Source organism: Natrix helvetica (genome assembly GCF_964273705.1).
Source record: "Natrix helvetica genome assembly, chromosome: 4".
Taxonomy (NCBI): Eukaryota; Metazoa; Chordata; class Lepidosauria; order Squamata; family Natricidae; genus Natrix; species Natrix helvetica.
The window spans coordinates 926200-1050255 of record NC_138550.1 but is presented as its reverse complement, the minus strand read 5'-3'; the positions used below and the strand labels follow the sequence as shown (position 1 = coordinate 1050255).

Genomic DNA, 124056 nt, shown 5'->3' with positions numbered 1-124056 from the left:
GGGGCAGCCCCTCAAAGATTGACCCAAACCGTCACCCAGCCGTGATTGAGTTTCCCGAGGGAGCCAGCCCCTAACCTTCAACCCATCTTAGCTGAGGCTGGCATGGTGGGTGACCTCCTTTTAAAAAGAAACTGGCCAGCTGTTTGAAATGGCACAGGTGGTCCTCGACTTATGGCCACAATTGAGCCCAACATTTCTGTTGTTAAGTGAGATATTTGTCGAGTGAGTTTTGCTCCATTTTACTGATCAACCACAGTGATCTGCTTAACAACTGTGGCAAGAACGATTCCCAAATGGTGAGAAATTCACTTCACAAATGTTTCGCTTAACAGCAGAAATCTTGGGCTCAGCTGTGGTTGAAAGTTGAGGACTATCCGTATGGTATTCTGACTCCTGGCTGGAAAAAAATTTGGAGCCACTCAAAAGTGGAAATGTTAAAAGTGGCTTATCATGGAATAATTGGCGCATGAAGGGACTGTCTGCTCAGTTTCTCTGATGGAAAAAGCGACGTATAAAATCTGAGGGCCGATTTCCCAGAAGGATAGATCACCTTTTTATCGGATTTGGAAAGATGATAAGAGTTGCACTAATAATAATCCCTTTTATGGATAATTAAGTGTTGTATGTAAGCCATGATTAAATGCCAAAATATATTATCTTGGGCTGTTAATATGTACAGGTAAAATCCTCAATGCGGTGGCTCAGGGGCTAAGACGCTGAGCTTGTCGATCAGAAAGGTGAGCAGTTCAGCGGTTCGAATCCCTAGAGCCGCGTAATGGAGTGAGCTCCCGTGACTTGTCCCAGCTTCTGCCAACCTAGCAGTTCAAAAGCACGTAAAAGCAAGTAGAAAAATAGGGACCACCTTTGGTGGGAAGGGAACAGCGTTCCATGCTTCTTCGGCGTTTAGTCATTCCGGCCACATGACCACGGAGACGTCTTCGGACAGCGCTGGCTCTTGGGCTTTGAAAAGGAGATGAGCACCGCCCCCTAGAGTCGGGAACGACTAGCACATATGTCCGAGGGGAACCTTTACTTTTACCTTTTTATCCTCAACGTCTCATTTAGTGACCAAAATTATAACAACTGAAAAAAGCAACAGGATTGGTCCTCGTACTTTTGACCAATGCGGCATCCCCACCATCACATGACCAAAATTCAGGCGCTAAGCAATTGGCATGCGTTTATGAAAGTAATATTAGACTAGCGGTCCTTCTGACCCCTTCCAGCTCTATCATTCATGGCTGGCTAGGGAATTCTGGGAGCTGAAGTCCACAAATCTTAAAGTTGCCAAGGTTGGATACCTCTGCCCCACATAGTTCAGGATTTGAGGAGGGTCCATGAACCGATCCTCCCACTCCAAGGCTCAGAGAGCATCTGCTTACAGCCCTCCCCCCATTTGTTGAGTGCCAAGAGTGAGGAAGGGCTGTAGCTTGGGGGCGGCTGGGGGGGTCACGTGAGTTTGGGTCCTCCTGAAATCATTGGGGCTTGATGGTTAAGAAAGTTTATAAAGTTGCCCAGAGTGGCAGCTTACAGAAGACCCCCATACATACCCAAATAACCCCTCTATCCTCCTGGTGACCACAATCACACCAACCTCTTGATGGGCTCCATATCCCTCTGGGGTCTCCGTGCCTGTTGCCAAAATCACATCTTCAGGGCTTTCAGAAGAGCATCAAATTGGGGGCCCCAGGGATGATGTTCACTGGGGAGGGAGCCACCACGGAGGAGGCCCTTCTTCTAGGTGCCACTAAAACGGGGCCTCCTTAAAGAGGAGGGGGACCCCCAACACCCCCCTGCCTCCTTGCTCTGGTGGGCCAGGTGGATGTCACTGGGAAGAGACGTCCTTCAAATGACCTGCCCGAAACCAGGTAAGGCTTTAAAGGTGACAACCAACATCTTGAATTGGACCCGCAAGCAGATGGGCAGCCAATGCAGCTCCTGCAAAAGAGGAGAGCCCTGTGCAAACCCAGCCTGGCACAGAACCACACCGGCCGCTGCAGTTTGAGCCGATTGAAGCTACTGGATAGTTTTCAAGGGCAGCCCCGCGTGGAGCTCATTGTAGCAGTCAAGACAGAAGCTGACTAGGGTGTGGGCGACTGCTGAACAAGGATGGTCGGTGCAGGAAAGCTGCGATGAAGGTTATTTTAGATAAGGGGGGGCAGCTGCAGTGGGAGGACCAAAAAAGTGCTCCATTAGCCCCCAGCCCCATTTTGCCGCTTGGGAAGCCCCCTTGCAGAGGGGAAAGGCTCCGGGAAGGTGAGTTTCCACAAGAGGCACCTCACCCCCCCCCTCTGTGGGTAGAAACTGCTTCCTATCTGAAAAACAGCCCCTCCCACCCCAACGTCCCCCTCCTCTTGTTATTGCCACCAGCAATGGGCCTATAGGAGCAGCCAGCACCCCCTGCTGGTCGCCAGCAAAACCCCGGATGGGCAAGGAAAGAGCAGAGGTTGGTTTGAAGGCTATGGGAAGCAGGAGAACCAACATCTGGATAGGCCTGTTTAGCCCCTTTTGCCCAGGTTTTTTTGGCTGAACCTCCTGTGGTTTCTTCGGTTTTTAGCTTGGTGCAGTGTTGCCATCGAGGCTTGTTCAGAGGACTGTGATTCACAAATCGAAATATTGTGAGGTTGTTTGTTTTTGAGAAAAATTTCTTTGGGCACCAGAACTTCTGCCAAATCTCCCATTTTATGACGCTTGAAAGACAAGCTGGGATATTAAAAAAAAAAACAGGATTTCTCAGCTTTCTCACCCGTGGACGTCAACTCCCAGAATTCTCCAGCTAGCCATGAATGGCAGGGTTGGAAGGGACCAAGTGGGTGACTTAAGTGCTACGCTGGCTGGGGAATTCTGGGGGTTGAATTTCACCCAGCTTCAGATGGTCAGGGTTGGGCAAGACTGGATCAAACCCAACTCTGCCCACTATTCAATCCAGCTCTTAAGCCTGTGTGAGACCCACCAAAATGCCAGCCTGGAGATGCCAGCTCCATGTTTCCCCCAGCTGCCCTAACAAAACGGCCGTGGAGGGCAGTGCCCAGTCTCTGGAGGGGGGAGGGGACTCGTCCACTGCAGTGCAGGAACTGGGCACGTCCCCACTGCTGCACCCTGCCAACCACTTTGTCCAGGTGGCATCCAGTCGAGGCCCTTGGCAACAGTCGTGTTGTCAAAAGGAGGAAAATGCCTGACAAAGATGCCCAATTGCCTTCGGTTGGGAGGCATGAAGGCAACAACATGACAACCCCAAACAAGCAATGGGCTGCTGGGGCTCCAAGAAGAGTGTGCGAGTGTGTCAGAGTGTGTGAGTGTGTCAGATGTTGGTCCAACCTCTAAAGTGAGATTGGTGTGAGTGGACTCCTGGTTGAGTGCTGCTCCTCACCTGGATAGGTAAGGGCCAAACAATCACCACGACTGGTTGTAGAAGACTTAATATTTATTCCTGCACCTCTGCATGTGGCATTCTTCTGGTCAACATCATGGTCAGCTTCCCATCCAAAGGACAGCAGGAGATCACCGGAACCTTCTGCACATGCCCTTGCATGAGAGCTCTTCAACAGCTGCATCTCCATGGACTCTGGAGCCCCGTAGTTTCCTGCCACAGTGGGAGAAGAGGGGGTCCCCCCTTTGCTGATGTTAGCCAAAGTTCTGGGGAGCCGAGGGTCCCTGCCAACCTCACAGCAGGCCCAGGAGGGCTGAAGAGAGCAACAGGGCCGAGTGGAAGGCCAAGGTCTCTCCAGAGGACCCGTAATACTTGGCCACGGCTTCGTTGGGGTTGCCGTTGACAGGATCAAACCACATCTGGATGCAGCGCCCGCTTCCCCGGGAGAAGGTGGTGTATTTGTAAGAGTTGCTCCAAATCTTCTCGCACAAATCTTGAGGAGTAGGGAAGACTCTCTTCATCTTCTGACACATGGAGCCCAACGGACACTGGTTGATTCCTGGGATGAAAAGAAGGAAGAAGGGCCTAGGGTCTCCTGGTTGGACTAGAAGACTTCCAAGGTCCCTTCGGAGCCTGTTATTCAGGGGAACAATTTTTGCCCCTGGGAGTTGTGGATGCTCCTCTTCCATCACTGGAGTTTTTCAGGTTGGGCAGGTTGGGATTGGAATGATAAGAGGGCAGAGTTCCCTAAACATGGCAACTTTTAAGACTTGTGGACTTGAACTCCAGGAATTCTCCAGCCAGCTGTGCCTTAAAGACCTTAAGCTACTATATCTCCACAAGCCTTAAAGTTGCCAAGTTTGAAGACCTCTGATATAGGGTGAAGAGGTCCAACCTTAGGAACCTTCAGCCTCGTGGACTTCAGCTCCTTGTGCTGGCTGGGGGAACTCTGAGAGTTGAGGTCCATAAGGAAGGCTTAAAGTTCCAAAGTTGGACATCCCTGGCATAGGATCTCCTGCTTGAGCAGGGGGTTGGACTATAAGACCTCCAAGGTCCCTTCCAATTCCATTATTCTAAAAGTGGGGAGGAACAAGTTTTCTTAGGGAAGGTGCCAAGCAGATCCCTACCTGCATGGTAGAACATAAGCCCCCTCCTAACGTTGAGGCAAGCAGCCCACCAGCCCACAGCTGGGCAAAAGAAGCCCCACTTCCACTTTGTGGGTGGAAGAAACTCCTCCACAAACACACACACACACACACAGGGTCTTCAAAATTTAGTGGCACCATTGTGTCCTCTCTGCCTTATTCCAGCGCAGCCTCTCCTACGCCAATGCCAGGGAAGTGGCCCAGCCCAGCTAGGAGGCCCCTTGTCCCCGTTCTCGTGGCCCATGACATGGGGAGGGGGAATGGAGCGACCCCAGGCTATGCAGCCCCCTGACCTTGGGTCCAGTTCCAGCCCTTGTGCCAGTTCTCTTTGCAGGTGAGGTCGTCCTGGCAATCCTCCCACCAGCCCTCGCAGTCTTCCCGGCACAGCGGCACATCCAGAATCCTCTCCTTCCGCCAGGACTGGTCCACCTGTAGGCAGAGGGCAATAGCTGTGGCTCAGGGTCCTTGGTGCTCTCTGAGCTGGGTGGTTTTCTTGCAGGCGTTTTGTGACCCAACTAGGGAACATCATCAGTGCTAGAAGGATTTATAGGGAGGAGGGGGGAAGGAGGACGGCTGTGGGGTCCTTGGTGGTCTCTGAGCTTGGTTGTTTTCTTGCAGGTGTTTCATGACCCAACTAAGGAACGTCATCAGTGCTAATGTTTCATTACCCAAACCAGCATGGATGGTGTTCCCTAGTTTGGGTCATGAAATATCTGCAAGAAAACCAACAAGCTGAGAGCCCTGAGGTCACTTCCACACCAGTGAGCAGAAAGAAACGACGGGGAGGGGGCTACTTCCAAGGAGAGCCTCCAGCTCCTCTAATTGCCTGGTGTGATGGCTCCCTAAAACCGGTCCCCTCCTGGCCCTCCTAGGTCTGTTGGGACCATCTGCCCTCATAGAAACTCAGGGGGTCTCCGGTGGCCACCAAGGTGGGTGTGGAGGAACCAAAGGCCCCAACCTCCCTGACCCCCACCTGAGAGTTCTCTGACTGGGCCTGGGGGCATCAGGACCCAGCCTCCCTGGCTGCCCACCTGGCTGATCCAAGGGCCCAGGTTGGGGGAGCATTCATAGAGACAGGTGTCCTGGATGAAGTGCTTCTTGCACTTGTCCGACATGGTCCCACAGTGGTTCCAGTTGAACTTGTACAGGTAGGAGGCATCTTGGTGGGCCTCTTGAGTGGTGTTGAGCGTGCAGCAGGCGTTGTCCTTCCAGGGAGAGCACTGGGGGGGAGAGAAGCAGAGAGGGAGGGGCTGCTTTGAGCCGAGGAGGGCCTGAGGTCCTCTTTAGAAGGGGGCATTTTCTCCCTAGAAGTTCCCAGGTTCCCAACTAGCAGCATTTATTTCCCAAACCACCTAAGTTTCCCTCCCTTGAAAGTTGTGACTCGGTGGACCTCTGCAAGGGGGGGGCTCTCCTCCACTTGCTGAAGATTTCTACAGAACAAGGGTTGCAGGTCCTCAAAGGAACGTCCTTTAAGGGGTGATAGGAACCTCTGAACATTTTCTACCTGTTGTCCTTAAATAGTTCTCAAATATTCTTCCTCCACCCGTGGATATCCCAAAGGTGCTTTTTTTCCAAAAGGCAACTGAGATTTTCTTGGTTTTTCTCCTTGAAAACGTTTCATTTCTCATCCAAGAGGCTTCTTCAGTTCTGGAGAACTTCTTGGATGAGAAGTGAAACGTTTTTAAGGAGAAAAACCAAGAAAGTCCAGGTGCATTTTGGAAAAAAAGCACCTCTGGGACAACCACGACTGGGAAGGATGGAGAAATCTCCCTGGACATAGTAGGTGAACAAGGAGGTTCATTCTTCTGCCCAAACTCTTCCTACCATCTCAACATTTGGAAGCATCTACAGTGCCCCCCCCCCACTGCTTAGTGTAGGATCTCCCATAGCATGGGGGGGGAGGGGGAAGACCCCCCAGGCTGCCCATTCATGAGTCCTCCTGTTCCTCTGCTTGACTGCAACTGATCCCGAGAGCTGGCAGGCCCCCTCCCCCCCCCCCCCGGAGACCGAGAAGGTCAGGAGGCGGAAGAGGAGGAGGAGACTTCTGCCCAAAATACAGGTAGTCCTCGACTTACAACGGTTCCTTTAGTGACCATTCAAAGTTACAACAGCACTGAAAAAAGTGACACAACCTTCGCATCCCCAGGGTCACGTGATCAAAATTCGGATGCTTGGGCAACTGACTCTTATCTATGACGGCTGCAGTGCCCACCATCAAAGCCAATGGAGGAACCAGATTCACTTAGCAACCATGTCGCTAACTTAACTGCTGTGATTCACTTCACACACGTGGCGAGAAAGGTCGTGAAATTGGAGCAAAACTCACTTAACAAATGTTTCACTTAGCAACATCCATTTTGGTCATAAATTGAGGACTACCTGTATATGAGCTGGAGAAATCTCTCTGGGTCAGCTATGGATTTGACCCCCAGCAACCATTCCAACAGATGCATTGAGGTCTCAGGCCACACAGGGTCTTCAGCCCCCTTTCCAGCCTCAGCCTGAAGGCCCTCGGTGGTCAGGTGGTCCCAGGGCCCCTTCTGCCCCGGCCTCACTACCTGTTGATGCAGCTTATCCTCCGGTCCCGGCTGGCTTTTGTGGTGCTTGGCATCCATGCAGATGTTCAGCTTCTGGGCAGCTGCCATGGCCAGGAACAGCAGCAGCAGCATCTGCCCCATGGCACACATCATCTCCCTGTGGGCAGAGTGAGTTAGAGGGGAGGGGAGCCTGCTGGGGGTGGGAGGATTCCCTGACCCACACATTCCCTGCACCCAGTTTGGGTCACCACGAGATAGAAAAGATGTGGAGACTCTAGAAAGTGCAGAGAAGAGCAACCAAGATGAATAGAAGGGAAGGACAGGACAGGATACAATACAATACACCAGAGTTGGAAGGGACACCTTGGAGGTCTTCTAGTCCAACCCCCTGCCTAGGCAGGAAACCCTATACTACATCAGACAAATGGTTGTCCAACATCTTAAAAACTTCCAGTGTTCTGTAGGCAAGTTGTTTCTCTGATTAATTGTCCTCACTGTCAGGAAGTTTCTTCTTAATTCTAGGTTGCTTCACTCCTTGATTAGTTTCCACCCATTGCTTCATGTTCTGCCCTCAGGTGCCTTGGATAATAGCTTGACTCCCTCTTCTTTGAGATATTGGAACACTGCTATCATGTCTCCCCTGGTCCTTCTTTCTCTTAAGCTAGACATACCTAGTTCCTGCAACCATTCTTCATATGTTTTAGTCTCCAGTCCCCTAATCCTCTTTGTTGCTCTTCTCTGCACTCTTTCCAGAGTCTCAATATCTATTTTATAATATGATGACCAAATAGTTTGACTCCCTCTTCTTTGTGGCAACCCCTGAGATATCGGAAGACTGCTATCATGTCTCCCCTAGTCCTTCTTTCTCTTAAGATAAACATACCCAGTTCCTACAACCGTTCTTCATATGTTTTAGTCTCCAGTCCCCTAATCCTCTTTGTTGCTCTTCTCTGCACTCTTTCCAGAGTCTCAATATCTATTTTATAATATGATGACCAAATAGTTTGACTCCCTCTTCTTTGTGGCAACCCCTGAGATATCGGAAGACTGCTATCATGTCTCCCCTGGTCCTTCTTTTCATTAAACTAGACCTAGCCAGTTCCTGCATATGGCCAACCTCCTTCCCCAGTTTAGTGGGGTTGGGTTTTGAGGTCTCCCCCCACCCCCAAGGTTACTGAATGCACCCACCCCCCCTCTTTTCATTTGGGGTGCATCAGGCTGAAAAACTACCAGAGGCTGGAAAACTGTTCAGCCTAACTTTCTTCTCACCGCCAAAGAAGAGATAAATGGCTTTAAGTGACTTTATCATACCATAAAACAATTATTATTATTATAAGAGTTTCTCTGGGAGGGACATGGCTGGTTTCCAAATAGGATATATAACTATAAACAAAATATCCAGTTCTTTTTAAAAATTTGTAAATCTACCAAGACACTGGAAATAAATAAATAAAAAACAGTAACTCCTCCTCACCCCCAAACTACATACACAAAGCATATTGCAAACCAAACATTAAATCTGAAACTCTGCCAAAGAAATATTTGCATATGTGGAGTTGAAGACACTCAACGGAAATTTAAAAATGGAAAGCAAATATTAGTCAAAAAACTACAGGAGTTTCCAGTAATTTGGGGGAGGGGGGAGTAATTTGGGATTCTTAAATCCCATTTCTTCTTTATAATAGAAAAGGAAAACCAGAACCAAGATGCGGGTTGCCTTAACCCGCAACTTATTTAACCATGGTGCATTAAGCCATGACACATTTAACCTGGTTTCCTAAACTAACCATAATTGACAAGTTTTGAGAGAGAAAAGCTGAGCAAATTCACCTGCACTCAACCTGCTGGAGGGGCTTCCTTTCAGCAACGCTTTGCCCTGCCAGGGAAGGCCCATGGGACCCTCCCCCTCTATTATTTGGAGGGCAACAGGTTGGGGATCCCTTCCTTGGCTTACCCCGCCATAAAAGTGGGTTTTCTGCTTCCAGAGTCCCCCCCCAAGGACCATTACTCAAGATAATGGAGATTGGGAGATTAGGAAAAACTACCCACCCTCTCTACAAGACTCAGGGAAATGGGAAGGGAGTTTATTTATGTCTATCCCACTTTGTGTTTATAAATAACTGAAGGCAATAAACGTTTCCTACACACTTTCCTCCTCCTGTCTCCCCACAAAGAGCCACCTTGAGAGATGGGGTGGGCTGAGAAAGTGAGAAGGATCTAGCCCAAAATCACCCAGCTGGCTTTCAGGTCTAAAGCAGGACTACGACTCCCAACTCCTGGCAATTGCCAACTTTAAAGCAGGACTTGAACTCACAGCCTCCCACTTTCAAGCCTGGTGCCCTTAACCAAAGACCAAACTGGGTCTCTAAAGCACTAACCACCACCGGTTGATAAGAGGCTTCATCCAGAACCTGGCCACTTCACCAGGGGTGGGATTCAACACTCAGAAACCCCCCAGCCAGCCTGCCAATCCCAGACCCCCATATTCCACAGCAATCTCTCAAAAGTAGACCCCCCCCCTCTCCCCAGGCTGTCCCAAGTAAAGCAAGAGACACCCCCACCCCCAACAGCTGGAGTCCTTTGATGGAGAAACCGTTGCCCAACGCCCACCCAGGTGCAACCATACCTGTGCATAGCAGCTACTGGCCAGTAACACCTCCTCCTCCTTCTGGCTTTAATAGTGGAGGCTGCCTAGTTGCAGGTGGAGTCACTTTCCTCCAGGAGGGTCAGCACAGGTGAAGAAGGAGCGGAGGAGCGGAGAGGCCTGGGAGCAGGGGAAGAGCTGCAGCTGCCTCTTAAAGCAGAAGGATCGGTCCAAAGATCAGGAGATCACTCCTTGGGCGGTGATTGGGCCAGGATCCAGTCTCATATCTTGGACTTTTTCCCTTGCCCTGCTCAGGGGGCCTAATTGAGGCAGGAGTCCTCTCCGGGATGTGGGGGGGGGGGGGCAGATAGTCCATCCCTCTGATGGGAGCTGTACTCCAGCAGACATGGGTGTCACTAAAGGGGGAAGAAAAGGAGAGGACTCTCAGTAATCCTTCTAGAATTAAAACTTCAGGAGTTTTTACTCAGAGGAGTCCTATGGGGGGGGGAAGGGGTCATGTGAGGTGATTCCCACAAAGGGCTTGGCTTTCCCCTTTTTAACCTCAGTTTCCTTGTTGTTTCCTTTTACCATGGGAAAGCAATTCTTTATCATGTTGTGCAAACGAAGATGCTTCTTGGACATATCCAAAAAAAGCGAATTCAGCAGAAACTGTTAACTGATTCAGTCTGTAAGACAAAATTCAGTTTGCTTGGTGTATAAGCAAAGTGTGTTGAATCCACCCAGTCGGAGTGCTTTGAAAACCATTGCTTGTGGTTAAGCGTGTTTTGATAATCCAGCCAACCATGGTTTATTCATTACACCAGGATTAACACCAGGATATGGTAAATTTCAACCTTACTCTGGAAAGCTTCTTGCTGAGAAATATATAGGGCCAAAGAAATAAGAATGCTCACCTTTTTCAATGCATGTGTTTTGTGAGAGGTGTGAAAACTTTGACTGATTAAAGATATGATGGATGACAGGTCAATAGATGTGAGCCTCATCTATTCCCATGGGATGTTTCCCAAAGAGCATAATTTGGAATGTAGCGGGATTAAGTGGTAAAGGAGAGAGGAAGGGAGAGAGGAAGGAAGGGAGGGAGGGAGGAAGGGAGGGAGGGAGGGAGGAAGGAAGGAAGGAAGGAAGGAAGGAAGGAAGGAAGGGAGAAAGAGGAAGGTGCAGAAAAGGAGGGAGAAATGAGAGAGGAAGGAAGGGAGAGGGAAGAAGAGAAAACAGGGAGGGAGGAGAAAAGTAGGAGAGGAACGAAGGAAAGAAACAAAGGGAGAGAGGAGGGAAAAATAATCTGAATGAAAAGATCTGATTGGCAAGACGTAGGTGAATACATATAAGGAAAGGAAGGTGTAGCTTTAATTGCAGACAAAAGAAGTAAAAGAAGTAAATTCTATATCAGAAAGAATAAGTTGAGGTCATTTAGATTTTTCAAGGTGTATATTAAAATGGAAATCCTAAATGGGTATCAATTGCAGTTTAAAGATTAGCTCTTCTGTAAATAGAGGCAAGAAGAAGAATCAGAAGTAAATTCTGAGAAAAATTGTATGATGCTCAATGAACACAATTCATTGAGATAAGTAAATGGGAGAAACAGACCATATGCCACCCCTCTGCCATGCATGCCAACTGCCAACCCAATCGGTCCCTGACCTGCAGACAATAAAAGAACAACAACTTTTCTGCTGATTGTGACATCTAGACAGAATGACGGAGTGTGTCACAGATAAGAAATTGGCAAACTTCAGCAACTTAATTAGATCCTAGAAAAGTCCTTTCCAGATATGACAATTCTTCAGCCTCAGAAAATGTTTCCTTCCCCACTCAAGCCATTCATCCTTGACTCAAAAAAGCTGACAATTGCATATAATCCTTTAGGGCAGAAAGTTATATTTCACTCTTTTTAAAAAATTAATTTTTATTGTTTTTCTCTTTTCACCATATATTACAATCGTTATATCAACAGTTTGTACATTGTTACATTAGAAGTTATATTTCACTCTACTGAACCTAAAGTGTTCTCTGGCAATCCCTAGATAAGGGGCTAAATTCAAACCCATCTGGATGGACCTCTGTATAAAAATTAGCAGCCCTTTTTAAAAAACAATTTATGACTACTTTTGACCACTGTCTGTTTTACTGTCAACTAAACTTCACCTCTGCTTCAGGCAATTTTCCTGTGTTTTGGGGGCGGGAAACCTAACTCAGATCTGAACAGAATTTCTTCTGAGAGGCGGAGAAAGAATCAGAGAGACCAACTATTGCATAAGGTTAAACTAAAGATGGTTTGCAAGAACAGAAATATACTTAAACATGGTTTACAAAGTTCCCGAAGAGATTTTGAAAAATTCTGCAGGCAACAGCTCATCAGCGTTTGAAGATTAGCAGTGGTTTAAGAACCAATGGAGACCAAATGAGTAAATATTAATAATTTAAAAAATCAGGGATAGTGTTAAATGCCAGGTTTTACCCAAAACAGTGGTCTAGGTTGGATCTATGCAAAGATGGCACTTGCCTTCACCCTGCATGGTTAACCAAGTCATGTAAAGGTCCACAGATTTACATAGCAAGTTATGCAGGGTTATTGCTAATCTTGGTTAGGCTTTTTGTATCATAGTTTCATGTGTGAAGCCAACCTCTTTGGTTCATGTTCCAACATTTTATTTGTCTGCAAACAAAATGTTATTAAGTGAAACGTGCACTTCGGGAGTGCCCATCATCCCCAGGCCATCTGCGGACAATGGGCCCTGGCGTCCTGCAAAGCATAAAGTATTAATTTTAATTCTTTAGTTTTTAATGTCTGGTGTTTTCGTGTTTTAATCCTATAACTGAGTAGGAAGGAAGGAAGGAAGGAAGGAAGGCGTCGGGTTGCAAAAACGCGTAATTTTTAAATGAATATTTTTCAAATATTTTGCTTGGGAGAAACATGTTGCGCAGGCGCACTATGCACTGCACGGGAGTGGCTTGCTCAGAAGCCAGGGTTCCTTTTGCGCGCATGCGCAGTGCCTACTGCGAAAGCCTTGGCTAAAAACCCCAGGAGAGGCGCTTGAAAAGAACACGTGACGGCAAGTCGGGGGGTCGCTAGTCTAGGACACAGCATCTTTGTGCTAGCTCTGGCGTTGGAAAACAGGGACCGGAAGTGCTTCTTCAAGCGGCTCCGTAGAGCAGCGGGAACACTTCCGCCTCTCTTTTTTTTTTACCGGCCTCCAGAATCCTAAGAGATCGCTTCCGGGCTGCGGCGGGAAAACTTCCGGCCCTGATTCTCCCGGCTTCCAGCCTCCGCCGGCTGCAGGTCAGGCTCCGTCGGCGCGCCGGCAAACGCGGGGAGTGACGGGAGACCGAGAGCGGAAGTCCCGCCCCCGAATCCCGGAAGTGCCCGGGTGATTTGTCTGTTGGGCCGGCCTACCTCGCAGGGTTGTTGTTTCAGGGCAAATGAAGGGGGGAGCCCTGAGAAAGGCGGGGGGGGGGCTTGAAGGGGGCCCAGGTGACCCGGAGAGACCCTCAAGCGGGTCGGCGGCGCTTTAAATCCCATGAGGGACCCCCCCTGGGTTGAAATCTGCTGATGAAAATTAAGTGGAAATGTATTTATTTCATTCATTTATTATGAAATTAAATTATTATGAAATTTATTTGCCAAACGACTCTGCAGCATAAAAACCTTAAAAAGCATTAAGATCACAGGGTATAAAATGACCAAAGTAGATAAATTAAGATCATTGAGTGAAACTGAGCATATTTCATCACTTTATGTATTAATTACATTAGTTTATCCCAACTTTTATTACTGTTATAAGTAATTCCAGGCTGCTAACATCCAAAATCCTCCTCCCACCTGCTCTCCCCCCCCAGTACAACAATCCTGCGAGGTGGACTGGGCTGAGAGACTGAGGAGGAGGGGTCCCCTAATATATGATTCATAATATTTTAGTTGTATTATGATAGAATATGGTGATTGACATAAAAACAATATATTGAACAATCAAATAACAAGTTAAATATGCAATAATGGAAGATCTTAATGTAAGACAAATGTTGGTATTGATATTAGTTATAGAAGATTGTTAAATGTAACAAATGTGATTGATCATATTTTACTCACATCAAAAGGTGCTACAGTTAAGATAGGGTGAGCGGTACAAAAAATAGCATATTGAAACATTGAATAATTAAACAACCAAAGATTAAAATTTAATACAAAGATGTGTATTACTACTAGTATTATATAAGATTGTTAAATGAAACAAATATGAATAATATTTTTTTGTATGAAATGCATGATACTCAAGTACACACTGATATGCAAAAAATAAAAAATAAATAAAACACTTGGGGGGGAAAGACCCAACCCTGTGAGGTGGGCTGGGCTGAGAGACAGAGGAGGAGGAGGAGGGGTCCCATCTCAAACTTTTCGGTCAAATAAATGCTGCTTTTCCTTTATTAAAAAAGAGGCTTTTCCATAAAGCCAGTTCCTGCCACCATGGAATAAAAAGAGAAAACCTTGAATGGAGAGATTTGAAGTCGTGTCTGACTCATTGTGACCCCATGGACAACGTTCCCTCAGGCCTCCCTGTCCTCCGCCTTCCCCCGGAGCCCATTTAAGCTCACCCGGACGGCTTCTGGGACCTTTGAGGAAGTGGATCTTTTCCAGGATGAGGATCTGCCCCTAAATTGCGTCCTTTGGGGCTCCTAATGGGATCCCCATCGCCTCCGTAGTCCATCCATCCCGTCCACTTTTTCCTCCAGAAAATGGACCATTAAAAATAGTGTTTCTCAAGCTCTGGTGGCTTTACCATGGGAGGGCTACAACTTGGTAGATGCCGCCAAAGCTTGAGAAACGGATTTAAAAGCGATGCCCAATACTCCCCTTGCAGCTCCTGGATTCCACGATTGAAGCACAGGGGGGCTTAATTGGGGAGTCCCAGCCTGCCCCACTTCCGAATCCTTTTTCCTCCTCTCACCAGCCCCTCTTTCTGACCCCCAGGGAGCCATGTCCACGCTCTTCCCTTCCCTGTTCCCGCGAGTCACCGAGGCTCTGTGGTTTAACCTGGACCGACCCTGCGTGGATGAGAACGAACTGCAGCAGCAGGAGCAACAGCACCAGGCCTGGGTGAGCGCGGGGGGGGTCCCCTTCCTTTGCTTCTCATCCCCCCCCTCAATTTTGCCCCCCCCCCCCCGGTTGGGCTTCAGGAGGAGTTGGCAATCTTGGCTCAATCGTTCTTTGCTTTTCTCTTCAGCTGCAGAGCATAGCTGAGAAAGACAACAATTTGGTGCCAATCGGGAAACCAGCTTCAGAGGTAGGAGCCAATTTGCCCCATGGCACCAGCCGAGGATTTGGGGGTGGGGGTGGGGGGGTATCTGTGCCCTTTTTTTTTAATTAAAATTTTCAATAAATTTTACAATTATCACCCCTTCCCTCTTCCCGCCCTCCCTCCCCCCTCCCTCCCAGAGCAAAGTACAGGGTATAAACATTTAACAACCATACACTAACATAAGCTAACTAATTTTAACCTATTACTATACTTGTGCTTTAACTCCCCCTTTATTAGACTAACTTTGAATAAATTGTAGTGTCCTTTATGCCTTCATTCATAAGCTAACTGAACTTTTTTAGTCCGGTATTTGTTTTGAATATAGTCAATCCATCTTGACCAATCCAGGTTGTACTTCTCATCCGAATGATCTTTCAAATACGCTGAAATTTTGGCTATCTCTGCTAAGTTTACTACTTTTAACGTCCATTCTTGGATAGTGAGCAACTCTTCCTTCTTCCAATATTGCGCCACCAACAATCTTGCTGCCGTCGTTAGGTTCAAAATCAAATTGGTCCCTATAACAGTACAGTCTGAAACTATACCTAACAAAAACAACTGGGGTGTAAACTTTATCCTCTTTTTCAACATATTTTGAATAACCCACCATATTTTTATCCAAAATGCTTTAACTTTTTTACAAGGGGGGTATCTGTGCCTTGATGGGTGAAAATGTGGAAGATTAGAGTTTTTAAAATCACCCCTTGCCAAAGTTGTCAGAGGGGGAACTATGTCAGTTGAAACATCAGCTGTCTGATTGCCTCTTTTCCCACTTGCAAATGTTATCAGCAGGTAGTCCTCGAGCCCAACATTTTCATTGCTAAGAGAGACAGTTGTTAAATGAATTTTGCCCCATTTTAGGACCTTTCTTGCCACCGTTGTTAAGTGAATCACTGCAGTTGTTAAGATAGAAACACGGTTGTTAAGTGAACCGGGGTTCCCCGTGGACTTTGCTTGTCAAAATGTCGCAAAAGGGGATCACGTGACCCCGGGACAATGCAACCATCATAAATATGAGTCTGTTGTGCCAAGCGTCTGAATTTTGACCATGTGACCCTAGGGATTCTGCCAGGGTCACAAGTGACAAAAATAAGTCACTTTCTTTAGTCCTGTAACTCCAAACAGTCACTAAACGAATGGTTGTAAGTTGAGGACCACCTGTAGAAAGCTTAAAAGCTGACTCTGCTGGCTGGCCTGTGTCCCATTGTGTGTGCATGGGATACACAGGTGGGGCTGTAGAGAAAACATCCCCCATCTCCATGTCTATTGGATGAGGCTTTTTGCCTTCTGGAATTGCAAGCTGCCCAGTGCAAAGAGATGGCGGCACCAGCAATAGCGCTTAGACTTATATGCCACTTCACAGCGCTTTCCAGCCCTCTCTAAGCGGTTTACAGAGTCAGCCTCTTGCCCCCCCCCCCCCCAGCAATCTGGGTCCTTGTTTTACTGACCTTGGAAGGAGGGAAGCTTGAATCAACCTTGAGCCAGTCAGAATCGAACTCCCGGCAATGGGTAGAATTAGCCTGCAATGCTGCACTCTAACCACTACGCCACCATGGATGCAGTGGTGGGATTCAGCCAGTTCGCACCACTTCAGGAAAACCAGTTGTTAACTTTCTGAGCAGTTTGGTGAACTGGTTGTTGGAAAAAACCGTTAGGGCAGAGAACTGGTTGTTAAATTATTTGAATCCCACCATTGGATAGATGGATGGATGGATGGATGGATGGATGGATAGATAGATAGATAGATAGATAGATAGATAGATAGATAGATAGATAGATGATAGATAGATAGATAGATAGATAGATAGATAGATAGATAGATAGATAGATAGACAGACAGACAGACAGACAGACAGACAGATAGATGATAGACAGACAGACAGACTGACTGACTGACTGACTGACTGACTGACTGACTTAGATACCGCTTCACAGTGACAGCCCTCTCTAAGCGGTTTACAGACAGCCTCTTTCCCCCCCCCTCCCCCTAGCCACAGTCTGGGTCCTCATTTTACCGACCTCAGGAGGACGGAAGGCTGAGCCCACCTGGAGCCGGTCAGGATCGAACCGCTGGCAGTGGGGCAGAGTCAGCCTGCAATGCTGCCCTGTGCCACCAGGGCTCTCAAGAGGGCTCCCTCTCTGCTTTGCCTTAGCAGACTTACGATGAAGAGGAGGAAGAGGATGATGAGGATGACGAGGACAGTGAGGAGGACTCCGAAGACGATGAGGACATGCAGGACATGGACGAGATGAACGACTACAACGAGTCCCCGGACGATGGGGAGATTAACGAGGTTGGCCGGATAAACTCCCCGAGCATACTTTTATTTACTTATCTGTTTATCTATTATTTGTATCCCCCTTTCTTATTTTCACAAATGAGGCAGTGAACATCTCCAACACACCTTCCTCCTCCTATTTTCAACACAAAACAATAACCCTGCGAGGTGGGGCTGGGGTGAGAGAACAGAGAGAGACTGGCCCAAAGTCACCCAGATGGCTTTCATGCCCAAGGCGGGACTAGAACTCACCGTCTCCCGGTGATTGGCCCATTCCTGAGGTTATGAATGCAGGGAGGGCTAGGGAAGTAGACTTAGGCAGGGGCCCTGTGCTTAGCTTTGCTCTCTTCTAGGGGCAGATCTGGGGGTCTCCAAACTTGGCCCCTTTAAGTCTTGTGGACTACAACTCCCAGCAGGGCTGACTGGGGAATTCTGGGGGTTGAAGTCCAGAAGCCTCAAAGTGGCCGAGGCTGGAGAGCCCAGACCCACAGGGCTGCCTTGCAGCTGTCATTCTCTTCTGCTGAGGGTCCCCCCACTGTCTCCCTCTCCCCCCAGGTGGACATGGAAGGGGCAGAGCCAGACCAAGACCAGTGGATGATCTAGGCGTCGGACAAGCGCCCACCGCTGGGAATCGCCATTCCAGATGCTCCGAAGGGGTTCCTGAGCTTGGCTGCCCCCATGGGTGTCCTGCGCCCGCCGTGACTCCTTGCCAGGGGGGGGGGCTCTGAATGCCAACTGCCCCGTGAGCTGACCTCCTGCGCTGCTCTGCTGACCGCCGACCAGAGCGAAAGCCTTAAGGGTTGTGTGTCCGTCTCTCCCCGCAAGGCCAGGGCTGTCCCTGCTCTCTTTCGGCCAGTTGGTGGTGGAAGCTCTTTTGTAAATAAACTGTTTCTTTTTTTACTCGACCTCTCTTCCGTCTCCCTTCCATCTGGGGCAGGCTTCCTCCTTCGCGCCATGGATAATGCAGGTGGTTTTGCGATAATGGCGAGTATCTGGAGCTCAGGTGTAGGAGGGAGCTCCCTTCTCCGGGTTGGTGGGTTTTGTTTCCGAGCGTTTCGTTACCAGGCTAGGTAACCTCTTCAGCGGAGTTTAGGGGAAGGTAGTCCTCGACGTACGACCAGAAGTGAGCCCAACATTTCTGCTGCCAAGCGAGACGGTTGTTAAGTGGGTTAAGTGTCCCGTATTATGACTTGTCCCAGTTGTTACCAGAATCACTGGATTTAATAAGTTAGGGACACCTAGTTATGTTAAGTGAACCTAGTTTCCCCATGGACTTTGTGTGTTAGAAAGTCGCAAAAGAGGATCGCGTGACCCGGAACATGGCGACCGTCATAAATGTGAACCAAGCTGACTCATTTTGTTCGATTTTGATCACATGACCAAGGGGACGCTTGAACCATCCGTTTAACAACCATTTGAAGTCAAAACAACACTGAAAAAAACGACTTATGGACATTTTTCACACTTATGACCGTTGCGGCCTCCCCATGGACACAGACGCTTGGCAACTGGCTCGTATTTACGACGGCCGCAGTGGTGTCCCGGGGCCGCCTCCTGACAAACCAAGCCAATGGGGAAGCCAGACCGCGTGGCTAATTTAAAAACTGCAGTGGTTCACTTAACATCTGTGTTACTAACTTCACAGCTGCATTGAATTGCTTAACAACTGTGGCAAGGAAGGGCGCAAAATCAGTCAAAGCTCACTTAACTGTCTTGCTCAGCAACGAAAATGTTGGACTCGTGTGGTTGGAGGTCGAGGACTACCTGTTAGGCGAGGGGAGGGTCCCCAAAATCATTTCCTGATTCAGAACTTCCTTTTACACAGTTTGGAGGAATCAATTCAAGGTGAATCCTTCCATGTTTTGCTCCTATTGGGTGGGTTTGCTTCCACTAGGGAAAGGCCCAGAGGGAGGGTGGGGGTAGGGCTGCTGCAGGGGGAGGGGGGGAGACACAGCATAGGAGAATCAGGGGCTCTCGCCTTCATAAATAATTGAAATGTGGTTTTTTTAAAGAGTGTTTCTGGACAACATAGTTCAAAAATGTAACACAACAAAGCTGTCGGCGCACATCACAATATCAGACAAGGCCAAACCAGCATTAAGAGAAACATACACACATATTCCACAATTTCTGAGACTGGGTAAGCTAGCCCAGGGGTCTCCAACCGTGGCTACTTGGAAGACTGGTGGGCTTCAATTCCCACAGCTGGCTGGGGAATTCTGGGAGTTGAAGTCCACCGTCTTCCAAGTAGCCATGAGACCCCCAGCCCTAAGCCAACAAAGGGAAGGTGTTCTCATGCTCCAGATCTTTCCAGCAAACGATGTAGGACATGGTGGTTTTAGAAGCCCACCAACCACCATCGGAGGTAGCATGACAACATCGCCAAACTTACATTGGTGGCTTTGCTTTCTCAGGAAGATCTCGCCTATGAGCAGGTCAGAGAATGGCAGTATTGTCAATTCTTCACCAGCCACTCAAGCGTCGCATCTTGAGGACTGGGCAAGGAAGGTCCAACTCGGAGATCTTTCTGGACCATCCATGGACGCAACATGGAACTTCTTCACAGCAATTCGACTTCAACTTCAGTTGCAAATTATAGTAGATGTAAGAAGAGTCCAGAATGAAACCAAAGCTTCCTTCCCATCTCTTGTCATCAACTTTACAAGCACACTTGAGCACAAAATGCCTGTTGCTAAGCAAGACAGTTGTTAAGTGAGTTTTGCTCCATTTTACAACCTTTCTGGCCACCGTTGTTAAGGGAATCACTGCAGTTCTCAAGTTACATGGTTGTTAAATGAATCCATCAACTTTGCTTGACAGAAGGTCGCAAAAGGTCGCAAAAGTAACCCCGGGACACTGCAACAGTCATAAGTACATGCCAGTTGCTAAGCCTCTTGACTTTCGCTCATATGAGCATGTGAAAAACGGCCATAAGTGACTTTTTTCAATGCTGTTGTAATTTAAGCGATCATTAAACAAACTATTGTAAGTCAAGAACTACCTTTAACCGTAAACCGAAGTTTGTGAAGCATCTTGCGATCCCAACATTGATAGAAGCTTAAGGGGAAAGCAGGTGGTCAACCCTTTGGTTTTTAGAATTTTTTTTAAAAGTATGACAGGTAATCCTCGACTTACAATCAATCAGAATAGAGCTGGAAGGGACCTCAGAGGTCTTCTAGTCCAGCCCCCTGCTCAAGCAGGAGACCTTGTACCACTGTCCAGTCTCTTCCTAAAAAACCTCCAGCCATGAAGCCCCCAGAACTCGCCACAGCACTGAAAAAGAACGACGTAACTCTTTTTCAGGCACTTAAAATGGGGCAAAATTCAGTTAAGAAATGTCCCGCTTAGCAACAGAAGTTTTAGGCTCAATTGTGGTCGTAAGGTGAGGACTACCTGTATGGGATCTTTTGGCCACCAAGACTTGGGACTGTATGCCCATGTGGCATTTTCCAGAGGCTTCAAAGTGTGCCTGGCACAGGTTTTTAGTCTGCTGGGCAACTCCCCTGCTGCCTTATTCCCAGAGCGGGCACCCCTCTGCACCCCCCCCTCTGGCAGGGAGGCAACACTGACCCTCACTCCAGCCCCACGTAGGTCAGCTGGGCCATCCCGTCGGGGATGCCGCGGAAGTACTGGAGGCTCGTCCGGTGCACCCTCCACTTGTACTTCCCGCAGGCCTTGGCGTACTGGAGGAATTGGGGGGCCCCGGGGAAGATGACGTGATCCGCCAGGATGGTGGCCCCCGGCTGGAGGAGGCCGTGATCTTCCAGCAGCTGCAGATCCCGGAGGTAGCAGCGCTTCCAGTGGCTCATGACCACCAGGTGAACCTCCATCAGCAGGAAGGTCTCCTTGAGGACGGGGATGACCTCCTCCGAGGGGCCCACGATGAGTTCCACCTGCACGGGGGAAAGAGGGGTGAGGTGAGAAGTCCTGAGGGTCTGCAGCTTCTTCAAAGCCCTTGGAAACCGAATGGGGAGGGAGGGAGTGGAGGAAACCTGGCCATGAGAGGCGTCTCCAGGGTGCCAGGATAAAGGGGGGCGGCCAGGAGACCAGCTTCCCTCTGCCAGGCGAAGCAGTTGGGAGGCTTTGGAGAAGTCTACTCCCCAGGCTGGCTGCGGAAGAAGAACACGGGGTCCCCGCAGTGCTCTCTGACCTGGGTGGCTTTCTTGCAGACATTTCATGACCCAACTAGGTGACATCATCAGGACTAGAAGTGAGTAGGGTTGGCACATGGCTGGCTGGGGAATTTTGGGAGTTGAAGTCCACAAGTCTTCAAGTCGCCAAGGCTGGAGACCCCTGGGCTTGTCCCTGCTCAAATATTGTCTGCGTGACATTTCTCTTCTCCTGGTGTTGCTCTGGCCTGGCACTTCCCTTCGCTGGCTGGGGAAAGGAAGGGCCTCCAACCTCGGCAACCTGAAGGCTTGATTCCCACCCACCAAACAACCCGACCTGCCCAGGGAGACCCACAGATGATCCCAGCCTTGCTCACCGTGTCGTCGTCAAAGCCAGCCAGCCGGATCACCTTCTCCGCCACGGATGCCCGGCACACGTCCATCTCCACCGTGTACAGCCGGGCGCCCAACGGTAGAGATTGTGCCATGAGGACGGAGGCGTAGCCACAGTAGGTGCCCAGCTCCAAGACCGTCAGGGGAGCCTGCTCACAGATGAGGCGCTCCAGGATCTTTGCTAGGAACATTAGAAAGGCCAAAGGGGAAGCGGGAATGAACGCCAGAGGGAGGAGGTTCAGGATGGCAGAATTGGAAGGCACCTCAGAGGTCATCTAGTCCAGCCCTCTGCTCAAGCAGGAGACCCTTCTACTATTCCAGACACAGGGCTGCCCAATCTCTCCTCAATACCCTCTTGTGTTGGAGCACCCAGAACCTGCTTGAGGCAAACGGTTCCACAAAGAGCCTTCAGAAGGGAAAATGTACCATTCAGATTGAGAGAAGAATAGAGTTGGGAGGGAGCTTGGAGGTCATCTAGTCCAACCCCTGTACCGTTCCAGACAAATGGGTGTCCAAACTCTTCCTAAAAGCCTCCTGTGATGGAGCACCCACAACGTCTGAAGGGAAGCTGTTCCCTCCCTCCCTCTGTCTATCATGTCTCCTATCTCTCTCAGAGTCATAGAATCCTAGGCCTGGAAGGGACCTTGGAGGTCCTCTAGTCCAGCCCCCTGCTCAAGCAGGAGACCTTACCTACACCATTTGAAACAAGTGATTATCCAGCCTCTTCTTAAAAACCTTCAGTGCTGGAGGCCAGCTGTTCCACTGGTTATTTTTTTTAATACAAATATATATTTTTATTCCGAATCCAACTCTAGCCCTGGCGCTTAGACTTAATGCAGGCAGCCCTCAACGTGCGTCCATCTTGGAGCCCAAAATTGATGTTGCTTTGTTAAATAACATTTGCCCCATTTAATGACTTTTCTCTCGCCACATTTGCTAAGTGAATCACTGCAGTTGTGAAGTTAGAAACATGGTCGTTAAGTGAGTCTGGCTCCACCATTCCTTTCCTTGTCAGAAGGCTGCCAAAAGGAGTCACATGACTCCGGGAAACTCCACTCGTCATATATGGGAGTCAGTTGACGAGCATCTGAATGTAAACCATGTGGCCATGGGGATGCTGGAAAGGGCCTAACTCTGACCATAACTCACTTTTTTAGTGCCATTGTAAGTTCAAACGGTCACTAAGCAAACTGTTGTAAGTCGAGGACTACCTGTATTTTAGACAGAAGAAGTCTCCTTCTTCTCTTTCTCCTGACCATCTCGGTCTCCGGGGGGGGGGAGGGGGGCTGCCAGCTCTCGGGATCAGTTGCAGTTAACCAGAGGAACAGGAAGACTCATGAATGGGCAGCCTGGGGGTCTTCTCCCTCCCCCCTCCCCCCGATGCTATGGGAGATCCTACAGTAAGCAGTGGGGGGGGGGGGCACTGTAGATGCTTCCAAATGTTGAGATGGTAGGAAGAGAGATTGGGCAGAAGAATGAACCTCCTTGTTCACCTTCTATGTCCGGGGAGATTTCTCCATCCTTCCCAGTCGTGGTTGTCCCAGAGGTGCTTTTTCCCCAAAAGGCAACTGGACTTTCTTCACTTTTTCTCCTTAAAAACGTTTCACTTCTCATCCAAGAAGTTCTCCAGAACTGAAGAAGCCTCTTGGATGAGAAATGAAACGTTTTCAAGGAGAAAAAGTGAAGAAATGGCGGGGGGGGGGGGGAAATGGCAGGTTCAGTTCTCATGTCACGCTGGGCTTTTATGGACCAACCGTCCGTTGCATTGCAGGCCATAACAACCCAAAGCTATGATTTCCTTAGTCATCATGTGCTGAAGGATCCTATCACAATTGGCAGGATTCCCATGTTAAGCCATAAATCATGGTTTGCGAGACAGGGTCAGTGCCACGCACAAAAGATAAAAGATAAAAGCAATCCATGTTTTGGTGCAAGTGTAACCGGTCAACACAGCCACAACTGCTCTCTCTATTGGGCTTTGGCTGAAGAGCTGCTTTTTAAATGAGAAGCAAAGACAGCAGCTCTAAACAATCATTTGGTGTGTAGGAAGAAAACCGTGATCGGCACGCTACACAGGAATCCGCCAGGGATGTGTTTAACCAACAAGCTGGCTTTGGGATGTTGTGTGAACGCCGTCAAGGTCTCAGGGCCAAGTCGAGTCCAGAGACGGGCAACGAAAATGGTGCAAAGTTGGAGGGACAAAAAATTGCAGAAGAGGTTGGAAGAACTGAACAGCCTGGAAGACAGAAGAGAAAATGGGGGATATGACGGAAACCTTAAATAGATTAGCGGTGGGAGAAGGGACCCAGAAAGCAGCACTTTCAATATTTCTAGTAAGGGACACGGGGGGGGGGGAGGGGAGGGGAGGGGGGGACCACCTCAAACTGATAAGAGGGAAGTTCAAAAGCCACGATAGAAAGTCTTATACGGGTATAGATACAGATAGTTAGTCCAGCAGAAGTGGTGGGTCATTCATCAGGAACTGAGTTTAAACATGCTTGGGGTATAAACGCAGGTCCATCGTCTGACATAAATTAAAAAGCTAAAATAAGATAAATAATTGAAAGAAATTCAAAAGGCAGACTTGACGGAGGGGCCTTTTCTGCTGTCGGTTTTCTAACTGAAGAAGAAAATGGAGTGAAGCTTCCTTGCAGTACTCTTTCTACTTAACTTACCAGTTTTCTTTTTTTTCCCTTTCTTTCTTTCTCTTTTTCTTTCTTTCTTTCTTTCTTTCTTTCTTTCTTTCTTTCTTTCTTTCTTTCTTTCTTTCTTTCTCTCTCTCTCTATTTCATTTGTTTCTCTTTCTTTCATTCCTTCCTTCTTCCTTTCTTTCTTTCTTTCTTTCTTTCTTTCTTTCTCTCTCTCTCTCTCTCTATTTCATTTGTTTCTCTTTCTTTCATTCCTTCCTTCTTCCTTTCTTTCTTTCTTTCTTTCTTTTGTTTCTCTTTCCTTCCCTCCTTCTTTCCATCCATTCTTCCTTCCTTCTTTGTCCTTTCTTTCTTCATTTATCTCTCTCTCTCATATCTATCCATCTACGTATATCTAACCAATGTAAAGGGAGTGCCCACCTTTCTGAGGTCCCAGGTTGCTGAGATACTCGCAGTGGTAGCTCCACCGGTCGTAGGTCTCCAGGATGTGCAGGGGGTCTCCGGGGATGGCCTGGCTCAGGACGTAGCGGAAGGCCCTCTCCTCCCGGGAGACGCCAGTCAGGTAGTCCCGCAGCTTCCGCAGCAGCACCGCTCGGTAGAAGAGCAGGAAGTAATGGCGATAGCGGATGAGTAAGGTGACCACCAAGGGCAGGAAGGCCAGGGCGATGGCCGGAGAGACCATGGGGGCACTCGGGAGGGCTGGGTGTGTGTGTGAGAAGGCCAATTGGGCAAGGACAGAGGGGCAGGGAGGGGTCGCGGAGCCCCTCCGCTCACTCCCCACTTTAACTGAAAGGTCGGTCACTTGTCAGGATGTCCTCCTAGGAAGAAACGTTTCTGCTGAAAAGCGGTCAACACAGACAAGTCTAGTTCTTTAATTACTTAAATTAAATTAAATTATTTAACTATTAGGTCTAATCTAGTGAAGAGAAGGACTAGGGATGTCACAAAGAAGAGGGGAGAGTCCATCTGTTCTCCAAAGCACCAGAAGGCAGGACAAGAAAACAATGGATGGAAACTAATCAAGGGGAGAAACCACCTGGAGGCAAGGAGGAATTTCCTGAGAGGGAGGACAATGAATCAGTGGCTTCCCTCCAGTAGAGACTGCACAGTCTTACACAGAATGATGGGTCAGTCCTTGGAGGTCTTTTAGTCCAGCCTCCTCCTCAGCCTGGAGATCCTATGCCCATTTCGGATAAATGCCTGTCCAGTCTCTTCTTGAAGGCCTCCAGGGAAGGGAAGCCATTCCTCTGAATAACTGTTCTCCCTGTCAGGAAATTCCTCCTTGCTTCTCTCCTTGATGGGTTTCCACCCATCGTTGCTTCTTGTCCTGCCCTCGGGTGCTTTGGAGAACAGCCTGACTTCCTCTTCTTTGTATGGATGTTGATGCTTTCATATCACCCTTAGTCCTTCTTGCCCTGATCTCACTCCCAGCCCCAGGGATGGGACGCCTTTTGTCCTTGGTGGTCCAGGGCCCTCGGCACCCCACTGCCTGGTCTGCAAAGCCTTGGATTTGCTCTCCGGACCTTAGAGGGAAGTCAGACAATTGCTGGACATTGGTTTCAGGCCAGCTGCTTCTTTCTCCAAGGATGTGGGGCGACCAGGTCAGCTGGTCACAGTGAAAAACCCTTAAGCTGTGGAAACTGCCATGGGGCAGCCCCTCCGTTGCCTTACCTGTCCGAAGTTGCAGCCAGCCGAGAACCCCTTCTGCCTCTCAAAGGACAATGGGCAGCATGAATGATTGATGGCAACCCTGGAGCTACTTCCTGGGTTACCTGTCCACCTGAGACAGGTGGCAAATAGGAAAGGAAGAACAGAGACTGCGCTGGATCTCAGCCTTGAAGGGGAAGCTTTGGTGATGGATAAACGCAACTCTGAATCTCAAGGTTGTCATCCTGTCCAGGTAGACGGAGGACAGAATGGCCACGCCCACTCCAACACCAGGTATGTCTTTGGTGCCACTCAGGGGTGCCCTTGCCCCCTCCCATCTTGGAGGTTCTGAGCACTTTTAAGATGGAGGCCCTTCAAAGGCCCTTCTCTGGTGTAAGGGGAGGCTTGTGACTGGAGGGCCCTAGGGAAAGATAGCTGTGCCTGCTCCTACTCCCCAATTCCTACCATAAATACCTAAGTCAGAACTGAATACAGGATATCAGAATTGGAAGGGACCACAAAGGTCATCTAGTCCAACCCCCTGCCCAATCAGGAGACCCTAGACCATTTTAGACATATGGTTGTCCAATCTCTTCTTGAAAACCTCCAGCGATGGAGCATCCACAAGTTCTGATGGCAAGTAGTTCCACTGGTTAATTGTCCTCACTCTTAGGACGTTTCTCCTCAATTCCAGGTTGTTCTCTCCTTGATGGGCTTCCATCCGTTGCTTCTTGCTCTGCTTTCAGGTGCTTTGGAGAAGAGGTGGAGCCCTTCTCCTCTGTGACAGACCATCAGGTACTAGAAGACTGCTATCATGTCTGCCCGTCTTTCCCCAGTCCTTCTTTTCTGGGCCATGCCCAGTTCCTGCACCCGTTCTTCATATGTTTTAGCCTTCAGTCTCCTAATCCTCTTTCTCCAGGGTCTCCGCGTCTATTTTACATTGTGGCAACCAGAATTGGATTCCGTTCATGGTTCACTTCCCCACCAGTTAGAAATCAAACCACGAGACTGGGTACATGGGCTTCCTTTAATAACAGCCAACTATTTAGCTAAGGCATAACAAAAAAAAAGGACAGAAAGAGAGGAGGGCTTTCAGGAGCAGCTTCTGGTGGCATTTTGGATACCACAAAGAAAGTGGTATTGTCAGAATGATGGGCAGACAAACCTTCTGGTACATCAAATGATTCTACCTTCATCAACCTGGATCGATGAGAAGACAGGTAGGCCCTGCTTGCATTAGGAGGCTCTCCATGCAGTGTATCAATGACATGGAAGTTTGAGCTGCCAAACGTCGAAGGCCTGCTTAGGGTCTCTCACGCCCACCTTGGACGCCTCAAGAACTTATAAAATAGGTTGGCCGACAGGCGAACGCCGGAAGCAAATATCACTCAGGCCGTCTCCACGTTCTGGGGCGCCAATGGCTGGAAACCCACGAGATGCTGAGCAGCTCCCCCCCCCTTTAGCCAAGACCACTTTGGTGCAGCCTATGGCACAAAACCGGCCAATGTGGGGTCTTTGGCACTTGAGGTGGGCGTCCACAACCCTTGGGCTTAGCAGGGCAGTTGAGAGAGCTGGTAGCCGCCTGGGTTCCAGTCAGTGCCAATGACTCAATATGGTTCAGGAAATGTTTTGCCTGATCACCACATCCACCCATTTTCCGGGTTTTACCATGTGTTGCAAATTCACCAGGTTGGGGATTGCCCAAGGAGGAACCACCAGAAACCGGCCATGTTACTTTTGTGCCGATGTGGGCCAATGGCTAACCTGCAACTATTCAGCCCGGCTGGAATGGCCTTCCGTGGGCTGTTGGGTGGGGCACTGGGAGGAGAGAGGGGCCACAGGTGGCTTCTGTTCTTACGTGGGGGCTAGATTGATAACCCGAAATTGTTCCCTGATCATTGCAATCCAGGCTGCAAATTTTAACATTGCTGCATCTCTGGCTTTAAAAAACAGAATTTGCTCCTTGTCAGTTTCCTGCACTTGTGATTGTCTAGGAAAAAGCGCCCCTCCCTCTGTCTTGCTTCCTCGCCCTGTCATTTTACAGATAGTCCTCGACTTATGACCAATATTTCTGTTATTGAGACACCAATTGAGTTTTGCCCCATTTTACGACCCTCCTTGCCATAATTGTTAAGTGAATCACTGATAGGTTAGTAACCCGGTCGTTAATTGAATCTGGATTTCCCCCATTGACTTGGAAGGTCGCAAAAGGGGATCGAGTGATCTTGGGACACTGCAGCCATCATAAGTATGAACCAATTGCCCACCCACTGAATTTTGATCCCATGACCTGGGGCTGCACCAAAGGTCGTAGCCAGGGGTGGGTTCCAGGTTCTTTTACTGCCAGTTCGCCCAGGGACACACTTTGCACGCGTGGGCGCTTGATGCGCAGTAGTGAAAACATTGCTTCTGCACATGCGCGGAAGCAAAAAGCAAAATGAACTGATAGAACCGGTTGGGAGGCATGGACCTTCTCGGCCGAACCGGGAGGATCCCACCTCTGGTCCTAGGACAGGTTTTCAGTTCTATTGTGATTTTGAGCGGTCGCTAAATGAACTGCTGTAAGTCAAGGACTACCTTTATTGTTCCCCCCTCCCCCCTCCCCCTTCTCTGCAGCGCCACAGCAGAGCCGCCGCTCCGTTCCTCATAGTTTGCTAGCTGCTCCCTCAGTGCCAGGTCGGCTGTGATCCGGGAGAACCGGTTGCCTGCAAGGTTTGGGGCAGGCCCGACTTCCACCCCGAGGGTCCACAGCGGGCAGAGGATGGTGGGCATCGAGGAGCCCCCTCTAACACTGCAGCTTCCGCACCGCCCTGGAGAACCTCTTCAGCTCCTTCTCCCCGTGCTTCCACCTCCGGACCCAGGAGAGGACCAGGCGGTTGCTGAGACGGTGCCCCATGGCCAAAACCACCGTGCCCGGCCCCCCAGCCAGCTCTTCGCAGGAGCAGGCCTCGCCCTCCGGCAGCCACAGAACCGGCTTCTTCCGCTCCTCTTCGGACCAGCTGGCCTGCTTGTAAAGCGTCCGGCCGCGGAGCTCCGGGATGATTTTCAGGTCACCCCCGACGCTGGAGAAGGATTTGATGGTCATCTTCAGAGCTGTAAGAAGGAGAAGGAAGAGGTCAAGCCTTCAGAATAACAGAGGGACCTTGGAGGTCTTCCAGTCCAACCCCTTGTCCAAGCAGGAGACCCTCTACCACTCCAGACAAATGGCTCTCCAGTCTCTTCTTCAAAACCTCCAGGGATGGAGCTCCCAGCACTTCTGGAGGCCAGCTGTTCTATCATCTATCTTTATATCAGATAGATCTATCTATCTATCTATCTATCTATCTATCTATCTATCTATCTATCTATCATCTATCTATCTATCTATCTATCTATCTATCTATCTAATCTAATCTATCTGTCTATATCTATCATCTCTCTCTCTCTCTCTCTCTCTCTCTCTCTTTCTATCATCTACCTACCTACCCATCTATCTCCATCCATCCATCTATATCATCATATCCGTTTATCCATCCATCCATCTATCATCTATCTACCTACCCATCTATCTCCATCCATCCATCCATCTCTCTATTTACCTATCCATCATATCATCATATCTATTCATCCATCCATCCATCCATCCATCCATCCATCCATCTATTATCTATCTATCATCTATCTATCTATCTATCTATCATCTATCTATCTATCTATCTATCTATCATCTATCTATCTATCTATCTATCTATCTATCTTCTCTTTCTGTCTCATAGAATCATAGAGCTGGAAGAGACTTTGAGGATCTTCTAGAATCTAGTCCATCCCCATACATTTACGGAGAAAACGTTGCCTAGTCTCTTATTGAAAATGTCCAATGATGGAGAACCCACAACCTCTGGTGGAAAGCTGATTAAATATTCTTCATTGTCAGGAAGTTTCTCCTGAATTCCAGGTTGCTTCTTCTCTCCTTGATGAGTTTCCACCCGTTGCTTCTTCTCCTGCCTTCTGGAGAATAAGTTGACCCCCTCTTCTTTGGGGCAGCCCCTCAAATACTGGAAGGCTGCTATCCTAACACCCACTAGTCCTTCTTTTCATTAGACAAGACCTGCCTAGTTCCTGAAACCGTTCATCTTCATAACAGAATACCAGAAGGGACCTTGGAGGTCTTCTAGTCCAATCCTCTGCTCAAGCAGGAGACTCCACACCATTTCCGGTAAATGGCTGCCCAAACTTCTCCAGACTCACCGAAATCCTGGTTGCAGACTTTCTCCAAGAAATCCTTCTCACTTGGTCCAGAATCAAGGCAGGCTGTGCAAACGGCATCTGGAAGGGGACAGAGAGAGTGGGGGGAGGGGGGGCGCAGGGTGAAAATCAGTTGTGGTCGTAATTCAAAGACTTCAAAGTAAATGAAGGTTATTGTTTAAATGTACTTTTATTCGTTTTAATGACTGTATGTTGCTGAGAGTTGCTTCCAGGCCAGATGGGAAACATAAGACAGACAGACAGACAGACAGACAGACAGACAGACAGACAGACAGACAGACAGACAGACAGACAGATGATAGATAGACAGACAGACAGACAGAAGGATGGATGGACGGATGAATAGAGTTACTGAAGATCTCTACAGTGGGTCTGTTCCCCCTCCCTGCCCTCTGGATCAGGGAGAGACCTGGGAGGTTCGTAGTCTCTGTGGGTCAGAGGGGGGGGGGAGGGAGACCCCTACCACTGCAGGTCGACTCCAACCATTGTGTGAAATCAGCCCTCAACGGTGGTTGCAACTGTTTGGATTGTGCTGGTCACCGCGTGACTCAGGGGTCTGTGAGCGCAGTTGAGCTTTGATGGGTTTCTTCATCCGTGCGCTGTGCACGCAGGACCCCCAGCCACCCTTCGGCTGACTCACGGGATGTTGCAAGGGAAACCCCCCCCCCACTCGGTTCTGCTCCCAGGGGAATGGGAAGAAGGCCACGGACACACTCAGGAATGGTTGGGATGAAAAGGGGGGAGGCAGGGCTCAGCCTCCCCTCCCTCCTGAGCACAGAGGGGCTGCTCCCACCTGGGGGTGGGGTGGGGAGAGAATCACACTTTGGGGTCCTTGGTGCTCTCTGAGCTGGGTTTTTTTTGTGTGTGTGCAAATGATTCTTTACCAAAGAAGATGTTCCCCACTTGGGTCATTAGACATCTGCAAGGAAACCACTCAGTGCAGAGAGCACCAAAGACCCCCCCCCCACAGGCCTCCTCCTCCTCCTCCTCTACCCCCTTGCACACACACCCCTTCCTTCTAGCATTGATGATGTTCCCTAGTTGGGTCATTAAATGTCTGCAAGGAAACCACCCAGCTCAGAGAGCACCAAGGACCCCACAGTTCCACCCTGAGCGACAAATATTTTCTTCTGTCTATAAGAATCAACTCCCCCCTCCCCCCCCCACACAACTCAGTTCTACCCTCTGAAAAACTGTGCAGTTGCCATGAAGTGAGCCTTTTCTCCTCTTGGAAGGGTGACCCTTGGGGAGATGAGATCAACAGGAAAAGCCCCCTCGCAAATGGCTGGGGAGGGATGGGTGGGAGCTGTAGGGCAGTTTCCTCCGTGACTACTAAGTGCCACCTCTTTATATTGGAGGGAAGGGGGGTTTGAGGGGGTGCGTTTGTGAAAGAGAGAGGGGGGGAGAGGGAAAGAAAGAGAGAGAGAAAGAGAGGGGGAGAAAGGAGGAGGGGGAAGAGGGAGGGAGAGAAAGCATTTTGCAGGTGGGAGGGGAAGGGCTCTGATATAAGTGAGACCTTTCTCAACTGATTGGCATCCTCTTTTGTGTTGCTCTGTGTAAATATTTGGCAATGTTGCCTTTTTAGATTGGATCTCACCTCCTGCCTTCATCCCTTTGTACACAGGCTCAACAGCTCTCCAGCAAACAATTCCCCACCCCCCCCCACCCCCAGGCCAAAGTGTTCTTGTTGGCTCTTAAGATAATCAGAAGAATGAAAAAGATTCTGGAGGGGGAGAGAAACGGCTCTCCAAACCCCCTTCCCCAAGGCCTCCTTCCTTGATGATGTTCCTAGTTGGGTCAGGAAATGTCAGCGATAAAACTACGAAGCTCAGTGAGCCCCAAGGACCCCCCCCTCTCACCAGAAGGAAACTGTGTGTGTGTGTATATATGGGTGTGTGTGTGTGTGTATACAGACGCACACTTCATTTAGTGACTATTCAAAGTCACCAGGGGCCCTGCAAAATGTGACCTAAGACCATTTTTCACCCTTACAACCATTGCAACATCCCCTTGGTCCCATGATCCAAATTCAGACGCTTGCCAGCTGACTCACCTTTATGACGGTCACAGTGTCCCAGGGTCACGTGATCCCCTTTCTGGCCAGCAAAATGAATGGAGGGAAACAGACTCACTTAACCCCCCTGTTGCCAATTGAACATCTGCAGTGACTCACTTAACAACTGTGGCAAGAAAGGCCGTAACATGGGACAAAAACTCCCTTAATAAATGTCTCGCTTAGCAACCTAAAATTTTGGTCTCAATTCCGGTCGAAAGCTGAGGACTACCTGTACTTGAAGGGGTGCAGCGCATGGTGACTCCCCCCAAAATTCTCCAAGCAGTGCCTGGGCCTGGGTCTCCCTGCTGCCCCCCGCCCCCCGGCCAGCCCACCCCTCTCTCCCAGCCGCTCACCTTCTCGCGGGGGCTGCTCTTGGTCCTCAGGGCCCACCGGGGGGATGCAGAGCTCGTTGCCCCCAGGGAAGCGGCTGCAGTTGAGCATTTCGGGCCAAGGGAAGCCGAAGGCGGCCATGACGGGCAGGCAGCTGTCCCGGACGGCCTCGCAGAGGGACCGGCAGGGGAAGATGGGCTCCTCCACCTGGCTGATGCAGACGGGGGCGAAGAGGGAGCAGAGGAACTTCTTGGTCTCGCGGTGGCACTGCTTGGTCAGGAGGGGCACCCAGGAGGCCGCCTGCTGCAGGGCCTCCTTCATGGTGTCGTGGCCCAGCAGGTTGGGCAGCCGCATCTCGCTGTAGCCCACACCGTGGCACAGGCTCATGCTGCTGGGCACGGGCTTGCAGGCACTGCGACGCGAGCTCAGCTGCACCAGATGATGCGGGTAGGAGGCGGAGGCGCTGCAGCTGCCCCAGAGGGCCAGCAGGAGGAGCAGGAGGGGAGCCTGGACGGCCATCAGGAACCTGGGAGAGAGAGAGAGAGAGAGAGAGAGAGAGGTGGTAGCTTGGGGGTCCCAGTGGCCCCCTCTTCCCTAAAGGCAGCACAAGAAGGAATGTATGGAAATTCACCAGAGAGAAGCAACTCAGAACTAAGGAGAAACTTCCTAACAGTGAGGACAATTAACCAGTGGAACGGCTTGTCACTGGAGGCTTTTAAGAAGAGATTGGACAACCATTTGTCTGGAATGGGATAGGGTCTCCTCTTGAGCAGGGGGCTGGACTAGAAGACCTCCAAGGTCCCTTCCGACTCTGTTATTCTTCCATGGAGGAGGAAGGGACCAGCCGCCTGTCCCCCATGAATGTTAAGGCTGATTCTTCCCTCCTTGGCCAGCTGGAGGGTCCTCTCACTCCCCACCCCCATCCCCAAGAGCAGAGCTTTCACCCTCCAAACTCAGCTGACCCCCCCCCCCCAACTGAGCCTGAACTAGTTCGCACTAGGCTGCAGGTCCCTGGTAGAAGGAGCCACCTAAAGGAAGAAATCACGGGTGGCTTTTAGGAGGAGACTGGACAGCCATTTCAGAGACTCACAGAGCTGGAAGGGACATTGGAGGTCTTCTAGTCCAACCCCCTGCTCAGCCTAGGCCATTTCAGACAAATGGTTGACTCCAGCACCTTCTTGAAAACTTGGCTGGAATGGTACAGGGTCTCCTGCTTGGGTGGGGGCTGGACTAGATGACCTCCAAGGTCCCTTCCCACTCTGGTACTCTGTAATCTGTGCTGCACAAAGCCCCCCTGGCCACTTTGCCCCGCTTAGGGGTCCTCCATCCAGCGGCTCCTCTGCCGGGTAGCCCACGGACCGAAGTAGGGGTACCCCATCTTTCTTCCTGGGGATTTGTGGGGCCGTCAAGCAGGGGCGATGCGGCTCCAACGGGATGCATCCTGGGGGACGCCGGGTCTCCGGTTGCATGGAGCGCGCAGCTCCGCTCCGCTAAGCGCGTGGAGCGTAGGGACCTGCAGGGAGGGGAAGCTTGAGGCCGGGGGCGTCCCCGGGAGCGCCCCCTCCGCCGCTTGGAGCTTTGCCCCCCTCCGCCCGCCTTGGTCTCTCCCTGCCCGGGAAGAGCAAGTCCTGCCCAGCCTCCCCGCGGCTCCCACCCGCAACCCACCAGCGCACCTGCCCGCCTGACAAGCTCCTTCGCCTGGAAGCCGCGCGGGCTGCGATCCGACTGCGGGAGGCGGCCGGGAAGGGACTCTGCAAGGAGGCGCTCCTGGCGGGAGAAGTCCAGCCCCGCCCGCCCCCCCTCCCCTTGGACGGCGGCCAGAGGACGCGGGCGAGCGCCGCTATCGCGCCCAGGCATCAGGCGCCCCTCCCCGGCGGAGATAAGCCAGCAGGGCGGCCTTCCGCGGGAGGGGTCGCCTTTGCACCCCCTCCCACTCCTGGAGACTTCTGCCCGGTTGTGGGGGTCGCCTTTGCACCCTGTCCCGGCTGGAGACTTCTGCCCGGTTGGGGGGGGGGCTTGGCCCCAGGGGACCCAGACTCCACCAAGCGCAGCCAGAATCTCGGGCTCTCTGAAGGCGGCTTAGTTGGGGCGCAGGGAGGGTCTGGAGTTGGGGGCATCCCCGGTGGCATCGTGGGGGGGGCACCCGGTGGCATCGTGGGGGGGGCAGCTAGAGGGGCGCAGGGGTTTCAAAGCCTGCGGAAACTCTGCTTTAGGGTAACGGCCACATCTGGAGAGAGGCGCATTAGGTGAAAGCCGTAAAGTTTCCTTTGCCAGCGGTGGGGGAGGGGCGGTAGGTCCCCAGCAAAGTTACCTCCCCCATAACCAACCAAAGCGGCCCCCTCCAGGCTCGGTGCAAGGAGCAGACCCCGGTAGAAGATCTCGGGGGGGCGTCTCAGGGGGGGCTGGCACCTCTGCCCTCCCGGGGATGCTGCTTCGATTCCCGCGACGCCCCGCTGCAGACGAAAGGGTTTTCCGTGGCTTGGCCTGTCCAAAATGGTCACCCACCGGAAAGCGGTGCAGAGTCTGGGATTCCCCCGCGAGACCCCCGGCGTGGTGGGCGCCTAAGCCTCGCGAGCAACTTCCTTGGGCCGGACTTCAAAAGAGTTGAAGGCGGTGGGGGATGGATGGATGAAAGTACACGGTGGTCTTACCCAACACTCCGTCCCCTCCCCCGCCCCCTCCCCCTCGGCCTCCTCCAAGAGCGACCCCCACCCACCCTCCGCGCTCCGGATCAGCTCCGCTGCGCTGCTGCTCTTGACCATCTGCGCTCCGGAAAACCGGTTTAGTGGCCTGGCAGGGGGTCCCCGCACTCCGTGGATGTCTGGACCCCCCTCCCCCCGCCCAGGGGGCTCCCTGGAAGTGGATTCCTTTTTTGGCAAAAGTCCAAGGATCAAAGGGAGGCGCCCCTTTGTAGTCCTTTGAGAGAGTCCTGTTTTATGTCCCCCCCCCCCCCCCCAATTTCTGCACCTTGAAGGGATTGGGGCTAAATTTCAGCTTTTCCCAAAGCCAAAGGAGTTCCTTTGGGGCTTTTTCTGCAGGGAAGGTTATTCTTTATTTGTCCTGTGGCAAATTCGCATCACATTTGGATTAAAAAAAAGACACACACGATAGAAAATATGAAATCTAAAATATTATAAACATATATCTTGATTACAGATATAATTGTTCATCTCCATTTGTCACAGCCAGAAAATCAGAAAAATCTCCATTATCCCCTCTATTCTGGGACTTTGTCACTCTGTGATGGATATGTACCAAAATCATCTTCTACAAGTAATTTAGCAGTAGAAATACAGCTTTGGAACTCATCAAGTTTGGTACTCAATGCCTTGTAACACAGACATTTTGTCCTGGTACTCATTGTTTGTTTGGTACTCAACTCACACCGCTTAGAACATGATAGCAGCCTTCCAATATCTGAGGGGCTGCCCCAAAGAGGAGGGGGCCAACCTTCAAAGCCCCTGAAGGCAGGACAAGAAGCAATGGGTGGAAACTAATTAAGGAGAGAAGCAACCTGGAATTAAGGAGGCATTTCCTGACAGTGAGAACAATTAGAAAAGCTTGCCACCAGAAGTTCTGGTTGCTCCGTCACTGGAGGATTTTAAGAAGAAGCAAGTCAAGGGAATCCAATCCTGGTCTCCATGATGTGAAAAAAGATCCGGAGACCCTGGAAAGAGGGCAGAGAAGAGCAAGAAAGAGGATTAGGGGACTGGAGGCTGAAACATAGGAAGAACGGTTGCAGGAACTGGGTTCATGTAATGTAGTCAACAGGAGGACTAGGGTTGACATGATAGCTGTCTTCCAATATTTGACAGGCTGCCACAAAGAAGAGGGGGGGGAGGTGTCAAAGCCCCTGAAGGCAGGACAAGAAGCAACAGGTGGAAACTAATTAAGGAGAGAAGCAGCCTAGAAATAAAGAGAAATTTCCTGACAGTGGGAACAATTCACCAGTGGAACAGCTTCTCTCCAGACGTTGTGGGGGCTCCTCCATCCCTGGAGGTTTTAAAGAAGAGATTGGACAGGCAATTGTCTGAAATTATGTAGGGCTTCCTGCCTGAGCAGGGGGTTGGACTAGAAGACCTCCAGGGTCCCTTATTCCGAGATGTTCAGTGCCCTGAGCGATGGATGACGGGCACCCAAGGTCTGCTTAGAAAACCTGGCCAGAGTCCCAGGAACGAAGGATCCCAACAAAGGAAAGGCGCAGGGGGGAGGGGGGGGGCGCTGGATCCAATTTCCCTGCATAGCTGAAAGAGAAGGAAATTGAATCAAGGCCAGGAGGCCGGTGGTGCTGGTGGCGGCGGCCAGACAGGCTGATCAGATCCATGTCTCCGATGGCGCCTCACCCACCATCCTGCCCGGCTGCAGCTGTGATGGTTGAGTGAATTTCCCCAGGAAGCCCTTGGAGGCTGCCGTTCCTTTGCTAATGGCGAAGGCCATCTCCCCACCGAGGCCGGGACCACCGAGGCTGGGCCAAGTGTGCTTGCTGTCTTATTTCACTCTAACCTTTCATCCAAAGCACCGCAGAGGGAGGGCTTGGGAGGGATTCACAACTTCTGTGCAGGTTCCAAAGAATATTTGGTTAGTCTCCCATGCGTCCTTTTTTTTAAACCTCCTTTCAAATTCTCAGGGGTTTTTAACTTTTGTTCAACTAAGTAGCCCTTTTTTGAGGGGGGGGGGAAAGTTTTTTATTTTATGTTTCCATCACCTCTCTTACACCATTAATCTTACAGTGTGTCATCTGGGCACAGTTTTTGTGTCATCATATTTAACAGCTACATCATTTTAAATCTATTTTTATCTTGCAACTCCTCCCCTGTAATTCTACATTTCCCCCTCAAATGATTAAGTTAGAAAAGTTATTTCTTTTTGCCTATATTCATTTTCTATCCAATGATAAAAACATCCCCATATCTTATAATACTCTGATTCTTCCTTCTCTTTAATTGCTAGTGTCAATCTATTCATTTCTGCATAGTGTAATATTCCCTCATAGGGAGAGGTAATTAATTTTTTAAAAAGTAAGTAGTTCTAAACATATACTGGATTTCATTTTAGTTCCACTTCAGCTCGCTCCCAAAATATTTGGGTTGGTTTTGATAAAGTGAAAACTCTGGATTTTCAAATTTAAGACTGTCCACAAACCTGATATAAGCAGAAGGTGGCACTTCGCGTCTGAATGCACCAATCTAGGCACAAAAAATGTGTGCTCCATTACTGGAGGTTTTAAAGAAGAGATTGGACAATCATTTGTCTGAAGTGGTGTGGGGTTTCCTGCCTGAGCAGAGGTTGGACTAGAAGACCTCCAATGTCCCTTTCAACTCAGTCATTCTGTTAAATCTTAGGAGGGGGGGGGGGAGAAGCTCTCTCTTGCAGGAACATTGCAGGCAATTTGTGGCTGGGGGAAAAGGCAGCTCAAGAGGCGGAAGGATTAGCTGTCAGCTGTGGCTCCCCCCTCCCCTTGGCATATTTCTCTTGCCTGTAAAGGGTAGTCCTCATCTTATGACCATTTGTTTAGTGGCTGTTCAAAATTACAATGTCACTAAAAAGTGACACGACTGTTTTTCACCCTTATGAAAGAAGTAATCACACAAACACCCCCCCCCCAAGAAGAAATATTTTGGGGGATATTAAAAGAGGCAGAATATTATATTTCCCCAAAGGAGAAAGGGAGAAACATGTTGTTAAAGGCAGAAAGCAGCCCCAACAGCCTCCAGCAGATGCCCGAAGTCTTTAGAGGTTTTGTGCCCATTAAGAAAGATTGGGCCAATCTATTCGCATACAAAACACCTTCAGCTCCAAATGATGGGATTAAGAATTTACATCCGCCTCCACCCAAATTCTAAGAACAGGAGATGACTTTTAGGACAATAGGATTAACCCACCACCACCAGAATAGCAAAAGAATAGCAAAAGGCCAGGGGTGAAATCCAGCAGGTTCTGAGAGGTTCTGGAGAACCAGCAAATGCCACCTCTGGCTGGCCCCAGAGGTTGGGGGGGGGAATGGGGATTTTGCAGTATCCTTCCCCCGCCACGCCCACCACGCCAGGCCCACAGAAACAGTGTAAAAGAAAATTGAAAAGGCTCCTCTGCAAAAGGCTCCTCACTACATTGCACGTCGCCCTTGGAGCATTTCAGACATTGCACAATCCCCCCCACAGTATCTCAGAACTCTATAAAAATCCTTGTAGTCATCAAATCACTTTATCAGCTGCCCCCGAACCGTAGCTGCTTTTGGTTCTGCTCATCGATAAACAGAACCCTTCTTTCCAATCGGACTCCATCTTATTTCTAGCGTCTTTGTCCCAGATTGGAACTGGACTGGATTTTTCTTCCTACGTGACCATCGCAGCGTCCCCGGAGTCACATCGTTAGATTCAGACACTTCCCAACCGACTCCCGTTTATGACGGTGGCATTGTCCCGGGGTCACCTCCTGACCCTGTTTTGCGACCTTCTGAGCAGCAAAATGAAAGGGGAAGCCAGATTGACTTAACAACCGTGCCTCTAACTTAACAGCTGCAATGATTCACTTAACAACGGTGGCAAGAAAGTTCATAAAACAGAGCCAAGCTCACTTAAAAACTGCCTTGCTTCACAATGGAAATCTTGGGTTCACTTCTGGTCGTAAGCCAAGGAGTACCTGTATTTGTGATGTTTGCACTGTCCCAGGATCGCGTGATCACAATTTTTAATCTTCCCTGCCAGCTTCTTCTTTTTTTTTTTTTATTAAAAGAGTTTTGTACAAACAAATTTTCCCCGTTTTCACCCCCCCTCCACACAATATAAATCTCATACAAATGCTATACCCCCCCAACCCCCCCGCAAAAATTCACATTCAAATATTATACCAAACACTTTGCCCCCTCCCCTCCCCCCATCTTAAAATAGATTACTCATAACCCCTCTCCTCCCAACAAACACTATATAAATTTCTCTTAAATTAATAACACATTGATCATTTTCTAAGCTAATTTAACATCTATAACTCTTAATATAAATTTCTCCTAGCCTAACAATGTTTCATTAGTCCCATCTTCTAATTTATTCATACATATATATTGCCCCACCCTCCACCCTAACCCTCCCCCACCTCCCACACAAACCCACCCCCCTGACTTCCGCTGTATACCACTCTAACAATTCCAAACATCCCATATACTATTTACTCTGATCATCTATCGGTCTAAACATTCTTACCTAAAGACTAGATAATAACTCCTAGTCTGATATTTATTCTGTATATAATCAATCCATTTTGCCCACTCCTGTGTATATTCCTCCTGTTTCTGAGCTTTTAAGAAAGCTGAGATTTTTGCCATTTCAGCGAACCCCGCCACCTTCTGAATCCATTGATCAATTGTCGGTAAAAAATCTTTTTTCCAATGTTGCGCAATCAACAACCTAGCTGCTGTAACCATATACAAGGCCAATTTTGTTTCCCCTTTGGTAAAATCCTTAACTATACCCAATAAAAACATTTGCGGAGTGAATTGTATTCTTTTCTTAAATACATTCTGCATAACCCACCATATCTTTATCCAAAAAGCTTTCACCTTGTTACAAGTCCACCATACATGAAAAAAAGTAGCATCTAGACACCCGCATCTCCAGCATTTTGGTTGAACATTTGGGTACATGCATGATAATTTTTTAGGATCTAAATACCATCTGTAAAACATTTTATAAAAATTCTCCCTTAAATTCTGTGACTGTGTAAATTTAACATTCTGAATCCATATTTTTTCCCACGTTTCCAACATAACCACTTCACCAAAATTCTGCCAGCTTCTGATAAGCAAAGTCAAGGGAGTGTAGGAAGTTAAAACCCACCCCTCTCCTAGAAAAATATCCTGGGAAATATTGAAAAAGGCAGAATATTATCTTTTCCCTGGATCAGAAATGGAGAAATATGTTTTTAGGCAGGAAGCAGACTCACTCTTCATGGTCCCCACCTTTGCCAATGGGCCATTAAAAGGCCTGGGCCAGTCTATTCTACATAACAAAGGCCTCCCCCTTCAGCTCCAGGGTGATGGAATTAAGGCATGATAGGATTAGCCCTTGACCCATCTCACCACAGGGCACCTGGGAAGAAGCCATGCTCAACCAAGCATGGACTCAAAAGACAGCCTAGAGAGTTGCCCCTGCATGGCCCCATGGGAGTCTGACAACCCATCAGAAGACAGGATCAAGATCAAAGGCCAGAGAGGGCATAAAGCCAGGGACTTTCAGCATCTCTGCCTCTTTTTCTTCTCCTCCCAACATCTGGGAGCATCTGATGATCCCCCTTTCCTGCTCAGGGGCTCAAGCCACGTGACCCTGTCCACCATTAAACCATCTTTCCAAGCAGCCTCCGTGTCTCCACAGACGTTTTCCCCACTTGGGACTGAACCCAGAAGGACGTTTATTCCAACAGGAGGAAGCCAAATTTGCTTAATGACCATGACTGACTTAACAACTGCAATGATTCACTTAACGACCATGACTGGCCTCTTTCCCTGTCAGATTCCTTGTCTGGAAGTATCCCAGCACACAGGACTACGGTGGAACAGGCAAGCACCCCGTGGGCGACCCAACCAAGTAGCTAATGCTGGTTAGGTCTAACCTTGGCTTGGGGTCCTGCAGCAGTGCAGCCTCTGGTCTTCCACAAACCAAGTTATGACTTTCTTCCTCCCCTGGGAGCTTCTTCATGGTGGCCAAACCCGCCTTCTCTTTTCCTTGAAGGGATTACGCCAAGGGTGTGGGCAACTTGGACATTTTTGGTTGTGTGGACTTCAACTCCCAGAATCCCCCAGCCAGCTTGCTGTTGAATGGACGCATGCGCGACTGCTGTTCGCTGCCAGGGAGGCTCTCCTGCCTTAAAGGATGGAAATAATCCAAGGTTTCTGCAATTCCGCCATTTTCAGATATGTGGACAACAACTCCCAGACTTATAGATAGATAGATGGATGGATGGATTAGATATAGATATATTTCTAGAGAGGGAGGGAGGGAGGGAGGGAAGGAGGGAGGGAGGGAGGGAGGGAGGGAGGGAGAGAGCGAGCGCTAATTTGAAACTGGCGCCTGCGCAGTAGCGGCTGCCGGGCGGGCGGGGGCGGAGCCAGGAGAATCCGGCTGCGGCGAGGCCCGTGAGGAGGAATCACGTGACTTTGCGGGAGCCCCGCCCCTCCATCTCGTGCCACCGCCCCACCCCAGTTCCCGGAAGTCCCCGCCGCGTGACCGGAAGCCGGAAGGAGGCGAGGCGCCAGCTGAGGGGGCTCGCCAGGGTCTCCCGTCCCCTCGGCCGAAGCAGCAGCAGCGAAAGCAGCCAAAGACCCGTGGACGACCCCCCCACCGCCCCCCCTACCGCTGCCGCCATGGGCTGCTGCTACAGCAGCGAGAACGAAGCCTCCGACCAGGTCTCGGCCCCGCCCGGGGGAGGAGGGGGAGGCCGGGTCCCCTCCGGCGGGTCTGGGGGCTTCGCGGCCTAGTGGGGCCTCACGCGCACAGGGAGGGGGCGGCGCAGGGAAAGGCGGGGTCGAGGCTGGCGTTGCCTGCGGGGGGCGCGGAAGGAGCCAGATCTCCCCCCCCCCGCTGCTCTTATTTTGGGGGGGGTCTCTGGCTCAGGGGGTCCCTGGAGAATCTGGAAAGGGGCCTCTGTGGAGGGGGAGGCAGCGCTGGGGGTAAGGCAGCCGCAGGATGAAGATTCTGGGTTCTTTTGTGGGGTCCTCAGGTGGTCTCTGAGCTGGGTTGTTTCTTGGCAGACGTTTCATGACCCGACTAGGGAACATCATCAGTGCTGGGAGGAAGGAGGGATTGCAGAGGAGAGGAGGGGGAGAAAGAAAGAAAGAAGGAAGGAAAGAGAGGAGGGGGAGGACTGCGGTGCCCTTGGTGTTCACTGAGCTTGGCAGTTTTCTTGCAGACGGTTCATGACCCAACAAGGGGACAACATCAGTGCTGGAAGGGAATGGGGATTGCAGACTGGAGGGGAAAGAAAGGAAGGAAAAAGAGGAGGAGGAGGACAGTGTGATCCTTGGTGCTCTCTGAGCTTGGCTTTTTTCTTGCAGATGTTGACCCAGCTAGGGAACATCATCAGTGCTGGAAGGGAGGGGGGTTTGCTCTCTCTCTCTCTATAAACGGTTTGCCTGCTGGTGTTGTTGGAAGTGGGGTTTTCTCCTTGCTAGTTCCTTGACGGTTTTTTGCTTAATTGTTAGTCTGATGTCAATCCCGGCTTATCTGGATGTTTCATATTACCTCGGATGATACCTAGTTGGATCAGAAAACATCTGCCAGAAAACCATGAAGCTCAGAGAGCACCAGGGACCCCACTGTTGTTCTCCCCCACCTCCTCTCCCCAAACCCCCCCTCCCTTCTACAGGTAGCACTGATGGTGTTCCCTGATAGGGTCAGAAACTACGTGAGAAAAGCACCAAGCTCTCCGGCAGCACCAGGGACCCCCCAGTTCAGCCCTCAGCTGCAAACTTTCTCTTCGATTTATTTGTTGTGCCCGCAGTTTCCTTGTCAAGATTTCTGGATCGGTTGTTTTCCCTGGCCTCCTCCTCCTCCTCCTGCCCCAAAGCCACCCACCCGGCTTCCCCGCCTAAGGGAGGGCTGGAAAGGCCACTCTTCCAGTTCCCAACCTGGGGCCTTTAGTCAGGAGCTCAAACTGGCTGCCTTCAGTTTGAGTCCTGGTGATTGCCTGGAGGAATCCTTGCAGGTTTCCTAGCAGCCGGTCTTGGGATGGCTTTGTCATCGGCTCCCTCCTGGGATGAGAAAGTGAATGGTTGAAAGTCACCCAGTTAGTTTCCTGACCAAGGCAGGACTAGAACTCACAGCCTCCCAGTTTCTCTAGCCTGATGCCTCACCCCCTACACCAACTGGTTCTCTCCCTTTGTTTTACAGAGGGCCAGGTTTGGTTGTTTATGTTTATTGATATCCTGCCTTTATTATTGTTGTAAATAACTAAAGGTGCAAATATATTTGAGTCATTCCTCCTCTTTTTCCCACAACAACAATCCTGTGAGGTATGTTGGGCTGAGAGTGGCTGGGCCAAAGCCACCCAACTGACTTTCCTGCCAAAAGCAGGACTAGAACTCACCATCTCCTGGTGATTGGCCAAAGTCACCCAGCCTGCTTTCATGCATAAGGCGGAACTAGAACTCAGGGTCTGTTGCCTTAACCACTAAGCTAAATTAGCTCTAGGGTGGCTCAGAGTGAAAGCCAGCTGGGTGGCCTTGGAGCAGTCACACTCCATTAGCTCAACCTACCTCACAGGGCTGTTGTTGTAGGAGCAAGAGGCAAGAGGTTTGCTGCTTGGATTATGTATAAAAAGGTGGGAGAAAAGTATAATTTTAAAAATGAAACATTTGCAACCAAAGTGCCAAGCTCAGAGTTCAGGACAACAGCCCATAATTTTAAAAATACCTGAATTGTTCGCCCATTAAAAATTGTGCACAGGACAGCAGCTCCCAAGGCAGCAAGTTTTCTTGATACACGCAGTCCTCGACTTATGACCACAATGGAGCCCCAAATTTCCGTTGCTAAGTGAGGCAGTTGTTCAGCCTCCCAGAGTTACCCTGTGGTAAGACAGGCAGCCAAGACGTACGTAAAACAAATAAATGGGTTTTGCCCCATTTCACAACCTTCCTTGCCATCATTGTTAAATGAATCATGGCAGTTGTTAAGTTAGTAACATGGTTGTTAAGTGAATCTGGCATCAGAAGGTCACAAGATGTGATCCAATGTGGTTACCTGGGTCAGGGGTCTCCAACCTGGGCCACTTGAAGGCTTGTGGACTTCAACTCCAGCAAAGCTGGCTGAGGAATTCTGGGAGTTGAAGTCCACGAGTCTTAAAGTGGCCTTCAGGTTGGAGACCCCCTGACCTACTAGCATAAACGAAGGTCCCGTGAAGGTCAAAATTCAGATGCTTAGCAACTGACACGTACTTATGACATCCACGGTGTCCTTTTGTGACCTCCTGACAAGCAAAGTCGATGGGAGAGCCAGATTCACTTAACAACAGTGTTGCTAACTTAACAACTGCAGGGATTCACTTAACAACGGTGGCAAGGAAGCTCATCAGATGGGGCAAACCCCAGCTGTGTTGGCAATGGAAATTTTGGGCTCGTAAGTTGAGGATTTCCTGTAGGTGGTGAGCGAAAGGCCAAGGAAAGTCCCCGAGCCAAGAAGACCGAGGCTGAGTCCCAGAGATGGCAGAGTTCCCATTGGAGAAGAGCCGAAAGAGCAGGCGTGGGCAAGGATGTGACTGGCAGCTGCAGAGGAGAGCAAATGGCTCCTTTGTGGTCACGTGAGGTGCAGCCGGTGGGAAAGACGGCTCCCTCCCTTAAGGGAAGTTGGCAGAGGGAGGAAGGCAGGACTGGTGACCAGAAATAGGGTGGTGGAGATGCCCGTCTCAGGGTTGTCCTTGGCGCCCTCTGAGCTGGGTGCTTTTCCTGCAGACGGTTCACCACCCAACTGGCTGATCTCATCAGTGCTGGGAAGGAGGGGGGGGTGTCTTGTTGCTATACCCGTGGCTTGCCCTGTGAGTGTGGGCGGAAGTGGTCCTGGCGGTTTCTTATCTAGGCTGTTCGCCTTCTGTTCGCCTGAGTTGGTAGTTCCTTGATTGTCCCACCCACAGGAAAGCCACTGATACAGGGGGTCAAACTCTATTGCGTCAGGGGCCGGAGTGGGCGTGGCCAGCTCAACATCACTCCTGTCGGGGAGTTGGATCCCCCTCACTAATATATAAATGGGAAGCAAATGCCCCCCCCCCCTTTAGCAGTGATGCGGTTCCCCAGTTGGGTCATGAGACGTCTGCAGGAAAACCACCAAGATCAGAGCGCCCCAAGGACCCTGCAGTCCCTCTCCATCTCCCCTTCTCCTCTCTGCAAGCCCCTCTCCCTCCTAGCCCTGATGAGGTCACCCACGCGGGCCACGGAATGTCTGCAAGAAAGCCACCATGCTCAAAGAGCACCAAGGACCCTCCGTTTCAACCTTGAGCTATAAATAGTCCCGTCTGTCTTTTTGACCCAGTCCAGGAGGGATTTGGGAACGGCTGCCGGGCTCCGCTTGCTCCTCCCCAGACTGACTTCCTCCTTCTTGTTCCCTCATTTGCAGGGGGAGGAGTCCAAGCCCCTGTTGCCCCCAGCCTCCAGCCCACCCAACAAGTCCATGAATGGGATGGAATCGTACTGCACTCTGCCTTCCGCCCGGACGGACGAGCAGGCCCTGCTCTCCTCCATCCTGGCTAAGACAGCCATGTAAGTCTTGGGCGCTAAGCTTTGGTTGATTTTCATTTATTAAACTAGCCGATCACCTGGCATTGCCCAGATATGTATTTAGAGGGAATACATATTGTCTGGACCAAACGTAATTTCTCATGTTGGCTTTTCCCCCTTACCAGAGGGAGCCCCCTTGTGGAGTACTGTGAAGCCAAGAACTCCACTGCACTGTAGAATCCATTTTACAACAGTACAGTAGAAGCCATTTTAAGGCACAACAGTCTGTATCTTAACAGAACACATACCCCGAGGGGTGTCTTACCCTCACAGTATTTGTTTCCAGAGAGTAAGTCATCTGTGTACCGCATTTGGTTGAAATTACTTGAGGCGTTCCAGAGTTATGCTGGGACACACACGCACACACATACACGTTTTTATATACATAGATTGACATACCATGGCACCTCACTGTTCTGAGTGACTCTGGGCAGCTTCAAAAGAATAAAAGCCCAAGTATAAAAACATTTTTAAAATATTCAAAGGACTGTCCCCACAAGCCAGGATGTGGGGTTAGTTAAATTAATCAGCTCTTTTGGGGAGGCTGCTTGTTCTGGGGGGCCCAGGTGAATGGGATTAGTTCCCAGGGGTACCTCTGGGTACTGGTTGTCCTGTACCACGCGTCCTTTTTCCTTCATCCTTCCATTTCCTGTCATTCCCTGCACAGATGATCAGACTGGGCTGGGCATTTTCATCTGCCTCCCGAGTCCTTCCCAAGGGCCTGGGAGAGGCAGGTGTGGATGTTTGACGGCGTTACAGGTGTCACCACAGGATGTCAGCTCCTCTGAGTCAAGCTGCCTTTTGCAATTGACCAAAATAATACTCGGGACGTTGTTTTTCCTTCACCTGCTCTTTGGTTGTTTTCATTTATGAAATCTGTCTGATGCCCATCGCACTGCCAGGCGACTCTGGGAGGCTTACAGACCTCATGTGAAGAGAAGTGGAAGCGTTAGAGGTTAAATAAAGAGAAACTAGGCACAGGGTGGAAGGGGGACCTCCTTCCTAGTCCACTCTCTACCCTCTTCGGCCACGGGACGTCCCCAGGCCCCTTGGCCAAGCCAGGTTCTGGGGCTCGCGAGGGTGCCTAAAAGATGCCTTGGACTCTTGGCCCCTCCAGGTAGCCCTTACCCAACCCCCAGCCCTGGCTGCTTCCGGATGTGAGTTTGGCCGAGGGCTGACTGGAGGATGGTATGCCTGCGACCCCGAGTGAGGCAGGTGGAGAGTGGCTTTCTCTAACCACTAGGCGCTTCTGCCTTTTGCAGCAACATCATTGACGTTTCAGCCGCAGACCAGCAGCAGATGGAGCAGCACGAGTACATGGACCGAGCGCGGCAGTACAGGTACGCCGGCCCTGGGCGGGGGGCTCCGGTGGACACAATTTTACAGTGGGGCTGAAAAAGTGACTTACGACTGGTCCTCACCCTTACGACCGTCGCAGCCTCCCCATTCTCGCCTGACATGTAGTAACAATGGTTGCAGCCTTCTGGGCTCCTTCCCAGCCACCTTCGAAGTCCCCGGGGGTAAAGCCAGCTTCCCTGACCACAGCTGCAACAATTTGCTTAACAACTGCAACAAATGTTGTAAAATTGGGTGCGACTCACTTAATAACCGCCTTGCTTAGCAACAGAAGCCATTTGTGGTTGTAAGTCAAGGACCGCCTGCAGATCCGTTCCTTGACGGAGTCTCCACACAAGCTGGGCCACCCGGTGGCTGCCTGTCAATCTCAGATTGGGGAGGGGGGGCTTCCTCATTCAGACCCCCCTCCAGAGCTTGGGGAGCGGAGGGGGTTTCAGCCCCCAGGCATGGGAGGGTCAGAGCCCCCCCTCTCTGGGGAAGCTGCTGCGTCTGACTCCACTTTGGCTCCGTTCTTGCAAAACCTCTTTCAGCCACACCCTCCTTCAGGGGTCTCCAAACTTGGGAACTTTAAGACTTGTGGACTTCACGCCTGGCTGGCTGGGGAATTCTGGGAGTTGAAGTCCGCAAGTCTTAAAGTTCCCAAGTTTGGACGCCCCTGCTTTAGGGCCTGCAGGTAGGTTTCACCCCCCGCAGGGAGTCACAACCGTTCATTTAGTGACTGTTCAGAGTTACAACGGCACTGAAAAAAAGTGACTTAGGACCGTTTTCCACACTTACGACCGTCGCAGCTTCCCCATGGTCTCGTGATCGATATTCAGGCGCTTGGCAACCGGTTCATATTTATGACGGTTGGAGTGCCCCTGGGTCACGGGATCCCCTTTTGCGGGATCTACCTTCTGAGAAGCCAAATCAATGGGGAAGCCGGATTCACTTAATGACTGTGTAATTAATTTAAGTAACTGCAGTGGTTCACTTAACAACGGTGGCCAGAAAGGTCATAAAAGGGGCCAAAACTCACTGTTTCTCACCTGTCTCTCTTAGCAACAGAACTTTTCGGCACCATTGTGGTCATAAGTCAAGGCAAGCCCAGCTCAGTCCTGGAGACTGAAATTCCTGATGGTCCTTAAGATGAAAGGCGCCCCAGCTGTGTTGGGGAGGGAGGGGGGCTGCAGAGCAGGAGCCCAGTCACATCTGGCGGGGAAAGCAGTTTGGTTGCCCTTGGCTGCAAGTGGAGAATTGCAGGCATCCGGTGGGCCCTCTGGGGCTGCCCCCTGGCGATCCCCCTGTCTCACCCCATCCCTCTCTGCTCCCCTCGCCCCCCAGCACCCGGCTGGCTGTGCTGAGCAGCAACCTGACACACTGGAAGAAGCTCCCTCTGCTGCCCTCGCTGACCAACCAGCCGCACCAAGTACTGGCCAGTGACCCCGTGCCCTTCGCAGACCTGCAGCAGGTAGGTGGAATTCAGCCACGCTGTGGGGCAGAGGGGCTCCCTCTGCCTTTCCTCTCGGAAGCAAGAGCACAAAACAGCTGCCATGTGCCCACACACACACACACACACACACACACCGGGCTCTTGGACTTTTAGTTGTGCCGGAGCTGGCTGGTTCTATCCCTTAGTCCTGACATCATCTGCATTTTATATATCATGTATATAAGTTTTTTAAAATCTACTTTTATTTTAAAAATAACTGAAGGTGGTGGACATACATAATATTCCTTTCTCACAACAACCCTGTGAGGTGGGTTGGGCTGAGAGGGAAGGATTGGTCACCCAAAGTCACCCAGCTGGTTTTTATTAGGTATGAGCTAAGATGGGGCTAGAATTCTCCCTCTCTTGATTGCCCCAAGGACACCCAGACGGACTAAGGCAGGACTAGAACTCACCGTCTCCTGGTGATTGGCCCCAAAGACGTCCGGCCTGTCTTAATGGGACTGTTCTTGCTTCCTTGATTAGCAGTAGCAATAGCCCTTAGACTTATATGCCGCTTCATAGTGCTTTCCAGCCCTCTCCGAGCGGTTTACAGAGTCAGCCTCTTGTCCCCGGGGTCCTCATTTTATCGACCTCGGAAGGACAAAAGGCTGAGTCAACCTTCAGCCGGTCAGGATCGAACTGGCAGTGGGCAGAATTAGCCTGCAATGCTGCACTCCAACCACTGGGCCCCCAAGACTCTTAGGGTGTTGCTTACTGCTTGATTGCTTGTCTGAGTTGTTAGTTCCTTGTTTGGGATAACAGGGCCAGGGCCAGTTACTATATAACCCACCCACCCACCCCTTCCAGCTCTGATGATGTTACCTAGTTGGGTCATGAAATGCCTGTGAGAAAGCAGCCACGCTCAGAGAGCACCAAGGACCCGGCAGGCGTGCCAGCCTCTTGGCAGAAGTCTCTCCTGCAGGGCTGGGGAGGATGGGCAGAAGCTCCTCCCCAAAGCCTCACCCCTCGCCTGTGCCCCCTCCCTCTAGGTCTCCCGGATAGCTGCCTACGCCTTCAGTGCCCTCTCCCAGATCCGCGTGGATGCAAAAGAAGAACTCGTGGTGCACTTTGGCATCCCCTGATGGCCGTCCTCGCGCCTGGCTTCGGGTTTCCCTCCTCCTCCACTTTTAATTTCTCTTCTCCCCACCGCTGGATCGACACCGCCGTGGACCTCGTGCACAAGAAGCGACACCGGACCGGTCCTCTGGCCACAGGGACACTCCCCTGGGGGCAGCCCAGGCTGAACAGACCCGTCCCTGGGCGCCCTCCTCCTCCTCCTCCTCCTCCTCTTCTCCCTGGCTTGGCAAGGCGGTGCCCCGTCGGGCTGGGCAAGGAGGCAGAGAGCGCTCGCTCGGCTCAGCCGCGAGGGGGAAAGTGACTCCGGGACTCATGGGGGGGGGGGCAGGGGGGCCCTTCGTTTACCTTTGTGGTTGTGGCTCTGGAATGCTGACTTTGTGCGGGAGGAGATGGGATGGAGGGGGACAAGCAAGCCGGAGGGGGCCCGTTGTTTCTGCCCCCCCCTCCGGCTGAGCTGGATTGTCCCCTCCCCCGATCTTTGGGTGTTTTAGAGGGGGGGGAAGCGGCCCTGGTGAATTAAGAGCTTTTTAAGGGGGTGGGAAGGAACACAGCCCCGGAAGTGAAGCCTCCCAACCTGGGCCGCCTCCTCGGTCTCCACTCCTCCCGTTTTACCTCGCTGTCATTTTAATTTTATTTTGTTTTTTCTTTTGGTTTTGCTAAAGTAGGTTAAGAAAAGTATAAATATATTCATCTGAGCAAAGGCCTTTATCTTTATTTGACTGGGGGCGGAAGGGTGGAGCTGCCGTTTTTATACTTTGTGGGAACTTTAAGATGGCTGCCTGGGGGATTCTGGGAGTTGAAGTCCACAGGTCTTAAAGGGGCCACGTTTGGGGAGCTCACAGATGCCGCCTTAGGGAAGAAGCGCTGGACGTCTCTTGGGCTTTGCCTTCTCCAGCCCTGGGCCCAGAGGGGACAACAGCACAGTGGGTCTCGATGGGCCTTTACTGGTGCTCTCGGAGCTTCTAGCTCTGGGATGGCGCACCTATGGCATGAAGCCCACAGGTGGCACATGGAGGCATGGCAGCCCTCAGCTCCAGCACACACGTGGGCACGCTGGCCAGCTGGTCTCTGGCCTTCCAGAGGGCAAAAACGGCCTCAGGCTTCAGCAAAGCTTCCGGAGGCTGGAGAGGGTGAAAAATCTCCCCCCCCCCCCATGGTGTGTGTGTGTGTGTACTACATGCGCATAAAATTGTGGGTGTGGGCACACATGCACGTGCAAAGTTTTGGCCTTTAGACAAAGGTTCCCCATCTAGCCCTTATACTCCCTTTAGCACTGGAGATGTTCCCTAGCTGGGTCATGAAACGTCTGCCAGAGAATCACCAGGCGGAGAGCAGCTGAGACCTTACAGTTCCCCTCCTCCTCTCCACCCCCCACCCCCCCTTCCCTTCTAGCCCTGATGTTCCCTAGTTGGGCCACAAAACGCCTGCCAGAGAAGCACCCAGCGGAGAGGGCACCAAGGGCTTCCCCATTCAGCCCTGAGCCAGAGAGCATCCCTCCCGTGGGGGCGTCTTTCTTTGCCCCCACTTTATCCTTGGCCAGTTACAACACTGGAAAAAAAGCCACTTACCTTATATGCAAGATACAACTCAGGAGGACTTCCCTAACAGAGCAATCACCTGGTGAAACCCCTCCCCTTCAGAGGTTGTGGGTTGTGGGAGGCTCTTAAGGGGAGACTGGACAACCGTTTGTCTGAAATGGTAAAGAGACTCCCTTGCTCGAGCGAGGGTTGGGGTTGTGCTAGATGACCTCCAGGGTCCCCTCCAGCTCTGTTATTCTATGGCCTATGAAACATTTCCCACTGGCTAAAAGACTTGGAACGGGGAAGGTTTCCTTTTGCGCAGAAAGATCTCTGGGATTGCCAAAGCCGTGGGCAGAAGCAGCCCTGGTAGTGACAGCTGAGCATGGCTAGGGGACAGGTGGGAGAGGCCCATTGGCCACCCACCTGGGTTCTGGAAGAAGCCCCCTCCCCCTCCCAGGTCTATGCACCCCTGGCTCTCGGGCCCCCACCCCTGCGCAATTCACCAGGCGAAGGAAGGCACTCTAACGCTTTATTCCGCAGGAAGGAAGGCAGGCGGGAAGGAAGGCGGTTGCCCATCAGTAGCGCTCCCGTTTCTTCCGCATGACCTTGGGCTTGATGTTCATGCGCCTCCAGACGGCTGCGGTGCTGCGGTCCTGTTTGGTGACGCCACTGAAATCGAAGGACTTCAGCTGGGGCAAGGTGGACAGGACGTAGCTCCTGGGAGAAGGAAGGGGGGGCAGAGAGCAGCGGTCAGTCCCCCTGAGACCTGGGAAGGGGCTCTACCTCTCCCTCCCGCCGAGGGTGGAGAGTCCCAGAAGCAGTGTGGCTCTTTTAAGGGGGCCAGCGGCGGGAAGCGAAAGGGATAGCCAAGCACAGGTAGTCCTCGACTTACAACAGTTTGTTTAGTGACCGCTTGAAGTTAGCAGCCCTGAAAAAGTGACCTGTGACCGTTTTTCACACTTATGACCGCTGCAGCATCTCCCATGGTGATCAAAAATTGGAGGCTTGGCCACTGACTCGTACTTATGATGGTCTCTGTGTCCCCTTCTGCGACCTCCTGACCAGCAGTGCCAGTGGGGGAAGCCAGATTCATTAACCACGTTGCTAATTTAACCACGGCAGTGATTCCCTGAACAAATTGTGGCAAGAAAGGTCGTAAAACAGGACAAAATTAACAACGGCCTCACTTAGCAACAGAAACGTTGGGCTCAATGGTGGTCGTAAGTAGAGTACTACCTGTAGATAACTTCCTACAAAGAGACTGGACAGCCACACGTCTGAAGTGCTATGGGGTTCTGCTTGAGTGGGGGTTGGACTAGAAGACCTCCAAGGTCCCTTTCAGCTCCATTCTGATTGGTTCCTAGCTGCCCCCAAACCTTGGGAGCATTCCTATAGGGCTGCAGCCCCCTTCAGCCTCTCTGTGTGCTACTAGACCCCGGTGAGGTTGTAGTAGTCCAGCCTCCTGTGAAGAGCAGAAGCTGTCTTTACGTCCTTTGGAGCTCTCTTTTCCAGATGGGAGCCAGCTCAGTTGACAGAACAATTAACCAGTGGAACTACTGGCCTCCAGAGGCTGTGGGTTCTCCATCACTGGAGGCTTTTAAGAAGAGATTGGACAAGCCTTTGTCTAGAATGGTATGAGGTCTCCTGCTTCAGCTGGGGCGGCTTGGACCAGAAGACTTCCAAGGACCCTTCCCACAGTGGTGGTCTATGTTTTCGGATGGACCTTATGGGGAAAATGTCGGGGGGGGGCATGCCCTGCGCAGGAGCTGGACTTCTAGCCCTAGCACGCTGGGAGGTAGGAAGATAAGGTGGGTGGGTGGGTTTGCCTGCAGAAGTTGCAAGTGTTTCATCACTGGATGTTTCTAAGAAAAAACTGGACAGCCACCTGGCTTGAATGGTCACTAGAAGACCTTCAACGTCCCTTCCAACTCTCTGATTTTGTCTCAAGGAATCCTTCCAACCACAAGCTCAGAGCTGCGTTTCCTCCTCCTCCTCCTCCTCCTAAAGCAGAGGTCAGATCAGTTTCTTGAGCGGGTTGGCAGAGGTCCAAGGAGAACCTGGCCCACGCGGTTGGACTGGCTGCGTGGCCTGGAAGCAGCTCAATCCGTAAGAGTCGCTGGACCTTGGAGACCAGGGATGGAAGAAGAGAATGGGTGGGGCAGGAGGACCAGGGGATAATTCAGCTTCTCCTGAGCTGTAATTCTGCCTGTGTCAATCGGAGATAGTAGTGGAAATCGTAATTTACATGATGAGTCATTGCTCCGATGGGTGTCTAGGGCACTGTGTAACTTGTGTTAAGTCTTGTGAAATGTGAGTGCTTTCTCTCCATGACTCGGGGAAGGAAGGCCAGGCTTTCCGCAGACCTAAGACCAGCAAAGATTTGTCCAGATTTATTAAAAACTCAAAAGACGGAGCTGCCAATCTAAAGTGGCCTCCTTGCCCTGCAGAACCCGTTGCAGAGAATGGAAGCGGATCAGGAACTCCCGCAAGGAGGATGGGCTGAAGGTTTCTGGGGTCTGGAGAGCACCCGCTTCAAATCCAGAATAAAGGGACCTTGGAGGTCTTCTAGTCCAGCCCCCCTGCTCAAGAAGAAGGCCTTAGATCACCCTTTTTGGCACTGAGTGTCCAAACTGCCTGCAGAAAAACCAAAGAGCAGCTGGCTGGTGCAGGCAAGCTTGTTTTTGGCCATTTTTCAGATTGTTTTCAGGCCGTTTTTGGCTGTTTCTCAGGCAGGTTTGGGGCTTTTGGGGGGGGGGGCATTTTCAGTCCGTTTATGAGCCAAAAATGGCCCCAAAACCAGCCTGAAAAAAGCCCCCGGAAAACGTCGATTTTGGGGGCCGGTTTCAGGCTGTGAAGCCCAGCTGGCCAGCGTGCATGAAGAGCAGCCCTGGGCCCACAGAGAGTGCTGTGCGTGCCACCTCTGGCACAGGGGCTACGGGTTTGCCATTCTGGACAAGTGGCTGTCCAGCCTCTTCTTTAAATCCTCCAGGGACAGAGCAGCCTTAAAATATTGGAAGCCGGCTCTATCGTGCCAGCCCTGGTCCTTCTCTCGGTTGGGCCCGGCGTTCCCAGTCCTCCCACCCGTTCTTCACGTGTTTTAGGCCGGAGGTCCAAGCTGCCAGCGGTCACCTGTAGCCCTTTTCCTCTTCAATGGGGTTTCCGTGCAGGGTGAGGCTGCGCAGGTGAGGCAGGACGGCCAGCTTGTCCACTTCCGAGAGGCTCTGGATGCTGTTGCCGTGAAGGTTCAGATTCCGGAGATTGTAGTAGGTGGTCAGCACCTGCAGGGAAGGGGAGGATGGGCTCGGTTGTACTTTGAAGGCTTTTCTGAGCCTCCATGATGGGGCTGGGGCTGTCAAGGGTGGTATTTATGATGTCATAAACTGGTCCTGGGCATCTGGCCTCCCTCTGCCCCCCCCCACCCCATCTCCTGTGGGGTGGGTTGATGCCTGTGCTGCAATGTTTCATTGAATGGAATACAAAAGGTCCTCGACTTATGACCACAATCGAGTTTATGTTGTTCAGTGAGAATTTGTTAAGTGAGTTTTGCCCCCTTTTGCGACATTTCTTGCCGCGGTTGTTAAGTGAATCAATGCAGTTGATAAGGTAGTAACACAGTTGTTAAGTGAATCTGGCTTCCCCGCTGATTTTGCTTGTCACAAGGGGATCACGTGACCCTGGGATATGACAATCGTCCTAAATACGAGTCAGTTGCCCAGCAGTGGGATTTTGATCAGGTGACCGGGGGGGGAGGGGCTGCTGCTGCAAGGCTCCGAACGGAGAAAAATGGCCCCAGGTCACTTTTTTCAGTGACGTCGTAACTTTGAACGGTCACTAAATGAACTGTTGTAAGTCAAGGACCAACTGTATTTTAATTGGCCAAATGTGTGATTGGACACGCAAGGAATTTGTCTCCAGGACAGAAACTCTCATACATGGAAAGCAAAAGCCTCTTCCTCCTCCCAACAGGAAGAAGAAAAGAACACAAGAAGGGTATCTGCTCTATAGTAGTAGTAGTAGTAGTAGTACTACTACTACTACTACTACTACTACTACTACTACAGCTGCAATACCTGATTTAATATACACAGTCGTTATTATTATGCTATGGTATCATAATAGAATAATAAATATGACAAATTCCTTGTGTGTCCTTGGCCAATAAAGAATTCTCTTTGTAATATGCAGTTTGACCTCAACTTCCAACAGTTCATTTAGTGACTGTTGGTTATAACAGCGCTGAAAATGTGACTTATGACTGTTTTTCATAGTTACGACCATTGTAGCATCCCCATGACTACGTGATAAAATTTCAGACGCTTGGCAACTGACTCATATTTATGTCCCCGGGGTCACATGAACCCCTTTGTGACCTTCTGACAATCAATAGGGAAGCCGGATTCACTTAACAACCGAGTTATTACCAACTTACCAACTGCAGTGATTCATTTAACAGCGGTGGCAAGGAAGGTCTTAAAATCGGGCAAAACTCACTTAACAAATCTCTCACATAACAACAAACATTTAGAGCTCAATTGTGGTCGTAAGATGAGGGTTACTTGTACTACAAAGTAACATATAGTATAATTTGTAATACATATACAATATAAGCGCTGTCTGAAGAGGTTTCCGTGGTCATGTGGCCAGCATAATGACACACAACGCTGTGACCGTCCCACCAAAGCGGCACCTATTTATCTACTCGCATTTGCATGCCTTTCAACTGCCAAGGAGGCAGGAACAGGAGCTCACCTCATCATGCAACGCCCGGATCTCGAACCCGGGCTACTGACTTTCCAACCGACAATCCCAGCGCCTTGACCCCTGAGCCACTGCACTGCCCCATAATATATATAAAAACAAATTACAGCATGTTATCGTATAATAATATACTGTTGTCCACACTGTTAGGAAAAGAAGGAGAAACTTCCCAACAGTGAGGACAATTAACCAAGGGAACAGCTTGCCACCAGTAATCGTGGGCTCCATCACTGGGGGCTTTTAAGAAGAGACTGGACAGTCACTTGTCTATAATGGTCTAGGGCAGGGGTGTCCAAACTTGGGAACTTTTAAGACTTGTGGACTTCAACTCCCAGAATTCCCCAGCCAGCATGGGATTGGCTGGGGAATTCTGGGAGTTGCACAAGTCTTAAAGTTCCAAAGTTTGGACACTCCTGCTTTATGGTGAGATCTCCCTTGGGACAGTTTTGGTCATCACGGCACGAAAAAAGTTGTTGAGACTCTGGAAGGAGTGCAGAGAAGAGCAACCAAGAGGATTAGGGGACTGGAGGCTACAATGTAAGAAGAACGGTTGCAGGAACTGGGCCTGGCTAGTCTAGGGAAGAGAAGGACCAGGGGAGACATGATAGCAGTCTTCCAATAGTTGAGGAAGGGCTGCTCCAAAGAAGAGGAGGGGGTCCACCTCTTCTCCAAACACGAAGACAGGAGGAGAAATAACAGGTGGAAGCTTAACAAAAAGAGATCCAAACTAGAACTAAGCAGGAATTTTCTGATAGAACAATTAAGCTGGCTGGGGAACTCTGGGAGTTGAAATCCACAAGCCTCAAAGTTCCCACGTTTGGACACCCCTGGTCTAGGGCTGGACTAGAAGACCTCCAAGGTCCCTTCCAGCTCTATTCTGGCTCTGATTCCTATATATCTATATATATAGGCAAGGGTTTAGAAAGGGCCGGGAGGAGGCTTGGAGTACCGGGTCGATGTTGGGCAGGTCGTTGAAGGAGAGGTCGATCCAGTAGATGTCCAGGGGGTACTCCAGCAGCTTCTCCATGATGTCCGGGAAATCCGTCAAGTCATTCAGGGTGTTGTTGTTCAGCCGGATGGCCTGAGTCAGCAGGCGGCCCCCCTCCAAGCGCCGGATGGCCCTGAGCCCAGGACGGGGCTCCTCCGTCAGCAGGTCTGGGGGGGGGGCAGCAAAGAGGGCAGAGGGAGGGCGTCTGCTGTGCCAAGAGCAACTGGGCACAGACTGGTAGCTGATGCCACCTGCACAGGACTCCCAGCTCTGGAGCATACGCAGAGTGCACTTCCCACTCTCAGCCATCGGGGTCAGGGTTGTCCCCAAAAGGGCTTCTGCCCCCCCGCCCCCCAAAAGGCAACTGGACTTTATTGGGTTTTTTTTCCCCCTTTCAAAATGTTTCATTTCTCCTTCAAGATGCTTCTTCAGTTCTGGGGAAGTTCTGACGTTTTTGGATGAGAAACGAAATGTTTTCAAAGAGAAAAACAAGGAAGTCGAGTTGCCTTTTGGAAAAAAAAACCCAAAGCACTTTTGGGTTGGTTTTATCCCTCATTTTGAGAGAAACTCAGAAGAAGGATTTTTTCTCCTGGCCAAGAAGCGGTGAACATTTTACTTTTATCTGCTTATTTACATCTCACCTTTATAATTTTTATTACTTTATAATTTTTACAAATAACTCCATAACTCAAGGCAGCAAACGTCTCCAACATACCTTCCCCCTCCTCCTATTTCCCCCACACAACCACCCTGAGAGGTGGGCCGAGAGAGGGAGTGACTGGCCCAGTCACCCAATGAGCTTTCATGGCAATGGTGGAACTAGAACTCACAATCTCCTGGGGATTAGCTCAAACTCTCCCAGCTGTCTTTTATGCCTAAGGCAGGACTAGAACTCACCATCTCCTGGTGACTGGCCCAAACTCTCCCAGCTGTCTGTCCTAGAACTTTCTGTTGCCTGATGATTGGCCCAAACTCATCCACCTGTCTGTCATGCCTAAAATGGGACTAGAACTCACCATCTGCTGGTGACTGGCCCAAACTCACCCAGCTGTCTTTCAGGGCTAAGGTGGAGCTAGAACTCCCGGTCTCCTGGTTTCTAGCTTGCTGCCTCAACCACTAGACCAGACTGGCTCTAATGGCCCAGAGTTTGAGCTGCAGCAGTGGCACATGGGCTTTCTTTAAAGGTGTGCCGCTGCCTGCAGCATCGGTGCCGTCTTCTAATATCCAGTATCAAAATGCTGAAATGAAAACGGCGCCAGGCAGGGGGATTCGGCCGTACCTTGTATGAAGCTGATGCCTTGGAAGGAGAAGTCCAGCGGCGGCGCCTGGAGGGAGGCCTTGGTGTAATTCCAGTGCACACACGCCTTCCCAGCTGTGCTGGCGAAACACAACGGCCCACGGCCAGAGAGTCGCATGCAGCCGAGCCCGGGAGGCTGCTGAGCTGGCTACTCCGGGGCCCCGGAGCTCTGTCCACACCTTCTACTTTGGGGAGGGGGATTCTGGCCGGAGGGAGGGACCCAGAGAATGGGATGGGGCTGGCAGGAGGGCGACAGTGAGGCCTTTGAAGCAAAAGCGTGCATTGCCTGAAATCTGCTGATTTTTCTAACCACGCACTGTGAACAGCCCTGTGACTATAGAGTGACTATAAACCAGGATTCACAAATCACCATGGAAGCCGAAACCAAGCCTCAGGACATCCGTGCACTGTGTCCTCTCAATCCTCCAAGCCAAGAAAGTTTGCTGTGTGGAGCCAATGGGCAAGAGCAGCTGGAGCTGTGCCACCCATGGAACACCTGTGCCCAACTGATGGCACCAATTTTGGGCACTGTAATAAATCCATAAAAGATTGGACTACGTGCCAGGCAGGCATATCTCAAGAGCTCTGGTATCTTGGAGGAGGGAGGGAGGGAGGAAGGAAGGTAAAAACAAGGAATGAAGGAATGGAAATTGGGAGGAAAGGAGGGAAGGAAGAGAAGGGGGCAAGAAGGAAAGAGTTGGGGAAGGAAAGGAGGAAGGGAACAAAAGGAGAGAGTAAGAAAGGAGGAGGAAGGAATGGCTGCTAGAATTCTGACCTTCAGCCGTGAAGATACAGGGAGTTGTCAACCTACAACCAGAATTGGGACGAATTTTGGCACTAAGACATTAAATGAGTCATGGCCCATTTTATGACTTTTCTGCTGTGGTCACTAAGCGAATCTGGCTCCCCCCCACTGACTTCGCTTATCAGAAGGTCAGAAATGACAATCACGTGACCCCGGGATGCTGCAACCGTTGTCCATAGAGGCTGGTTGACCAGCACCTGAATTCTGATTACCTCCTGGGGGGGGGGGAAGGGAGGGGGGGGAGAGGCTGTGACGGTTGCCTGCGTTGTAACTCTGAAGCTTCATTAGCTGTGCTGGCTGCCTCCCCCCCCCCAACGCTGTGTCTGTCGCTCAGCCACACCTACCTTTTGGCTGGGGAATTCTGGGAGTTGAAGTCCACCTCTGTTCCAATGGTCCAATTTGAACACCCCTGCTTTAAAGGCTCCCAATGAGATGGATGTTGCTTCACGTCATCCTTCTGCACCCCACCAATGGGGGCTGCAAAATTGTAGCCCCTTGCTTTTGCAGCCAGAGGTTTTTTTGGGGGGGGTAAGCAGGGGAGACACCTTTTTTATGATGCAACTCCATTGGGGTGTATCCTTTCTCAGAGCACACGACAGCTGTATTGTCTAGGAGACCCGAATGCGAATCAGGTGGCCATCGCCCCTCTCCTTTCCCTGCCCTGCCCCCTGTTCACCTTAAGTTGCCCTATTATGTTTGGAGGGTAAATGCTCCCCCTTCTTGCCTAGGCCTGGTCCTGGCTCTTGCCCCAAAGCTGGCACTGATTCTACGCCAGGAAAGAGATGCCCTGGGGCAATATTGGCAAGGGGGCAGAGGCCCAGGGAGTGCCAGAAGCAGGGTGAGATGTAGGAGACCCGGAGCAGAGATTAGAAGAATCCATGGTGCTCCTTGCAGCTCTGCAAAACTCTGGGGAGGCTGAGAGAAGAAATTACCCACCTGGGAAAAGAAAGAGCAGAGCTTGCCTGGAGAAGAAATGAAAAACAGAATTAACACTGATGGAAGACCATAGTGGCTACTCAGGGTTGAACTGGGAGCGTCCCTGGTGTTCTCTGAGCTTGGGGTTTTTCTTGCAGACGTTTCATCATCCAACTAGGGAACGTCATCAGTGCTAGGAGGGAGGAGGGGTTTCGAGGAGGAGCTGGGAGTCCTTGGTGCTCTCTGAGTTGGGTGATTTTCTTGCAGATGTTTTATGACCCAACTAGGTATCATCATCAGTGTGAAGGAGTGTGGGATTTACTCTCTGTTTATATACAGGAACTTGCCCTGTCAGTGTTGGTGAGGTTGTGATTTTCTCCTTGGACCTTCCTTCATTAGGGTGCTGTTTTCTGCTTTGTTGTTTGTCTGGTGCCAATTCCTGCTTATCTGGGTATAGGATGCAGATAAGTTCCCTGCCCCCTTTCAGCAGTGATAGTTACCTAGATGCGCCCCGAAACTTCTGCAGGAAAACCACCAAGCCCAGAGAGCACCAAGGACCCCACAGTCTTCCTTGTCGTCGTCCCCCCCTTCCTCCTCCCTTCTAGCACTGATGAGGTTACATGCCTGGGTCATGAAACATCTATAACAACCGAACTCAGCACCAAGGACCCCACAGTCCTCCTCCTCCTCCTGCTCCTCCTAGCATTGGGGATGTTCATTAGTTGTGAAATGAAATGTTTGCAAGAGCCCAGCTTAGAGAGCACCAAGGACCCCATGGAATTGACACCAGGAAGGAAAGAGCTACGCTGCAATCCCAATAAGGCAGCTGAGCTCCTATAACCTTCCCTGGCCCTGCTGACAGGGATCCTGGGCACAGTGCCCCCTGCCCAAGGCTCTCCCCTCCCTCGGTTCCATTTGCCAGCCAAAGGGAAACGCCAAATGCCCCCATGGCTGGTTACAGGGAAGGGGATCTATTCCCTCCAGCAGCTAAAGCTAAGACAAGAACTAGTAAGTGGAACCTTTACAATGAGAGATCCATTCTAGAAATAAGGAGGAATCTTTTGGTTGTGAGAATTCTTAGGCTGTGGAACAGCCCAACTCATGAAGTTAGGGTTTAAAGAAGAGATAGGACCACCATTTGTCTGAAAGGGTTTAGCATCTCTTGCTTGAGCAGGGGGTTGGACTAGAAGACCTCCAGGGTCCCTTCCCATTCTGTTATTCTGTCACCGTAAACGGCTGGCGGATAGAAGGGGATTCAAGGGAGTTGGGCCAGATTCAATGAACTTCGGGGGGGGGTTTTGTGAGTCCTTGGAAGTGGGGCATAAAGCTCTTAATTCACCATCCCATCATCTTCATCACACGGATGCAGAATTGCTGCCAGCCCAGAGCACCGCCTGCCACCCTGCATTGACTGCGCTCCTTTCAGCCGGGAGGGGTCTTCGGAGGGCTCCCACTCCCCAAGAGCAAGAGGATGCCGGAGGCCAAGCCTGATATGCGTTGGGGGTCCTCTGGGGGAGTCACAAGTCAGCTGTGGATGTTGGGAGTCGTAGTCCGGCCCTCCAGAGGGTAGCGCTGTGGGAAACCCAGGCTGCGCTGCTCTGCCCCCTGTGCTCGGATCGCGCGCATCCCCACTGGATCGGGTGCAGAGCACTCCCACTCTTTCTCTTGCGGGGGATCATTGGGGCCCGTGGTGCACACGGGGAAGCGTGCAAAACAGGGGCGACCTTGCACAGGTGCAGCTCCGGGCCTACATCGGGATCCGGGGGGGCTCCGCGCAGAGAGGCACGCCCCCCACTCAAATCCGCACGGCTGGTCCCGGGGAGCGCGCCTTCCACCCTTGGCCGTGGCTGGGGATGATGGAAACAGGAGTGCAATCTGCAGCGGGCTTTTTCCCCACCTTTCCCACCTGCCCCTGCCCCCCCCCGGGCGCCCGCCGCCTTGCAAACGCCCCCCAGCTGCGCGCGCGCAGACCCACCATCCTCGCGCGGCGCCCCGGTTCCGCCGCCGCACATTGGAATGCGGGGGCGGGGCGTCGTCTAGGCAACAGCAATACAGCCGCGTTCGGAAGCGGGGAACAAAAAAAAGACAGACAAGCGCTCGCCGCGCAAGGGCCGCCGGGAGGTGTAGTCTCTCTCCGCTGCCCAGAGCGGAAGCCGGGCGTTTGGGCGCGCGGGGCCTGCCGGGAGGCGTAGTTCCGGGCCGTGCTCGCCGTCGCCGCTGCCTCCGCTCCGGCTCCGGCTGCGGCCCCCGGAGAGACCCAACTCGACCTCGGTGGGGCGCGGGAGGCCCCGATTGGAGACCGCGCGGCGTCCCCACCACCACCGGGAGCCTTGCCTCCCTCACGGCGGCCCTGCCAGGTGGGACGGCCGAGCAGGTAGGCCGCTGCTTGGGGGGGGGGCAGGAGGGGGGTCCCGGAGGAGGGGGCTCGGGGCGTGTGTGTGTGGGAGGGGGGGGAGATGTTGTGTACGTGTGGATGCCCTTCCCCGGTCCCGCAGTGGCCATCCCGTGTCCGGGTTAAGCGTGTCGTGCGAACGCGGCTCTGCGCGGGTTTGCCCCCCGCCGCTCTGTAGCCCTGGCTGGGGAGGGCGCGAAAAGAGAGACGGGGATTTGGGGGGGGGGTGAGGAGGAGGAGGAGGAGGCGCTTGGAAGAAGGGGGGCAGTGGGGTGAGTGGGAGGCCTCTATTCCTTCCAACCCCCCACTCTTCAACGAAGCTTTGGGGGCCCTTTGGGGGCCCTTTCTTTGGGGCGGGGGTCCTTCATTTTGGGGCGCTGCTCAAAGGCGGGGAGGGAGAGTCGGGAATTCTGTTTTGGGGAATCCTTCATTTTTCCTTCGGGGTGCAATTCTGCATTTTCTGACCCTTGGGGTCCTTCAACCCCCCTCCCCTGGGCAGCCTCTTTCGCACCTGTCCAGATGTCGTGTCCCCCCCCCCCCAATCCTTAACAGGAGACACCACAAGTGGGATGCTTTGGGCGTGTTTGTGTAATGGGTGTGTGATGGGGAGGGTGTGACCTGTGACTGGGAGGCTGGGCCTCCCCCTCCTCCTCCCCCCTCCCCCAATTCCTCTTCTTGATGCCTCCAGGCACAAAACCCCTCTTTGCTTTTCACTGCCAGGCCTTGTCACTGGGGGGTTGTGTTCACACACTTCACAAGTGTGTTCAGCGGGGGAAACCCCGATCGCCAGGACATTGTATTGATTCATTCATTTATCTATTCCATTAATTTGATTTCTGTAGCCGCTGACCTCAATCCAGGACTCTGGGTGGCTTCCAGATTCAAAACCATGAAAAAGATAACAAGCATTTTAAAAACACTAAAAAACATCCCAAATAAATGCACGTTACAGCGGAGGGATCTGGAATCCAAGTGTTTCTGGTGGAGATTTCGGGGCTGGTCGGCTGTGTGTTGAGGCTTCCAGTGTGTCTTTTGGTGTACCTTGCACCCAATAAAAAGAAAGGAAAAGGAAACGATAAGGAGTATAATAATAGCACATCAGTTTTTCAAGAATACCTCTGTGCACCTGGCTGCTTTCCTTGCCTCCTGGCTGTTAAGCCAATTTTAATTTCAATATTTATCACTTTAATAGTTGATGTTTTTACCTTATTGTTTTTACTTAGTTATAAGGTGCTTAGGATCAATTCATAGCAAGGTGGGTGGCATATAAATCTCACAAATACTGCTAGAAGCTCAGGATTGAACTGTGGGTTCAATGGTTGTTTTCTTGCAGGAATTTCATTACTTAACTAGGTAACATTCTAGAAGGGAGTAGGTAAAAAGAGCGCAAACTTCATTCCCTTCTGGCACTGATGATATTACCTAGTTGGGTCATGAGACATCTGCAAGAAGACAACTAAGCTCAGAGAGCCTCAAGGACCCTACAGTCCTCCCCCCGCCCCCACAAACCCCCACTTCCCCCTCTTCCTCCTAGCGTAGATGACTTGCAATGTATATATTAACATTTTGCCTAGATTAAAAAAACCACAATAAAATAGAATTTTTGTTGCTAAATGAGTGAGGGTGATTGCGTGAGTTGCACCTGGTTTCAGTGGTTGGCCTAGAGCCCTGCCTAGACACTGGTATCTGAACATGGATCTTTTGAACACATTGAACCATTGAAACCATTAAGACCAGGTGCAACTCACATAATAACCCTTGCTGGTTTAGCAACAAAAATCCTGTTCCTGATTGTGGCCATAAATCAAGGACGGCCTGTATTGTTTGTGGGTGTTACTTCACCCCCCACCCCCACCCCCTCTTGTCTGGCTGGCTTTCTCCATTGTAGCCTCCCCTCCCACTCCCGAAATGAATGTGATAAATTGAAGTTGCTGGTCGCTGCCTGGACCTTGTTGGGAGCCAGATGTGCTGTCCCCTTCCCCCACATCACCTGCGGAGGCGGGCAGAGCCGGCAACCGAAATTCAGCGGCACAAACTCCACCATCGGACATGTCTGTGCAAGCCGGATTTGTGTGATGGGCCGTGTTGCTTTCAAGTCAGAAATGTGAAATATTTTTCCGTCTTCCGCTGTCAGCGGGAGACCCATCCGGAGGCTTCCCAGGGATCTTTCCTCTTTGAGGCTGGATCTTTGGAGCTGCATTGGGGATCTTCTTGAAGCCTCCGTCCAAACCTTCATCTTGGAGGAAAGAAACGCTTGGCTCGCTCTCTCGTCCTGGGCGCCAGCGGAGGGGCCGCTGGACGAGGATAAAGACGTGTCTGGAACGCGGCCGCTTCCCCTCCTCCTACCCGCCTTTGCCCTGGAAGGCCTTGGCCAATCTTTTTTGCTTCTTCTTTTTCTTTTCCTGGAAAGTTTTGTGCCAATGATGTTATTCCGCAAATGTGGATTTCTTTGAGGGGAGAATTGCATTTGATCTGCTATGGAGATTCTCAACCATCCACCAGCTCACAGTTGTCCCAAAGATGCGTTTTTCTTCTTCTTCTTCTTCTTCAAAAAGCAAGTGAACTTTTTCTTTGAAGGAATTTCGCTTCTTATCCAAAAAGCTTCATCAGTTCTGACTGGTCAAAACATCGGTCAGAACCAAAGAAGCTTCTTGGTTGAGAAACAAAACGTCTTCAAGGAAAAACATTTTTTGGGGGGAAAAAGCACCTTTGGGACATTTGATGTGCTATTTCTCCTTAGAAACTCTCTCTGCCATTTGAGAAGGGAACTGGGTCAGTGTAAAAAGCGAACGCTGCAAGGTGGCCAATGTCTAGTAGCACCTTTTCTGCCCTTTATTAAAAGGCTCAAGCTTTTACCAGGCGCCTTCTGTTGTTGATAGACTGGAATGTTTCACATTTTCTCATTTGTAAAGTGTGAAATGTGCTGTTTTGTGAAACTGATTTTATTTTGGTCTCCTCGTAATAAAACAAAACTCCCTGGGTTTGTATATTTTTATTTATCAGGAGTCCTTGGTGCTCTCTGAGCTTGGTTGTTTCCTTTCGGACGTTCCGTGACCCAACTAGGGAACATCATCAGTGCTAGACGAGAGTGATGGTTGCTTTCTTGATAGACAAGTGGCTTTCCCCTTCCTTCTACCACTGATGATGTTCCTTAGTTGGGCCATGAAAAGTCTGCAAGGAAAGCACCCAGTTCAGAGAGCACCAAGGAGACTCTTTTCAACTCCAGGCTGCAAATATTCCCTTCTCTCAGGTTTAGCTGTGCACTCTGTGTGTGTGTGTGTGTGTGTGCAAGCTTTGCCTAGTTGCTGTGCCATAGACTCACACGGGGCTCACGTGAGGCGGGTGGGTGGGTGCATCTGTGGCTGTGCTGGTGGAGCTGTGTTTCCTTAATGGATGGGCTGAGCCTGTCATTAGCCAGGTTGGCGCTTAGTCTCCTAGAAAACTCTGCTTCACAAGTTCTGTCCAGTCCGTTTGGTACCGGGCTGGGCAATGGTGGTCTCTTTACGACTGGTGGACTTCAAAGCCCAGGATCCCCGGCTGCCTCAGGAACTCAGGGAGCTGAAGGCCGCAGGTTGTAAAGGGTCCGCAGTTTCCCACCACTGGTTCTTGTTGAGATATTGTCATGCTTTTTTTCAAAAGGCAACTAAACTTGCTTTGTTTTTTCTTTTCCCCCCATCCCTACCTATCATCCATTCATCCAGTCTGTCTGTCTAATCTCTCTCTCTCTCTCTCTCCAGCCTGCCTGCCTGCCTGCCTGCCTAATCTATCTGTCTATCTATTTATCTATCCTGTCTGTCCATCCATCCATCCAGTCTGTCTGTCTGTCTTAACAGCTTTGTTTTTTCTTTTGAAGACATTTCGCTTCTCTTCCAAGAAGCTTTTTCAGCTCTGACTGGATGGATGGGAAGGGAAGGATTTATACCAGGGCTCCCCAAACTTGGCAACCTTAAGACTTGTAGACTTCAACTCCCAGAATTCTCCAGCCAGCAGAGCTGGTTGAAGTCCACAAGCAGAGCTGGGTGGAGAATTCTGGGAGCTGAAGTCCACAAGTCTTAAAGTGGCTACGTTTGGGGGGAGAGCCCTGATTTATGCTCTTGGAGATGATGATGATGTTGAGAAAAGAAGAAATACGTTGACAGCCTCCCCCTCCCCCTATTTTTTCTGTCCCCAGATCCAAGAGGAAGGAGCGTCTGCCTGGCCCGCAGCCATCTAGGGAAAACCACAATAATAGATAACTAAATCAATATCCAGGCCGAATTAAAAATTAACCCCAGAAGCAAAAGCAAACATAAAAAGAAAAAACAAAACGGAGCGGGGTGAATTAGCGCCCGCGGGCTCTTCTCCCAGCTGGGCCGCTTCCAGGCTGGGTGGACTCCAACTCCCAGAAGCGCCCAGGCGGCAGAGCGGGGCCCGGGCGGAGCGGGAGAATGCTGGGAGTTGGAGTCCGCGGCGCCTGAAAGCGCGGGGAAGGCCCAGGCCTGCCCGAGAAGCCTTCCTCTCCTCCTCCCCCCATCCGGGCTGCTCGGCGGGGCGAGGCCGGCGGCGTCTGCGGGGCGCCTTGCGAAGGCCTGACGTCCGCCTGGCTGCCGGCCCGGCCTGGGAGGCGGAGCGCGGCGCAGCGCCTCCCGCCCGCCCAGCCCGGAGCGGCCTCCCCGCCGCCCGCATGACGCCCCGAAGTGCGCCTCCTCCTCCTCCTCGACCCCCGGTAAGCCTCGCCCGCCGCCCGCCCCGGCTCCTCCCGGCCCGCGACGCTCCCCCGCCGCCCCGGCACCCGCCACAGGCCACCGCGGGGCCCCGCTGCCCGGAGCAGGCCCGGCTTTGTTCCCGCAGGCTGGAGGCCCTCTTGGCCCCTCTGCAAGGGAAGCCTCCGCGGCCCGCTTGGCCCCGGGAAAGCCTGGCGCCCACGCCGAGGAATCCCCCGCGTTTGCCAAGCGCGCTCTGCGATTCCCCTTCGCCCCTGACGCCCTTGCTCGGCCCTCCATGACGCCCCCTTCTTCTTTTGCAACCGCATGGTGGGCTTCAAGGGTTGCGCGGAGACGCTGGTGGCGGAGGAGGTTCGGGGCGGATGTTCGGGCCGGGTTTGGCATTTGGGGGGGCTTGTCCAAGGACCTGAGATAGGCAGGTGCGGGATGGGGTTAGGAGACGTGGTCTCTGGATGGAAGCGCCCCTTCTTCTTCTTCATCATCATCATCAAGAGACTGGAGAGGCACCTGCCTGAAATGGGCCATGGGGGTGAACCCATGGCATGCGCCCGCCCTGTGGGAAAGCGCCACTTGGCCAGCTGCTCTCTGGTTTCCAATGCGCCCGCCAGCTGGTCTTCGCAGGCCCTGGAGTGCCGGAAAATGGCCTGAAAACGGCCCCAAAATGACCCCAGATTAGGCCATTTTTGGGCCCAAAATCCCCCCCAAAATAGTCAAAAAGCAGGCGTGCGCACCCCGGCTAGCTGGCCTCCAGGTTTTCCGGCATGCGCACATGCAGGCAGGTTACGGTTGGGCTCTCGGTGCTGAAAAGGTTCCCTATCGCTGGCCTGGGGTTAGGGTAGAGATCCCATGCAGGTCCTTAACTCCCAACCACAATTGAGCCTAAAACTTCCATTGCTAAGTGGGACATTCATTGGGTAAATTTTGCCCCATTTTAAGTGGGTGAAAAAGAGTTAGGGCATTTTTTTCCAGCCCTGTGGTCAAGTGGTGAGGGCTTCATAATTCGAGTTTTTTTAAGAAGGGACCGGACGGTGGTCTAGGGGTCTCCTGCTTGAGCAGGGGGCTGGACTAGAAGACCTCCGAGGTCCCTTCCAGCTCTATTCTGATGGATCGATTGGCCATATATGACCCCATTGTGCTTTTCTCTGGGTGGTTTGCAACGTAGGAGGGTTTTTTGTAGGTTGCCCCCAACAATCTGGGGCCCCCTTTGAACGACCTCGGGAGGATGGAAGGTATTTCGTGTAGAGTAAGTAAATACAAGGGTAAACATAACACCTGTAGCAGAAGGCCGAGTCCATAGTAAATAGCACCTAGACTTATATACCATTTTATAGTGCTTTACAGCCCTCTCTGAGTTTTAAGTTGTCCTGCTCCCGAAACTGGGTGCTTCAGATTTAAAGACAGTTTGGATTTGTAAGTTTTGGCTCGCTTGTATTTGCATATTTGGACGGTTTGCTTGTGAATTTTGTTTCAAATCTGCAGAAACCACCAACCTCCTGTTGTTGTGGGCTGTGCTCACAACCGTCACATACGTTGCAGGATAGACTGATAACCAGACAGTCGTAAGTTCCTTTGAATTTTCCACTGGAACTGCGCTTCGTCTGTTTAAATATACATTTTTCTATAAAAAGAAAAGATTGTAAAAGCCTTCAGTGCCGCAGGGCTCAGTACGGCAGTAACCCTTTATGTTTAAAATTCCAGACGTCACTCTTTAGATCAGTCTTTCTCAACCTTGGCAACTTGAAGATGTCCGGACTTCAACTCCCAGAATTCCTCAGCCAGCTTCTGGGAGTTGAAGTCCAGACATCTTCAAGTTGCCAAGGTTGAGAAAGGCTGCTTTAGATCTTGGCTTTTCTTTTTTGGAGTAATGGTACATATAATTGCAGTGGGGGAATAGCTTTCAGATGGAAGTCAGTGAATGGAGATTCCCATATATTCCTTTGGCTGGGTTATTGCATGTCAGCCCTGTCTTGATGCCAGTGTGTGAGTGGCCCACTTGAAAAATTATACAGCTAGTCCTCGATTTACTACCATTTTGTTTAGTGACCATTTGAATTTACAACCGCCCTGAAAATAGTGGCTTAGGACCATTTTTCACACTTACGGCTGTTGCAGCCTCCCCATGGTCGTGTGACCAGGTGCTTGGCAAATGACTCGTAGTTATGACGGTTGCAGTGCTCTTGGCTCCTGTGATCCCCTTTTGCAAAGTCAATTGGGAAGCCCCTGAACAACCGTGTAACTGACAATGGCGGAGACTCACTAACAACCGTGGCCAGAATGGTCCTAAATCCACAAGTCTTAAAGTTGCCAAGTTTGAGGGGGGCCCTGATTTATACTCTTTGAGATGTTGTTGAGAAAAGAAGAAATACGTTGACAGCCCCCTCCTCCCCCTCCCCCTCTTTTTCCTGTGCCCGGATCCAAGAGGAAGGAACTTTGCGTGGCTCACAGCCGTCCAAGGAAACCATAATAATAGATCACTAAATCAGTGTCCTTGATATTGTCTCACTTGGCAACAGCAATGTTGGGCTCAACGGTGGTCGTAAATTGAGGACTACCTGTACTCTCACAGCTGCTCCCAAGGGGTTGCAACCAGTGTATCCCCCTGGATTCCTAGTGTCCCGGGTTGAGCCGCTTGCCATGAATCCTCCATGCTCTAAAAAGCCGTTTCGTTCTCTGTGGGGAAACCATCTGCAGGGTTCCCCACACAGCTGCTCTTGGCTGACAGATGTTTGGCCTTGTTGAGGTTGCACCTCCCGGCAGAACCAACCAGCTGTTAACTTCTGGCTGTTACCTACTGGGGCTGCACTGGATGCAGAAAAGTGGGACACGGATAGTCCTCGACTTACGACTACAATCGATTTCTGTTACTGTTATTCACCGAGTCATGCATAATTTTACGACCATTTTGGCCAAAGTTGTCAAGTGAATGACTGCAGTTGTTCAATGAATCAAGTGGTCATTAAGTGAATCCAGCCCCCCCCCCCTTGACTGTGCTTGTCAGGAAGCAGCTGGGAAGGTTCCTGACCCTGTAAACCCCTTAGAGAGGGCTGCTGCAAAGCACAGAGAAGCGGTGTATAAGTCTAGCGGTGCCCCTCCTGCTCAGCAACTTGGAAGATGCCTGGACTTCAACTCCCAGAATCCCTCAGTGGAGCTGACGTCCAGGCAATCCTAAAAATCTTTAATTATAGGTAGTTCTCGACTTGCAACCATTTGTTTAATGACCATTCGACGTTACGACACTGAAAAAAAAATGATTTAGGACCATTTTTCACACCTACAACCATTGCCCTGGTCATGTGGTCAAAATCCAGTCACTAAATGAACTGTTGTAAGTTGAAGTCTACCTGTATTCATTTTCTGACTCACAAAAGAAGCAACAGGGGTCCATTTTAACATTCCTTCTGCTTGAAATAAGCACCCTGAAAAAGAAAGTTACTTCCCAAGGATAAAACCACAAGGCTGAAAAAATAATCCAAGTGAAGTCTTCGATTATTCAGTTAACAGAAAAGTTCTTTCTGTTCTTTCTTTCTTTGTATTAAGAGCTAGCCTAGTAATTTCTCTTCCTCTTCCTGTTTTTTATCAGGCCTCCAGGTCCGGGGCAGAATAGTAGGGCATATCTCTGAATGCAGAGGGGAAAGTGGAAAAAATGCCTTCCATAATGAGAATTTTCTCTTCTACTTTTTTGTTGTTGTTGTTAGGAGGTGGGGGGGAAGCTTGCTATCCGGTAGGTGTCAGGGACAACTGCTTTCTGTTCTTTTAGTTCCTGGGATCGAAAAACGGGAGCAAAGTTTTGCTTTTAGGTTCCTGTTATTTTTTTCATCTCTTAAAGATGCAAAATACCTCCAGATTTTTAAAAAAACAAAACAAAGAACATTCCATTGGAACATTCCGGTTGAGATACTTAGTTTCAAAACCAAAGCAAAACATTATTATTATTATTACTATTGTCATCATCATCATCATCAAATATGAAACTCGGTCAACGGAACATTTAAAATGCATCACAAATATTATTGACTGGCACTGATGGTTGATATGCTGCCAGCATCCTAGGTATCGACCAGGCATCTTCTTAAAATACATAATGTTCCGAGTAGCTCAGTTTTTTGCAGTTCCGCCGGTGTTATTTCAGGAAGCTGCAATTTCTTGGTGTATTTTGTAAAATTCTTGGACATATGGGGCCAAGTGCCCCCATGACAATGGGGGTATCACTGTATCACTGTGACATGCTTCATCCATAATCTTTTATGTAGATCATAAAGTTTTGATGGCCAGGTTGCATTATTTTGTGATCTTTCATGATCAGTTCTTTTTCTTCGACTCTGACGTCTCCCAGTACGGCAATATCAATAAATTGTATGCTTTGGTGGTGGTGGTGGTGGTTGTTGTTGTTGTTGTTGTTATCCCCATGGTCACATGATCAAAATTCAAAAGCCTGGCAACTGGCTTATATTTGTGACGGTTGTAGCCTCCTGAGGTCATATGATCTCCTTTTGCAACCTTCTGACTAGTAGAATCAATGGGGAAGCCGGATTCACTTAACAACCAGGTTACAACTTAACAAGTGCAGCGATTCACTTAACAACCGTGGCAAAAAAGGTCATGAAATGGGGCACAGCTCACTTAATGAACATCTTAGCAGCAAATTCAGGACTCAGTTGTGGTCGTAGGTCAAGGACAGCCCAAGCTTGCATTTGTCCTGGGCTGATTCCCCCTGGTTGGGGGCTGTGACCCCAAAGGAGCAGCGAGAGGAGTGTCTAGAGCAGCCTGCTTCCATTGTTGCAGCAGTGAAGTTTTAAAGAGAGACTGTCCACACAGCATTTTGAAACTTAAAGCAATTTTAGTTGCTGCCTGGGGTTACGTCTTGTTTTTTTCTTTGCTTTGCATTTTAATTGACCCATTGGGAATTCATTTTGTTTGCAGTGGTGGATGAACTTAGTCAATAGACGTAGGAAGGAATAGATCCAGGCAGAGCCGTTTCATCCTTCGACCGGGGAATCCACTGGATGCCATATCGCTTTAGAATTTCTGGATTTGCTCAGTTAGCAAAGTTCAGATTGTAAATTTATTTATTTATTATTTATTTTATTGAACTTATTAGTCGCCCCCTCTCCCCACAGGGACTCGGGGCGACGTACAGAGCAATAATCAAGATAGCACCATAAAATCGTGCAGAGGAGGTAAAAATAAGTCCATAAATAAGCATACTTACAAAGTTTAAAACCCCAAAAATATTAAAAACAAAATTTCCCATTGTAAAATGACCTGGGGTGGCAAGATAGTAACGTTATGCCAGGCCGGCTTGACAAAACAGGTAGGTCTTCAGCTTCATACGGAAGGAGCGAAGATCGGTTGTTGTCCGGATGTCTGGGGGGAGGTCATTCCAAAGGGTAGGGCCCACCACAGAGAAGGCCCTACTCCTGGGCACCGTCCCCAGGCACTCTCTAGAGGACGGCACCCGGAGTAGCCCCTCCCTGTGTGAGCGAGTGGGTCGCAGGGATGTATGGGGCAGGACGCGATCCCGCAGGTAACTAGGCCCTGTGCCATGGAGCGCTTTGAAGATGGTAATCAGTACCTTGAAGCGCACCCGGTAGGCCACAGGAAGCCAGTGCAGCTCGCGCAGGATAGGTGTTATATGGGAGAATCTCGATCTCCCCATAATAACCCGCGCGGCTGCATTCTGGACCAACTGCAGTCTCCGGGCGCACCTCAAGGGGAGCCCCATGTAGAGAGCGTTACAGTAGTCCAGGCGGGACGTCACCAGCGCGTGAGTGACTGTGCGCAAGGCCTCCCGGTCCAAAAGGGGCCGCAACTGGCGCACGAGGCGAACCTGGAGGAACGCCCCCCTTGCCACGGTCGCCACGTGATCTTCTAAGGTCAGCCGATCGTCAAGGAGGACGCCCAAGTTGCGCGCCCCTTCCACCGGGGCTAATTGCTCATCCCCGATGGTCAGCGATGGAATATGCTGATTGAATCGGGAAGCCGGGAACCACAGCCACTCTGTCTTGGAGGGGTTGAGCCTGAGCCTGCTGTCATCCATCCAGACCCGTACGGCTTCCAGACATCGGGTCATCACTTCGACAGCCTCGTTGGGGTGGTTTGGGGTGGAAATGTACAACTGAGTATCATCAGCGTACAGATGGTAACTCACCCCAAAACCACGGATGATCTCGCCCAGCGGCTTCATATATATGTTGAACAAGAGAGGCGAGAGAATCGACCCCTGTGGGACCCCACAAATGAGGGGCCTTGCGGTCGACCTCTGCTCCCCCGTCAACACACATTGCGTCCGGCCAGAGAGGTAGGAGTGGAACCACCGTAGCACGGTGCCTCCAATCCCCAACCCCTCCAGCCGGCGCAATAGGATACCATGGTCGATGGTATCGAAGGCCGCCGAGAGATCTAATAGAACAAGGATGGAGGAACAACCCTCATCCTTTGCCCTCCAGAGATCATCCACCAACGCGACCAAGGCCGTCTCCGTGCTGTGACCGAGTCGGAAGCCGGACTGGCGCGGGTCTAGATAAACATCTTCCTCCAGGTGACGCGGAAACTGCTGAGCCACCACACTCTCAACAACCTTTGCTAAAAAAGGAAGGTTGGAGACAGGACGATAATTTGCTAGTTCCTTTGGGTCCAGAGAAGGCTTCTTGAGCAGGGGCCTGACCACCGCCTCTTTCAGGGCGGCCGGCATCCGGCCCTCCCCCAACGAAGCGTTCACCAGCCCCAGTAGCCAGCCTCGTGAGCCCTCCCAGGAGGCCAGCACCAACCAGGAGGGACACGGGTCCAGTAAACATGTGGTGGCCCGCAGTCGCCCGCGCAACCTGTCCAAATCTTTGATGACAACAGGGTCAAACTCCTCCCAGCATGGTCTCTCAAGACTAGTCTCAGACGTCCCCACTGGAGCACTGGAGTGGGTCCAACCTCTCCGGATATGATCGATTTTATCCTGCAGGAACTCTCCAAATTCCTCTGCCCTGCCCTGCAATGGGGGGTCCCGCTGCTCCTGTGACAGAAGGGAGCGGGTCACCCGAAACAGGGCAGCAGGGCGGTTCTCTGCGGACGCTATAAGAGTGGCACAATACTGACGTTTGGCCACTCTTATTGCCACAAGGTAGGTCCTTATGTAGGCTCTTACCTGTGTTCGGTCAGCTTCGGAGCGGGAGGATCTCCACTTACTCTCCAGGCGTCTCCTAAGGCGTTTCATCGCCCTTAGCTCCCCGTTAAACCAGGGGGCCCGGGTCGATCGTGGCCGTCGGAGAGGCCGCAAAGGCGCCACCCGGTCCAAGGCACCGGCAGCCGCACTATTCCATGTGGCTACCAGGTCCTCAGCCCGGGAGCGGGACAGGTCAGCAGGAAATGGCCCAAGCTCAGCCTGGAACCTATCCGGTTCCATCAGGCGCTTGGGGCGGAACCATCTGGGATAATCTGGTTCCGCCTCCCCGCGGTGGGGAGTAGCGCCAGGGAAGTCAAGCTGGAGAAGTGAGTGATCTGACCATGACAGGGGCGTGATGACTAAATGCCCTCTTCCCAGATCACTCGTCCACTGGTCGGAGACAAACACAAGATCCAGAATGTGGCCTCGCTCGTGAGTGGGGTCCTGAATTACTTGAGTCAGACCCATGGCTGTCATGGAAGCCATGAATTCCCGGGCTACCTCGGATGCCTTTCCCGTTGACGGCAGGTTGAAATCCCCCATCACTAGTAGTTTGGGGGTCTCAACCGCCATCTCCGCGATCCGCTCGAGGAGCTCGGGCAGGGCAGTTGATGTATGGCGGGGAGCCAGGTATACTATCAACAGGCCCAACTGACTCCCTGGACCCCACTTTACGCCCAGAGACTCACAACCAGATGTCTGCGACACAGTGAATTCTCTCGGTGCCAGATCGTCCCGGATGATAATTGCTACATACAGTTGGGTGAACGATTCCTGAACGTCGTGCTGCACCAACAATCCCTCTTTCTGGAAAAACAGAATGAGAAGCACCAGGCCTAAGAAGGGATTATTGTGACATGTTGGCTGTCTTCACACGAGGCACTGAACCAAGGTGGCCCCCGGGGCCTGCTTGCTTAATGTTAGGGGTTTGGTAATAGTGGTGAATATGATATCTGTAGCTCAGGTGGAGGAGGAGGAGGTGGGTTGGTTTCCGAGTCTTTTGTTACCAGGCGAGGTAAGATCTTCAGCGGAGATAGGATGAGGAGTTTCAACTCCACTGGTAACAAAAAACTAAACCACAAGCTCAGAGAACGAACCTCCACCAGCCTCATTGTTGGGGAAATCATCTACCGTATTTTTCGGACTATAAGGCGCACTATGATTTTGAAGCGGTAATTTTTTTACAAAAGGTTTTGCACTCTGCAGCCCTCCCAAATACTCTGCACACCTCGTTTTTTGAAGAAAAAAAAAGGGGGGGCATGTAGAGCTTTGAGAGGCTCTTAGAGTACAAAAACCTTTTAAAAAAATTTACCTCTTCAAAATTATAGTGCGTCTTATTAAAAACGGACTGTTTTTTGCTCGTTTTTGCCCTCCTCAGCCCCCAGGAGCACTCCGGAGGCCTCCTAAAGGCTATGCACAGCCATTTTTGCAAAGGGGGCGGGGTTTCAGTAGTGATGACGACTACCGTGTTTCCCCGAAAATACGACATGTCCTGATAATAAGGCCATGCCACATTTTTCGGGTGGGCAAAATGTAAGCCCTCCCCCCCAAAAATAAGCCCCCTGGACAACCCCACCACCACCACCAGGCAGAGCGCCACTCACCAACCTAGCGGTCTCCCGAAGGCGCCAAGCCCCAGGAATGGGGGGGGCAAAGGCTTGCGTTGCTTGGTGCCTTCGGGATACCGCTAGGTCAGTGAGTGGTGCTGTGCCCAGCTGGAGAGGAGGGTTGCCGGGCGGTTGCTCTCTTGGGAGAGGGCTCCCGAAGAGCCGGGCACAGCCTCAGGGTCGAACGGCTTTGTTGCGCTGTCGCAGCAGCCGAGCAGCCACCCGGCAAACCCCCTTTCCAGCCGGGCACAGTGCCATTCCCTGACCTAGGGGTATCGCCAAGCCACGTGAGCACCTGTTTGCCGCCCTCTGGCTCCCTTGGCTTGGCACTTTCGGAATGCCCCTAGGTCAGTGAACGGGGCTCTGCATGGCTGGAGAGGGGGGTTGCGCGAGCGGCTTTTCCGCTCCCTGCCTGCGCATCTCCCAGCCTCATGATGCCCTTGCCTAACTCTCCCTTCAGAGCCAGGCACCTCTGCCGCCGCCGCCTACCACCACTGCATGGCTTTTTTGGCGGCTTCCAAAGCACGGAGCTAGGATGCCAAGTCTTCCGGAAGCTGCCACTCTGGGAATACGCTCTATGGTTGTACGCTCTGGGAGTATGCTCCGCCGGCAGCCAGCCCACAACCATAGAGCGTACTCCCAGAGCGCCCGCTGCCAGAAGACTCTGCTGGGGATCTCCGGAGTTTGGAAGCAGGATAATAGGTTATGCCTGGAGCGGCAGTGGCGGCGCCCTGGCCCTGTAGGGGGAGCTGGGCCAGGGCATGGTGAGGCTGGGAGGCACACGAGCTGGTGGGGGGAAACAGGCGCTTGCGCAACCTCCCTTTCCAGACGGGCAGAGTGCCATGCACTGACCTGCGGGTATCCCGAATGCCCCAAGCCACGGGAGCTGGGGGGAGGGCAGAGCGACAGGCGGCTTAGTGCCTTTGGGATGTCACTGGGTCGGTGAGTGGTGCTCTGCCCGGCTGGAAAGGGGGGTTGCCAGGTGGCTGCTCGAGGGCCTGGTCACCTCATGGCTGGTACACAGCCGTTTGCCCCTGAGGCTGTGCCTGGCTCTTCGGGCACCACTCGCAAGAGAGCAACCGCCCGGCAACCCCAAAATAATAAGCCCCAATCAATATCTTTCTTTGGGGGGGTGGGGGAGAAAATAAGACCCTGTCTTATTTTCGGGGAAACAGGGTAGCTCTGATGTTGATACCTCGTTTGGGTCAGGAAAGGTCTGCAAGGAAGCCACCCACCTCAGAGAGCACCAAGGAGCCTCTCTTCAACCCTGAGCTGCAAATATTCTCCTTTACCAGAAGAAGCAGGGAAGGAAGCAGCCTTGTTTCTGTGGGGGTCTCCAACTTGGCAACTTCAGGACCTATGGACTTCAACACCCGGCATTCCCTGCCCACCCACTGACCGCTCTGTTGGTTCACCCTTCTCTGCCCCTTTATCAGTAGAAGGTTTATGCAATCCCCTCTCGAACTGCTGCTGCCGCTGCCACCACCACAAGCTTTCCAGAGCAAGCGAGATCCGGGGGCCCTTCTTCCAGCTTTGGTTACTTAACAGCTGAGCGGCTGCCGTGCGTAGGGCGGGGGCTAATCTTATTGTGGGCCTGGAGTTTTGGTTTGCAAAGCGGGAGCAAGGGAGCTGCTGATGGATGTGTGCGCTGGGATTATAATCTGTGTTGAAAGAAGGGCCCTGACTACTGGGGGTTTAGCGTAATGTGGGCATTCTGCTGCCTTTGAGTCTCCATTCAGCTTTCCTAACTCGGGGGGGGGGGACCCCAAGCTTGGCAACTTTAAGACACATGGACTTCAAATCCCAGAATCCCCCCACCAGCATGCCCAACCTTGTGTTGGGAGCAGTGTCCTTCTGGATTCAGTCCCAAATGGGGAAAACGTCTCTGGAGACACGGAGGCTGCTTGGAAAGATGGTTTAATGGTGGACAGGATCACGTGGCTTGAGCCCCTGAGCAGGAAAGGGGGATCATCAGATGCTCCCAGATGTTGGGAGGAGAAGAAAAAGAGGCAGAGATGCTGAAAGTCCCTGGCTTTATGCCCTCTCTGGCCTTTGATCTTGATCTTGTCTTCTGATGGGTTGTCAGACTCCCATGGGGCCATGCAGGGGCAACTCTCTAGGCTGTCTTTTGAGTCCATGTGTGGTTGAGCATGGCTTCTCCCCAGGTGCCCTGTGGTGAGATGGGTCAAGGGCTAATGCTATCATGCGTTCATCCCGTCACCCTGGAGCTGAAGGGGGGAGGTCTTCGTTATGTAGAATAGACTGACCCAGGCCTTTTAGTGGCCCATTGGCAAAGGTGGGGGCCATGAAGAGTGAGTCTGCTTCCTGCCTAAAAACATATTTCTCCATTTCTGATCCAGGGAAAAGATAATATTCTGCCTTTTTCAATATTTCCCAGGATATTTCATTTTTCTAGGAGAGGGGTGGGTTTTAACTTCCTACACTTGGACAACTCCCAGAATTCATTGGTTCACTTTAACAATTGCAGCAAGAATGGTCATATAATGGGACAAAGCAAATGTTTCACTTAGCAGCATAAATTTTGGGGTCAATTGTAATCGTAAGTTGAGGGAGAAACTGCAGCACATTTATGACAGTTGCAGAGTTCCGGGGTCTTGTGATCCCCTTTTGCGGCCTCCGCAAGGTTAGTAGAGGAGAGTAGAAATCCTCTAAAGCTTCTGTACCCCATGCAACTCCCAGAATCCCCCAGCCAGCCATAGAAGAGAATACATGAAGCTCAAGGTCAAACTGTGGGGTCCTTGGTGCCCTCTGAGCTGGGTGATCTTCTAGCAGACGTTTCAGGACCCAACTAGGGAACATCATCAGTGCTGGAAGGGAGGGGAGATCTGCCCTCTGTTTATATACAGTCGCTTGCCCTGCCAGTGTTGGTAGGACTGTTTGGCGTTCTTGGTAATCCCTTGATTGTTCTGTACTGAAAATGAATGCAAGGAAAACTCTCCTCTGGGGAAGGCCTGGCTTGATCCCCGGGGATTCTTCTAAGGGGTCAGCAGGGCCTGCGTGGACCTTCCACACTTTGTCTGGCCCTAAAGGTCAGCATTTCTTTCTGGAACCATCTGTTTATGACTGAATCTGTAGGCTGCAAAGGAACCAAGCGATTCCTGGGTGCAGCTTTGCCAAGGTGCGGCTGGTGGGTAGAGACCTTGGGATGGGGGCCAAACTAAGGGAGGTCAGAGTCCAGGGGTTGGACGGAGAAGCTTCACGCCATCTTGCTGGGTGGGAGGATGTAAAATTACACCAGGAAGAGAATTCAACTGCCTTCAGTCGTGTTGTTTAGGGAATGTAATAAGCGTGCCAGCAGACGTTTGTCAAAATGCCTGCCCTTAGAAAAGGATTTGCATGTCATAATTAACACAAAAAAGCCCGTCATGTTATCCCCATATGTACAAGTTGCGCCTTGCGTGACACATTTGGCAGCTCATCTTTAAACTAGTTGGTTGCATTATGGGAAATCTGAGCCATGCGCGCCCCCCGGGTCTCAGTTTAGATTGCCTTAACTTTTGCAGAAAAGTTATAGGAGCTTTGGCTGAATGTAAGGATTACTATTTTCATTTTTAATGGGTTATTTTTAAAATGGGAGGACGGTGGAAGCTGTCCAAGATCCTGGGCCAGATCAGAGAGGAAAAGTTGGCGAGCATCCTAAATTCCTCCTAATTTGGGATTAAGTTTACTACAGCTTTTTTTTTTTTTTTTTTTTTTGCAAAATGAATTGTGGTTTGATAATTCGTGGTTTCAACCCCAGCTACTTTCAGATGAGTGGACTTCAACACACAGCTGGCTGGGGAATTCTGGGAATTGAAGTCCACAGATTTGAGAGCGGCTAAGGTTGAGAAACATGCAGCATTTTAGAGAATTTTATTTTTTAATCTGCAGGCACTTATTTGCCTGGGGGGCTAAAGTGTCAGTCACCTCCCTTTTTCTCTCCCGAAGCCAAATATCCCGTTTCAGACAAGTGGTTGTCCAATCTCTTCTTAAAAAACTCCAGTGATGGAGCATCTACAACCTCTTGTGGCGTGGTTCCATCCACGGGCTAATTGTCCTCAGTATCAGGAAGTTTCTCCTTAATTCCAGGTTGCTTCTCTCCTTGATTAGTTTCCATCCGTTGCTTCTTGTCCTAGATGCCTTGGAGAATAGCTCGACCTCCTCTTCTCTGTGGCAGCCCCTCAAATATTGGAATGCTGCTATCATGTGTCTCTCCCCCCCCCCCCCCAATCCCAGTCCTTCTTTTCTCTCGATCAGCCAAACCCAAATCCTGGAACTGGTTCTTCATATGTTTTAATCTCCAGGCCTTCATCATCTCCGTTGCTCTTCTCTGCCCTTTTTTCAAAGTCTCAACATCTTTTTTAATGTGACCAAAGCTGGATGCAGCATTCCAGGTGTGGCCTTACTAAGGCTTTATAAAGTGGTAGTAATACTTAGGACCTCCCTCTTTCTCCCACTCCCCACCGCCAACTGTATGCATACTTTGGAGTTGTAGAGAACGTGGCTGGAACTGCTTAAAAATCTCAGTTGGCAAATAGCCAGCATTGACCGCAAAAGGCAGCCTGTTAATGAAAAAATACGTCTTTAAGTCTAGCGGTTGTTTCCAGGCAGCTCTCCCCCCCCCCCCCCCCGTGGGTGTGCTCTCTCTCTCTCTGTGTACAGTCTTGTGTAAGGTCTAGCAAGTCTGCCTTCCCCCTTCCTGGCCTCCTGCGCTGCGTAGGGATCTTGTAAATTTGGGGCATCCCTCACAACTCAGCTGCTGCTCTGTGGTGTGATCTGGCTCTGTGGCTTGAAAAGAAAACCCAGGGTAGCGACAGGCACAACGTTGGCAAAGGGTTTCACGCAAAATAGGAGCGGCCCTTGTTTGGGTCGAGCTTCCTAAGACTTCCTGGTGGATTCGGAGCCCTTTCTCCAAGAGGAAAAGGAAGTGGTAGCCACGTGCAGTGGTGCCTCTGTTCATTTCTGCCTTTTAAAATGTCATGGGGGGAAAAAGATAAAGTCCCAAAGAAACGTAGTCCTCGACTTACGACCACAATTGGGCCCCACACTTCTGTTGCTAAGCAAGAGAATTATTAAATGTGTTTTGCCCCATTTTACGACCTTCCCTGCTGCAGCTGTTAAGTGAATCATTGCAGTTGATAAGTTGCTAACACGGTTAAGTGAATCTTGGTTCCCCATTGACTTTGCTTGTCAGAAGGTCGCAAAAAGGGGTCAGGTGACCCTGGGACATTGCGACCGTCATAAATATGAACCATTCAAATTTTGAACTCGTGACCATGAGGATGCTGCAATATTGCAAAAATAGCCATAAGTCACTTTTTTTTAAAAAAAGCCAAGCTATTCTCCAAAGCCCCCGAAGGCCAGAGAAGGAATAATGGATGGAAACTGATCAAGGAGAGGTTCAACCTGGAAATAAGGAGGAGTTTCCTGACAGGGAGAACCATCAACCCATGGAACAGAAGTTGCCTTCGGAAGTTGTGGGAGCTTCATCCCTGGAGGCTTTCAGGAAGAGGCTGGACTTCTGCCATCGGTCAGAAATGGTGTAGGGTCTCCTGCTTGGGGGGGGGGGCGTGTTGGGCTAGATGACTTCCAAAGTCCCTTCCAACTCTGTTCATCTGAAGATGAGAGGCCTGAATGCAGCAGCCTCAGTTGTGTGTGTGTGTGTGTGTGTGTGTTTGGTGACTTATGCTAAATTGCTGTGCGGAATCGCCCAGATCCAACCCTAAGGACCTCCTGATGGAAGGGACTGCTATGTGGGAGGACCCGTTGGGCTTGTTTTGGCTGTCAGCGGTATAATTTGATTTATGTTAGCCCAGAATTCCATATGCAGCTGATTCTTGACTCCCATTGGTTTTTTTTCTATAATAGATTTTTATCAATCAAAGTATAAAATAGGAAGAGTGATTTTAAAAAGTAATAGAAAACTAAAGGGGGGGGGGAGAAAATACGGAGTAAAGAGAAAAGAAAAAGGCACCGACTTCCAGCTCTCTTTAGCACAGTAGAAGATAAACAACATTATAACCTCAACTATTTACTTTTACACAACATTGGATGTATATACGAGCCAGCCGTTTCTCTAGCACCATGCCTATCTAATCAGCAAAAGCAAAACCAAAGTTTCCTTTCCCCCCTATTGCAAGCCCAAAATATGGAAGCAATTTCCAAATAGAAACAAAATTAAATATATCCCCTTTTTTGGATTGGAAAAAAAAAAGTCAATCTAGCCATCTCTGCTTCTCCTTCTTTCCTAAGTGGGTTGCAAACCTTCTTTATCCGAACTTAACGGTTAATTGCCTTCTTTCTCTTCCTTCCACAGGTTTGAATGTAACCTGGGAAGACGCAAAGATGTCGCTTCACCACACCAGAGCCTCGGTGCTCCTGGCCTGGGTAAAGGAGCCCTTCTTTATGGCCGAGAACCTTTTGGAGCAGGGATGGGCAACGCATGGCAACTTTACAAGCTGGTGGACTTCAATTCCCAGAATGGTCGGCTCAGGAATTCTGGGAGTTGTAGTCCACTCATCTTAAAGTGACGGCCTGTGAGACGTGATTGGATGCATCTGCCCGACTTGGCAGCTCTTTGTGTTTATGGTTTTAGGGTTTATTGGTCATATTCAGCATGGGGAAACAGGATGTGGCTCATGAGACATGGCAACCATGTACTGGAAATAGAAATAAATTCTCTAAACTGGGAGCGTTAAAAATGTCTTAAAAGTTTGAAAGCGTGGAAACCAAGGCTTAAGCCCTAATGTTGTTTCCGGACATGGGCCGGGATGTATTAATTCCCCAGAGAGGATCCCCTTCCCACGTGATCCTCCAGCAGAGTTTTCCCACCCGGCGTGTATCGTGGCCCCCTTGACCAGCGTTGCAGAGCGAGGCTCGCTCCCTTGCCCGGCCCCTGACGTGCCTCTCCTCCTCCGCAGGTGAACAGCCTGAAGCTGGCCGATGCTGTCACTTCTCTGTCTCAGCTCCAGGACTGCAGCCTCTTCCTCAAGATCATCGGCAAAGTGTAAGGCGGAATCCGGCATTCTTCCCGTGGGCGTGCGTGGCCCCCTCCCCGTGCCTTGGCCCCCTGCCTATGCGCTCGGAACCCCTCCGCACCCCATTTTGGGCTTAGCAGGCCTCCCTGAAGCCTCCTGTGGCCAAAAGCAGGGAGTGGGGTGTGTGTGGGAGCAGCGGTGCCCCCCTCGCGCTCCCCCTGTCCATGGCTACACTCTTACAGGTGTTATGCCCGCCTTGTAGGCAGCTTTATTCCTTTCTAGCATTCATCTCCATTGTTCAGTGATGCGTTTCCTGCCTTTCTAGGATTTACCTCTGTCCGCTCTATCTACCTCTAACTCTCTGTATACAGTTCTATTCCCCATGGCTTGTATGGTGTTTTAGCTGCGCTGCAGAGACCCGAAAATCAGCTGGCTGGCGGGAGGTGCGCATGCATGCACGCACGCACGATGAAGCTCAGCTGGGGTGACAGCTTGTGTGCTGGCAGAGAGGCCTCCGCGTGCCACCTGTGGCGCATGGGCCATAGGTTCGCCATCTAGGCCAAGAATTCCCAACCTCTAGACCTTGACCCAGGGCCCGGCTGCAGCTTGTTTGGAACCAGGCTGCGGAAGTAGTGGGCAAGTGCGTCTGTGCACATGCGCACAGCTGCATTGGTGAAAGCGGCACTCCTGCGTGGAACCATCCCCCCCCCTTCCGCCCCCCCCTCCCACCAGCCAGTCTGCAAAGCCGAAAAGTTTGGGGAAACTCTGCCTTGGATCTTGTTTGTTTCGGATGCTGCTGACCCATTCGGCTGTTCATGTGCTGCATGCCCACATCCAAATTTTATCCCTAAATAAAAGAAAAAATAGAAGCTTTTTAGAAAAATAAACAGACATCAACGTTGCAAGTGGTCCAGAGCAATGTTTCTCAACCTTGGCGACTTTAAGATATGTGGACTTCAACTCCCAGAATTCCCCTGTCAGCACAAGCATCTTTCTCTGGGAGATGAAGTCCACATATCTCAAAGTCGCCAAGATTGAGAAACATTGGACAAGATAATCTGTTCAATTGTATCTTCCTTCCTTCTTCCCCCCCTCCCCTCCCCTCTCTTTCCTCTCTTTCCAGACATGGCCCAGATGAGGGGCAGGATGTTTCCCAGCAGAGTCTGGCCGAACGGGTGGCCCACGTCGTCGGCTTCCTTCAGAGTAAGTGCTTCCCTCCATCGGAGGATACGGAGGTCTGGGGGAGACCTTTCATGACCCAGCAAGCACACACACACACGCACACACCATGCCCAAAACAAACGTTGAAGCTTCATCTGGCAGAGGCTCTGGGCCGTTCAGCTGCCTGACCCTTCCTCTCCCATCTTTCCTTCCACGCTCCCCCCCCCCCGCAACACTAAACTCTGATTCTAAGTGTGACAAAGAGTGTAAACTCCTTTTCCTAGTGGCTCTTGTAACTTCAGGCGGTCACTAACTGAACGGTTGTAAGTTGAGGACTAACCTGTAGAACAGCTGCTCAAACTGAAGCCAGGCTGAAAGAGCAGCGGCTGTTGGTTGGGCCAGCGTAGAACTCCTTGGGCTGAGTCCAAATGTGGGGGGGCGAGGCTGTGGGGTTTCCTGATGCGGGGGGGCATTCAGGGCTGACTTATGCTTTGCCCACTTGTCTCCTTCCAGAGATCTGCAAGCACAAGGCCTCCCCGCACAGCCTGGTGTCCCCGGAGAAGCTCTTAGCAGCGGAAGAACTGGAGTTAGCCAAGGTGGGGCTGGGCTCCTGGGTACTCGTGGCTTTCTGGGTTTGGGTCCTGGCCTGGGTTTGGCTGGGATGGGTTGAAGGAAGGCTCAGTCTGGGGGGGGGGGGAGAGGCCGGGGTCATTTCTCAGGTGCCAGTTAGGGGAGGACGGTCGAGGACTATTTATTTCTATCCTGCCTTTATTGTTTTTATGCATAAGGGAGAGAGCATCTCCCACACACTTTCTCCTCTTATTTTACCCACAACAACAGCCCTGACAGGTGGGCTGGGCTGAGAGAGAGAGGGACTTGCCCAGAGTCTCCCAGCCGGCTTTCCTGTCTAAGGTGGGACTGGAACTCACCGTCTCCTGGTGATTGGCCCAAAGAAGTTGTGCGAGTGATTGCCTCCAGAAGTTGTGAATGCCCCAACACTGGAAGTCTTTAAGAAGATGTTGGATAGCCGTTTGTCTGGAACGGTAGAGGGTTCCCTGCCTAGGCAAAAGGGGGTTGGACTAGAAGACCTCCAAGGTCCCTTCCAACTCTACTATTGTATTATTATTGTATAAGGTTTCCCAGCCGGCTTTCCTGCCTAAGACAGGACTGGAACTCACCGTTTTCTACTTTCTAGCCTGGTGCCTTAACCACTAATCCCAAGGGAACGATGGGTCCCGGCTACAGAAACCCAATGATTCCACACCCCATGCCACTGCGTGACCCGGTGGCGTCCATAGATATTGGATCCGGCCCCCTGCCTAGGGGTCTGGCCAGGATGTGGGGCGCTTAGCAGCTACTGAGGCAGAGAGAATTCTGCTGCTGATCATGATTTTACGTCTCGTTTTGAATGGATTATGGTCAGTTTTCACGTGTTTGGTGTCTTTGCTTTTAACGTCTTTCCTATTGTTCCTACTTCTTGTGAGCTGCCCAGAGTCACTTAGATGAAAGTAATTGTGATTGACCCAAGGCCAAAACATCTGGTGTAAGAGGCCTCTTAAGACTAGAGCGGTCAGGCCTGAACAACCAGACTTTCAAGCTAACCACGTTAGTCTGTTCTGCCTATAAGACGGGAAACTGGTCATGCAGGCGTCCCTGGGGAGCAATTCTGTAAGGCTCCGAAGAAGTGAGGGGGCCAGCCCTAGCCCTTTTGGGGTTCCACAGTGACCCCAGGCTATCCCTGTGCTTGATCCCTCCTTCGTCATTGATTGGGCGTTTCCTAACAAGACCTGGCATTCACTGGAACTGTCCACAGAATACGGGGGGAGCCCTGCAAAACAGCATCCCTTTTCTCAAACCCCCCTCCCCCAATCGCTCCAGAGGGACATCCTGGCTGACAGGGTCATAAGTCAGGATGGATGCATCACCCCGAGCCCTCCAGAGGGCATCCATAAGCATCAACCCTGCCTTCCTAGGCCTGGCCTGAGCCCCGCTTGAAGAGGGTCCAGAGCCCCCTTCATCCAGGGTCCTCTGGATGGAGCTGGGAACCTTCCACCTTCTCTCTCTCTCTCTCTCTCTCTCTCTCTCTCTCTCTCTCTCCATCTTTCCTTCTGCCGCATGTTGTTTGGGCACAAACACCTCTTTTGCCACATCTTTCACATTCATATGAACATTGTTTCCCTAATATATTGAGCATTTAAAAACATAAAACTCTCCATTTTTCTTCTTAATATCTTCTAGTAAGGATATCATATCCACATTAAAAATCGCCATTCTCCTCACGCACTTACTAAGCGCTTTCTTCTTCTTTGTGTCTCTATCACCTTCTCAACCAAACCTTTGGGGGAAGTTCTCCAACAGGATCGCACCCAGGGATGGCCTCCTGAGTAGGGGTGCACCACCTCCTCCTTTGAGGGAGCTGAAAGCAGCCCCTTCGCCAGAGCTTGGGCCCAGCCCCATGTGACACCCCCCCCCAGGAGGAGGCCCTGGCCAGCCAGCAGGGGTCTGGGCCCAGGTGGCCAAGCTCCCGGCCCATTTCCTCCTCGGGACGGACAGGTTCCAAGTCTTCCCAGGTGTCTTTGATGGGCATCCGAGGTGCCTTGCCATCTGGTGGAGCTCCTGACTCCCCTTGCTGGAGCTGCAGAGCTTCTTCCGCCCCTGTCAGGGACCTCCTCCAGGTGACTCTTTTCCCCCTCTGCTCTTCCCAGGTGGTGATGCTGCTCTTGTACTACGCTTCCATGAGCGACAGGATTCCTCGGGAGTGGACCACGCTCGAATACGACCTCCAGGTAAGGGAGATCTCCTTCCGGGTCCCATCGGGCATCTGGGTTGCCGTGCTGCCTTTGCCTCCGCCCCCTTGAGGCGCATCCCGTCAATTCAGCCCTGTGGGTAGGCTTCCCTTACAACAGTTCGTTTAGTGACCGTTTGAAGTTACAACGGTGCTGAAAAAATGTGAATCACGGCCGTTCTCTACGCACGACCGTTGCAGCCCCTCCATGATCACGCCATCAAATTTGGATGCTTTCGCAACTGACTCCTATTTATGACGGTTGCAGTATCCCGGGGTGACCAGCAGAGTCCACGGGGAAGCTGGGTTCACTCAACAAGGGGGCTACTAACTGAACAAGTGCAGTGATCCACTTAACTACTAAAGTAGCAAGAAAGGTCACAAAACGAGCAAAAGGCACTTAACAACTGTCTCGCTTAGCAATGGAAATGTTGGCCTTACAACTGAGGTTGTAAGTCAAGGACTGTTCCTAGTTCTCCATGGTTGGAGGATAAAGTTTGGGAGGGGCAGCGCCCCATGAAAAGCGAGTGGAGGTCTGGCGTGGGGCGGGGGCCCTGGGCTCAGTCTGATTCCCTTTGCTAATCCTTCTCTGGATAACTGGGGTGCTGCCTGTCTCCCCCCCCCCCCCTTACCCCCAGGCGGAGATGGCCAAGTTCCTGAACTTCATGCTCTACAACGAAGACTGTCTGAGCGAAGACCTGGAGAACTTTCTCCAAAAGAAAAGTAAGGGCTGGGTGAACCGAGAAGGTTGCGTGCTTTGACTGGGAGCACCGGGTTTACCAACAGAAGAGGAACTCTGTCGCGAAGGGATAAACTGTGGGCTCTCTGAGCGTGATTCTTTCCTTGCAGACGTTTCATGACCCAACTAGGGAACATCATCAGTGCTGGGAGGGAGGGAGGAGGAGTATAGGGTCCTTGGTTCTCTCTGAGCATGATTCTTTCCTTGCAGACGTTTCATGACCCAACTAGGGAACATCATCAGTGCTGGGAGGGAGGGAGGAGGAGTATAGGGTCCTTGGTTCTCTCTGAGCGTGATTCTTTCCTTGCAGACGTTTCATGACCCAACTAGGGAACATCATCAGTGCTGGGAGGGAGGGAGGAGGAGTATAGGGTCCTTGGTTCTCTCTGAGCGTGATTCTTTCCTTGCAGACGTTTCATGACCCAACTAGGGAACATCATCAGTGCTGGGAGGGAGGGAGGAGGAGTATAGGGTCCTTGGTTCTCTCTGAGCGTGATTCTTTCCTTGCAGACGTTTCATGACCCAACTAGTTAATGGATGCTGTTCCCGAGTTGCGTCATGACACACCTGCAAGGAAACCCCCAATCAGAGAGCACCCAGAGCCACGCAGAATGGGAGTTGTAGTCCAGAATGTCTGGAGGCCACTAAGTGGAGAAGATTGGGATGGCTTCACTGTCATAAATGGAAGATGCTACAGCAGAGACGTCCATTATGGGTTTCTGTCTCAAGCTTATCCCTGGTTCCCTTTTTAGACTCCCAGCCAGACAGTCATTTCATCTGGCTGACCCTTTCTCTTTGGGCGTTTCTCCGTTTTTCTCCTTCTTCCTCCTCTTCCTCTTCTTCTTCTTCCTCTTCCTCGTCTTCGTCTTCTTCAGTCTGGTCCCTGTAAAGCTTTCGCTTGTTTGCCACTTTCTCCAAAGCAAAGCAGCTCCTGGCGTCTTCTGCAGTGGGAGATTTCCTCTGGCCGTAAAGCTGATTTTTTAATCAAGGTCTTAGTAGGGGAAAAACCAGTTGAACGGAAGGCCGAGCATCTCCTCAGCCCTGTTTTGCCTCACGGCCTGCCTGCTCTCCCCTGTCCCCCAGTGCCAGCGTCCTCGAGTTCCTCCAGTGCCAGCCCAGAAGAGACCACCCCACCGAAACGAGGGGTGCCTTTCCTGAAATTGCACAAGATCGCCTCTTCTTCCAGCATGAATAAGTAAGGGGGGGGGGTTTTCTCTTCCAAGGCCGGATGGGGAGTTTGTCACTTTACGTTTTGTTTTGTTTTCCTTTACTTTTACTTTTATCTTTACATTTATTTTACTTTGCTTTTACTTTATTTTACCTTATTTTAATTTCTTTTACTTTACTTTTACCTTTTATTTTATTATTTTATTTTACTTTACTTTTACTTTATTATTTTTAATTCAAAGCGGCAAATATCTCCAACACACCTTCCTCCTCCTCCTCCTGTGTTCCCCACCACAACAACCCTGCAAGGTGGGCTGGGCTGAGAGGGAGGGACAGGCCCAAAGTCTCCCAGCCGGCTTTCCTGCCTAAGGCGGGACTGGAACTCCCCGTCTCCTGGTGATTAGCCCAGAGTCGCAAAAGGGGATCACACGACCCCGGGACAGTGTCACTCATGTCGTAAGGGTGAGTCAGTTGTAAATCATGTGACCCTTCAGTGTCACTTTTTCTAGTTGTGACTTTGAACGGTCACTGAGTGAGGTGTTGTATGTCATGGACTCCCTACACCTCTTCCGACGAATGGCCGCACCCTCCCTTCTTAAGAAGAGAATGTTAGCCTCCTGCTTCTTCTTCTTCCTCCGGACAGGCTGCTCCCTGGCTCCTCCCCCTCCTCCTCTTCCTCCTCCTCTCCCATGGGGGAGATCATGCAGACCCCCCAGTTCCAGATGCGGAGGCTGAAGAAGCTGCTGGAAGCCGAGCGAGAAAACCGCGACGAGCTGGAGCACGAATTGGCCGAGAACCGGAAGCTCATTGATGAGAAAGGTGGGGGGGGCAGAGTGGAGACCACCTAAGCAGCCCACCTTCGAGGGACTACGAAGCCCCTGTGGCAGCAGAGCAGGGCGGGGCCACGGTTGCATCCCCTCCTCCCGCCTGCCTGCCTGCCGCGCCCGGACGGCCGCCTCTCAGCTTCTGAGGGGGGCTTTGTGCTCTTTGCGTAGATACGCGAATCCTGGTGATGAAGCAGCGCATCGAGCGCCTCACCCTCCAGCAGGAGCAGCAGGCGGCTGCGGATCAGCTGGAGCCCAAGGAGGTGGAGGAGCTCCGGGACAAGAACGAAAGGTCCGCCCTGACTTTTTGTAAGAGGCTCCAAAAGCCTTGGGGAGCCCAGAGGTAGCAGAATCACAGAGCTGGGAGGGGCCCTGGAGGTCTTCCAGTCCAACCCCCTGCTCAGGCAGGAGACCCTAGACCCAGGTTGGATCCGGGGACAGGTATATTTGCCTTCATCTGTGAGACCCTACCCCATTTTGCCCCCCAGTCTCTTCTTGAAAGCTTCCAGGGATGAAGCAGCCCCAACCTCTGGTGGCAAGCAGTTCCAGGGGTTAATTGTCCTCCCTTCAGGAAGTTTCTCCTTAGTTGCTTCTCTCCTTGATTAGTTTCCATCTGTTGCTTCTCGTCCTGCCTTCAGAGGCTTTGGAGAATAGGTTGACTCCCCCCCCCCTTCTCTGGGGTAGCAGCCCCTCAAATATTGAAAGATTGCTATCCTGTTCCCCTAGACCAGCGATGGCGAACCTTTTTTGGCTCACGTGCCATAAGTGGGGGGAGCGCAGGGGGGTCGTGTGTGGGCGTGCCGCACCCATAATGCAATGCGTAACATACGCATGGGCACACTACAGGCCCGAAACACCCCCCCCCCCATTTTTACATGCTTTTTTCGCCCTCCCCAGGCTCCAGAGGCCTTATAGGAGCCTGGGGTGGGCGAAAACAGCCTCCCCCGCCCCCCTGGAGGCCCTCCGGAGGCTTCAGGGACCTTCAGGAGGCTTCCCTGAAGCCTTCGGAGCGCTCAAAACGACCCTCCGAGCAAACCAGAAGTCCGTTCCCGATCTTCCTGTTTGCCCATAGGGCCGGTTTTTTACGCTCCGGAGGCTTCATGGAAGCTCATGAAGCGTCTGGGAGGGGGCGTGGGAGGCTCTTTTCGCCCTCCCCAGGCTCCTATAAAGCCTCTGGAGCCTAGGGAGGGCGAAAAATGGCTTTAAAAAAGGGTGAACTCAGCTGGCCAGCACGCACATGCACGCTGGCCAGCTAACAGGGCGGCGCCTCGCGTGCCCTGACAAATGGCTCCGCGTGCCACCTAGGTTCGCCATCACTGCCCTAGCCTTGCTCTTCAGTAGCGTCACTCCTAGTCCTCCTCTTCATTAAACTAGACCTGCCCAATTCCTGAAACCATCCTTCATGTGTTTTAGCCTCCAGTCCCCTAATCATCCTTGTTGCTCTTCTCTGCTCTCTTTCCAAAGTCTCAACATCTTTTTTGCATCATGGCGATCAAAACTGAATGCAAATATTCCAAGCGTGTTGGTTGATGAATTACCAATACCAAATCCCCCCTCTCCCCCCCTGCTCCCCGCCATGCGTCCGCTCATTTTCCATTTTGTATCAATGATTTTATCTGTTCTGTTATTTTATAATCCATGACTTTAATGTTTTAAATTGTTTTTATGATGTTAGTCACCCAGAGTTATTGGTAGTGAGATTGGTGACATTTCTCAATAAGCAAATGAATAAATGAATAAATGAATGAATAAATTGGGGGAGAGGACCTGCCCTTGGAATGAATGAAGGAATGAAGGAATGAGCAAGCAAACAAATAAGCAAGTAAAGAAATGAATGGATTTGTGGAGAACCTCCGCAGCCAGTTCTTGGAATGAAGGAAGGAACAAAGGAACGAACGAATGAATAAGTAGATCAGCCAATAAGCAAAAGCAAATACATTTGGGGAGAGCCCCCGCAGCTGACTGGTCTCCTTCCCCCCCGGGCAGCCTCCTCCTCCGCCTGCATGAGACGCTGAAGCAGTGCCAGGATCTGAAGACGGAGAAGGGGCAGATGGACCGGAAGATCAGCCAGCTCTCCGAGGAGAACGGAGAACTCAGCTTCCGGGTACGAGGGTGGCAGCGTCTGGATTTTAGAACTGGGGGAGGGGAGAAAGAATGAGGGCTTCGGGGGGTGGGGAGGGTGGACACGGCATCCCGCGTCCTCCGGGCCTGGCACCCTTCTGCCAAAGGGAAAAGGGGGCAGAGGGTCCAACCGAGGCCACACCTGTCTCCTCTCTCAGGTCCGAGAGTTTGCCCGCACCTTGCCGGAATTCCAGGAGGCCATTAACGAAATGTGCGAAGGGCAGGACAAATCCCTGAAGGAATGGGAGGAGCGGAGGAGCCACCTGGAAGCGGATCTCCACAGGGCCCTGAGCGAGAAGGTCAGCAAGAGGGGAACGGGCCCACTTCTTCGGGGGTGGGGGGGGAACATACCCCCGTTCTGGCCCCCAGCGCACCCAGCTGGCTTCTCGGTGGGACCAGGGCAGGTTGATCCTGGAGATGCAGCTGCCGGTTTCTGAAGCCGAGAGAAAAACACAAACACAGACGTTGCACTGCGTGTCCTTTAATGTTATCGTTTGTAGCAGCCCCCACCCCACCCCCCCGACCTCTTGGGCACCAGGGACCACTTCCATAGAGAGAGGTTTTTCCGCGGACGGGAGGGCCTCTGGTTTCATGTGCCGCCTGCATCCTACGGATGGGCTTTGCTTGTTTGCGCGGCCCGGTTGCCAGAGTGGGGTTGGGGACCCCTGCTTTATATCCCCCATCTCATTTAAACGATTAGGAGGCACCCAGGATTGGCTGATAGGTGGGCAGCCCTATAAAAGTGACAGGTGGACGGATGAGAGGGAGAGAAAGAGAGATGGAGGTAGCTGGAGGAAGATGATAGTGGATGGATGGATGACACAGATCCTAGGCAGCTCGGGAGGGAGGGAGGGAGGACAGTGGAAAGGAAGGACAGACAGACGGAAGGACTCTGGGCAGAATAAGTTCCCTCTCTGGTACTTTTGAGAATACACACACACACAACACACACACAGGGTGGGGGAAGGAAGGAGAGAGAAGGCAGGCCAGAGTGTGGCTCTGGAGGGCCCACTTGAAGGGCCAAGCCCGAAGGGAGAGTGGGACACATGGGGCCCCGGGTGGCCTGGGGGGTGATGGGGGTGGGACACTTTTGGGGAGGGTGGGGGGTGGGGGAGCCAGGGGAGAGGGGGGCTCTCATGGCTTGCCTCTGTCTCTGTCCGTTCTCCAGAGGTGCCTGGAAGAGAAAGTGGAGATCCTGCAGGGGAAGATCTCCCTGCTAGAGGACCAGCTGGCCAAGCTGACCAAGGAGACCAGCACCCTGCCCGTCAGAGGAGAAGTCCTGGGCGACGTCTTGAAGGTGGGAGCCCCAGGAACCACCCCAGGCAGGGGAAGGGGAGCGGGGGGGATGTCCCTGGGCTGCCATCTCCCATTGATCTCGGGTTGCCTTTCGCTTTCGCTGCTTAGCTGTTCATGGCTCTTCCGCCTTGATTATTTTTTTTACAAATAACTCAAAGCGGTGAACAGATCTCATATGCCTTTCTGCTCCTATTTTGCCCACAACAACCCTGTGAGGTGGACTGTGCAGAGAGAGGGGGACTGGTCCAAAGTCACACAGCTCTTCTCCCCTCCCCCTTCCTTCCCCTTCTCCTCCTTCCCATTTTCCTCCCTCCCTCCCTTCTTTCTTCCCTCCTTCCCATTTTCTCCCTTCCCCCTCTTTCTCCCTCTTACTCCTTTTCTCTTTCCCTCTCCCTCTTTCTATCTCTTCGTATCTCTCTTACACTTTTTCCTAACCCTTCCTTCTCCCTCCCTCCCTCCCTCCCTCCCTCCCTCCCTCCCATTTCCTTCCCTCCCTTCCTCCTTTCCTTCCTCTTCCAGTTGCATGGATTTTGACTCCCAAAACACCCCAGCTAGCAAGGCTGCCTGGGGGATTCTGGGAATTGAAGTCCGCCCATCCTAATGTAGCTATTAAGGTTGAGACACAGGGCTTTATGTTCTGGTCTCCAGTCTGGCCCGTTGTGCCCTGCTAATGCCAGGGCCTCCTTTGACTGGGTTAGCCCTCGGGGGTGAGCGCGAGAAAAGAATCCCCTCTGGAGTAATCAGTCTTTTCCCCCCCGTGCTTCCTCCTCTCACAGCTGGAGGGCCTGAACCAGCAAGTGGCCAGCCTGAGCAGTCAGCAGGCCGAGCTGCAAGCCACCGTCCTGCGCCTGGAGGAAGAGAAGTGCCTGCTGGAGGCCAGCCTCCAGGCCGAAAGGAGAAGCTTCGAAGCGGAGAAAGCCCAGCTGACGGCCCTCCTGACGGAGCTGCAGAACTCCAGCTCCGAGATTTCCCGGGCCAAGGAGAAGCTGGAGCAGGACTGCCGGGCCCAGGAGGAGTGCTTGATCGCCCAAGCCAACACCCTCACGGCCGAGATCGCCAAGCTGACGGGCTTCCTGCGCCAGAGGGACGAGGAGCTGCTGGCTCTGCACCAGCAGGTGGAAGCCGAGCGCAGCCAGAAGAGCCAGCTGGCGGAAGAGTGGGAGCAGAAGGAGCAGAGGTCTCGGGTGGCCATCGAAGACCTCGGCCGGCAGGTGGATCAGCTCAGCAGCTCCCTCCAGCAGAGCAACCAGAAGGTCTCCCAGATCGAAGCCGCCAGCCAGGAGGAGTACAACCGCATCGCCCAGGAGAAGGAGCTGGCCGTCCGGCAGCTCCAGGAGAAAGACGCCGAGGTCTGCTCCCTGGCGGAGCGGCTGCAGTCCCTGGAGCAGGTCCGGGCCTCTTCCGCCATGGAGCTCCACCAGGAGAAGATGGAGGCCAGCCAGAAGATCCAGGCGCTGGAGGCCAGGGTTTCGGCCCTCACCGCCCAGGGCCAGCAGAGCGAGGCCCAGGCGGCGGCCGTCCCAGCCTTGAAAAGCCAGCTGCGGGAGGCTCAGCAGAAGCTGGCCGAGAAGGAGAAGCTGGCCAAGGAACACGCCCGTCTGCAGGAGCGGCTGATGGTCCTGGAGGAGTCCGTCCGCAACACCGAGGGCATCCTGGAGGACGAGAAGAGGAGGGCGGCCGAGTCCCTGGAGAGCAACCTCCGGCAGATCGCAGAGCTGGAAGAGCAGGTCCAGGGGCTGACCAGGCACAAGGAGCAGGCGGCGGAAGGGCTGGCCGAGGAGAAGGCCAGGAGGGAAGCCTTGGAAGGGCAGATGCAGCGGCTGGAGGAGGAGTCCAGCAGGAAGCTAGAAGGGCTTCAGCGTCAGCTGGCCAAGTCGCCCGTCGCCAAAAGGGAGCTGACCGAGCTCGGTGGGCTGGAGCAAGCAGCCAGCCTGGGGCAGGAGCCAAGCGGCCAGAGGTTCCAGGCTGACCAGAAGAAGTTGGCCGAGTTGGAAGCCCAGCTGAAGAACCTCAGCTCCCAACACCAAGAAGCTCTGGCTGCCCTTCAGGCCAAGCTGTCTCAGTCCGTGTCCCAAGTCAAGGAGAAGACGAGCTCGGAAGAGAAGCTCCGAGCCAAACTGGCCGCCTTGGAGAAGCAGGTGGCGGCCACGCGTCAGGAATCGGCTCAGGCCAAGAAGGACGGGCACCAGGCCGCCCAGGAACTGGCAGAGGCCGCCCAGAGGCTGGCGGAAGAGCGGCTCAAGAGAGAGGAGCTGGAAGTCAGAGTGAAGCAGTTGGGAGAGCAGAGCAGCGAAGACCTGACCACGGCCGAGTCCAGCCTGTCCAGCCTCCGGTCCGCTCTGAAGGAGAAAGAGCAGGAGGTGGAAGAGGCCTCTGCCCAGCTGAAGGCGCTGAAGGCCCAGTTGGGGGAGGCTGTGCAGCAGCAGGAGGAAGCCAAGCGGCTGACGGAGGAGGAGGAGGAACGGGTCCGTGCCGAGCTGGCTGCCGAGAAGGCCCTGAAGGCGGCCCTGGAGGTGCAGCTGCAGAACCTCACCAACGAGCACCGGGTGGAGGTCTCCGGCCTGCAGGAGGAGGTGGCCAGGGCCCAGGACCTGCTGGGCGAGAAGGAGAGGGAGCTGGAGGAGCTGCGGCTGAAGAACGTCTCCCGCTGCGAGGAGTTGAGGGACCTGCAGAAGACGGTGAGCAAGCTGAAGGGAGAGCTGGCCTCGGTGGAGGCGCTGAAGGAGAGGGAAGCCAAGATAGAGAGCGAGCTGCAGGGCTTCCTGGAAGTGGCCAGAACCCGGGAAGCCGAGATCAGCGGCCTGAAAGCCCTGCTGCGCTCCAAGGACTCCTCCCTGCAGAGCCTGGAGGAGCAGAAGCTCCAGTGGGAGAAGGAGTCGGCCTCCCTCCGGGAGATGTACGAGAAGCAGCTGAAGGAGGGCAGGGACCTCCAGGGCCAACTGGGCAAGCTGGAGAAGCAGAGCAAGGAGCAGCAAAGCGCCATCACCAAGCTGGAGAAGCTGACGGCTGCCTCTAAGGAGCAGCAGCACGCCGAGGCGGAGGTGCTGAAGCGGGAAGCGGGCCACCAGAGGCAGAAGACCTCCGAGGTGGAGAAGCTCCTGGAGGCCTCCAAGGCCACGGTGGAGAAGCTGAAGAGGGAGCTCCTGCAGACGGAGGAGGAGCTGGTGCGCAGCCGGAAGGCCGTGTCGAGAGCCGAGGAGGAGTTGGCCTCCTTGCGGGCCTCGGCTCAGGAGAAGGACCGGCTGGAAGAGAGCCGGAAAGAGCAGGTCTCCCGCTACCGCCAGGAAGCGGAGCGGAAGGCCAGCCACATCAGCAGCTTGGAGCAGGACAGGTCCATCCTGCACCGGCAGCTGGTGGAGAAGGAAGCGGAGAGCAAGGACCTGCGGCGCCTGGCCATGACCGAGTCGGAGAAGAGCAAGAAGCTGGAGGAGAGGCTGAGGCTCCTCCAGTCCGAGATGGCCACAGCGGCCTCCCGGGCGGCAGAGCGCTGCTCGGCCATGAAAGCCGAAGCCCAGAGCTCCCAGGAGCAGGCCGAGAAGCTGCGGCTGTCCGTGGAGACCCTGAAGAAGGAGCTGAGCGGGCTCTCCAAGCGGGAGGAGGCCCTGGGCGAGGAGCTCAAGTCCTGGCAGGAGAAGGCCTCCCAGAAGGAGCAGCTGCTCGCGGGACAGCAGCAGGAGTTGGCTGGCGCTCAGGCTTTGATTGGGGAGCTGATGCCCCTCAAGGGCTTGTGCCAGCAGCTGCAGGCCTCCCAGGCCTCCCAGGGGGACAAGCACCGGGAAGAGGTGGAGCAGCTGCAGAGGTCCAGCGGCCTCCTGCAGGCGGAGCTGAGCAGGGCCAAGCAGGAGCTGCAGGAGGCCTCCTCCATCCAGGAGAGGCTCTTCCAGCAGGAGCACCTTCTCCATCAGCTGCAGGCGGAGAACGGCGGGTACATGGAGCGCCTGGCCGCTCTCCAGCAGGCTCACACCCAGCTGGCCGAGGAGAAGAGGGAGCTGGCGGAGAAGGCCGCCCAAGGGCAGCAGAGCCTGGGCAGGGAGTTGGCCCAGGCCGCGCAGAAGCACGCTCTGGAGCTGGAGGCTGCCCGGCTGGACTCTGAGAAGCTGCTGGCGGGCAGCAAGCGGGAGGCTGAGGAGGCCCAGAAGAAGCTGGAGGCGATGGCCAGGACCTACGAGGACACCAAGCAGCAGCTGACCGCTCAGGTGAGCCGTTTGACACCCCCACCCCGAGATGGGCGGTGGCTGTTCTTAAGGACAACCAAGAGAACCTTTGGCACTCAGGGTTGATCCCCGGGCTTCCTGGTGCTTCCGTGCAGACGTTTCATGACCCAACTAGGGGATATCATCAGGGCTAGAAAGGAAGGGGGGGTGTTTGTGGAAGGGGGCTTGGCTGTTTCCTTGCAGATGTTTTCATGACCCAACTAGGTAGCATCATCAGTGTGAGGGAGTGTGGGGTTTGCTGATGTTTATCTACGGTTGCTTGCTCTGCAGCCTATGCCCAGATAAGCAGGGATTAACCCCAGAGAAACAGTGGGAAGCAGAAACCAGTATCCTCAAGAGACGGGACGGCCAAGGAAAACCCCACAATCCCTCCAATGCTGGGAGGGCAAGTTTCTGTATAGAAGCAAAGAGCAAAAAAAATAAAAAAAACCCTTCCCTTCCAAGGCTGATGACGTTCCGTAGTTGGATTATGAAATGCCTGCAAGAGAGCCCCTCTTCTCATCTTCCTCCTCCTCCTCCTCCACTCCACCCCCCCTCCTCTTCGAGCACTGATGAAGTTTCCTAGTTGAATCGTGAAATATCTGTAAGAAAACCACCCGGCTCAGAGGGCCCCCGGGGCCCCCCGGTTAATGACGATTGGCCTTCCTAGCATGTTGGGGGCAAGGGGTGAGAATCACGTGTTCTAAGGAGAGGAGCCAGCTGGTCAGAATAGCTTAGAGGACTCCCAGGTTTGGCTCATGCCCGGGAGGTGCCTCCATTCCCCTTTGCCCTGCCGTAGATGGAGTGGTGTGTTAAATGGACAATGCTGACCGAATCACTTGGGGTTACCTGGCACCTGTGGCATGAAGAGACGGGCTCTAAGATGGGGGGAGGGGAGGGGGTAAAGTGTTTGGTATAATATTTGAATGTGAATTTTTGCGGGGGGGTTGGGGGGGTATAGCATTTGTATGAGATTTATATTGTGTGCAGGGGGGGTGAAAAGGGGGAAAATTTGTTTGTACAAAACTCTTTTAATTAAAAAAAAAGAGACGGGCTCAACGGCCTCTTATTTCTGCCATCTTTGGATGGATTTAGAACCTTGGCAGCTTTAAGACTTGTGGTGTCAGGTTTCTGAAAGATGCCCTAATTAATTCATGAGCCTCGAGCCAAGTTTCAAAAGAAATCCAGTCATTTATTAGGAACACCATTTTGGCAACACCGCATTGCACTCAGACCTGACCTCATTTTAATTATGGCTGAACTTGGCCCCTGTTCCTTCCCTTCCCCTCAGTCTGTGTCATAAATCACATTCCCCAATGAGGTGCACACCTCACAAGCCTACTGTAGTAATCTGAGATCTGACTCTAGCAAGAACTCTGGGAGTTGTAGTCCACAAGTGTTAAAGTTGCCAAGGTTGGAGACCCCTGATTTGGAAAGTGGGAGGTGGAGAGCTGATCCCCCCCCCAGCACTACCATAGGTTCTTGGGGGGCTTTGAGTTGTGACGCCCCGGCCTCTACAGCCCTTTCTTCTCCCCAACCTGCAGGCAGCGAAGCTGGAGAAGCATCAGCGGGAACAAACTAAGCAGGTAACATGCGCAGGGTACCTCCCAGCTGCTTCACTGGCCCAGCCAGAGCGGCTGCCTCAGTTTCTCCTTCCCTTCTGGCATCTTCCCTTTTGAACTCTTGGCAGTGGGGGGAGGGGGGATGTGGAGGGTCCATCTGAAATGGGGGTTTGCCTCCTGGGCTGTTTGGTAGAAGAAGAGTATACAGGTTAGCCCTCGACGTACGACCCCCATTGAGCTCCAAGTTTCTGTTGCTAAGTGAAACATTCATGAAGTGGGTTTGGTCCCATTTTAGACCAAAGTTCTTAAGTGAACAGCTGCGGTTGTTAAGTTAGTCACACGGTTGTTAAGTGAATTTGGCTTCCGTATTGGTGGTCAGAAGGTGACATGTCCCCGGGACACTGCGACCGTCATAAATGTGAACCAATTGCAAAGTGTCCGGATTTTGATCATGTGACCATGGGGCTGCTGCAGCGGTCCTAAGTCTGAAGAATTGTCCTAAGTCAGTGCGGTTGTAATTTCAAATGGTCACTAAACAAAATGTTGTAAGTCGAGGACTACTTGTCTAATTCCCCAGCTAGATTGTTGTCCAGTTGGCCAAACTGTCCTTCTCTTGAAAAAAAGAGCCAAGAAGTAAGGTGGAGGCCATTGGTGGGAAGCCCTGAATCTGCTCAGTTTTCCCCCCTCCCAGCAGCTCCGTTCTTAGCTCTGTGGCTCCCCACGAGGTGGTCCAGGATGAAGCTACCCCAGAAACATCCTGGCCTCCTTCCAGGGAGCCCAGTGGATTTCTTCCATGGAGGTCATCTCTCCCCCCCTCCCCAGCTTCCCGGGTCCTTCCCCCAGTCCTGATCCTGGGGCGGAAATGATGAATGGGAGATGGAGGAGTCACCCCAGCCACAAATGGACAGGCAGAAGGTTTGGGAGGCCTGCAAAGGGGCTCCTGGCAAGACCAAGTGAAAAACGGGCCCCCAGGAGCACCTGGCAGGCCTCTCAAACCTCCTGCATGCCTCGTGTTTCACACAAAGCGAAGTGTGCAGAGAGTTTGTGAGGCCTGCAGAGTGCAAAAACCTTTGTTAAAAAAAATACCTCTTCAAAATCTTGGTGCATCTTATACTCCCATGCGTCTTATAGTCCAAAAAATACGGTACTCCAAGCCTCCCCTCTTCCTGCTTGTAGTGACTTCTCCACCTCTCCCTCCTCCAGGTGGATGAGCTGAAAAAGAAGGTGTCTCAGCAAGAGAAGGCCGGCCAGACCCATCAGCAGAAGGCAAAGGTGGGTGTCCAGCACAGGAGCCCTTGCACACCTCCACCTGGCCTCAGGCCCTCCGAGAAAAAAGCTCCAGGTCAAATCACTCCATGGAGCCATAGCGTCATTCCGATTGGCTTGCACAGTTTTATTTCACACTTAGTTCCACTCCGCCCGTTGCTACGATGGGGTGGCGTGCGAACCAGCAGTCCAAGATTTTGAGTAGCCTAAATGGCATCAGAACAGAAGTGCAAATGAAAACACGACAAGATCCCATATGGGTCGATCACCGGGACCATAGTATTATTTTCAGAGCCCTCAGATTCACGCTGGATCCCATCCTCAAGGAACTTCTCTCTACTAGATTAGCTTTGGGCTATTCTATGCACAGGATTTATGCGACGCCTTCCTATTGGCTGATTGGTGCATTGATGGCTGGTGATTGGCTTTTGTTTCCTTCTGCTTTCAAGCCCTCAGCTCCTAAATACCTGATAAGCCGATCATACGTCAGCACTCCCTTTTCCCAGGCTTCAACCATTTCCCTGGCTATTTTTGTCCCTGCTCGGCCAACAATCTTGGCAGATGCGAAATTAAATGTACGTCCTTGTTCATTGCAATGCCAGACTACCAATTTACTCAGGGTTCCTCGTCTGACCGCTCGCTTGCGTTCTTGCAATCTGATGGTTAGCTTCCTCCCTCTCTGTCCTATATAGTCACCAGGGCAATTCCATGCAGGGGATCCAGTAGATTACATGAAGTATCTCTCATCTCCAAGCGATCTTTGCAATGCCTGATTTGTCCTCTTGTAGTAGCTTCTGGGCGGTGCAATGCAAAATATATTTGCCTTCACTCATGAGAAGCATGGCATGGGTTAACTTCAGACCAACAATGAAGTAAGCCATGGCCCAATTAAGAAACTGCCAAACCGCCCATCCAAAGAATCCCTAAGACCACCCACCCACACGGACACCAGGGTATACACCGACAGCAAACCCCACTCCTTACTAGAACGGATGATGTTACCTGGTGTGGGTAATGAAACGTCTGCAAGAAAACTCTCAAGTTCAAAGAGCATCAAGTACCTCTCCTTTCAGCCCTCAGCTAGAAAGATAGCTGTAACCCTTAGACTTATCTGCCGCTTTGCAGCCCTCTCCAAGCAGTTTACAGAGTCAGCCTCTGGCCCGCAACAATCTGGGTCCTCATTTTACCCACCTGGGAAGGACGGAAGGCTCGGTCCGTCTTGATCCTGGTGGGATTTGAACTGCCAAATTGCAGGCGACTGGCAGGCAGCAGGAGTAGCCTGCAGTACTTCTGACCACTGCGCCAGCGTGGCTCTCCGTGGCGCCTCGGGTGACCCAAGTGGGCTCAGGAGGAAGGGACGCTCCCCTCCCTGAGACGGTGAGGTGTGTCTCGTCTCCCGCTCGGTAGGTGCGTGAGGAGGAGCTCCGTTCGGAGCTGAAGCAGCTGAAGGAGAAGACGGCGGATCTCCAGGCCCAGCTGGTGCAGAAGGAAGAGGCCGCTGAGCATTACAAGGCTCAGGTAGGACCCCGGGTGTCTGCCTCCCCCCACACCAGGGGGAGGGAGGGAGGGAAGGTCTTGCAGGAGGGTCCCTGCCATTGACTCTCCTGGGGGGAGGGGTTGGGTGGGAGGGAGCGGCTTTCAAGGGAAGCAGGTGAGATACAGTGACCTCCTGAGAGGCCACTCGAGCGGCTGGGATGGGACCAACCTAGGCTTGAAATGGCAAAGGGAGGCACCTAAGAAAGGGGAAAAGTAGGCACGGGAGTAGGATTCGGGCTTTGCATTGCTGTAATTCACGAGACTTCCAGGAGACGCTGCCTGCCTCGGACGGTGGAGTTAAGGATCGTTCTTCCCCGGAGGTCCCAGCTGAGGCAGGGCTGACGGGGCCTCTTTTCTGCGCCCGCAGATGGAGAAGGCCAGGACGCACTACGACGCCAAGAAGCAGCAGGCCCAGGAGCTGCTGGAGAAGCTGAAGGGCCTGCAGCACCTGCAGAAGGAGAACACCGAGCTGAGGGCCGAGTCGGAGCGCCTGGCCAAGGAGTTGCAGCGCACGGCGTTGCAGGCCACCGAGTCTGAGCTCAGCCTGAAGAACCTCACCAGCCAGGTGCGGGTCCTGCAGGCGCAGGTAGGCGGGGCAGGGTGGGGGAGGGGAGGGGCGTTGGTCAGAGGTCAAATCCCAAATAACCCACCCTTTGATTAAGCATTTCTTTCAAGTTACACTTCCACGTAAATTTTGCGTTCCTGTGCAGGAGGTCCTTGACCACAAGGGAGCACAAGGTTTCTCTTGCTAAGCGCGACAGTTGTTAAATGAGTTTTGCCCCCGTTTCACGACCTTTCTTGGCAGGGGTTGTTAAGCAAATCTCTGCAGTTGTTAAGTGAGTCGCCATGGTTGTGAAGCGATTGTGGCTTCCCCACAGTCGCTACTGATCAGAAGGTCACAAAAGGTGGTCACCCTCCTGCGCACGTCATGTATGAGCCGTCATAAGTGTGGAGTTGCTGCAACAGTTGGGGCAGAGGCCGGTCCCCTTTTCCCCCGGGGCCACTGTCATTTCAAACGGTTGCTAAACGAAGGGCCGTGAGTTGAGGCCTTCCTTCGGCAGGAGCGTTGGGTGAAGGTGTCCCAAAGGGACTTTATTTGTTGCCCCCCCCTCCCTGGGCCTGGCTCCCTGGGGGCTTCTCCTGCTGACCCTGCCCCAATCCCCCCACAGCTGGACTTCTCCGATCGGCAGCTGCGAGAGCAGGGCAAGGTCCAGGCAGCCCTGGAGACCCTCAAGGGGCGGGAGACCTTCAGGCAGAGCTCGGCCGACATCAGCACCGACAGCCTGGACTTGAGCACCAGCGACGAAGGGCAGCCGCTTAACTCCACCAGGTACCGGCCTTCCGTGGCCTCCTCCTCCTCCTCCTCCTCCCGGGGCTCCTTTTTTTTCCATTTTATTTCTAGATAAAGAATCCATTTTCCATTCACCCGGGTGTCATCTGGGTTAATGCGTACTTTGTGCCAACATTAAAATATACAATCTTACTCATAATTTAATCTCAGCTTACCGTATTTTTCGGAGTATAAGACGCACCTTTCCCCCCCTAAAAGAGGGTGAAGATTTGGGTGGGTCTTATACACCGAATGTAGCCCTGCCCCCCCCCCCCAACAGCCCCCACCCTTTGGCCTCTGCCTCCTTGCAGCAAACGGAGGATCAGGTGGACGTCACCGGGAAAAGGCAGTCCTTCAAATAACGGGGAGGGAGCCACCAGGGAGAAGGCCCTTCTTCTAGGTCCCACCCGATGGGCCTCCTTAAAGAGGGGGCACTCATAACACCCCCTGCCTCCTTGCTCTGGTGGGTCAGGAGTCGGTCACTGGGAAAAGACGGTCCTTCAAAGACCCTGGCCCCAAAACCACGTAAGGCTTCAGAGGTGGCAACCAAGTTGGACCGGAAGCAAACGGGCAGCCCGGGCAGCTCCTGCAAGGCAGCCACCCCTGAGCAAACCTAGCCTGGCACAGAACCACGCAGATCCCCGGCTGGAGCTGCCCATGCGGGCGTGGGAGCTTCTGCCCGGCCCTGCCCTCTGTGTCCAGGCAGCCCGGCCCCCTTCAAGGCCGCTTCTCTGCTTCTGCCCAGCAGGAAGACCCGCCGCTCTTTGTCCGAATCGGGGGCCGTGGAATCGCCCAAGGCCCCCCAGCCACTGGCCCACAAGAGGGAGTCCTTGGAGAGCATCTACTTCACCCCCATCCCCACCCGCTCGCGGCCCAAGCTGGAGAGCAGCATCGACTCCCTCGGCAACATCACCTTGGACTCGGGACGGACGGCGCTCTCTGGCCGTCGGCGCACGACACAGCTGATCAACATCACCATGATCAAGGTGGGGGGGAGGGAGGGAGGGAGGGAGGGAGGAGTGCGTACATTCGCCTTTTACCCACGAGAGCAGCAGGGGAAAAAATTGGATACGGGAAATATGAAAACACAAATTGCTTATAGAATGAGTTTTTAAAAAACAGATTAGAAGTTTACAGGTGTTAGGTATTTTTCTTTCAATGTACGTATATTTTAACAGTGTAACAAGATTATATAATTTAATTAATGTGATAGAGATAATCAAAAATGTCAACGTGAATTGGATTAAAATGGAAAAATGGATAAGAATTGAAGCACTAAAGAGGTATAAAGAGTACTATATATAAAGCTGATAAATGTGATAGAGACTATTAACAGAGTAAACTGGATCAATATAAATGGAAACTTAGTTAAATTTGTTCATATATAATAGAGAAATGTTTAGATAGAACAAGAAAGAGGTGAAGGTAGAGATAAAGATGAGGAATTAGGCATTTTTTTTAATATACACGTTTGAACAATATAATAAGGATTACTTGTGTTTGAGAAATGTGATACAGATTATTAATACTGTTATTTTGAATTGGATCAATATGAATGATGCCCAGAACCAACTCTGTTCACACACAATATAAATGAATGAGAGTTTGTGTGTGTGTGTGTGTGTGTGTGTGTGTGTGTATGTGTGAGCGAGAGACCCTTCCCAGTCCCACCTACGCCCACAGGAGACCTACCACTCTGTGGGGGGCAGTGGTGGGGGCGGCCCAATGCCATGCTCGCAGGGCTGCTGGCGCCTCGGCCCCTTTGGGTGTGGCATCTCCGCGTTTGTGTCCTTTGCCAGAAACGGCCCAAGCTGGAGCCGCTGGGCAGCACCAACGAGTCTTTCGTCAGCCTGCAGTCCTCGGGCTCAGGAGGCAGCGGCCAGGATTCGGTCAAGAGCCGCCTGCGTTCGGCAGCGGCTTCCTCCTCCTCCTCCTCCTCCATCCGCTCACTGGCCAGCCTCCCCTCCCAGGAGTCCCTCGTCAGGCTGGGCGCCTCTTCGCCCGATGGCACCTCCGGCCACGCCGCCCTGAAGAGCCTGCCTGGCTACCGACCCGCCACACGCAGTTCTCTGAGACACTCCCAAGGCGGGGCTGCAAACACCGGTGAGAGGGTGGGGGCACGGGCTGTGGATCCCTCCACCTTGGGAAGGGAGGGGGGGGCTGATCTTCAGGGTGCTGTGAGAGATGATGGGGTTCTCTTCCCCCCCCCCTTGATCTGAGAGGCTTCTCTTGACCAAGATCAAAAGCAGGCTCCTCCTTTGGCAACTTTTAAGGCTCGGGGTCTTCAGCTGCCAAGCAGCCCCGCTGGCTGGGGAATTCTGGGAGTTGGAGTCTTCAAGCTGCTACGTTTGGAGACCCCTGCTTTATCCAAATCCCCCATCAGAACCAGCTAAATCCGTATTTTACGGTTGCTTGGTTGCTTTAAGACCGGAGTCCCCAAACTTGGCCACTTTTAAGGCTTCTGGACTTCAACTCCCAGAATTCTCCAGCCAGCTCTGCTTGTGGACTTCAACCAGCTGTGCTGGCTGTAGAATTCTGGGAGTTGAAGTCCACCCATCTTAAAGTGGGCATACTTGCGAAAGGCCACTCTGGGGATTTGACTTCCTACTGCCGGTGCCAGGTGGGCATACCTCCACCCAGAGACAGAGAGAGAGAGACACACACACCCTTGCAGAAAGCGGCCCTAGTGAGCTGCCCCCGGCCTCGCAATCCCGCCTCCCCTGGGATCTTTCTCCCCTTTGGGGGGGGGATTCGGGGCCCCTTAGGAAAACCTGTGCATCCACGTCCTGCCTCTCCCCCCCCCCGCCCCCCTTGCAGGCCGCAGCAGCTTCTACGCAGCCTCCTGCGACGATGAACCCGAGCAGCTGGACGGCTGGAACCGCATCGCGGAGCTTCAGCAGCGCAACCGCATCTGCCCGCCTCACCTGAAGACCTGCTACCCTCTGGAGTCGCGGGTGAGTGGCCTCCTCCGGTTCTCTTCCCTCCGTGGGCCTCCGCTTCCCCACAGGCCCCAAAGGCGGCTTGCTAGTCAGGGCTTTGGTCTCTCCTGGTCGGCCCTTCCCTCGCATCTGGACAAAAGGGGGTGGGGGGGCCTCCCACAAGACCCCCAGCAGTTTCACCACCAGCTCCCAGGATGCCCTTGGCTGCCTAAGGAAGGAATATCTCCTCTGTGTGCAGGTAGTCCTCCACTTATGCCCACCATTGAACAGTTCCTGTTGCTAAGTGAGACCTGTGTGGCGTGAGCTTTGCCTCCCTTTACGACCTTTCTTGCCATAGTTGTGTTAGCCACATGGTTGTTAAGGGAATCCGACTTCCCCATTGATGTGTGGCTTGCTGCAAAAGGGGGTCACGTGACCTCAGGACGCTGCAACCGTCATAAATACGAGTCAGTGGCTAAGCAGCTCAGTTTGGATCACGTGACCCTGGGCTGACCCTGCTGCAGCGGACGTAAGTGTGAAAAACGGTCGTACATCACTTTTTTCAGTGCTGTTGTAAGTTTGACTAGTCAGTGAGTGAACCGTCGTAAGTCGAGGACTATCTGCCGTAGCTAGCTCTCCTTTGGGACCGGGGGCTGTTCTTGAATGGCCGTGTGTTTTCTTCCCCCCCCCCCCCCCCCAGCCCTGTCCGCTCCTGACCACCATCACGGACGAAGAGGTGATGACCGGAGACCCCAAGGAGACCCTCCGAAGGGCCACCATGCTGCCCTCCCAGATCGTCGAGGGCCCCAGCACCCGCCGCAGCACGCTGAGTGCCGCCTGGGGGCACGGGGGGGTAGCCACGCGGCAGCAACGGAAGCGCCTCTCGGACGAACCCCAGACGGGGCCAGGGACCCCCGAGGTGAGCAGCTGCGGGGGAGGCTGGGAGGATCGGGGGCCCTGCGGACACGGGAGGGCCAACATCTGGCAGGCCAAGGAAGGCGGATGCTGCTGCCGCCCTTCTTTCTCAGCTGCTGAGGGAGGGTCCGGTCCTCCCCCTCGGCTGTTGGGGAGGGGCTCTGGGGAGGACGGTGTCCTTACATGCACCAACATCAGCCTCTTGGGGGTCAAGGGAGGCCCACCGTAACTCCTTTCGCTTTGCTTCTTCCTGGGCTGTTTCTGAGCTTTGTCTGTGTTGGTCACCACCATACAAAAAAGATGTGGAGACTCTGGAAAGAGGGCAGAGAGGAGCAACCGGGAGGATGAGGGGACTGGAGGCTCAAACCTTCGACCAACAGTTGCAGGAACTGAGCATGGAAGGGAAGGACCAGGGGAGACAGGAGAGCATCTTCCAGTATTTGAGGGAGGATCTGTCACGGAGAGGAGGGGGGGGAGGGTGTCAAGCTATTTTCCAAAGCCCCCGAAGGCCAGAGAAGGAATAATGGGTGGAAACTGACCAAGGAGATATTCAACCTGGAAATAAGGAGGAATTTCCTGACAGGGAGAACCATCAACCCATGGAACAGAAGTTGCCTTCAGAAGCTGTGGGAGCTTCATCCCTGGAGGCTTTCAAGAAGAGACTAGAGTGTCTTCTGTAAAAAATGGTGTAGGGTCTCCTGCTTGGTCTGGGGGTTGGACTAGATGACCTCCAAGGTCCCTTCCAACTCTGTTAATCTGTTAAAAACATACAAAGAACGGTTGCAGGAATTGGGTCATTGTCTCGTTTAACGAAAAGGAGAAATGGGGGGGGGGACATGATAGCAGCCTTCCAGTATTTGAGGGGCTGCCCCAAAGAAGAGGAAGGGGGTCCATCTATCCTCCAAAGCCCCTGAAGGAAGGAAGGAAGGAAGGACAAGAAGCAACAGATGGAAACTCATCAAGGAGAGAAGAAGCAACCTGGAATTAAGGAGAAACTTCCTGACAGTGAGGACAATTAACCAGTGGAACAGCTGGCCACCAGAAGCCGTGGCTTTTAAGAAGACACTTTGGACAGCCACTTGCCTGGAATGGTCCAAGGTCTCCTGCTTGATTAGGGGGTTGGACTAGAAGACCTCCAAGGTCCCTTCCGACTCTCTTCTTCTGTCATTAGCTGCCCAGGGAGGGAGGCTGAAGCCGTTGAAATTCCACCTCTGCCCCTTCTTCTTTTTATAGGTCAAGAAATCCTCCACTTGCTTCCCCCGGCCCCAGACCCCCAAAGGGAGGACCGAGGATCGCAAGCAGGGACCCCCGGTGGGGGACAAGAAGAGCAAAGGCCAGCCAGCAGACAAGCAGGTGAGGCCCCCTGGGGGTTTGCAGGAGTGAGGGGGGGAGGTTGTGGGTCACCAGGGGACTCCTCCCCGCTTAGAGCAGGAGTCCCCAACCTTGGTCACTTGAAGGCTTGTGGACTTCAACTCCCAGAATTCCCTAGGCTGGCTGGGGACTTCTGGGAGTTGAAGTCCACAAGACTTAAAAGTGACCAAAGTTGGACGCTCTAGATCAGAGCATGTTAGAAGTGCTTTGTGGGAGCCTGGAGGGCTAAAAAAAAAAGGGAGCTACTTTAGCTTAAGAGCTTTTTAACTTGGCTTTCGACCCACAAACTCTCATCCTAACCCAGATGGTCAGTTCCCAGATCTTCTCCGTGACCGTTGCTCCTTCAGGGGTCCTGGGAACGGAGCCCCCATCCAGTCCTTGTGTGTGAAGGGGGTGGGAAACGGGGTTTGATGGGAGTTCAAACAATTGGGGGCTTTTATCGGTTTAATGGGTTGAAGGCGAGGTCAGCCCCTCCCTCCCTCACAGCACAGCTGGAACTTCTGGCTGGCTGGGAATTCAGGAGGGGGGAATCTCTGTAGCTCAGGGCTGGGCTCTGGAGTCCTAGATGGTCTCTTGGGTGCTTGGCTTTCTTGCAAGACGTCTCACGACCCAGCTAGGTAACTTCCTCAGGGCTATGAAGGGAGGGGGTTGCTCTCTGCAAGCAAGCTATTTGCATATCAACGGAGAGCAAATAACACTCAGGAAGAAAACAGACCAGCTCAGAGAGCGCCAAGAGCCAAACCCCACCCTCCTCCTCCTCTTCCTCCTCCTCCTCCTCTCCACAAACTCCCCTCTTCAGCACTGATGTTGTTCCCTAGTTGGGTCATGAAACATCCTCTAGAAAACCACCAAGGTCAGAGAGCCCCAAAGATCCCACTGTCTTCCTCCTCCTCTCCCTCCTCCCTCCTAGCCCTGATGATGTTCCCTAGTTGGGTCATGAAACATCTGAAAAGGAAACCACCAAGGTCAGAGAGCACCAAGGACCCCACAGTCTTCCTCCTCCAACGTGAAACCTATTTTGCTTCCTCCCCAGTCTGACAGGCGTCACTCACTGGCCTTCAGCATCCTGAACACCCCGAAGAAACTGGGGAACAGCCTCTTGCGCCGTGGGGCCAATCGGAAGGTGACTCCCAAGAATTCCCCTCGGAGCGGCAGCCGGAGGTCTCCACGGAACGCCACATCCTCAAAGGGCAAGGTGAGGGGGTGGGAGGGAGCCCCCAGTTGCCACCTCTGGCTGGCCTCCCACATGCCCCCCCCCCCCGGTCCCTCCCCAGCATCCTCACCCCAGATCTGAGCAGAAAGTGCTTCCCGCTGGATGTTCTTTCCAGCCCCATTTGTGTGGGTCTGTGTGTTTAATTGACCCCCTAGTACATGTAGTCCTCGACCTACGACAGCTCACTTACTAACCACTCAAAGTTATGGCAGAATCCCTGGAGCCCCTTATGGCCCCTTCCATAGGATCCTGTGGTCACATGGCTGATTTATGGATTTATTTACCCTTTCTGGATTCGCTTTGGGGTCCCTGGAAGAAGAAGAAGAAGGCCATAAAATCAGGGTGTTCTCCTTGATGAGCTGCTTAAGGGTTAGGGTTTACAGGACCCTGTTTGCAGTCGTAAGTCGAGGACTCCCTGTACTGAAAGCAAAAGGGGGGGGAGGCCTCTCTGTTGGTGCAGAGAAGGATCTTGATTGGGGGGGGGGGTCAGCGCTTGCCCAACGGAAGAGAGACGACAGAGCCTGATTCCCAAACCGGGTCAGGTTCCCCCTCCCCCTCCCGCTGTCCTCAGCTGCCCAAAGTGGGCCTGTGGACCGGAGCCGCCCCCTCCTTGCCCTTCTCCCCCCTCCCCAAATCGGGTCCTTCTGAGCCTCCTTTGCTTCCACAGGTCTCGGGGGCGGCCACACCAGGCAAGTGCTCTGGCCCGCTCTGCAGGGTCGCATGCAGCCTTTCCTGTCTGGGTCTAGGGGAGACACACGCACACGGGGGTCCTCTCACCTTCCTCCCTCCCCCAAGTGGGGGGGGAGGCTGGTTTCTGGATGGAAGCACCGGAGGGGGGGGGGTGCACACACTTGTTTGTGAGAGTGACGGTCTCTCACTCACCTGACACTCGGTTGGCTGGCATGTGTGGCTTCCCAGGCCTCTGCGCTGCTCCCGCCGGGAGTTTGGGGTTTTTGGGGGGGGGGATGAGCAGGAGGATTTCCCCCAGGTTTCTCCTGCTTCTGGTCCCCTCCCCCTCCCTCCTCAGCCCTGCCAGCCCCCCAACTCCTCCTCCTCCTCCTCTTTCTCTCCTGCAGGCCAGCTCCAAGTCCCAGAAGGTGAAGTTGTAGCTCCCTTCGCTTCGGCTGACGGTTCAAGCATCTTCCTTCTGTCCCCGGAGGAAAGGGAGGAGGGGGCCGCTGCCCCTGCGTCCCCCTGCGGCCTCTCCCCCTGCCTCAAGCAGGCCTAGGAGCTTGGCCTTCTCGCCTCCCTCCCTGTCCCAGCCTGGGTGGAGCAGGGAGACCTCCCATTCACAGCCTCTTGTGAGTGCAGGTGCCTTCCTTCCCCTCTTCCTTCTTCCTTTCCTTTTCCTCCTCTCTCCCTTCCCCCTTTCACCCTGTGCCCCACTCCTTGCCTTTCCTGCTTTTCTCCTTCCTTCCAATCTCCTTCTTTCCTTCCTTCCTTCCTTCCTTCCTTCCTTCCTTCCTACCGCATTCCAATCTCTTTCCTTCCTTCTCCTCCTTTCTCCCTTCCCCCTTTCACCCTCTGCGCCACACCTTTCCTTTCCTGCTTTTCTCCCTCCTCCTTTTCTTCCTTTTCCCTCCTTCCCTTCCTTCCTCTTTCTCCCTTCCCTTCCCCCATTCCTTTGGGACCATGCGGTTGGCATCCCAAGGTCTTTTGTTGGGGGGGGGGGTCTCCTCCCTCCTGCCGATGCCCTCCCCCCTCGCAGTCTTGTCCGTTCTCAGTCCCTTCTTCTCCTGGGAAGGCCCAGCCTTCTTCGGCCAAGAGGTGAAGGGGGGGTGTCCCCTCTTGTGCTCCTGCTTCCTACCTTGGGCCTTCTCGAAGCACCCGGAGATCATGCCCTGGCAGAGGATGGGGGGGGGAGGGACCTCTGCCATTCCTTTTGGGAGGGGGGGGAGGGACAGCTTGGGCACACGCCTCTCTTTCTGTCACAGCTTTACTTAGCGCCCTTGCTTCGTATCGCAATCCGTAGAGCCTGGGTGGGGGCCGGGAGGTTTCCAGGTGGGGCTGCCAGAAACTCACCTGGAGCAGGTAGGCAGTCAGGGTGGGGGTGACCCTGGGTGGCAGATCGGAAGGGGTGCACCTCTGTGCCAGGAGGGGCTGCCCAGGGCCGGCTGAGTCTGGGGAACAGTCCCAGCCCTTAACCGGAGACCCCCCCCAAGTGGACGGTGAGGGGGAGACCCTGACGGAGGGAGGCTCCCGGGCTGAAAGGGGGGGCCCACCACCTGGGGTCTTCCCCTGCTTGCAACCCTCTACTACTCGCCTTTGTAGAGACTTTAGCAGGAAATGTGTCATTTTAAATAATGTTTCTACTTGTAAATAAATGGTATTTTTCTCCCAAGAGTGGTTGGAGTGTGGCTTTGCAGTCACTCTCTCTCTCTCTGCCTACTTAGAGGTCAGCCCCCCCACTCAGGACTTGGGGGAGGGGGAGGTTAGGACTTTCAGCCTCATAATCGTCTTAGGGGACTGGACAGGGCTGACCTGCAGAGTAAGGCTGGGCAGGGGGGCTGCAGCCGTAGCCTGGCCAAAGAGCCCCTTCTCCTGCCCGTCTGACAAGCCTCTCCAGGACCTTCCTGGGGTCTCGTATAAAAGGAGAAAATCTCCTCCTGCAGATGAAATCAAATCTTCAGGAAAAAAAGGTATTTGATTTTGCACATTTGGGATTCTTCTGCAGAATTTAGAATGGAATGGAATACAGAATACAAAACGTAGAAGTAGAAATAGAAATAAATAGAATTCTCTATTGGCCAAGTGTGATTGGACACACAAGCAATTTGTCTCTGGTATAGAAGCTCACTGTGTACATCTAAACTGCAAGTAATGGGTCATTCAAGTCTGCAGGTCTTAAAGTTGCTGGATCCCTTTGATTGACAGGCTCAGAAATGCATCCAGGAACCTCACCTACATAACTGAAGGAGAGATCTTAACAAAGCTTATTTAAGAATATTAAGAAAGAAATTAAGAACATTAAGAAAACTAGTTTTCTTTCACCGGCTTTAAGGCCTTGTTGAAGGAGCCAGCTTCCTTCTCAGTGGCTGGCGCTGCCCAGGGACCCCCGAGGGTCTCCCTTTGACTTCTGGGTACAAAGCGGGTGTGTTTTGCCCCAAGGGGGAGCTCCAGAAGTCAGCAGATGTACAGCAACTTACAAACAAGCCTTTTCCAAAGAGAGAATTCTGGGGGGGGGGGAAACCTTTTAATGCAAATATTGTGGAATGTTGCCCGATATGGCTAGTCCTCGACTTACGACCTACCTGAAAAATGGGACTTACGACCGAATTAGACGTTCCTGCAGTCCCCCTTCCCCCCATCATCCTTGTCACCTTTTTGGGACTGTTGGCAACATCATCCCACAGTCAGTTTTATGACCGTTTTTCCAAAAACCAGGATTTTATTTTGAGGTTTTGGCCAAAGAGCAGCCTTGGCGAACATCGGATTCACACTTGTGACCACTCTTCAAAAGAACCCCGTAAAATTATGTCCATCACATGACCGTCTTACAACTCTAACCGTAGTAGGTGGGCTTCCTGTTGAGGCCCCCCCGTAAAGATTTCTTCAGCCGGCGGGGCTCTCAAGTCCCACGGGGGGTCCAGGTGGGCAGGGTGACCCCCGAACCCCCCTGGGAAGGATAGGCAGAGGGGTTTCTCCTGGAGGAAGGAAGCAAGGAAAGCCCCCTCCCCACACTCCAGAACTGCCCTCTGTGCAACCCCTCAAGGGGGGGGGGGGAGTCTCCCTCTTCTCAGACCAGCCAAAGTCCTCGACTTACGACCACAATAGAGCCCAAATTTTCTGCTGCTAAGTGAGACATTGGTTTACGACTTTTTGTTGCCACAGTTGTTAAATGAGTCGCTACAGTTGTTGAGTGAATCTGGCTTGACTGCTTGTCAGAAGGTCGCAAAAGGGGATGACGTGGCCCTGGGACACTGCAACGGTCATAAATATGGGTCTGAATTTTGATCTCATGACCACGGGAATGCTGCAACGGTCGTTAAGTGTGAAAAACAGCCGTAAGTCACTTTTTTTCAGTGCCGTTGTAACTTTGAATGGCCACTAAGTGTTGTAAGTCGAGGATTACCTGCAGTGCAGGCATGACCACAAGACCTGGGGAAGGGCTGCTGAGGGCCCCTTTGCTCATGGAAACGCTGAAGTTGCTAGGAAATTGCATCTTGCCCCCCCTTTTGAGCCCCCCTTTGGGGAAACCCTCCCACCCCCGTCGTCTTCTCCTCCAGCATGGAAAAAGGACAACCTTCTGGCACTTGGAATTCGGGGTTTTAATGGGTGGCGTGAATGCATTTTATCGGTTGGAGAGGAAACCTTTTACAGAAATGGATGGAGAAACTTCTCCCTTTACAATCTGAGCTCTTCAGTTTCTCCGTAACTTTTCTTCTTGAGTCCAGCTCCTTCGGGCAGCAGGATGAAGTCAGGTTTCACTCGAGCCAAGACAAAAACGTCAAGGTAGACTACAAATCTTGCAGCGTTTCCAGGAATCGGGTCCTCCCAGCTCAGTCGGACCTTTGTCCTGGCCGTTTTATTTCCTTATTAAATTCTTATGCTGCCCGTCTACCCCATCAGGTGACTGGCCAACTTATAGATTGCAAAAAGTCAAGTAGAAAAATCATCAAGAACGTCAAAACGATACAAATTTTAAAAAATCCCAATACTACCAAAACCCGGGATGAAGAGAGGGAGGGCCACGGAGGGGTCTCCGCCTGCTTATTTACTTTTCTTCCATGGTTGCTGCAAAATGCACTCGCACAAATGCACAAACAGGGTTTTGGGGAGTGGGCTTGGGGGGGGCCTTTGGTTTGGTGCCAAGGAGTTCTGCGTTGTGCGTGAGGATCCTCTCTTTAAAATCTCCAGAATAACAATGTTGGCTCATCTATATAAAGATGAGCATTATTCCCCAATATTCTAAGCCAGGAGTCTCCAGACTTGGTGACTTTAAGACTTGTTGACTTTAACTCCCGACTTCCCCAGCCAGCTTTGTTCCCTAGTTGGGTTCATGGAAGGTCTGCAAGAAAAGAACCAAAACTCAGAGAGCACCAAGGACCCCACAGTCCTCCTCCTCCTCCCTGCAAACCCCACCCCCTTCCCGCACTGATGGCGCTCCCTAGCTGGGTCAGGAGATGTCTGTAAGAAAACCACCCAGGTCAGAGACCGCCTGGGACCCCCGGGTCAACCAAGGGAGAGGACCCGGGGAGGGCAGGAGCAGCTTAGGTAAGAGATCAATGGGGGAGGCATGGGGGTCATCGTAAGATGTTGGGTTGCTTTGCGCCCTCCAGTCCTGGGGAGCCTGGGTCTCGCCTGCCGCCTCCTCGGAGGGAAGTGCTGGCTCCCTGTGAAGGGGCAGAGGGCCCACTTAGTGGAAAGAGCGAGGTGGGGGTCTCGCCCTCAGTGCCAGGGAATCGGCCCCTTCCGAGCCCTTGGACTGGGGCCCTGCGTTGGCCGCTTCTGGTTCACCCAAACGGCATCCCCACGAGGCCCTCAACCTACAGATCCCCCCTGCCCCTCAGGGGAGCCACGAAGGGCTGAGGTCCTCACCTGGGGCTCCTCTCACCAATCTTGGGCAGCTTGGCCTCCGCTCCTTTCGTACTTGGACCGCTCCACTGGATGCTCTTCCAAAAGACGCCGGAGGGGTCAGTGACGAAGCAGTCGAAGGTGGTGCGGAGGTCCTGTGCTGTCACGGAGGAGAAGGTCAGACTCCGGGTCAGCTGGCTGCCTTTCTCTCTGGGGACACAAGGAGCAGAAGAGAAGCTGCAGGAGGAGGAGGAGGACAGACAGACAGACAGCACAAACCCCGAAGGCTTCTTCCCCGAGGCCTTGCCTGGTCCTTGGCTCCCTCCAGAAGAGCTGGGCCCACGGCTTCCCCAGGCCCACCTCCTCTTCCCACCTCTTCCAGAATCCGAGGTGGAAGGGACCTTGGAGGTCTTCCAGTCCAACCCCCTGCTCAAGCAGGAGATCCTATACTAGCATTCCAGACCAGCGGCTCTCCCGTCTCTTCTTAGAAACCTCCAGTGAGGGAGCCCCCACAACTTCTGGAGGCAAGGAGTTCCACCGATTAATGGCTCCCACTGACAGGGAGTTTCTCCTTAGTTCCAGGTTGCTTCTCCTGGATTATTTCCCATCCCAAGTAGAAGTTTAATCCGGGATAGGTCCTGCCTCTCCTGTTTGGGAAGGAGCCGGACTTCCTCTACTCACTCGGTGGCTTCCTCCTCCACCGTCCCGTTCGGGTACAGCTGGTCCACAAAAGTGCCGTTTGCCAGCCAGTACATGATGCCGCTCTCTGGGTAGGTGGTTGTGCCCACGCAGGAGACCTGAACCTTCTGTCCTGGGAGGCACAAGGAAAAGCAGAACACGGCTCACCCGTGGAGGAATTGCAGGGGCCCCCTCTGCCCCCCCCCACAGGCACCATCCCTCCCACGGAGGTTCCCCCACCCGCTCCACTCAGCGGCTCCCTCTGGATCTCATTAAGTCAGTTTTTCCCCATTTTGCGACCTTTCTTTCCTCAGATGTTAATCACTGCAGTTGACAAGTTAGTAACCCTGTTGTAAAGTGGATCTGCCTCCCCATAGACTTCGCTCCTCAGAGGTTCGCAAAAAGGGACCCCAGGACACGGCAACTGTCATAAGTACAAGTCAGTTGCCAAGTGTTTGAATTTTGATCACATGACCATGGGGTTATAAGTCACCCTTTTCAGTGCCGTTATAACTTCAAACGGTCACTAAATGGACTTTTGTACATTGAGGACTACCTGTAGCTTGTCCCAGACTGTAACCCATCCACTTCCCCCCCACCCCCGGACCCCTCCCCTCTCCTGGTACATGGCAGGACCTACCGATGGCGGCCTGGATCTGGAGGTCAGAGGTGATTTGCGACTCCTTTGCTGCTGGAGCTGAAAAGAGAGCAGGGAGGTTGGGGGGGGGGGCAACAGCTGCACACTCCCCTTCCAGGGTCTTTGGAGGAGGAGGGGGCCTCCCTTCGTCTGGGTGCATGAGGTCTGCAAGGGGCGGTCAATAAATTTAATAATAAAATAAATAAAATAATATAAAAATAAAATAATACAAAAATTAAAAATAAAATAAAAAATAATATATTTTTAAAATAAAATAATTAAATAAAATATAACTTAAAATAATAAAATACAAAATAAAAATTAAATAAAATTTATATAAAATAAGATAAAATAATAAAATAAAATAAATAAAATGTAAAACAATAAGTATAAATAAAATAAAAATATAATAAAAATTAAAGTTTAAAAAGTAAAATAGGACTCTGGAAACCAGAATCGGGAGGAGGCTGGGAGGCCCTTTTCTGATTAGCCAACTTTACCAAACAAACGGGTGCTTCTGTCAGCTGCCACTCACTTCCGCAGAAGCCTGGATGGGGCTGGACTGATGGAGGACTTGCACTCTGCACCTACCACCCCCTCCCCCTCCTTCTATTCCCATCCTAGATCGGTCTCGGCCACTCTCCTCTGACCCCCAGCGCCCTCTCTCGCCCCACTCTCTCTGCTGTGGGGCTGCCCAGAAGCCAAGCGCAGCTTCTTGCCTTGATAAAGATGAGAGGTGGGGGGGTGGGGGGGTGATTGGGGCTGGGCAGCAGCTCTTCCACTGATGTCATGGAAACATGAATAGCACCATCGGCATTGACAAAATTGCCATCGGTCAATTGCAGAAGGCAGCTTCACTCAGAGGAGCTGAGGACATCCTGCCGCCTCTTACGCCCTCCAACACCCACGTGTGCCTATCGCAGGTCCTTGGGGAGGACTCGGACAGGTGGTAAAAAGAGGCCAGCTCCAGACTGAACACCTGGCTGTGCGACCACTCACAAGAAGACAACGCAGTGTAGTGCAGTGCCACCCCGTGGCCCTACCTTGGATGGAGAGGGACACACTAAGCAGAACCAGCAGCAGGCAGGCAGCGAGGGGCCGGGCATCTGGAAAGAGAGGAGGGGGAGATCAGTGGGGGTCTTTGGGAAGTGGAGCCCGGGACTCTGAAGGCATCTGGTTTTGAAGACAATTAAACTCAATGGTGGAAAATGTAAGGTTTAGGCAAGAAAAACCGGAATTGTTGAAGTCCACAAGTCACAAAGGGGTCATAGTTCCCCACCTCTTGCTTTACGTATCATTTAGAGTTGGGCAGCTTTATAAATGTACTAAAATAATGAACTAAAAATAATAAAATCCCCAGTCAAGCTGCACTGGATATCCGTTCTCTTTTTCAAGAGAGGCAATTAAAAGAAAGACCCAAGAAGGAAGCAAAAAAGAGTAGAACAGATTGTCTCCAGCACCTCACGCCCAGATAAGCAGGGGTTAACCCCAGACAAACCATCAAGCAGAAAAGAATGCCCTCCTAAAGGAACTAGCAAGGGGGAAACCCACACTCCCACCAAAACTGACAGGTATATAAACCGCTGGTATATAAACAGGGAGCAGAACACACACATTCCATAACCCTGATGATGTTACCTAATCAGGTCATGAAATGTCCCATACAGACAAACAACCCAGCTCAAAAGAGAACCAAGGATCCCACGCGTCTCGTCTTCAAAGTTTTGTCAAAACAGCTGGCATAATGGATTAAAGAAGATAGTAATCCATTCAATATATAAACAGCCCACCTATCTACCTACCCATCTATCATCTATTTATCTATCTATCTATCTACCTATCTATCATCATTATCCATCCATCCATCCATCCATCCATCCATCCATCCATCCATCCATCCATCTATGGATAGATACCACAAACGTGCAAAGAGTCAACGGCTGGGCTGCCCCTCCTTCTCCTTTTGGGACCGTCCAGCCACAGTTGGCCGCTCAGGGCTCTGCGCCTCTGCCCTAAAGGGGGACCAGCCTCGCCTGCCGCCCCTGAAACCCCAGGGGGACCCGCGGGAGGGCTGGCCTCCTTGCCACCTTGCGCCCGGGGGCTGTTGGCGGCCCCTTCCCCAAGCTGCTGGGTCTCCTCCCCCTTAAATGTCCCAGCTGGTCCCTCGGGGCGCCTGGCTCGGCTCCGGAGAGGCAGAAGGGGCTCAGGTGGGGGGTCTCGATCCCCTCCCGCCCAGCTGCCCCGGAGCAGACCTTTGCCAGGCTGCCGGGCGTCCCGGGCTGAGCCCACCGTCGGCGGCTTCTGGGCCAGGTGGAGCTGGAGCGGCGTCCCTGGCTCAGGTGGGCGCTGCCCGAGGGTCGCTTCTGCGGGGCAAGAAGGGCCCGGGAGCAGGTGGGAGGCGGCGGGGGCTTACCTGGGGCTGAAGGGGGCATAGCAACTTCTTCCTCCCTCCTTCCGGGCTGATGTGGCGGAGGCAGAAGCGGCGCTTTATAGGCTGCTTTGGAAATAAATCAGCACTTTTCGGCTTTCGTGTGACTCAGCCGCCCACCCTCGGCCGCGCTCGGAAAAACGTCCGGGGCCAGCCCTGCCCCAGCCCGGAGCTTTGGGGAAGACCCCCGAGTGATTCCCTTGGGCTCTTTTGCGGAGGGGCTGCGGCAGAAGCAAGGCGAGGCTTCCCAGGCAAAACAGCCGGAGCGAGAGCCCTGAGACTTATAGATCGCTTTCCAGCCATTTCCAGCCCTCCCTAAGCAGATACAGAGTCAGCCTCTGGCCCCCAACACTCTGGGTCCTCAGAGAAGGCTGAGTCAACCTCAAAATACCAGGTTTCCCCCCTGATCGGACCCCCAGTGCCCATTGCCATCTGGGTCGATGTTTTGGCAGCCGCCTGGAGTGTGGGTACCTCTCCAGGAGGTTTGGCATTCTTCCCCAGCGCCAGGCGTCCTTGAGGCAGTGAATCTGGCCACTTGGCACCTCTGGTTCCTCTCAGTGTCCTCCCCCCCTTCCCTATCTTTCTCTGCCCCCTCCCTCCGTTCATGGCAGGATGCCAGCAAGCTGAGTGCTGCCTAGTAAAGATGGCACAGGTGGCATGTAACCTCTCGCCCCTTTTCCTGTCCCAGGTGGTGGTGAAAGATGGGGGCTGCCACACTTGGTTAGAGGGTGCCCACATATCCCACTTGCTGCAGGTGCCAAATAAGCCCCGGTAACCAGGCAGAAGAAGTCAGTGGTGGACCCGGAGTCTGCCCCTCGGAAGTGACCAGGGGGGGGGAGGAATGGCCATCTGGTGCCCCTTCAAGAATGGTGTCCTTTTCGCCGACTCACATCAAATGAATTACAGACCAATCTCCCTGCTAAATTCAGATTATAAAATATTTGCTTCAATATTGGCAGAAAGACTCAAATGATACTTAAATAACTTTATTCACCCTGACCAAAATGTGTTTCTGCCAAAGAGACAAATCAAAGATAATATGAGAATAATTCTGGACACTTTGGAATACTACGAGGCTAATCCTGAAAAGCAAATGGCGTTGATATTCTTAGATGCACAGAAAGCCTTTGATAATGTGAATTGGTGATTTATGTTGCTACAGTTGGAACAGATGGGCTTTGGCAAGAAATTTATTCAAGCCATACAAACCACAACAAACAGCAAAGATAATGATAAATGGAGAATTGACAGATTTTATTGATATAGGGAAAGGGACAAGACAAGGTTGCCCACTATCCCCCCTGTTGTTCGTGTTAACATTAGAAGTCTTAAATAGAAATAGTAGAGAAGCTAAAGACATAAAAGGAATGGAAATTAAAAAAGAAGAATATAAATTGCAAGCATTCGCAGATGACCTAGCCTTTATCTTAGAGAAATCCATTAGAAACTGCACTAAAGTGATAGAAAAAAATAGAGGAATACGGAAAAGTAGCAGGTCTTAAAATAAATAAAGATAAAACGAAGATTTTGACAAAGAACATGCTAGCAAGACAAAAGAAAGAATTGGCAGAAGCTCTGAAGATTCAGGTCACAAACAAGGTTAAGTATTTGGGGATATACATACTTGACAGCAAGATGTATTACACTTAATTATTTATTTATTATTTATTATTCATATTTATAGACCGCCCCCTCTCCCGAAAGGGACTCGGGGCGGTGTACAGTCACTAAAATACGTTATAAAATACATACAAAACAGTTAAATAATTAAATACGTAGGTGGAGGAGGTTGCAAGACTGTACATAGAATAATAAATATTAAATATAGTATATAGTGTATTAAAAACTTTTTAAAACCCCAAACCCAATTAAAATGAATAAATCCCCGGGAGGTAGAACTAAGAAAGTGCCAGGCCAGCTGATTGAAATAGGTGAGTCTTTAACTTTTGCCGGAAGGAACGGAGGTCGGTGGTAGTTCGAATGTCAGGGGGGAGGTCATTCCAGAGGGTTGGGCCCATCACAGAGAAGGATCTACTCCTAGGTGTCGCCCGCTGGCATTGACTAGCAGACGGCACCAGGAGGAGCCCCTCTCTGTGTGAGCGGATAGGTCGCAGGGACGTGTGTGGTAGGATGCGATCCTGCAGGTAACTAGGTCCACTGCCATGGAGCGCTTTAAAGATGGTGATCAATACCTTGAAACGCACCCGAAAGGCCACAGGTAGCCAGTGCAGCTCGCGCAGGAGAGGTGTTACGTGGGAGTAACGTGTACTTCCCATAATAACCCGCGCGGCTGCGTTCTGAACTAGCTGCAGTCTCCGGACGCGTCCCAAGGGAAGCCCCATGTAGAGAGCATTGCAGTAGTCCAGGCGAGACGTCACCAGCGCATGAGTGACCGTGCGCAGGGCACTCCGGTCCAGTAGGGGGCGCAATTGGCGCACCAGGCGAACCTGGTGGAACGCCCCCCTTGCCACGGCTGCCACATGGTCCTCCATTGACAGCCGGGCATCAAGGAGGACGCCCAAATTGCGCGCCCGCTCCACAGGGGACAATTGTTCGCCCCCTATGGCCAGCGATGGAGTCAGCTGGCTGAACCGAGGCGCCGGTAACCACAGCCACTCGGTCTTGGAGGGGTTGAGTTTAAGTCTGTTGTCCCCCATCCAGACCCCGACGGCTTCCAAACACCGGGACATCACTTCGACAGCCTCGTTGGGGTGGTTTGGGGTTGAAATATACAGCTGAGTATCATCAGCGTAAAGATGGTACTCAACCCCAAAACCACGGATGATCTCACCCAGCGGCTTCACATATGCGTTGAACAGGAGAGGCGAGAGGACCGACCCCTGTGGCACCCCACAAGTGAGTGGCCTCAGGGACGATCTCTGCCCCCCTGTCAACACACATTGCTTCCGGTCGGAGAGGTAGGAGCCGAACCACCGCAAAACGGTGCCTCCGACTCCCATCCCCTCCAACCGGCGCAATAGGATACCATGGTCGATGGTATCAAAAGCCGCCGAGAGGTCTAATAGGACCAGGATAGAGGAGCAACCCCTATCTCTGGCCCTCCAGAGATCATCGACCAACGCGACCAAGGCTGTCTCAGTGCTGTGCCCGGGTCGGAAGCCGGACTGGCGTGGGTCTAGATAGTCGGATTCGTCTAGGTGTCGCGGGAGCTGCTGCGCCACCACATTCTCGACAACCTTCGCCAGAAAGGGGAGGTTGGAGACTGGACGATAGTTAGCTAGCTCCATTGGGTCGAGCGCAGGCCTCTTGAGCAAGGGTCTCACCACCGCCTCTTTCAAGGCGGTTGGTAAGTATCCCTCACTCAGTGAGGCGCTCACCAGGCCCAGGAGCCAGCCTCGTGTCACCTCCCAGGCTGCCAGTACCAGCCAGGAGGGGCACGGGTCCGTTAAACAAGTGGTGGGTCGCAGCCGTCCACGCAGCCTGTCCAAATCCTCGGGGGCAACAGAGTCAAACTCCTCCCAGAATGGTCCCTCAAGACTCGCTGTTGGCGGCTCGTCTGGTCCACTGACGGAGGTCCACCCGCTCCGGATCTGATCGATTTTGTCCTGAAGATATTCCCCAAACTCCTCTGCTCTACCCTGTAAGGGTGTCTCCCGCGCCCCCTGCGATAAGAGGGAGCGAGTCACCCTAAACAGGGCGGCAGGGCGGTTATCCGCGGACGCAATAAGAGCAGCACAATGTCTACGTTTGGCCGCTCTTATTGCCACAAGGTAAGTCCGCAAATAGGCTCTTACCTGTGTTCGGTCAGATTCGGAGCGCGAGGATCTCCACCTGCTCTCTAGACGTCTCCTGTGGCGCTTCATCACCCTAAGCTCCTCAGTGAACCAAGGAGCCCGGGTGGGTCGATGCCGCAGGAGAGGTCGCAACGGCGCAACGGCGCAATTGTTAAAGAGAACAATTATCATAAATGTAACCAACAGATCACGACAGACCTGGCCAAATGGAAAAACTTACAACTATCGCTAATAGGGAGAATATCAACAATCAAGATGAATATATTACCCAGGATTTTATATTTGTTCCAGACAATTCCAAATAGATTAGGGAAAGATTTCTTTGAAGACCTTAACAAAATAGTATTGAAGTACATTTCCAGGGAAAGAAAGCGAGAATAAAATTTAAACTGTTACAAGATGCTAGAATAAGAGGAGGATTTGGCTTACCTAACTGGGAATTATATTACCAGGCAACAAGTTTGATGTGGGTTAAGGAATGGATAACGCTAAGAAACTCTAGATTATTGTCCTTAGAAGGTCATGATTTGTTGTTGGGTTGGCATGCTTTCTTATGGTATATAAGGGAACTAAAACACAGGGGTATTTCAGAAGGCATTACATAAAGGAGGCTTTGTTATTAAACTGGGAGAAGATCAAAAGGCAACATTATTTTAAAATTCCGGTCTGTTTATCAACTATTGAAGCATTCTCATACTCAATAACATACAAAAAGGAACAAACAGTGAGATATGGTGAAATATTGAATGCACAGGGTGAACTTAAATCTATGCAAGAACTAGAAGAACAAGGTATAAGAATGAACTGACTAGGAGTTATTATCTAGTCTTTAGGTAAGAATGTTTAGACCGATAGATGATCAGAGTAAATAGTATATGGGATGTTTGGAATTGCTAGAGTGGTATACAGCGGAAGTCAGGGGGGTGGGTTTGTGTGGGAGGTGGGGGAGGGTTAGGGTGGAGGGTGGGGCAATATATATGTATGAATAAATTAGAAGATGGGACTAATGAAACATTGTTAGGCTAGGAGAAATTTATATTAAGAGTTATAGATGTTAAATTAGCTTAGAAAATGGGATCAATGTGTTATTATTAATCTAAGAGAAATTTATATAGTGTTTGTTGGGAGGAGAGGGGTTACGAGTAATCTATTTTAAGATGGGGGGAGAGGAGGGGGCAAAGTATTTGGTATAATATTTGAAAGTGAATTTTTGTGGGGGGGTTGGGGGGGTATAGCATTTGTATGAGATTTATATTGTATGGCGGGGGGGGTGAAAAGGGGGGAAAAATTGTTTGTACAAAACTCTTTTAATAAAAAAAAAGAATGAACTGGTTTTCACAGATGCAAATACATTCTAGATATGATAAAGATTTAAAAATAAAAGGTTTTTATGATAAAATGACCAACTTGGATAAAATTCTGACAGGTACTGATGAAAAGGTGATTTAAAAACTATATGGATACGTATTAGAGGTTAAACTACAAGAAGAACAAGTTAAAGAAACTATGATAGCTTGGGGGGAAAATTTTGGTCATGGGATTGGTTTAGAGAAATGGCAAAAATCATGGTCACAAAATGATAAAATGACAATGTCAACAGCATATAAAGAAAACTTGTATAAGATGTTTTACAGGTGGCACTTACCCCCAGCGAGAATAGCAAGAATGTTCAAGAATAAATCAGAAAAGTGTTGGAAATGTCATCAGACACCGGG

General features: G+C 52.0%; 8 protein-coding genes across 19 annotated transcripts; 3 read left to right on the top strand and 5 right to left on the bottom strand.

The window, feature by feature from the left end:
- Nucleotides 1–3406: 3406 nt before the first annotated feature.
- On the bottom strand, nt 3407–9821 carry LOC309392100 (folate receptor alpha-like). The gene is made up of 5 exons (XM_081953076.1): nt 9679–9821; nt 7074–7209; nt 5547–5735; nt 4809–4944; nt 3407–3929 (listed from the first exon to the last, which is right to left on the bottom strand). Exons 1-5 carry the CDS (start codon nt 9684–9686, stop codon nt 3664–3666), a joined length of 735 nt encoding a protein of 244 aa, XP_081809202.1. The 5' UTR covers nt 9687–9821; the 3' UTR covers nt 3407–3663.
- Nucleotides 9822–11962: 2141 nt separating this feature from the next.
- On the top strand, nt 11963–18138 carry ANAPC15 (anaphase promoting complex subunit 15). Of its 5 annotated transcripts, none has more exons than XM_081949931.1 (5): nt 11963–12062; nt 14607–14752; nt 14880–14939; nt 17108–17248; nt 17789–18138. In XM_081949931.1, exons 1-5 carry the CDS (start codon nt 12059–12061, stop codon nt 17834–17836), a joined length of 399 nt encoding a protein of 132 aa, XP_081806057.1. In that variant the 5' UTR covers nt 11963–12058; the 3' UTR covers nt 17837–18138. The 5 variants fall into 5 exon arrangements, with proteins under 5 accessions (XP_081806057.1, XP_081806058.1, XP_081806061.1 ...); XM_081949932.1 differs by having other exon boundaries at nt 11966–12062; nt 17111–17248; XM_081949935.1 differs by lacking the exon at nt 11963–12062 and adding an exon at nt 12681–13025 and having other exon boundaries at nt 14627–14752.
- A 2667-nt stretch (nt 18139–20805) lies between these two features.
- Nucleotides 20806–25065, bottom strand: LOC309390496 (transmembrane O-methyltransferase homolog; the record flags this gene model as incomplete). The annotated part of the gene is made up of 3 exons (XM_081949879.1): nt 20806–21126; nt 21720–21916; nt 24804–25065. The coding sequence occupies 3 exons, from the start codon at nt 25063–25065 to the stop codon at nt 20806–20808; spliced, it is 780 nt and encodes a 259-aa protein (XP_081806005.1).
- A 1978-nt stretch (nt 25066–27043) lies between these two features.
- LOC309392137 (secreted frizzled-related protein 2-like) lies at nt 27044–34403 on the bottom strand. Of its 2 annotated transcripts, none has more exons than XM_081953133.1 (4): nt 34335–34403; nt 32685–33187; nt 30258–30335; nt 27044–29123 (listed from the first exon to the last, which is right to left on the bottom strand). In XM_081953133.1, exons 2-4 carry the CDS (start codon nt 33178–33180, stop codon nt 28816–28818), a joined length of 882 nt encoding a protein of 293 aa, XP_081809259.1. In that variant the 5' UTR covers nt 33181–33187; nt 34335–34403; the 3' UTR covers nt 27044–28815. The 2 variants fall into 2 exon arrangements, with proteins under 2 accessions (XP_081809259.1, XP_081809260.1); XM_081953134.1 differs by having other exon boundaries at nt 34327–34366.
- A 7402-nt stretch (nt 34404–41805) lies between these two features.
- Nucleotides 41806–50517, top strand: LAMTOR1 (late endosomal/lysosomal adaptor, MAPK and MTOR activator 1). Its single transcript, XM_081950349.1, has 5 exons — nt 41806–42055; nt 45753–45895; nt 47176–47253; nt 48593–48719; nt 49730–50517. Exons 1-5 carry the CDS (start codon nt 42014–42016, stop codon nt 49820–49822), a joined length of 483 nt encoding a protein of 160 aa, XP_081806475.1. The 5' UTR covers nt 41806–42013; the 3' UTR covers nt 49823–50517.
- A 1340-nt stretch (nt 50518–51857) lies between these two features.
- On the bottom strand, nt 51858–62132 carry LRRC51 (leucine rich repeat containing 51). 3 transcript variants are annotated; one of them, XM_081950173.1, is made up of 6 exons: nt 62076–62132; nt 60122–60147; nt 58363–58460; nt 57045–57250; nt 54467–54615; nt 51858–52054 (listed from the first exon to the last, which is right to left on the bottom strand). In XM_081950173.1, exons 1-6 carry the CDS (start codon nt 62076–62078, stop codon nt 51913–51915), a joined length of 624 nt encoding a protein of 207 aa, XP_081806299.1. In that variant the 5' UTR covers nt 62079–62132; the 3' UTR covers nt 51858–51912. The 3 variants fall into 3 exon arrangements, with proteins under 3 accessions (XP_081806299.1, XP_081806298.1, XP_081806297.1); XM_081950172.1 differs by lacking the exon at nt 62076–62132 and having other exon boundaries at nt 58363–58972; XM_081950171.1 differs by lacking the exons at nt 58363–58460; nt 60122–60147; nt 62076–62132 and having other exon boundaries at nt 57045–58350.
- A 155-nt stretch (nt 62133–62287) lies between these two features.
- NUMA1 (nuclear mitotic apparatus protein 1) lies at nt 62288–111670 on the top strand. 5 transcript variants are annotated; one of them, XM_081952454.1, is made up of 27 exons: nt 62288–62474; nt 82272–82342; nt 82876–82961; nt 84056–84135; nt 84607–84689; nt 86799–86879; nt 87517–87601; nt 88701–88812; nt 89428–89603; nt 89780–89900; nt 91595–91712; nt 91888–92028; nt 92898–93026; nt 93802–97221; nt 98763–98804; nt 99984–100052; nt 101454–101564; nt 101950–102147; nt 102752–102912; nt 103658–103898; nt 104712–105015; nt 105730–105866; nt 106531–106749; nt 107979–108098; nt 109150–109311; nt 109997–110018; nt 110406–111670. In XM_081952454.1, the coding sequence occupies exons 2-27, from the start codon at nt 82301–82303 to the stop codon at nt 110555–110557; spliced, it is 6612 nt and encodes a 2203-aa protein (XP_081808580.1). In that variant the 5' UTR covers nt 62288–62474; nt 82272–82300; the 3' UTR covers nt 110558–111670. The 5 variants fall into 5 exon arrangements, with proteins under 5 accessions (XP_081808580.1, XP_081808579.1, XP_081808577.1 ...); XM_081952453.1 differs by having other exon boundaries at nt 101950–102168; nt 103661–103898; XM_081952451.1 differs by having other exon boundaries at nt 101950–102168.
- A 1884-nt stretch (nt 111671–113554) lies between these two features.
- Nucleotides 113555–118824, bottom strand: IL18BP (interleukin 18 binding protein). The gene is made up of 6 exons (XM_081953132.1): nt 118572–118824; nt 117202–117264; nt 116162–116218; nt 115525–115654; nt 114868–115053; nt 113555–114337 (listed from the first exon to the last, which is right to left on the bottom strand). The coding sequence occupies exons 1-6, from the start codon at nt 118588–118590 to the stop codon at nt 114268–114270; spliced, it is 525 nt and encodes a 174-aa protein (XP_081809258.1). The 5' UTR covers nt 118591–118824; the 3' UTR covers nt 113555–114267.
- Between the last annotated feature and the right edge of the window lie 5232 nt (nt 118825–124056).

Bases quoted from the DNA above. Each gene is read 5' to 3' on its own strand.
- LOC309392100 (XM_081953076.1), bottom strand. The intron at 5,736-7,073 runs GTAGTGAGGCCG...TCTCCCCCCCAG, and splicing joins AGGATAAGCTGCATCAACAG to TGCTCTCCCTGGAAGGACAA. The intron at 3,930-4,808 runs GTCAGGGGGCTG...TTTTCATCCCAG, and splicing joins GGGCTGGAACTGGACCCAAG to GAATCAACCAGTGTCCGTTG.
- ANAPC15 (XM_081949931.1), top strand. The intron at 14,940-17,107 runs GTAGGAGCCAAT...GCTTTGCCTTAG, and splicing joins TCGGGAAACCAGCTTCAGAG to CAGACTTACGATGAAGAGGA. The intron at 17,249-17,788 runs GTTGGCCGGATA...CTCTCCCCCCAG, and splicing joins ACGATGGGGAGATTAACGAG to GTGGACATGGAAGGGGCAGA.
- LOC309392137 (XM_081953133.1), bottom strand. From the start codon at position 33,180: ATGGCCGTCCAGGCTCCCCTCCTGCTCCTCCTGCTGGCCCTCTGGGGC. The intron at 30,336-32,684 runs GTGAGCGGCTGG...GTCCCCTTCCAG, and splicing joins AGAGCAGCCCCCGCGAGAAG to ATGCCGTTTGCACAGCCTGC. The intron at 29,124-30,257 runs GTGAGTCTGGAG...TCCTTCTTACAG, and splicing joins AGTCTGCAACCAGGATTTCG to CTCTGAAGATGACCATCAAA.
- LAMTOR1 (XM_081950349.1), top strand. From the start codon at position 42,014: ATGGGCTGCTGCTACAGCAGCGAGAACGAAGCCTCCGACCAG. The intron at 45,896-47,175 runs GTAAGTCTTGGG...TGCCTTTTGCAG, and splicing joins ATCCTGGCTAAGACAGCCAT to CAACATCATTGACGTTTCAG. The intron at 48,720-49,729 runs GTAGGTGGAATT...CCCTCCCTCTAG, and splicing joins CCTTCGCAGACCTGCAGCAG to GTCTCCCGGATAGCTGCCTA.
- LRRC51 (XM_081950171.1), bottom strand. From the start codon at position 57,491: ATGAAACATTTTGAAAGGGGGAAAAAAAACCCAATAAAGTCCAGTTGC. The intron at 54,616-57,044 runs GTACTCCAAGCC...CCTTCCCTGCAG, and splicing joins ACCTGCCCAACATCGACCCG to GTGCTGACCACCTACTACAA. The intron at 52,055-54,466 runs GTGACCGCTGGC...TCCTTCTCCCAG, and splicing joins GAAGAGGAAAAGGGCTACAG to GAGCTACGTCCTGTCCACCT.
- NUMA1 (XM_081952451.1), top strand. From the start codon at position 82,301: ATGTCGCTTCACCACACCAGAGCCTCGGTGCTCCTGGCCTGG. The intron at 93,027-93,801 runs GTGGGAGCCCCA...CTCCTCTCACAG, and splicing joins TCCTGGGCGACGTCTTGAAG to CTGGAGGGCCTGAACCAGCA. The intron at 97,222-98,762 runs GTGAGCCGTTTG...CCCAACCTGCAG, and splicing joins AGCAGCAGCTGACCGCTCAG to GCAGCGAAGCTGGAGAAGCA.
- IL18BP (XM_081953132.1), bottom strand. The intron at 116,219-117,201 runs GTAGGGCCACGG...CTCTCTTTTCAG, and splicing joins TGTGTCCCTCTCCATCCAAG to CTCCAGCAGCAAAGGAGTCG. The intron at 114,338-114,867 runs GTGAGGACCTCA...CTTTTCTTGCAG, and splicing joins ATTGGTGAGAGGAGCCCCAG to ACCTTCCATGAACCCAACTA.